Source organism: Phacochoerus africanus, chromosome X (genome assembly GCF_016906955.1).
Source record: "Phacochoerus africanus isolate WHEZ1 chromosome X, ROS_Pafr_v1, whole genome shotgun sequence".
Taxonomy (NCBI): domain Eukaryota; kingdom Metazoa; phylum Chordata; class Mammalia; order Artiodactyla; family Suidae; genus Phacochoerus; species Phacochoerus africanus.
Window position 1 is genome coordinate 14,535,961 of NC_062560.1, and position 104,363 is coordinate 14,640,323.

The 104,363-nt window shown below is 44.9% G+C and overlaps 2 protein-coding genes and 1 long non-coding RNA gene across 9 annotated transcripts; 1 reads left to right on the plus strand and 2 right to left on the minus strand.

Moving 5' to 3' along the window:
• Positions 1 to 12,771: 12,771 nt before the first annotated feature.
• Positions 12,772 to 54,674, minus strand: CLTRN (collectrin, amino acid transport regulator). 4 transcript variants are annotated; one of them, XM_047765826.1, is made up of 6 exons: positions 44,594 to 45,081; positions 44,215 to 44,273; positions 40,220 to 40,305; positions 28,479 to 28,592; positions 26,256 to 26,450; positions 12,772 to 13,583 (listed from the first exon to the last, which is right to left on the minus strand). In XM_047765826.1, the coding sequence occupies exons 1-6, from the start codon at positions 44,724 to 44,726 to the stop codon at positions 13,427 to 13,429; spliced, it is 744 nt and encodes a 247-aa protein (XP_047621782.1). In that variant the 5' UTR covers positions 44,727 to 45,081; the 3' UTR covers positions 12,772 to 13,426. The 4 variants fall into 4 exon arrangements, with proteins under 4 accessions (XP_047621782.1, XP_047621783.1, XP_047621785.1 ...); XM_047765827.1 differs by lacking the exons at positions 44,215 to 44,273; positions 44,594 to 45,081 and adding an exon at positions 54,510 to 54,674; XM_047765829.1 differs by lacking the exons at positions 44,215 to 44,273; positions 44,594 to 45,081 and adding an exon at positions 42,073 to 42,173.
• Positions 53,976 to 79,873, plus strand: LOC125118923 (carbonic anhydrase 5B, mitochondrial-like). 4 transcript variants are annotated; one of them, XM_047765834.1, is made up of 6 exons: positions 54,838 to 54,944; positions 59,729 to 59,923; positions 67,523 to 67,720; positions 73,973 to 74,034; positions 75,072 to 75,227; positions 79,385 to 79,873. In XM_047765834.1, the coding sequence occupies exons 2-6, from the start codon at positions 59,782 to 59,784 to the stop codon at positions 79,463 to 79,465; spliced, it is 639 nt and encodes a 212-aa protein (XP_047621790.1). In that variant the 5' UTR covers positions 54,838 to 54,944; positions 59,729 to 59,781; the 3' UTR covers positions 79,466 to 79,873. The 4 variants fall into 4 exon arrangements, with proteins under 4 accessions (XP_047621787.1, XP_047621790.1, XP_047621786.1 ...); XM_047765831.1 differs by lacking the exons at positions 54,838 to 54,944; positions 79,385 to 79,873 and adding an exon at positions 53,976 to 54,181 and having other exon boundaries at positions 75,072 to 75,543; XM_047765830.1 differs by lacking the exon at positions 79,385 to 79,873 and having other exon boundaries at positions 75,072 to 75,543.
• A 10,285-nt stretch (positions 79,874 to 90,158) lies between these two features.
• LOC125118924 (uncharacterized) lies at positions 90,159 to 95,032 on the minus strand. The gene is made up of 3 exons (XR_007132916.1): positions 94,530 to 95,032; positions 94,150 to 94,208; positions 90,159 to 90,239 (listed from the first exon to the last, which is right to left on the minus strand). It is a non-coding gene; the product is annotated as an uncharacterized LOC125118924 (long non-coding RNA).
• Between the last annotated feature and the right edge of the window lie 9,331 nt (positions 95,033 to 104,363).

Sequence of the window (104,363 nt, forward strand, 5' to 3'; positions counted from 1 at the left end):
AGCGGCCCTAGAAAAGGCAAAAAGACAAAAAAAAAAAAAAAAGAATACGTGAGCATTATTAAATGCTATATGATTTGGGGCAAGATAAACCATTTCTTCTTTTGTTAAGTAGAATTAGTAACACTTGCTCTTGAATGAAATGAGAAGCAAAACATTGTGAATAGGAGTTCCCATCGTGGCGCAGCAGAAACGAATCTGACTAGGAACCATGAGGTTGCAGGTTCCATCTCTGGCCTTGCTCAGTGGGTTGAGGATCCAGCATTGCTGTGGCTGTGGGGTAGGTTGGCAGCTACAGCTCTGATTAGACCCCTAGCCTGGGAACCTTCATATGCCTTGGATGCAGCCCTAAAAAGACAAAAAAAAAGAAAAGAAAAAAGAAAGACACAGATCTCTAATTCAGTCTCAAGGAGGAGATGGAAATGTTTAAACTGGGACCCCCCCAAAAAAAATTTGTGAATAAAATGAAACTTGTGAATAAAACTTTTATATTCTTTATTAAAAAAAATGTTACTGAAACTACTCAACTTGAGTCCATAAAGAAAAGGGGAAAAAAAGATTGATTTGGGGAAAATATTCTACAATATGGATATTCATATCTACAATGATTAAATCTTAAGGAAGCTAACCTGTCTATATGGAAAGAAAGAGATCTGGCAGAGAGGTGATGAAATGGAAAACACAGATATGTAAGGCATCTATTTGGATTCCCAACACAAAGTAAGAACTACAAAACTCTGAGAAAAATTGCCAGACACACTGATTTCTAGCTACCCGCCACACCGTCCATTCTCCCCAAAGGACTCATATAATCCTTGGGGAAGTTTTCTAAACGGCATTTTTTCCTTGATCTATTGGAATGTGCTGTGTCAGAGCACTATGTTTGAAACTAACCTGAGGCTTTGTGCAATCACTGTACTAGTCAAATGAACCTTGATATTCCTTTTATAGCTAAGCAGATGATAATCTAGCAGGCAAATACTCTAATATGTGATGGGAATTTAATATGAGCCTCAGTCACCCTTAGAATGATGGCAAAGATACCAACATTGGCAAGCCTCTGTTATTTCTAAGCAAGCAGATTTTAGTTCCTACATTCATTGACTTAAATATTCTTTGGTTCTTCAGAAAGCATGTTAGATCACCTGGAATTGTATTAAATAAAAGCCAAAAGGCTTATCATATGAGTGAACTGTTCTACTGCTGGCTTATGGCCCTGTTCTCCCAGAGACCTGTGAGTCTTTGCTTGTAAGAACCCAAAGTAATGAAGAAATCAGATGGGTGACTCATCACCACATACCTGGCAGACAAATCACGGGCACCAAACCTCAATATAGGAGAGTCTATGCCGGGAGCGGAGAAGATGCAAAGAGCCAAAGAAGGGAGCTTGCCTGAACAGTACAAAACCGAGGGCAGGCTCCTAACCAGAAAAACCCGAAGGCAGGTTCCTAACCAAGGAAGGGAGCTCACTTGAATGGTACATGCCGAAGGTGGGCCTCTGGACAGGATGAAAGCCTGCCTGTACGGTGCAAGGCGAGGGCAGGCCTCAGGTTACACAGCTCTCATTTTGATGTCGACGGGGAAGAATTGGGACTTTCCTGGGAAAACAATTTCCATGTTTGGCTGGAGAACATGGATTGCTTCTTGGGTGACCTAGTCTTTCCCGTTGTTGTATTTGTTATTCCGTTTTCCTCAGCCTTTCCCGATTATTTGCTTATTATTCTTATTTCCCATTCTTATCTTCCTGTGGTGATTTGTGATTTAACAAAATTACGATAATAATATAATGAAAATTTCATCCTGAAGGACTTTCCCATATTTAAATCCAACTTAATTAAAAACATAGTGTTTTTTCTACTAACTAATTATACAGTGAACTTTAGAATTAGGATTTTAATGAGGTCTATAGAAGTTAGGCATGTATTATTCTTGATCAAAAGAAACCAGCTGTGAGTTTTGTCCTTGATTTTAGAAACTTTTAGTGGTAGCTAGCTAAGTTGATTTGTATTTTCTCACACTGTCTCCCTGCCAAGGACACTTTGAAGATAGACACTAGTCTGAAAACGAGATTTTTTGTGTCTGTAACTTCAGCTTGTGGGAATTGGCTGGCCATGAGATGGTTTGTGCTGGGTTTCCTCTTTCCCACATGATATGCCGTGCCTGTTTGTCCTTGAATTGTACTCACTAAATTCAGTTAAACTAAAGATTTTAGAACATGACGTATTGCTACTGTACCATGTGATCAAAAAACAAAGCCTAATAGTTAACCAATGTACTTTTAACACTATGATGTAATCTGTAGTGAAAAACTGTCTATATAATTAACCACTTATGCCAATAAAGTTTGAGCAGTCCAGCGCCCTGAAAGAAGGGACAAAGAGGCTGTCTTTGTTTATTTTGCTGACGCTGTCTATCTCCTATCGGGAAAGTGTACACTCCCTGGCCGCCGGAGTTGGCCTCCGGCAAGTCTAACTATCATTAGAATGTCCCTGGCTGCACAAAGTTCTGCCATATTGACTGGTTAATTCAACAAAACCATAGAATTCTTTAACTGAAGTGACTGGAAAGCTAATTGATTTGACAAATGTCAACTAGTTCAATGATAATCAGAGTCAAAAAAAAAAAGAATAATCATTTAAAAACATAATCCTTACCTAATTGAACTGAAGTCAATACTGGGATAATCAGCTGAGTTACCACAAGTTTTCCTCTCTAAGTCTGTCTCTTTAGGGATTATGTAAGATTATAGCCTCTGGGAGGAATGAAGGCATTGTAGGGGCTAGAAGTAATGTGTACATACTTGGAAGTTTCTTTCTTTGCAATCACACTAGTAGAGCTTTATAGGTTTTTAAAAGAAAAACTTAGGGGGCATTGAAAATTCAAATGAATACTTCATCTATGTGAAGCTGTATCTTTCTAGATGGGTAGGTTATCTACTTCTGAGATTAAGCCATTATAGTTACGAATTATTCAACAGTAAAACATTTCCCTTAAATAAACATGTTATTCCTCTTTATTTATTCCTATGGCCTCAAGTTAAGACTTTTCACTATGAACTTTAACAAGTAAACATTTGAGGACTTCCCATCATGGCTCAGCAGAAACGCATCTGACTACTATCCATGAGGAGGCAGGTTCAATCCCTGGCCTCGCTCAGTGGGTTAAGGATCCAGCGTTGCTGTGGTCTGTGGTGTAGGTTGCAGATGCAGCTTAGATCTGGTGTTGCTGTGGCTATGGCGTAGGCCAGCGGCTACAGCTCCAATTCAACCCCTAGCCTGGGACCCTCCATATGCCGTCGGTGCAGCCCTAATAAAAAAAGAAAAAAGAAATAAACATTTCATTCACAGTGCACATTTTCTTTATATTAATTTTGTGGTTTTATGACTTGTTTCATTCAATTCCCGTAATAACCGTTTGGGCAGATAGGGCAAGTATTCATTCCTTTTTGTCTTTTGTCTTTTGTTGTTGTTGTTGTTGTTGTTGTTGTTGCTATTTCTTGGGCCGCTCCTGCGGCATATGGAGGTTCCCAGGCTAGGGGTCCAATCGGAGCTGTAGCCACCGGCCTACGCCAGAGCCACAGCAACGCGGGATCCGAGCTGCGTCTGCAACCTACACCACAGCTCACGGCAACGCCGGATCCTTAACCCACTGAGCAAGGGCAGGGACCGAACCCGCAGCGTCATGGTTCCTAGTCGGATTCGTTAACCACTGTGCCACGATGGGAACTCCGTATTCATTCCTTTTTAAAGCTAGTCTAGTTACAGCAAATGGAAATACATTATTTCACTGGGTTGCTTCCTCCCCACTCTTATGAATTCCTACTTACCTGGGGCCACCCACATAATGAATGGGGGCGTAAGGTTAGAACTCAGGCATATATCATATATTAATCTACACCTTGGGAGATCTGGGTCAGCATCCTATCAGTAAACACTTGAATATGTCTGAACTCACTAACACTGAGTACAGTAAATGAAGACCATAAAAAGTACTATATCTGTTCAGGTGAGGGGTTGCTGCCAAATGATTTTTAGAGGGTTTTGGAGTTGCAGATAAGGGATGGTGGATGAGTATTCCCCTGGCTTGGCGCTCTCCACCACTGCGGGAAGCACTAATTATTTAATATACAATGACTGCTTACACACCTTTTCCCTCTTACTCCAAGGCTTCTCAAAAAGAGCAACTAACCTGAGAAACAAAAATCAAGTAGGAGGCATAACTCTCCCAGACTTCAGGCACTATTACAAAGCTAAAGTAGTCAAGACAGTGTGGTACTAATACGAAAACAAACATAAAGACCAATGGAACAGAGTAGAGAACCCAGAAATAAACCCAGACACCTGTGGTCAAATTAATCTTCAACAAAGGAGGCAAGAATATAAAATAGGGGAGTTCCCGTCGTGGCACAGTGGAAACAAAGCCAACTAGGAACCACGAGATTGTGGGTTTGATCCCTGGCCTCAATCAGTGGGTTAAGGATTCAGCATTGCCGTGAGCTGTGGGGTAGGTCGCAGACACAGCTCAGATCTGGCGTTGCTGTGGCTGTGGGGTAGGCCAGCAGCTACAGCTCCAATTAGACCCCTAGCCTGGGAACCTCCATACGCCACAGGCGCAGCCCTGGGGGGGGCGGGGGGAAGAATATAAAATGGGAAAATGTCTCTTCAGCAAGTGGTGCTAGGAAAACTGAACAGCTGCATGTAAATCAATGAAACTAGAACACACCTGCAAATCATCTACAAAAATAAACTCAAAATGGCTTAAAGACTTAAACATAAGACAAGACACCATAAAACTCTTTAATAGAAGAGTTTAACTGAATTGCCTGACGAGAACATAGACAAAACATTCTCTGACATCAACCTTCCAAATGTTTTCCTAGGTGAGTTTCCCAAAGCAATAGAAATAAAAACAAAAATAAAACATTGGTACATAATTAAACTTAAAAGCTTTTGCACAGCAAAGGAAACCATAAAAAAGACAAAAAGACAACCTATGGAATTGGAGAAAATAGTTTCAAACGATGCAACTGACAAGGGCCTAATCTCCAAAATACATAAAAACAACTCATACAACTCAACAGCAAAAAAGCCAACAACCCAATTGAAAAATGGGCAGAAGACCTGAATAGACATTTCTCCAAAAAAGACATACGGATGGCCAACAGGCACATGAAAAAATGCTCAACATCACTAATTATCAGAGAAACGCAAATCAAAACTGCTATGAGGTACCACCTCACACCTGTCCAAATGGCCGTCATTAGTAAGTCTACAAATAACAAATGCTGGAGAGGGTGTGGAGAAAAGGGAACCCTCCTACACTGTTGGTAGGAATGTAAACTGGTACAACCTCTATGGAAAAGAGATGGAGGTACCTTAGAAAACTAAATATACAACTACTATATGACCCAGTAATCCCACTCCTGGGCATATATTTGGACAAAGCTTTTATTGAAAAAGATACATGCATCCCTATGTATTTACGGCAGCACTATTCACAACAGCCAAGATATGGAAACAACCTAAATGTCCAATGACAGATGAATGGATTAAGAAGATGTGGTATATATACACAATGGAATACTACCCAGCCATAAAAAAGGACAAAATAATGCCATTTGTAGCAACATGGATGGAACTAGAGACTCTCATCCTGAGTGAAGTAAGTCAGAAAGAGAAAGACAAATACCACACGATATCACTTATATCTGGAATCTAATATACAGCACAAATGACCCTTTCCACAGAAAAGAAACAAACTCATGGACTCAGAGAACAGACTTGTTGTCAAGAGGGAGTGGGAGGGAGTGGAATGGACTGGGAGTTTGGGGTTAGTAGATGCAAACTATTGCATTTGGAGTGGATAAGCAAATGAGATCCTGCTGTATGGCACAGGGAACTATATCTAGTCACTTGGGATGGAACATGATGGAGGATACTGTGAAAAAAAGAATGTGTATATGGGTATAACTGGGTCATTTGCTGTACAGCAGAAATTGACAGAACATTGTAAATCAACCATAATAAAAAAAATTTTTTTAAATAGCAACCAACCAGAATCTCTTATTTTTTCACCTCCCTCTTTCCCTTTCATTTTTTTGTTTGTTTGTTTGTTTTTTTGTTTTTTTTTTTGTTTTTTTTTTTTTTTTTGTCTTTTTAGGGCTGCTCCCGCAGCATATGGAAGTTCCCAGACTAGGGGTCTAATCGGAGCTGTAGCCACCAGCCTACGCCAGAGCCACAGCAATGCAGGATCCGAGCCGTGTCTGCAACCTGCACCAGAGCTCACAGCAATGCTGGATCCCCAACCCACTGAGCGAGGCCTGGGATCGAACCTGCAACCTCATGGTTCCTAGTCAGATTTGTTAACCACTGTGCCACAACGGGAACACCTCCCTTTCAATTTCTTCTCTGTCTTCTTTTTTTTTAATTTTTTTTTTTCTGTCTTCTTTAAGAATGGTTAGAGAGGAGTTCCCATTGTGGTGCAGTGGAAACAAATCCGACTAGTATCCATGAGGATGAGGGTTCCATCCCTGGCCTCACTCAGTGGGTCGGGGATCCCTCATTTCTGAGGCTGTGGTGTAGGCCAGCAGCTGTAGCTCCTATTTGAGCCCTGGCCTGGGAACTTCCATATGTCAGGAGTGTGGGCCTAAAATGATAAATAAGTAAATGAATAAAGTTTAGAGAGGAGTAAAAGGATAGGAAAAAGCCGAGAAGGGAGAGTGCGTCAAAGCGGGGGCAGAGCGCCTCACGCTGTAAAATGAGTCAAAGAGACTCAGGCGAGTGAGGACAAAGACGCGTGACCTTGACAAGCAGAAATTCACTAGTGACCTTTGAGGGAACAGTTTCTTCAGGGTTGTGGGAATAGAACCCAGAAAGCAAAGAGTTGGGGAGCAAGGGGTTGGTGGTGAAGCCAAGATAGTGAATATGGACCCAATTTTTCATTAGCCAGGATCAATGTCCTTTAAAGATCTTCAGAGTAAAATTCCTTTTACTAGTTCTTTGCACTCCCTTATTCTTCCATTAAAATCTGCTCTTCTTTAAGCACTGACAATCAAATACAATCAAAGTGGGTTCTTATTCATGTCTTCTTATTTCCATTAAATTGCTGGCATCATAGCGGTTTGTCTTCTAATAATTTATATCATAAATATAGAATATTTCAGCTACACCAGTATGTTCCCATGAGCTGGCCTCAAGGCTGTCTTATCACATATTTATATGGTAAACATCTTTCCTAAACTGCAAAGAACTGATAAGCAAACTAAGAGCTTGAACCATAGGAAACTGCCTTTTTTTGTAGGTCAAAAATGATTGCATAGTAGCAATGTGATCTGGTTCAACTTTCTAAGTTTTCAAACGCAACCTTGATACAAACTGAATATTGCCACACTGCTTGACTGTTCACTAATTATGGTGAGCTAGGAATGAATAGTGTAGGAGGAGGAATGGAGTCCAGGAGTGATTAACATGAGTCTTAATTGAACTTTTGCTAAGTTTTGCAAAAGGAGCCACTTATTCAAGCCTGCAGCAAGGCTCCTGACAATGGAACCTTCTGCGCTTGCCTGCGCATGGTGGCTAGGGCTCACCTTTGTTCTAGGCCATGCCCAGGAGCTTGTGTTCCACTCTTTCCCATGGTTTTGGATATAACCAAGCCTTGTTGTTCTGGGAACCTACTTTCAGACTGGGTAAAAAGATAGCAGATAGTGGGGGGAAAAAAAACCTAGGATCACTTTCTTAGCATCTGATTAAAGATTTCCCTTCACCCAACACATCACACTCATATTACGTCATATGTTCACTAATTTTCAAAAATATAAGCAACATCAAGGAGTAACTATGGAAAAATTACACATGGGGACACAGTTGTCATTTCTTTACTGGTTAACTCTCCCCTACTGCCCAGAACCATGATAAACACTTGCACCAGCTAACTAGGAGGACCCTACAATTGCCCCTACTGCTGTGTTACAATAAAGAGGAGACTGATACTGTGCTTTATAAGTTGGCTCACAGTCTCTGCCCACAACTAATATAAAATTCTTTTTTGAAACAATGCTATGAAAATAAAGAGTAGGAGTTCCCATCGTGGCGCAGCAGTAACAGATCGGACTAGGAACCATGAGGTCACGGGTTCGATCCCTGACCTCTCTCAGTGGGTTAAGGATCCAGCGTTGCCGTGAGCTGTGGTGTAGGTTGCAGACATGGCTCGGACCTGGCATTGCTGTGGCTGTAGTGTAGACTGGCAGCTGTAGCTCTGATTAGACCCCTAGCCTGGGAACCTCCATATGCTGTGAGTGCAGCCCTAAGAAGCAAAATAAATAAATAAATAAAGAGTAAAATCGCTCAATAAATATCAACTAGAAATTATTCATTCGTTCAAACCAAAATTTCCTTTTAAAAAAAAGAATGGTATTCTTGGTAATAAATTTCATCTTCTTATAAATAATGAACAGGTCCCTTCTAGGAAATTCTCTGTTTATATTTCCTGAACCTAGCATCTTATCTTACACACAATGTCCACTCAATAAATTCTTGAGGCAGGGAGGGAGGCAGGAAAGAAGGAAGGAAAGGAAGGAAGGAAGGAAGGAAGGAAGGGAGGGAGGGAAGGAGGGAGGGAAGGTTAAAGGAAGGAGAGTAGGAAAGAATATGTGCATGCATTTGCTTATGTAATGGAGGTAACTAGACATGCAATATTTTTTATGAAGGAAAACAAAATGTAAAATGGGAAATAGAATACTATGTTAAGGGGCCCCAAGACTTTGAAACGAGGACGATGAGGAATCTGGACTCTGATGGATTTTATACTCTTTTCAGCTCACCACCTGTGTTCCCTCCTGTTCCTATTTCCTTATCCAGGGATGATAAATGTACATACGTCACTTGGTGATATTAATAAGCGGCAAATGATCATGTATCATTCTAAATGCAAGAACTCGCTGCATTCTTTTATACAGTGATGTTTTGTACTGGTTAGTCCCTGTGGAATACATGGTAGATGAAACTATGTCCCAAATCCCAAGCTACCTGCATCTACATTTGTTCTGTGACCAAGTCCAGATATCACCATGTTTTTCTGTAGTGACTTGGTTTTCAGATGCTCCCATCTTTCCAGTTCACCACAGTTTTTGCTAAGGTCTTGGAGACTCGGAGTGACAGCTGTATTTCCACTCACTTTACAACATTTTACTTCTAGTACGTACCACCTGGCAATGTGTTCCCTTGTGGGACATTACAGGATCATTACATTACACATGAAAGGTATGGTTGATGGTTGACTGCTCTCTAATTACCCAAAGTGTTTGTCAAAGCCAGCGGGCAGGAGACGTAAACTCCATTTTGCTGTTATACTGACTGTCAAGTTTACAGTGCATCTCTGCTAGCACGGAAAACTTGCCCAACAAGGATATTTAGTGGAGCAGACCTTTGCAAGTGGAACAAATCCCCTCAGTTTCAGGATCAACAGCGAGGAAAATGACCTAGTGATCAAATTGGTTTATCCTATACCTTCAAAATAAGAAGCTTATCTAGGATCAGTGTTTCTGAAATCTTTTTTTTCCCATTATTGAGACTTTTTGGACATCTTTTTCCTAATAATTCACCCAGGGAATTTTAATAACACAGATACGGTTTCATTCTGTGTATGTACCGTGGTCTTTTGGAGGATTATAAACCACTGTAAAATCAAAACTTTGTTCTCCCTACCAAGAACAATTTCCATCCTCTTGCGAATGCATGTATTGGATTATGGTTGCTAGTGCACACTGACAGAATTCAGATAATGTTTCACCAATTTAATATGCAAGGCCACCGTAATTCAGAGTACACAACTCAAGAGGATCTAAGAGAGAAAACGTTTTTTTTAGTAAGCCAGATATCACCAACTGAAATCTCATTCCTCTCCTAAAAATAAGAGAGCCCTAATAATATTAAAGAGCACATGGTTCCCAAGTCAGAATGTGTCCAAATCAAAAAACTTGCACCCACCAAGTCAAACTCCTCCATGTACGGAGAGAGGGCAGGCTTTGCTCTCAGAAGCAGAGATAAGACTACGAGTGAGCCTGTGACACGGCCATCTCATTTGCTTGTTTATTAGCCCTGCCAGCTCATTTGCTTGATTATTAGCTTTATGGAGCTCTGACCATGCAGACTTTCAGCTCCAGGAGGACAGGGACTGTTTTTGGTTTGCTCACCATTGCAGAAGGAAAGAAAGAAGAAAGAGAGAAAGGATGGGGAGGTAGTAAGAAGACAAGACAGTATGCCAAGTGACTTGAACACTGCCATTAAGAATATTCCATTTAGGAGTTCCCGTCGTGGCTCAGTGGTTAACAAATCTGACTAGGAACAATGAGGTTGCGGGTTCGACCCCTGGCCTTGCTCAGTGGGTTAAGGATCCGGCATTGTTGTGAGCTGTGGTATAGGTTGCAGACCCAGCTCGGATCCCACGTTGCTGTGGCTCTAGTGTAGGCCAGAAGCTACACCTCCGATTTGACCCCTAGCCTGGGAACCTCCATATGCCGTGGGAGCGGCCCAAGAAATGGCAAAGACAAAAAAAAAAAAAATATTCCATTTAGTGTGAAGACACAGATATGTAAACAAACAAAAGGAAAGCATGTAATCATTATAAGGAAAAGATGTTTCGATGTGGTGAGGTTGCAAAGCAGGGGTTAATTCTACCTGGTTAGAGGTGGGAGGAAAGTGAAGTGAGTTGTGAAGACACTTTGGAGACAAGGCTGTATCAGATGACTTACATGGGCCCCAGGGCACTCTTGCCTTTGTGGTCTGCTTCTTCTACAGAAGCACACTGAGATGAGTATCACTATCTGGGCAGTCTAGAAGCACGTAGCCTGGAGGCCCACCAATGACCTCCAGGAGGACGAGCGGTTTAAGGGAGAGAAACTCTAGGGCAAGCTGGAAGAGTGGCTGGAAGATGGGGCAGAGTGTTCCAAGCTGAAGAACAGCTTGTTCAGAGGCCTGGAAGTGAGAGATCTATTACGATTGGATGAAAGAGAGAGAGAGGGGAGAAGGATGAAAGATGAAGTTAGAGAAGAAGGGGGGGGCAGGGTCAAACCGCCAGAGGCCCTGTGTTAAGAAGGCTGGCTTTATTCTAAAGAGAATCAGAAACCATTTTAAAAAGCTTCTATGTTAGGGAGTTCCTGTCATGGCTCAGTGGTAAATGAACCCAACTAGTATCCAGGAGGACTCGGATTCCATCCCTGGCCTCGCTCAGTGCGCTAAGCATCTGGTGTTACCATGAGCTGTCGTGTAGGTCACAGACGTGGCTTGGATCTGGCATTGCTGAGGCTGTGGCGTAGGCTGGTGGCGTACAGCTCTGACTGGACCCCTAGCCTGGGAACCTCCATATGCCTTAGATGCACCCCTAAAAAGCAAAAAAAAAAAAGAAAAAAAAAAGGGGCTTCAATGTTACGAACCAATAGAATCGGGTTTGCATTTTGGATATTCAGTCAAGCTACACTGAAGACTGGAGAGGGAGTGGTGGATGTTCTGGGGGGGTCCACCAGGCCCCCTCTTCAGGGCTCACATACCCACCCCCTTCTTTCGAAGGCCCACAAGTTGAGTCCTTCAGTAGGAATTGCCCACAGGCCTGGAGAACTGCCTTACCCAAGGGCAGATCCTCTCCCAGAGAGGACCCATGGCCATAACCTGCTCATGTGGAGATACAAAGGCCCGGCCACCTTATCTCAATCAGGGACAACCTCAGCTTCTAAGGTCCCCAAAGGATTGGCTGAGGCCTCTATTGTAACCATGTTTCTGGTTACTTCTCCCTCTACTTAATCCTACTTTATTAGTTTCCTACTGCTGTGTAATACTCTACCACAAACTTAGTGGCTTAAAAAACACACATTCCTCATCTCACAATGTCCAGGAGTCAGGAGTCTGGGCACAGCTTAGCCAGGTTCTCTCCTCAGGCTGCAATCAAAGTGTTGGCCAGACTGCATTCTCATCTCGAGATTTGACTCAGGAAAAATTCACTTCCAAATTTACTCCAGTTGTTGAAAGAATTAATTTTCTTGTGGTTGTAGGACTGAGGATGCCAGCTTCTTGCTGGCTGTTGGCTGGAGGCCACCTTCGGTGCTGAGAAGCTACCACTAATTCCTACAAGCTGCTCATGGTTTCTTTTATGTGCCCTTCCCCAACATGGCCACTTACTTGATCAAACCAGCAAGGAGAGTCTCTAGAACACATCTGCGAGCAAGACAGACAGGCGTCGTATAAACTAATTGCAGGAATAACGTCCCACCACCTTTGCTGTATTCCATTCATTAGAAGCAAGTCACAGGCCCCCTCGTCCCTCAAGGAGAGGGGATTACATGAAGGCGTGGCCATCACGAGACGGCAGCCACCTTACAGTCTGTCTGCCACACTTGCCTTCCTCACTTCTTACACATGTATCTCCTGAGACCACGCCCAGTAAACCTCCATGCAACTACCCGTCTGAGAGTCCATGTCCCGGGAGGCAGGGATGTGACTCAGAAATTACAAGCTGTTAGACGAACTGTGGGAGACTGAACAGCAAATGTTCTTCCTATTAATACATGTATAATAATTATTACTAGAATTTAGGAAGACACGTAACCTATATGGAAGTAATAGCAAGTCTAAAAACTACAAGGTGTCTTCAAGCGGGAAACACACAAGAATAATTAGTTTCTAGGGCTGGAGAGCACATTAAACATAACATAAAAATTAGGTTTACTCTGTTCCACAGTGTGAGAATAAATCTCAGACCACAATCAGTCACTTAATCAAAAAGAGATGAGAAAGAGCACTTTATTAAATTAGCATAGATTGTACTTTCACAAATTGCAGAAATAATCAATGAATAGACTGTCCTATTAGAGACTGAGTCACAAAATATATATAAGCAACTGTTGGTATGATAACAGGATCAAATTCCACCTTGTATACCAACGATTTTTACCTGTCCCACTGACAATAATTACTTGTAGTTCCTGCTTATTTAGTCATCAACAGAGTGATATAAGTGATATTCAAAAAGGATCCATTGTCAACAATTTGGACTCCATCGTATAGGCATTCTCCAATGGAAAAATAGTTTTTCTTCAGTCTTCAAAGTATATATATATGCTGGCCTGACCTTATATCTGGAAATGCTTAAATACTAATGCATTTTAAAAATCAACAACTACAAATAACTACAAACACCACATGAGTACACTCACGCAGTGCTGTCAGAGAAATACTTTAGAATATTCGGATAGTCAACAGCTTATGATTCCAATGGTCTTCATGAGTATAATTCATTGCCTTTCAATGTCACGCACATGCAAAATTTCTTAGAAAAGAAGAATGGTGAAACAAAATACATAATCTGCCCTTGACAAACTGGATGTTCAGCAGTTGCACAGAAATAAGTGTAGTGTTTCACGGGAAAGCAAAACAGTAGCCATTCAGAGAGGGGTGAGCCGCTCATCCTCTGTTCCAAAGGCATCATTAATGTGTCCTCCCTTCATGTCCAGGGGATCACAGGGGATGCCATTTTCAATTGTGACTGTGTTTTCACACTTATCTTCCGTGTTTTCCATTTCAGACGGTCCTTTGTTCTTCCTAAGAGCACATAAAAAGAATGATTGGGATCTAGGAAGAGAAAGCATGGGCTTCTGTACAAACATGGAGATCAGGCAAGGGAGAAGGAACCTTAGAATAATGGAGAAAATGGATGACAGTGTGCATTTTCAAATAAATTTCAAAGATTATAAAGAGGTGATGAGGTGAAAAGATGCTATCAAGATCAGAAGTCTGCATAGATCATACATATATCATATACATATATATGTACATATATATAGATAGGTAGATCAGAACGAGCGCTCTTCTTTGGAAGTGGAGGATAAATGTATAAGAATATGTATATGAATGAATATATAGGCATATTTATAGGAGTGAACATGTTTATATTCACACAGATATACATATGCACGTGTACATTCACACGCACAAACTGCATGAAAAATGTGAGGAACATGTATGGTGAACAGGAAAGTTAAAAAAATTAGCTCTGGGAAAATTTAACAAAAATTGAATTTTAAAAAGTAATAAATTCCTCTCACAAGATATGACAAATTAATGGTCTGCAAATTTTAAGTAAAAATCAGATGGAAATGAGTTTTCAAGAAGCAAACTCACATTACTTTGTACAAAGGATATAACCACTGTAAACTGCAGATATCACTGCTTGGCTCTACTCATTACAAAATAGTTGCATTCATTTGTAAGTCGGGTTTTGGGAACTCAGAACAGATCTTACTAATTACATTACAACTCATAGCTGTAACTCTAGGTCGTTTCAAAAAAACCTCTATATAACAGGATAAATGTTTAAGTTATCCATTCTCAGATCCTTTGTAGACCCTGCTACCTCAACCCATGTGGTAACCAGACCCTTAACATTTCCTTGGAGTGTGGAAAGATGTAGCCTTGAATTCAAAGATTCTTCCTGTCTTTTGTGAAAGGCCAAGACACTGAGCCGATTGTGCTTGATATGATAGAGGTAGGGGGAGAAGAGATGTGAGTGCCTCTAGGCAAGCAGAGCCAAGAAGAGTGTGCCCTAGGATTATCTCAAGTTAGATGCTGGGGCACCATGGAGCCATGATGTTAGACAGGAGGCTCCCAGTCTTATCAAAGGTTCTCCTGTCCCAGAAATCTGTGGACACTCCAAAGAGGCAGACCTAAATTGATCACAGGGCTAGGATGGTGGACACTGCTGTGGTAATCAGGATGGACTCCCACCACTATGAAAGTCCCTTAGAACCTCAGTGAGTCTCTAGTGAGTGAGGAGGTGGTGAAGATGCCCCAGTGATGATTAGAATTTCCTATAGTCCTACATGAGAGTTCATTTCAAAGTGCTTTAAAGACTACGGTGAAGGAAGGCAGAGAATAGAGAGAGCTCATGCTTACAAAAGAATGAAAACTAACATAGAAAGTATAACAAAAATAGAAGATCACCATATAATAATAATTGATTCTGATGAGGCTCATTGATGGATATGAAAGCAGTAAGATGGTTTGGGAATAGGATATTCAGAGGGTCTCAATATAACACCCCTACAAGCAATGTACTAATTATAAAGAGACATTTGTATTTTGTAAAGGGAGAAATCCGGTGAACATCACCAACAATAAGACAAACTTACAAGTGCCTCCAGATGTTATGCACGGAAAAGACATATATTTTTAAAATAAAATTCTGTGTTTTGTGTTCTTGTCCCACTCCATCACCAAATATTTTTTGACTTGAATCTCTCAGGAGGAACTTATCAGACAACTCCAAATTAAAGGATATTTTGTGGAAGAGCTGAACTGGACTCAGTACAGAATAGGCATTCAACTAATGTGCTTAGAGCTGGAGAGACAGACATGAGTGGCTGGCTAGCTAGTTAGACGAGCTAGAAAGATCACCAAATGTAGCTCAGTGACTGGGTGGCTGGATGATAAATTAATAGGTGGCTGGATGAATGGGTAGATGGATAGATGACTGGATGGTGGTTAGTGATGGAACAAATGACTGGGTGAATGGATGGACTAATGCTGTAAAGAAAGTTACTCCGACAGTAGCCAAGGTAGATTGTGAATGGGATTCCTCAAAAGAAAGAGAAAGAAAGACGGAAGGAAAGGAAAGGAAAGAAATATACACATGTGTTATTTCTTATATCTCTTGCATAGTTATTTTTTCAAATGGATAGAGGAAGATACTTGTTTTCATAACTTAGGAATTAGGAGTTAGTATAGATTTTTTCAGGCTTCACTGATGGTTTATTAAGTAATTTCAAATATGCAGATTTCATAAAGAAAAGTAAAGTATTTTGCCATTGTACATGCCACTGTCAAATGTCACAATGTGTCACTACAGGCCCCATACTGGGAGTGGAAGTTGGGGGATTGTAGTCCCAGAGACCTAGGCAAGGAAAGGCTGCTGTGTTTTTCCTGCCTCAGGGTGAAGATACTGCACTGTCCATTCTAAGCATTGGTGATCAATGACCAGTGACTGTTGGGTTGGGTGTGCAGTTTCCTGTGATGAGGTCATCCTCCAGCCAGGTGAAATCACCTACCAGAGGATTAGAATTCTTTGGCCCCTTCTCCTGTAGACAGGATTACCATCACTTTCCATGTTGTTCAGAAAGCAAAGGCAACTGATATTCTATAACCATCAAAAACATCACTTCCATTCATAGTATGCAACATTTATTCAATAACTATGTTTGAGTGCCTACTGAGTTTTGGAAGAGACACTTTAGTTCTTGTCCTAAGGTGAAAAGAAAGGGCTCAATAAAAAAGAAAAACTTCAGGAGTTAACTCAAGCCTCAGTGGGTTAGGATCTGCAGTTGTCACTACTGTGGCTCAGGTTCAATCCCTGGCCTAGGAACTTCCGAATGCGCAGGCATGGCCAAAAGAAGGAAAAAGAAAAACTTCAAATTTCATTCATCCTCCCTCCAATCTTTTTTTCATAGGTTTGAAACAATCAAGTTTTACCCTGAAATCTGTGTATGTAAATATACAATCCATATTACAAGGATCTTAGTTGAGGGAGCATTCTGAGGTAGGTGGCAATGCAACAGCAGTCTTAGAAATAATGGTTACCAAGTGTTCATTTGCCAGTTCCTGCAATTTAAAAAAAAAATGTTTTTACTGAGGAGAAAATTACAGGAGTTCCCACTGTGGCACAGTAGAAACAAATCCTACTAGTATCCATGAGGATGTGGGTTCAATCCCTGGCCTCTCTCAGTGGGTTGGGGATCCAGTGTTGCCGTGAGCTGTGGTGTAGGTCATAGACATGGCTTGGATCTGGTGTGGCCATGGCTGTGGCACAGGCCAGCAGCTGCAGCTCCAACTTGACCCCTAGCCTGGGAACCTCCATATGCCATGGGTGTGGCCCCAAAAAGAAAAAAAAAATATTGCGGAGAGCTGGACACTTGCAGATCATGGCAAGAAATCTTGCCTCCTCCTGCCCAATCACAAAGGAAAAAAAATAATCCAGCAGCCATCATAAAGGAATAGGGAAGAATGAACAAGGCAGATGCAAATCGATGAGAACAAGTTTCTCTCCTTTAGAAGGATTTCTCAACCAAAAAGAGCGAAATCACGGTGGAAATTTATCAAACCAAGCTATGGCCAAGGCAAATTAGGCACATGTGATTCTTCTGTGACCTTAGATCCAGTTGTTCAGAGTCTTGGCATTGCCGGCCTTTCACAAACTGCAGTGTCAGTAGCTTGCTGGTTGGTGGGCATGATAAGAAGCTCAAAGGTTATCTAATAGCAACGCAGCCCTTTGTCACATTTCATAGTGTGTCCTGTAATAAACTGATTCACTGCCTGTGCATTGCTCTAAGTATAATGAAACTTAACTATCTTTCTGGATCATTCTGACTTGAGGTTCTGCTAAAAACATGAATTCTTTTTCCTGAAAAATGAAATTAAGTGTGAATGACTTCTGCTGTTCTTGCATCATCAGGAGGCTCAGGAAGAGGGTTTTTCTTTTTAAGTGATTGAAACACCTGAAACTAGCTCCTAGAAGCCTTGAGAGTGGCTATTTCTCACAAATCCAGAGAGAATATGGACAAAAGAGGGGACAAATCAAGTACAGGTGTACCTCAGAGATATGGCAGGTTTGGTTCAACTGCACTAAAGCAAGCGACACAAATTTTTTGGTTTCCCAGTGCATATAAAAGTTCTGTTTACATTATACTGTAGTCTGTTAAATGTGCAATAGCATTACGTCTAAAAAAATCACTGTACATGCCTTAATTTTAAAATATTTTAGAGGTTTTAAAATGCTAACCATCATCTGAGCCTTCAGTGAATTTTAACCTTTTTGTTAGTGGAGGGTCTTGCCTCAGTGTCAATGGCTGCTGACGGCTGGGGTAGCTGTCGCAATTTCTAAAAATAAGACAATGAGGTTTTCTGCTCTGATTGACTCTTATTTCGTGACCCCTTTCTCTGTATATACTGTGCAATGCTGTTTGGCAGGATTTTACTCACTGTAGATCTTCTTTCAAAATTGGGAGTCAATCCTCCCAAATCCTGCCGCTGCTTTATCAACTAAGATTAAGTCATATCCTTTGCTGCCATTTCAATCATCTTCACAGCAGCTTCACCAGGAGTAGATTCCACCTCAAGAAACCACTTTTTTGTTTCAACCATAAAAGCAATTTCTCATCTGTTAAGTTTTATCATGGGATTGTAGCAATACAGTCACATCTTTAGGCTCGATTTCTAATTCTAGTTCTCTTGCTTTTTCCATCACATCCACTGAAGCCTTGAACCCCAAGTCACCCGTGAGGGTTGGAACCAACTTCTTCTAAACGCCTGTGAATGTCGATATTTGCACTTCTACCCGTGAATCACAAATATTCTTAATGGCATCCAGAATGGTGAATCCTCTTCAGAAGGTTTTCAACAGACTTTGCCCAGGTCCATCAGAGGAACCACTGTCTATGGCACTATAGCCTTATGAAATGTATTTCTTAAATAATAAGACTTAAAAGTCTAAATTACTCCTTGATCCATGGGCTGAGAATAGATGTTGTGTTAGCAGGCATGAAGGCAACATTAGTCTTGTTATAGAGCTCCATCAGAGCTCTCAGGTGACCAGGTGCATTGTCACCGGGCAGTAATATTTTGAAAGGAATCTTTTTTGGAGCAGGAGGTCTCAACAGTGGGCTTAAAATATCCAGTGATCCATGTTGCAAACAGATATGCTGTCGTCCAGGCTTTGGTACTCCATTTGCAGAGCACAGGCAGAGTAGATTTAGCACAATTATTAAGGGCCCTGAGATTTTCAGAATGGTAAATGAGCACTGGCTTCAAGTTAAAGTCACCAACTGCATTAACCCCTAGCAAGAGCGTCAGCCTGTCCTTTGAAGACTGGAAGCCAGGCATTGACTTCTCCTCTCCAGCTATGGACGTCCCAGATGGTAGCTTCTTCCAATATAAGACTGTTCTGTCTACATTGAAAATCTGTTATTTAGTGTAGCCACCTTCATGAATCATCCTCTGGTAACTTCCTTCAGCTTCTACCTTCGCACCTGCTGCTTCCCCTTGCGTTTTTATATCATGTACACAGCTTCTTTCCTCAAAACTCTGCTAGTTTCAAGTTTTTCTTCTGCCGCTTCCTCACCTCTCTCAGCCTTCAAAGGATTGAAGAGAGTTACGGCCTTGCTCTGGATGAGGCCTTGGCTTAAGGGAATGCTTTAGCTGGTTTAATCTTCTATCCAGACCACTAAAACTTTCTCCACATCAGCAATAAAGCTGTTTCACTTTCTTATCATTTGTGTGTTCAGGGAAGAAGCACTTTCTATTTCCTTTGGGAATTCTCCCCTTGCATTCACAAGTGGGCTGTTCGGTGCAAGAGGCCTGGCTTTCATCCTGTCCCAGTTTTCAACGTGCGTTCCTCGCTAAGCTTAATCATTTCTAGCTTTTCATTTAAAGTGACAGACTTCTGTCTCTTCCTTTCACCCGAACACTTAGAGGCCATTGTAGGGTTATGAATTGGCCTGATTTCAATACTGCCGTGTCTCAGGGAAGAGGGAGAAAGATGGGGAATAGCAGGTTGGTGGAGCAGTCAGAACACACAATATTCATCATTAACTCTGCCATCTTATATGGGCGCGATCGGTGGAGCCCACGGTCCCCCCACTACCCCCGCCAAATTCCAATAGTAACATCAGAGATCACTGGTCACAGATCATCATGATACATATAACAATAGTGAGAAATAGTGCAAGACATAGTTTGAAATATTGCAAGAATTATCAAAATGTGACACAGAGACAGCAAGTCAGCAAATGTTGGGAAAATACTGCCAAAAGACTTGGTTGACACAGGGTTGCCACAAACTTTCAATTTATATATATATAAAAACAATTACCTGCGAAGTACAATAAAGTGAAGTACAATAAGATGAGGTCTGCCTGTATCAGGGAGCCCACACGCCTAGATGGTGTTGAGGAACAGGGTTTGCTCAAGGTAAAGCAGTGACAGCTAAAGGCAGAAAGAGTATTTCTGCTCCCTTCAAACAAGATAGGGCTGAAAAGCCAAGGCCCAAGAAACAGCCAGAAAAACAACAAAGGACAGACAAATATGATTTCAAAACGGGAGAGAATTAATTATTGGGGAATTGGAACTATCATCATAATCAGTATGGACGATTCCAGGGAGAAACAGCAGTGATGCTAGAAGGATTTTAGTGGATATTGCAGCAGAGTGAGCCTGGGGGGCTCGGGCATCAAGGACATCTGGTTGAAATCCAGGTACCGCTACTTTCTAACCATATGGCAACTGTGGACAGGTTCGTTTTTATTGGCCACGTTATAGCAAAAACAATGATAATTAGTATCTATGACAGTGTAGAAACCAGACTAAGGGCTTTGTACCTATCATCTCATCTAAATTCTATTGCAATACTATTCAGATTTTACTACTGTCCCTGTTGTTCAAATGAAGAAACTGAGACTCAAATATGTAGAGCAACTTGTTTTCCAGAATTGGACAAGACTGGTGAAAGGAAGGGACCTAGAACCCTATGCAGGCTTTGCTCAAAACACATATTTGGAGTTCCCACCGTGGCTCAGCAGTTAACGAACCCGACTAGTAGCCATGAGGACTAGGGTTCGATCCCTGGCCTTGCTCAGTGGGTTAAGGATCCGGCATTGCCGTGAGCTGTGGTGTAGGTTGCAGACGCGGCTCAGATACTGTGTTGCTGTGGCTGTGGTGTAGGCCAGCAGCTGTAGCTCCGAATGGACCCCTAGCCCGGGAACCTCCATATGCCTCAGTTATGGCCCTAAAAAGACAAAAACAAAAAGAACACATATGTGATTCCTATTGATGTATATGTTTTTTAATGATTTTTATTTCTTCCATTATAGTTGGTTTAATGTTCTGTCAATATTCTACTGCACAGCAAAGTGACCCAGTCACACATATGTATGTACATTCTTTTTCTCGCATTGTCCTCCATCACGCTCCATCACAAGTCACTAGACAGAGTTCCCTGTGCTCGACAGCAGGCTCTCATTGCTTATCCACTCCAAAGGCAATAGTGTGCATAAGAACCACAAAGTGAACCAATAATTAGCTCTAATATTTCTAATTTCATTTACATTTCTATTTTTAAGATTATAATACTCATTTAGTTGAGACTTTATGAAAATGTAAAGTTTCAGCATATGGAAATGTTGCCTGAGTCCCAGCCCCTTCTGTTTACTACTGACTTTATGGGAAGAGAAATACAACCAGAAATAAACCACGCGAATTTACTAGTGACTCTGCTTAACAGTGAGCATTGGCTGGGGCTCTATGTCGTGCGTCCCTGACCTGGCCTTGTTATCAACTGCAGGATTACAACACCCTTGTAGGCAAGGACCGCACACGTTATGCATGTACATCTCTTCCTCAGTACCTTCTACAGCTACTATCACAGAACGGAGGGTCAATAACAGAGTAAGATATTTTATCTCTCCGGGCCTTGGCTTTCAGAGAGGTGGATTTAGATCATTGCTCAGGCCCCTTCCTAAAATCCTAACATTAGAACAATCTATTTATACAAGATTCATGAATCAATTCTAAGATATACATGCAATTCTGAAATTGCACTGTGACTCAGCTTTTATAGCACAAAGCCCCAGGTTATACAGAATTAGCACTTTGTAACTGCTTTTTGATGATGACGCTTCTTTACATGGACGCTGCGCTCTCCAGTGTTTAAAGCGCTTGCGCTTGTTCTCTAACTTTGTCTTCCCATCATCAGACCTTTTTAAGAAAATATTATCCTCATTTTCCACATGTGACTGGATCAAGGTCATTCAGTTAATACAGCCAGGGCCTGAGACTGCAACCCAAAGCCAAGAGGATGAATCCAGCACTCTTTCAGCTAAACCACACAGCACAGCACCAAGTTCACCACCATGACCAGTGTCACATCACCCTCACCATTTCAACCATCACCGTCACCATCACTGTCCGCCATCGCAGTCATCATCGTCACCATGGTCATGAGGCTGACCAGGGAACTGAAATGTCTACGTCCAGGCTGGGCCTAGAGCAGATCCAGCACAGACCTAACAGTGAAGTATTTGTAGTTCATCTTAGCTGCCTTCCCACCTACTCCACTCCTTAATTGTTCCTCAAAAGATTAAAAAAAAAAAATCACTTTTCCAACTTTTTTCCTTCAACAAATCTCTCCTTTCCACTAACTGCTGTTCTCGACTAGATGGGAACAGAGAAGCAATCTTCTCCAATTATTTCGCAAGGAAGTGGCAGTCGTAATGGTGTGTTGAAACCCACTGGTACAGGCTTGCAAAAGGTGACTGTTAAATATTCAGAAACTTCAGACTGGGTGAGAAGTCGGCAAATGCTACAAATCGGGGTATTTTTTTTTTTTTCAGAGAGCACTAGTTAGTCATTTCACTACAGTCATGGTCAACAGCAGATCTAATAAGATAATTTGCCTTTTAAAATAGGTGGGGTTTTTTGTTTATTTGTTTTTTGTCTTTTTAGGGCACCACCCATGGCATATGGAGGTTCCCAGGCTAGGGGTCAAATTGGAACTATAGCCACCAGCCTACACCACAGCCACGGCCACGCCAGATCCTCAACCCAATGAGCAGGGCCAGGGATCGAAAGCACATCCTCACGAATACTAGTCAGGGACATGCCTGCTGAGCCATGACGGGAGCCTCTAGATGTTTGTTAACTAATAAAATCTCAAGCACCGAGCCACTGAACTTGAACCTTTTCTATAGTATGGTGGCAATATGTGGATGGAAAGAGATCATTTTCCAGCATTTCTTGATCACAGAATCAGGGTAAGCTCATCTTGGATAATCAAAATGGATAATACTAATAATTACTATTTATTTCGTGCATACTAGATCCTAGGTACTTCATACACATTTAGCTCAGCCAAGCCTACTGGAAGCCCTGTGAGACATTATCTCCCTATTACAGATGGAGAAACAGATCCATGGAAATTAGATGATTCAACCAAGGTCATTCAGCGAAAGGGTAAAGCTAGTATTTGAGTTCACCTAGTTTGGGCCCCAGGGATCACATACTTTCCACCCAGCAGTTCTGAATAATCAATGCAAGGCTGTCATTGACACGGCTATCAAAATAGTTAAAGCTTTACTTGAGAAATGTCCTTAACAGTAAGTTTAAACATGCATATGTCTTCAATGACCCTGGAACTCCTCTGTAGAAGCAGGATGGTGATTTGGATGTGACCCTATGGTCCCTCGTGATCTTCAAGGTTTAAGATTTTGTATCACACAAACTATGTTCATTATCACCTAAAGTATGGATCGGACTCTTGAGCAAATCTTTGGCTTCCTCAACACTAAAGGCTTTGGGGGGCAACACCAATCTTTTCCACCATTAGAAAAGGCTTTCATCACAATTATCAGGGCTCTCCTCACCTCAAACTGCACCCTCTCCTCACCTAGGAAGCAATACTTTGGCCAAGAGAAACTCACCACAGATTGTATCAAACGTAAAACCCAACAAATCAGTTTATCTTCAAAAGGTTGTCATAAGGTTGCTAATGACTGATGCTCTCCAGGTTTACACAGGATTTGTCCATCTGTCTTCCTAGTTGGAGCATGAAATAAATTTGTGAAGGTGAGGTCGTGACAACAGCCTCACTTCTCCCAGGCAACAGATTATCATGCCACACACCCAATTATTATATTACTGCAGAATTTGCTCAGAAGGAAAGAGACAGCTCATCCCAGCACAAACCAACTGAAAGGCCAGCGACTGGTAGGATAATAAAATAACAGTAACAGCTAGCACTTATCGAGTGCTCAATGAGTGCCAGGCACTACTTCAAGCACTCTATTAACCCCTTTGATCCCAGCAAATTAATTACTTCTAATACACCTCCCTGTCACTCTAGTGAAATCATCTATGCATAGGCAGCAAAGAAAAATTTAACTTGACTCCAGCACCACAAACCATATTCTCTTAAGCTTCATTTCCCTGACTCATTGCCTGTGCTTCCTGATATCCATACAGTTAATGGATTATATATAAGAGCAGAGTCTGGGCAATAAATACTTTGAATCTAAGCAGTCTATCTCAAGAGTCCATCCTTCTAACTCCCACACCATATCATTCTGGTGAGGAAATTGGGAAGCAAGGAGATGAGGTGAATTCACAAAGGTTACACTTGTTAGAAATCATAGAATCATAGCATTTCAGGATTAATATAAAACTTAAAGATATTAAACATAGGCATTTGGGGGGAGGACTAGATTAGCAGGTTGGGATTAACATATACACACACTACTCTCTATATATAAAGTAGATAACCAACAAGGACCTACTGTACAGCACAGGGAACTACATTTAATGTCCTATAATAACCTATAATGGAAAAGAATCTGAAAAAAGACACACACACACACACACACACACACACACACACACATATCCATGCCCATATAGAAAGAGAGATAGGGGAGTTCCCGTCGTGGCGCAGTGGTTAACGAATCCGACTAGGAACCATGAGGTTGCGGGTTCGGTCCCTGCCCTTGCTCAGTGGGTTAACGATCCGGTGTTGCCGTGAGCTGTGGTGTAGGTTGCAGACGCGGCTCGGATCCCGCGTTGCTGTGGCTCTGGCGTAGGCCGGTGGCTCCAGCTCCGATTCAACCCCTAGCCTGGGAACCTCCATATGCCGCGGGAGCGGCCCAAGAAATGGCAACAACAACAACAACAAAAAAGACAAAAGACAAAAAAAAAAAAAAAGAAAGAGAGATATAACTGACTTTGCGGTACACCTAAAACTAACACAAGGTGATTGTAAATCTACTATACTTACACTAAAAAATATTAAAATAAACACAGGCATTCAAGTACTGCAGGAGAATATTTCTTAACAAAACCAGTTAATAATTTGACCCAAGTCTCTCAACATTATGTGTCATGCCAGGATCAAGAAAATCAAGCAAGTCCAACTTGATCTTAGTCTTTGAGCTTAATCTGAGGACTAGCCATGAATCACATTTATTCTACTCCATTTCATTTAACATTTGTGAAAGAAATCACAGAGCCCCAAATTAAAAAATGATTACCTCTGCTAGTAATTAGGGTGAAACATATGGAAAGTAGACAATCTCAGGAGAAACATTTAGCTGAACACACACTTGGCCAAACACAACCTGCATGTCCCACAAGGGTGGGCACCAACCCTTTTGAAAACCAGTGCATGTATCTGTGATCCCCCACTTACCAGAATTCACCCTCCTCAATATCAGAAGGGAAGGTTTAAAAGCATCAAAGGGTCTAGTGAAGGGGTAAGGACTCTCTCCACTTTCCCTCTGGATCAGAGGCACTTATAAACAAAATTCTTTTCTCCTTTCATTGTGTGGAAGACTCTTATCTCTCTCTACCTTAGTAACCCTGCCAATGGTCTGAAATTCTCTCTTGAAGCGATATCAATAATTTAGACAGCAAAGTTTTCACGTGCCCCAGAATCCAGGTAAATGAACCCCCAGGGTAGGAATCTATATATAAGTAGTGAAATTGGAAATTCTCAAATTAAGCGAATTAGACTAGCCTAGATATTCATTAAAACGTATCTCCTTCAATTATATATCAACTATACTTCAATTTAAAAAATGCATCTCCTTCAGAGAAGTGCCTCGAGTGGTTTATAGCAGGGCAAAGGAATCTACATTTTCAACAAGTGTTCTAAGTGATTCTAATGCAGGGAGTTGATTCAAAGGGCACTTTGAAGAACATGGGTTATACAAAATCATAGGCACTAGACGGATGAGCATTCATCAAAGGGAGGGAATATGAAACTTCACAAAATTATCTGGTACAAGACGGCAGCTGCAGGCACTGGAAGACGCAGAGCAAGGCGGGGAGGCATGAAAAGAACTGGAGAACTATCCGCATTTGGAGGTGGCTGACTACAAAAGATTAACTCTGCCTACCCAAAAAGTCTACTTAGGTCTGTATATCCAGTTTACAAAATCATAACACAGATATTAAAATCAACTCTAGATAAAAGATACTGGTGGAAGGAGTTATAGTTAAGTAAGGGACAATGGACTCCAAAAAGTCTCTAATAACAAGCACATAAGTGACAGTTTGAAAATCACCAAGTTTTTCAGTTTCAGATATAAGGTATTATCTTCAGCTAGGGGAAAATCCCTAAATTTTCCAAGTTATGATGAGGAAGTAGGAAAACGCTCTTCAAATCACTCCCTTTAAATATCTTACCTTCTGCGCTCACGGATTCCAGATAAAATCAACAGCATGGTTGCAACTACGGTGATGGAAAATATCACACCAAATATAATAATCCAGGTGGGCACAGATGGCTCAGTAAGTGGTGCAAGAGTGGAAGGAATCCTTAAAAATTCCAGAGTCTGGTCATTTAAAAAGAAGGCATTGTTGATCCGGTTCCTATTCATTCTAAAATACAACGATGATTAAAAACAAACAAAACAAGACAGGAGAAGCATTAGAAACAGAAGGTATAGTCCTATCTCCCCATGATTCTAACTATCTCTATAAAAAGAGCATCTCCCTAGCAGGAGACCTCAAGCTGAACAGACAGTCTGATGAGGGCAATTGTGCTGTGGTTTTCTGTTCATAAATGGCAGCGCCGGCTGCCGAAGAGACACCTGTCTCTGCGCTACTGCCCTCCATTGCTGTGACCCTCCTAGAAGTAACCAGTAGTCCTGAGCTTTGAGCTCTGCCCACCACACTGTACTCCTGAAAGGCAGCAGCTAGGATAAAATGACAGAACTCTATTTAAGGTGGTGTAGATGTATATAAATACCAACACCCCGAAAGATAAAATAATATGTAAAAAGTGGGGGATAAACATGAGAAGAAAAGAAAACCAAGTGCAGATAAGAAAATATGAAGCCAGGAGCAGCTGAAGAGCTGCGAATCCATCAATTTGATCTTTTTTTTTTTTTTCCATTCAATTTAACAAACATTTGCTGAAAACTTACTAAGTACCATATCATGTGACAGGTGCTGGAGATACAAAGTGAAATAAAAATACCCAAGGAGTTTACAGTCTAGAAGAATGGCCAATCAGTCCCTCCATAATCACAGGGCAGTAGTGAAAGCAGTAAATATGGCCTCGGTGAGAGCGGAGGGGTAAGTACACTACAGGAAGAAGTCAGGGCTGCTTTCCTAAGATGGTAACTTTCAAGCTGTGTTTTGAGGGACAAGTAGAAGTCCTTTAAACCAAAATGTGTAGTGAGCACAGGGACTGGAGACATGGTACAGTAGGACTGTTCCATCAACTGCCAGGTAGTTGCATATGACTAAAGTACATAGTGCTTTAGGAGTCCAAAAGTCTATAAAAAATGAAGGTAAATGCATTACTTTTCTGGGGGGAAAATTTGCATTCCTGGTGGTGGTGGCAACTGGGGAGGCAATTAAAAACTTTTTCGACAGAAACAAAATAAGTGATTTCTAACTGAAATGTGCAAATTAGGTAAGAAGAGTTCTTGGAGATACTGTTTAGCCTTTACTGAATTCACACCTGACAAGCTGACCTCATCCACCTCTAGAGCAGCACTGAAAAGCAGAAATACAATGTCAAGTTCACATGCGATATCCAATTTTCTAGGAGCTACATTAAGAAATATATGTAACAGGAGAAATTAATTTTAATAATATATGCTTTGCCCAATATACCCATGAAAATATAATTTCAACATGTAATCAATACTGAGTTGGTTCACATTTTATTTTGTGCTAAGTCCTTGAAATGTGGCATGTACTTTACACTCTGAGCATGTCTAATCTTGGACTACCTACATTTCAACATCTGGAGAACCACATGTGGCTGGTGGCTGCTGTACTGGGCAATGCAGGTCTTCAATCTGAGAGTAACAGCTTGAGCATCTGTGCAGACCAGCACCAGGCTATAAGGAAATACCTCCTTTAAGCAAATGAAAATCTGGGTGGAGGCATGATTTTTCATGAATGTAAAGGAGAATCCCAGCCAGGTAATCTACGGCTTGAAAATCCATGTGCTGGACCATCACACAATAGTGCTGTGCAAAGGGTTCCTAACCGTCTGAGCTAACATTTAAAATTAGGGTTTCTTAATCACAGTACAACTGATATTTGGGGTTGAATAGTTCCTTGCTGTGAGGAGCTGTCCTGGACACAGTTGGATGTTGACCAGCAACCCTAACTTCCACACTTGATGCTGGTGGCCTCCTGTGCACAACCAGCACTGAACAACAAAGACGTCTCCAGATGCTGCCAAATGTCTCCGTGGAGGCAAAACTGCCCCTGGATGAGAACCACTGATCTATATCAATCTCTATTACAAACCAACAGAAGAGTATCTTTGACATATTAATAAATAAATCATTGTAAAGCAGAGAGCAAAGTCTCCGAATCTATGAAAAGAGCGGAATTAATCAACAAGTTGATTAATTAGTAGAATGCATATTTAGTGGTGATTACCTTATGGCCGTCTGCACTTCAGCAGCAGGAAGAGTGTGACTTTTTGAAGGATCTGTAACCACAAACCAGAATGACACTCGCTGGGTTACATTGCAAAGTAGGACTTGGGAAATACTGCAGACGACGAGAAGAAAAAAAATACATTGTAAGCAAATAATACCAAATGGCATTAGATATTCCACTCTGGTGTTATTACCATATTAAAAGGTGTCTTAGCTACTAATGAAGTCATTTCTAGCAATATAAAGATATGTCTTATTAAGAATAAAATAATGTGGAGTTCCCGTTTTGGCGCAGTGGTTAACGAATCCGACTAGGAACCATGAGGTTGCGGGTTCGGTCCCTGCCCTTGCTCAGTGGGTTAACGATCCGGCATTGCCGTGAGCTGTGGTGTAGGTTGCAGACGCGGCTGGGATCCCGCGTTGCTGTGGCTGTGGTGTAGGCCGGTGGCTACGGCTCCGATTTGACCCCTAGCCTGGGAACCTCCATATGCCGCAGGAGTGGCTCAAGAAATAGCAAAAAGACAAAAAAAAAAAAAAGAATAAAATAATGTTAGAAAGTTCCTTTATTTAAAAATCATATACTTGGGATCATTCCTTAAAGAAGGAATCTAAGAAAAAAGAAACAACAAAGAGAATGACTCCGTAGAGATCACTGGGTATCTCATTCTCCATCACCTATGAGCTGACAGCATTCTCAATTTTTCAACACTTGGCCTCTCTCTGATACAGAAATCTTTTGTTTCCTCATCCAGAACTATTAGTTTTCTCCTCATTCAGCTTTTGACCACTCAGAACCCGACAAATATGCTGACCCCTACTTGCCTGCTCTCTTGGCCACAATTTCTGCACTTCTACCACTCCAATACTGGGGCCGGTCCAATAACAGACCTCCAAACTGGAGTGCTATTATAACATTTACCAACAGGCTTTAAACAGTTTTTGCAGGTACCTCCTTCCAATAGTAAATTGGAAATGTGCCTCACTCTAGTCTGTATACCTGAATCACCAGAGAAAAGCCAAGAAGGAAAACGCATTAGTGTTCAGAAAAGAGACAATCTGTAAATGAATGCATGAAATATATGAAGATAGAAAATAGGAGAATCCACACTAAACCATGGTTGTATGGCTAAAACATACCTCCCGAATGGCTTTCACCGTGTCCTTCAGAATCAAATTGCGAAAAGTGACATTACCGACCAATCCAGAAGAATGAAACACGCAGATCTTTAGGAACACAAGCAAATGCACTCTTTTTCCTTAAACGAGCATTCAAGCGTACTACGCTCACTTTTACACTAATGAGAAAGAACGCCCTTATTGTCTGGAATTTTCGTGACTTGGCAGAAATGACTCCACTTTCCCCCTTTAAATGTGAAGTGCACAGGGGGTCCCGTCCTGGCTCCGGGGTAACAAACCCGACTAGCATCCATGAGGACGCGGGTTCACTCCCTGGCCTCACGCAGGGGGTTAAGGATTCTGCGTTGCCTGAGCTGTGGTGGAGGCCGCAGACGCGACTGGGATCCCACATTGCTGTGGCTGTGGAGCAGGCCGGCAGCTGCGCTCCGAAAAGACCCCTAGCTGGGAACTTCCATGTGCTGCGGGTGCGGCCCTAACCAAAAGAAGACCAGGGGGGAAGAAAAGTGCACAAAGCCTAGGAGCGCCTAGGCCTCTCTGCCAGGAGCCCAGCGCCCGGGCCACAGGGGAGGCTGGCGGTCCCCGAGCTCAGGGGGCAGGGGTGCCCCGCGAGGCCGCGCGCACGCGCGCGCAGGGCCTGAACCCTCAGGCCGCCCAGGCGCCCGCGCCCCTGCTTGCCGCCGAAACCAACGGTCGCCTGGCCCGGTAGTGGCTTCTCCTCCGCCTGCCGACTTCGACTTCGACTTCGACTTCGGGGAGCCCCGGACGCCCTAGTCCCGCCAAGCCCCCGCCAAGCCCCCGCCCCGCCGCCCGCGATCATGGGCAGCTACCTGAGCAGGTACCTGAGCAGGTACCGGGCAGGGCGCCTGGCCGAGGCCAGGGTCAGGCGGCCGCGCCCCGCCTGGGAGCGCCTGTGCCCAGGGTCCCCGCCACCTCCGAGGGCCAAGCCGGCCCGCCCCAGCAGACTCCAGCCCAGGGACCTGGGCCCAGGCCTGCGCCTCCGCCCGCCCGGCAGGGACTCCGCCCGCGGCCCCGGGGCCCCGGGGCCCAAGGCCGGGCGGCGCGGCTGGCCCGGCAGGCCGCCCCTCCGCCCGACCACGGGGCTGCGCCTGTGCAGCCCTCGCAGGGCTCTCCTCAAGGGCTTCATGTGGACCGCCCGCACCCCCTGCCGCGTGGGCAGAACCGTCACCATCCACGTCAACCCGCCGCTTCGCAGAGGCAGCTTCTACAGGTACCCGCCCAGGCAGGAGCGCCCGGACCCCTGTGCCCGGGAGACCGTGCTGGAGGCCCTCCGACGCTGCCAGAAAGGGAAGAGGAGGTTCGACGGGCCTCTCTGGTTCGAGACCCCCGAGCCCAAGCGGAGGGGGCAGAGCCCGGCGCCCAGGCCCTCGGCCTTCCGGCCCGTGCGGAGAAATGCAGTGGCCCCCGCCTTCGTGCCCAGGCCCGGGCCTCTGACAAGCAGCCTCTGCTCCAGGGGCGGCTGCCTGTGAGAAGCGCACACGGACCGGCCTGCCCCCCAGGCCTGCCTGAGCCTTCCTGTCTGCGCCCTGAGCAAGCCCCGCGACAGACGACAGGCGACAGACGCGCCCCTGGACTCGCCCTCCTGCCCCCGCACCCCTCCTGCCGGCCCTCCCCCCAGAACGCCCTCGTCAGGAGGCCCTGCTTCTCCCCTCCGCCCCGATTATGGAGTTGAAAGGCTGCTCTGATTTTATTTTATCGCAGCGATGACTTGTCCCACATTTATTAGGACAGGGACTGATGGGATGGGTGCCACGGGGAGAGCACTGACTTTATAGCCCTTTGAAGAGAACTGACATCTTGAACAAGTACTGAGTCCTCCCGTTCTTAACTGTGGTTTACCTGCCTTTTCACTTAGGTTGTCTTGAATTATTCTCAAAAATACTTGACGCTTTTCTGAATGTGTTCGTATTTCAAGTAAGAGTAAAAATCGCCTTATGATCTTAGACTGTCAAGGCCTTTCTTTCCAAGATTCAAATCCTAGGATTCCCCCCACACCACAGTTTCTCCTCCCTGGCTCTCTTGGGGCCAGACAGTCCTGTGGGTTGGGCACAGACCCCTGCGTGGCAGGGTTTCCGCAGAATCCCTGGTCTCTAGGCTCCAGGTGTCAGGAGACACCCACGCTGTGAAAATAAAACCTGGCTCCAGGCACTGCCAGGTTAGGGGGGGCTGGGGCGGGTGGGCACAGCATGCCAGGGGTGGAGAACCGCTGAGGGACAGTGACCTCTACTGGCAGAAACAGTCACGCCTGGTCTCCCAAAGTGGGCCTTTTTCAGACACAGCGATGACCCCCCACGAGGTGCTGCATGGTTGGCAAAAACATTTCCCCCGTTCTGCAGAATGCGGTGGGGTGTGAATGACTCATGTTTGGGCCTTATGAACAGTCAGACAATGCTTTTTTTCTTTTCGTCTTTTTAGGGTCGCACCCGCGGCATATGGAGGCTTCCGGGCTGGGGTGGAATCGCAGCTGTAGCCTCTGGCCTACACCACAGCCTCAGCAACGCCAGGTCCCAACCGCGTCTGTGACCTACAGTACCACAGATCATGGCAACGCCGGATCCTTAACCCACTGAGAGAGGCCAGGGATCGAACCTGCGTCCTCGTGGATACTAGTTAGACTCGTTTCCTCTGAGCCATGACGGGAACTCCAGACAAGGCACTTCTGAAAAACAAGCTACTCGGTTCACGTCTTCAGGTTGGCAAAAATGACCAAGTTAAAGAACACCCAGTGCTGGTAAAGGTGCAGAGAACTGGAATCCCAGGCAGGGCTTGGCGTTCTATGAATATCAACGACAGAAACAGAGACATGCTTACATCTTGTTCAGATACCGGCAACTGAACGAGTAACGAGCAAGCCCACTTCCTAAAGCAGCAAGGTTGGCGAAAGGGCCGGGGAAGCACAGCCCTGCTTCTGGGGACGGCGGCAAGGCAAAGGCTGCCTGAGAAGGCACCCTCGGGGGCTGGGCCTCCCTCCTTGTTCGGAGGATGCTCTGAGAAATTACCTGAGGTCTTGGCTTCCACAAGAGTAAGAAACGGAGGTCCAACGAGAGGTAAGGCCCAGGCGGTGGGGGGCCACTCCCACCACACTCACTGTGGGAGTATATCGCCCAGGGCACCAAGGGGCAACACGAGGGACAAGTGGGGGGGGGGGCACTGTCTGCTTGTGTCCACTGTGGCCCCGTGGACAGGCCCCTGGTTTAAGAGGCACGATGTGAAGCACGTGGCATTCGCTCACGGATGTTTGCCAAGAACGAACAATGACCGGCCAACACGGCGAGCGATGGTTAGGAACCGAGTTCTGCTGCCAGGGCACTGAGACGCCACGACTCTGCCCCTACGTGACAGGCCTATTAAGACTCCTGAAGATGCAAACGACTGCGTTTGGAGTGGATAAGCAATGACATCCTGCGGTACAGCACAGGGAACCACATCTACTCACCTGGGATGGAGCAGGATGGAGGATGGTGTGAGATAAAGACTGTATACGAACGTGTAACCAGGTCACTTTGCTGCACAGCAGAAATTGACAGAACACGGCCAATCGAACACGGCAACAGAACACGGCCAATCGGCGAGCATAGGAAGTTTTTTAAAAAGAGGCTCTTGAAGATCAAGGTCACGGTGGTAGCTCACCAGAAGATTCAAACCAAAGGGGAAGCCAAAAGTCCCGAGACGCCAGATCTGCCCACAGGACTCCATGCTCCATGTGAGGAGAGACCCAGGACAGTGGGGAGGGCAAAGGGCTTCTGGATTTCATGTGGGTGGTCCACAGCCCTTGTCGGGAGGGGCTCTAACCCCTGCCCTGATGAGAACTCGAGTGTCTCCAAGCTTAGGACACGCTTTCCACTTTATCAGCTGAGCATCACCTGGGAGCCCGTCAAACACTGTGTCCATCTGCAACACAAGACTTCTCTGGGCCCTGGGGCGAGGGGACAAGGCCCAAGCCTGCCCTGCAGCGTGTGCCCCCGCCTTCCTGAGAGACAAACGGAGCAACTGAATCGGGCCTGCACTGCAATCACAGAAAGGGGAGGAAGGAAAGGAGGGAGACCGCTCCCCCAGAACTTTCTTTCCCCCAACCGCAAAGAGCCAGACAACATCAAAACACAGAGAACTCTCTCGTATAAGACGACTCCTGCATATGGTGTAGACAGAGGCAGCCAAGAGGAAATGTACATTAAGGAAAGCTGGGGCTGGTGCTACAGGCAGTACCGTGAAGACCGGATGGCACGGATGGATGGGTTTCAGGAGAAGATCTGGGACCGAAAGATGCCAATTCCTTCCATTCAGAGATTGTGTCCAACCAGTGTGACTTCTTCCATGCCCTTTCTTCCAAATATGACCACACCGAATGTCCTCTAAGGTTTGCACAAAGGGAAAAATCCATCAGCCAACAGCACTTATTGAGCTAAACATACCTGCGGCACATGGGGGTTCCCAGGCGAGGGGTGGAATTGGAGCTGTAGCCGCCGGCCTATACCAGAGCCACGGCAACGCCAGATCTGAGCCACGTCTGCAACCTACACCACAGCTCACGGCAACGCCGGATCCTTAACCCACTGAGCAAGGCCAGGGATGGAACCTGTGTCCTCATGGGTGCTAGTCAGCTTCATTTCCACTGAGCCACGACGGGAAACGCCTAGATCTTAAAAGTTCTCATCACAAGAACAAAATTCTATCACACCGTGTGGTAAGGGATGTTAACGAGACTCACTGTGGTGAGCATTTCACAATATATACGAATATCAAATTATTACATGGCACACCGGAAACTAACATAGTGTCATCTGTCAAGTCTACCTCAAGAATAATAAACTGAGGGAGTTCCCTTCGTGGCTCAGTGGTTAATGAACCCGACTAGTATCCATGAGGATGCGGGTTCGATGCCTGGCATCAATCAGTGGGTGAAGGATCCAGCGCTGCTGGGGCTGTGGTGTAGGCCAGCAGTTGTAGCTCCCATTCCACCCCTGGCCTGGGAACTTCCATATGAGGCAGGTGTGGCCCTGAAAAGCTAAAAAAAAAAAAAAAAAAAAGAAAAAAGAAAAAAGAAAGAAACGGAAATGCCATCAGCTGAGCTAAATAGAAAACCTACATTTTCAAGATTTTTAAATACAGATGGGTCTTGATGGACCTCTGTGCTGGACTAACAAGTTTGTCTGACTGTTTCACAAGCCAATGACATTTAAACATACACAAATTGCTTCCATCAGCAAATCTCTAAAAAGGTGAAAGGGCCCCCTCCTTTGCGCAAGTGTGGGGAGCCCGGTCCCAAGGCGATTGTCTAAGAACTGGCCCCGCTGCCATTCCTCGCCAATGGGCCCCGCCAGGACCAACTCCGTCCAAGCGGAGGGAAGAATCGGGCTCCTGTTTCCGGAATCAAAGGACTACACAGGAGCTGGGCTGCTCTTTTACAGGCACAAGACCGTTAATCCCCTTACCAGGACTACAACAGCATGCTGTTCTTTCGTAGGTCACAAGGCTTCTCCTTGAATGATTAGGCGGAGGGAGAAATCCCTTCCGTGACCTGCATCGTTTTCCTCAGAAGGAGAAAAGCTACGCCTCAGCTAGACGTCGACCTCTCTCGCTCAGATTGATCAATTATCCCAAAAGACAACACTTGAGGAAACCAGGCAGATACCTTTCTCAGCTTACCTGGAAAACAGACTAAAGTTCAGCCCTGTTGAGAGAATACTCTCAACATTTCGAGACTCCTGCGCTGCGAGGCACGCGCTGGAACCCCTCCCCGCCCTGTCCTGGGGATGGCAGTGGACCCGGCGCCCCTCCCCGCAGGCCCCCGCCCGCTGCCTCCGGGTCCTTCCACCTTCCCTTCCACTGCCCGAGGAGGCGGCTCTTGGGGACTGGACCCGTTCTGCTCTCCTCCAAGTCCTGCACGGGTGCGGCCAGGACCTCGCTTTAGGAAGAACACCCTCTGGCAGAGGCCATCCAGGTTACGCTGGATCGCGGGTATGCCCGCTGTAGGTTTCCAGTCTTGCAGAGGAGACACCGCGCCCGGGTCCCTGGGTGAGATCACGTGGGACAGAGGAGACCCTCTAGTAAAGACTGGGAAAAAGGCGGCACGGAAGCGGCAGTAGTCGGCGCGCTGTCCATCACCTGACTATCTTTAGTGAGTTACTCTTTACACTTTCCATCCAGCACGGCTCAAGATCTTCAGGTTCTCTGCAATAGCCACAGAACAAGCAACGAGGAGGAAAAAAACAAAGAAAGAAAAAGCTAATAACCTCCAAGATCTGGATCCCTGAAGCCTCCCTGGAAAGGGATATTTGCTATCGTGTCAGAGACAGCAAATAGCAACATTTGCTATTGTGTTAGTGTGTATTGTATTAGGGCCGCTGTGACAGCCTGAATCTGAAAGGCAGATTTTACATCTGATCCATTTGCCAAGCTAGCGGTGTCTTTCTATGACCTCGCACACTCGAGAGAGGCAGCCTGTCTGCAAAGGTGTTTTCCATCCCATCTTCACCGTGAGGTGCCCTTTCCCGTAGGGGAAACCTGTGGGCGTAAAGATGCAGCCACCGTGAGAGCAGCGCTCAGCGGATCGGGCCCAGCACTTGTAGAGCATCCTAAACACAGGCCCTTTCACGAGGCAGCCCTCACCACTCAGCCTCCTGACAGCAGTATTGCTGAGATCCATACTGCCTTAGCATTTACAGGAAAAAAATTGGTGATCCTCAATCTAATGTTGCACTTTTCAAATTTTATAACTGACAGTGACAACAAAAGCCTCTATATATCTTATGCACCCAATTCCAATTAAAACGCCTTTGCAAATAAACCATATGATATCTTTATAGAATCCTCCAATGCCCAGTTTCCAGGAAAAAAAAATTTCAAAAGTGAAGTCCTCAAAATTAATCTGAAATGTTACTTATTTAAATTAACTTTTCCTAAGAATGGAAATGTTATTTAACATAATCATATTCAAGGTAAAATTTAGGCACTCACAGGAAATGATATTAAAATGAACACAGCATCAAGAACAAGAAGATGACAGCAGTTAAGGAACCCAACTAGTATCCAGGAAGACGCCCATTCAATCCCTGGCCTCGCTCACTGGGTTAAGGATCTGGTATTGCCATGAACTGTGGTGTAGGTCACAGACACAGCTCAGATCTGGCATTGCTGTGGCTGTGGCAGAGGCCAGCGGCCACAGCTCCAACTGGATCCCTAGTCTGGGAACCTCCATATGCTGTGGGTGTGGCCCTAATAAGACAAAAGACAAAAAAAAAAAACAAAACAAGAAGATTAAAAGAGACTAGTTGAGGGGTTAGTATTGTGAGATGACCAGTAGCTTTTTTCCTTATATTTTTCTTTTTGTCTATTTTTTTGATTAGGGTACAATTGATATACAGTATTATATAAGCTTCTCTATACAACATAGTGATTCAAAATTTTAAAGGCTATACTCCATTTATCGTTGTTATAGAATATTGGCTATATTTCCTATGCTGTACAATATATACTTGTAGCTTATTCATTTTATATATTGTATCTCTTACTCTCCTACCCTTATCTTGCTCGTCCCCCTTCCCCCTCTCACCTGGTAACCCCTAGTTTGTTTTCTAGATCTGAATATGTTTCTTATTTGTTATATTCACTAGTTGGTTTTATTTTTTAGATCTGCCTATAAATTATAAAGTATTTATCTTTCTCTGTCTGATTTCTTTTACTAAGCATAACACCATCCAAGTCCATCCATGTTGCTATAGATGGCATTATGTCATTCCTTTTTATGGCTAAGTTATATTCTTAGGAGCAATTGTATGTATACACTGTGTCTTCTTGATCCATTCACCTGTTGACAGCACTTCGGATGCATCCACATCTTGGCTATTGTCAGTAGTGCTGCTAGGAACATAGAGGTGCATCATCTTTTCAAATTAGTGTTTTTGCTTTTCTTGTATATATGCCCAGGAGTGAAACTGCTGGGTCATATGATAGTTCTAGTTTTAGGTTTTTTTGAGAAACCTCCATACTGTTTTCCCCAGTGGCTGCATCAATTTACATCCCCAACAAGTGTACGAGGGTTCCCTTTTCTCCTTACATTTGTCCTTTTTGATTTCCTAGAAAGTAATCTTCTAATTTTTATTGGGAAAAAAATGTTATTATAAATTGTTTTGGAAAGAAGGCTTCAGTTTAGGAGTTCCTGTTGTGGCTCAGTGGGTTATGAACCCTATTAGTATCCATGAGGATGCGGGTTTGATCCCTGGCCTTGCTCAGTGGGTTAAGGATCTGGTGTTGCTGTGAGCTGTGGTGTAGGTCACAGACGTGGCTTGGATCTGGCATTGCTGTGGCTGTGGCGTAGGACGGCAGCTATAGCTCTGATTCTACCCCTAGCCTGGGAACTTCCATAAGTGCTGCTCTTAAAAAAAAAAAAAAAAAAAACGCTTCAGTTTAAAAGCGTTATGTTTTAGCAAATGCATCTTGTCTTAGAGTCTATAAAATAGGCATAGAATTCACTTAGGGCATAATTTTGTTTTACCTTATACCTCCTTCTTTTAATTTTTTGAATCATATGAATATATTACATAGTCTCTTTTTCTGCCCCTCGGTGCATGGAGTTCCCAGGCCAGTGATCAGATCCAAGCTGCAGATGTGAACTATGCAGCAACTGCAGCAACACCGGATCCTTTAACCTACTTCGCCAGTCTGGGAACTGAACCTGCGTCCTGGTGCTGCAGAGACGCTGCCATTCCATTGCACCACAGCAAAAACTCATATATTATGTATTTTTAAACACATAGGGGCGTGTGTGTGTATTTGTGTGTACACACACAAATCCATGTATCATGTTTATTTTGCTCCTCCAAATCCTACTTTTCTGTTTTATCCCTTATATTCACAGTCCATGCATAATACACTGTGGGTTTGAGGAAGACCGATAAATAGAAACTGTCTTTGCCAGGTTCTGAATAAAATTAAGACAAAAGAATGAAGCGGACAGGAGACCAAAATAAAAGGCTGGTTGGAGGGTATGACTTTTATCAGCTGGCAAATTTCCTTCCTAATTAAAAAAAAAAATTCTCAGATGAGACAAACTCATCTATAGTGACCCAGGTAGCAGTGAAGTGAAGCAGGTATCAGCACATCCTAAAGTACTGTGCAAGACACTTAACACCTCAGGATCCTGCTCCTGCCAATCTTAACAGTCCGCAGCTGTAGACAGGATGAACAGCTGGGCAGAGGTGTGAGCCTGCCCGAGCAGGACTGGATTCCGTACTCAGTGTGGGGAGCAGCACAGAAAAACACCTGCTGTCTGAGGGCAGGCCGGCTCCTCAAGAGAAGGGAAGCTATGCCCACTTTCTCCTTCCAGCTCACCAATCAGATGAGTCATTTCACCTCTCAAGGGGTGGAGTGAAGGAAGGGAGTAGAAAGAGAGCAGGAGCGTTACCCTAATCACAAATAAAGATGGAAGGAAACATCACAAATAAGGAAGATGCCTCTGGAAGAATGGATAAAGATGTCAAACTGTTAAATATTGTACTAAAGCTTTTAGGAAAATAAAAAAGGTGCTATGATAGATGCCAACTGTGGGAAAAACCTGTATACATTTAAGTTATTTTCAAAATGAATCCTATGGACTTATTTATCCCCTTCCCCCCAAAATTCGTATGTTGAAGCCCTAAGCTCAAACGTGACTGAATTTGCAGATAGGGCCTATAGAGAGAGATTTACAGTTAAATGAGGCCATCATGGTGGGGCCCTAATGGGATTAGTGCTCTCATCTGAAAAAAACACCAAAATGCGCACTCTCTTCCCTGCCACCTCCCCCTCAACAAAGGAGAAGTCATGTGAGCATACAAAGATTTGGTGGCACCTGCAAGTTGAAAGCAAAGGCCTCAGGATGAAACTTACCTTGTTAGCACCCTGATCTTCAACTTTCCAGTCTCCGGAACTGTGAGAAATAAACTTCTGCTATTTAAGCCACCCCATCTGTGGTATTTTGTTAGGGCAGCCAGAGCAGACCAACACGATGAGAAAAGAAATCTTTTCTTTCTATTTTATCTATCTATCCATCTATCTACAAGAGAAGGTATTTGGATAGACAGAAACACAGAATGCTTATGATATATAACTACGATTTCTTATATTTATCTTCATAGTGCCTAGTGAACAGAGAGCTTTGTTAGGACATGATATAACCTATGAGCTGAGCTAGATTATAAAGGATTAAAATGTAGATCTCTTAAAATTAGATCTGTAAATTATTTTCTTTTCCATTTTTTTTTCTTTATTTTTTTTCTTTTTAGGGTCACACCCACAGCATATGGAGGTTCCCAGGCTAGGGGTCAAATTGGAGCTGCAGCTGCCGGCCTACACCAGAGCCACGGCAACACGGGATCCAAGCCACGTCTGCGACCTACACCACAGCTCACGGCAACGCCGGATCCTTAACCCACTGAGCAAGGCCAGGGATCGAACCCACAACCTCATGGGTCCTAGTGGGGTTCATTAACTGTTGAGCCATGAAGGGAACTCCAGATCTATAAATTATTTTCAAGATTGAGTTTTGAATTACTGTCTCAAATAATATTGCAAATAATCAAGTGAGACTTTTCATTGTTTACTTACTCAGTTGTTTCTCTGTTGGGAACTTTTCTCATAGAGAAAGCCAGCATCGCTTTGAAGAGATATTCTTCATTTGTATCCCAGGCGTACTGAAAGCAAAGTAAAACAGAGAATGTAAAGTGAAGAGGCATGGGGTAAAAATTGGTCCATTGGGTTCTAACTGTGGTCACAGTTGCGTTGGTGTGTGTGTGTGTGTGTGTCTGTCTGTCTGTCTCTCTCTTCCATCTTTTTCATATAATAAAGACTGGAAATCATGATCAATCCTGTCACCATGCTGTTCAGGATAGAGTTTCCTGGCTATGCTAGCATGCCAAGCGTGGTGTATTTCCCATGGCGTTATCCTCTTGAAACCTGCATTATGAGTAGTCAGTCAACAGATAGGACATTTGGACATGCCATGCTAGACATAAATAGGTGGTTTCTTTTCTTCCTTTCTCTCTTCCCTTGTAAGCTGACTCCTCGTCTCAGCTTCCTTTCCTTTATTAACACCAGCACAACTTTCTTTTTATTTTCTTGGCTGAAAACTTGAGTGTATGTGCCTATCATGGGCTGAACTGTGCCCCCCACAAAGAAACTCATACATTAAAGTGCAAACGTCCCAACACAGGGAGAAGATCGCCATCTAGAAGCCAGGGAGAGAGGCCTGGAACACATCCTTCCCTCACAGAACTCAGAAGGAACCAGACCTGCTGACACTTGGGTCTTGGATTTCTAGCCTCCGGAACCAAGAAAAAGTTAATGTCTGTGGTTTGAGCCACCCAATCTGTGGTACTGTGTTACAGCAGCAGCCCTAGCAAACTAAAGTGGATGACCCCACGTTTTAGGTGAGCAATCAAATATAACTGGAGAAAATCACAGGGTTTGTTGGCTTAACTCTACCTTCATTACCTGCTCCCACACTGCCCGGGGTCCCCTTAGGATTCTCCATCCTTTTTTTCTCTCTCATGGTTCACAATGACCATTTCAAACCTCCTTCAGCCCCCCCCAAATCTCAGTGCTTTCGCTCACACCTTGCCCCTACTAGGTGCTCGTTTCGTGGGTCACAGGTGTATCTTGAGTCTACCCTTTAAACTCCCCCATCCTCCTGACGCCAAGAACAAAACTTCCTCCAGAGGCGCCCATCTTTTACCCCCATCTTCGCCAAAGGCCAGATCTGGTGCTTCTCCTCCAGTCGACGGCTGTTCCATCCACCTCTAGGAGGAATGCCCCCATTCTGGCTTTCGAAGGGTCCAAACAGCATGAGTCTCTCCCCCTCTTCCATGTTCACTGACTGTGAACTATGCTCGAGTCTCTCCCATTAAAACAACCGCACATCCAAATCCCTTTACCCATCCTCCTCCTTCGATCTCTGCTGTCTCCCTGCTGCCCTCACGGCCCCGATTCTTACAGAAGATGTCCACTCTTCCGTCTCGACGTGGTCACGGCCGCGTAATCTTCGCCGCCTCCACTATCCGCCTGCCAGCCCCACCACTGCACAGAGCGGCTCTCACGAGTTACCCGTGGCCTTCACGTTCTCAACGCAGAGAGCATTTCTCAGTCTGCCCTCACTTGGCCTCTCAACACCATGTGATGCTCGTGAACACTCTGCTCATCTGAAAGCCCTTTCTTCCCCCCGGTGACACGGCCTTCTCCTGGTCTTCCTCACCCCTCTGCCTCCTTTGCCGGTTCACTCCCTTCTCCGAGGCTCAAGTTTTCGAGAATCACAAAGCTCGAGGCCAGACCCTCTCCTCTGGTCACCCTCCACTCCCTCCCCCAGCACCGCCATCTCCTCCAGGGTTCCAGGGCCATCTCAGTGCAAGTGACGCAGGAATGTACATATCAAGCCAGCTGTGTCCTTGCCTCTTTGTCAATAATACCTCCAACTCAGTAAGTCCAAAATGAACGCCAACGTTTTCTTGTCTGTTCTTGGCTCCCTGACTCCGAAACGGGCCATCATCCATCCGGCTGCATAATTAGAAACAAGAGCTTCTTCGTGACCCCCCCCCCCCGCCCCGCCCCCGGTTCCTTGTCATCCCAACCCTGTGGCTCTCACATCCCTTCACTGCTCCATCTCTCCAGCAACACACTGTACTCCGAACGGCCGGCCCCTCTCACCCACACGACTCGAGCACCTCCCAACTGGATCCTCCCCTCTCTCCTAGTGCCCTCGGGTCTGTCTTCCACACTGCGGCCTAGGTGTCTTCCCAACACGAAATCTACCATGACACCTCTTGCATAAAACTCCCCCTTGCTTCAAACTCGCCGACATGGGCCACACATTCCTTGGCCTGACTCCTCCTTTCTCTCGAAGCTCGTCAGGCGCCACGCTCCTCCTCGCTGCTCCCGTTCCAGATGCCCCGGCCTTCCTTCCACCCCTCGCTCTCCCCAGGTTCCCTCCTGTGATAAGGCTTTCCACGTGCTGTTGTTCCCTCTTTGCTTTTAACCCCCCGTGTACTTCTACTCGTGCTTTAGACCTCACAGTAAATGCCAGTTCCTGAGGCCCTGGATGAGGCCAAATCCCTCTGGACTTCTCTTTCCTGGTAATGCTTTCAAGGCTGCACACTTGCATTTGGCTCAGTGAATATTTAATGGACAGCCAACTCTCCCAGTACTGTAAGCTCCACCAGGGCGTGGACAAGCCTGGGTTTTGCTGCACTGCATCCAGTGCATCCCAGCATCCAGCATGCTGCCTGCCCTCAGAAGATGCTGGGATGAGCAACCCTACCCAGTGGAAGAGACAGTGGATTCTGCAGTCACACTGCCTGGGTTCAGACCTTACCTCTACCCCTTACTGACGTGAGATCTTGAGACGTTCACTTAGTGTCTTTGCACCTCAGTTTTCTCATCCATCTAACGAGAATGGGAACACCTGTGCCCCCTTCCTCAAAGGGTTGTTACGAGGGCTAAATGAGACGATGTGAACAAAGTGATGAGAAGGGCCCCAGAAAGAAAGCAAACTAAATTCTCAATGAAAGCTCACTGTCGGAATGATTACCACTCATTAAGTGAACACAATAATACACTGGTGGACTGGCCTACAAACCGAATACTTCTAAGTTTCTTTTAGCACTTTTATCATTTCTAGCCTGAGGCATCTTACTATCACCTTCTATCAGGGAAAATGTTCACAAACCACACCAGAAAACTGAAATTAGAATTACACAAAGTCATCTTATCAATTCGACAGTCTTTACCGTTCCTAGAGCCACTGGAGCCCCATGACTATTTTTTAAACTTCAATTTCATATATTCAACAACATATATTTCATGTTGTTACTCTGATATTTGAGAAGAACTTTAGAAACTTCACATTAGAATCTGAAAAACTTTGTGCTCTCAAAGATCTTAGGTGGGTGAAACTTACCCTCTTTTCCATGACGGTGACTGACAAAATTCAAACAACCACACAGTGAAGAGCAGAGCCCAACCCAGACCTGAGTGCCTGACTCAGGCCCCTGTGCGCCACTGTTCTGGGCTGAAACACTCAGGCTCATGAAATTGTTTTGGGCAAGGCAGAACTTTAATCTATAGTATATGCTAGAGAATAATTTAAAGACTAGGCAAAATCAGCTTATTAACAATTTCTATTTTACTATAAATTTTCTTGCTTTAAGAAAATATCAGATTTGGAGTTTCCATCGTGGTGCGGTGGAAACAAGTATGACTAAGAACCATGAGGTTGCGGGTTCCATCCCTGGCCTCGCTGAGTGGGTAAAGGATCCGGCGTTGCCGTGAGCTGTGGTGCAGGTCGCAGACGCAGATGCGGCTGGGATCTGGCGTGGCTGTGGCTGTGGTGTAGGCCAGCAGCTGAGGCTCCGATTGGACCCCTAGCCTGGGAACCCTCACAGGCCGTGGGTGCGGCCCTCAAAAGACAAAAAAAAAAGAAAAAAAATCAGATTTGAGGTCTTTAGAGGGAATCTATACAAGTTTAAGATAAGCAAACACAGAGGCTCATTATTAGAGAAAGGAGTGTTCTTAGCAAACAAGATGTTAAATGAACACGCAGGTTCTTCACTTACTGCTTCATCTCCCAGAGCTGTTCTGATACTAAGTCTCACTTTAAAAGCATTTTCGGCATCTGCCAGAGAGAAAAAAAGAGAGCACGATGTGATGATAAAAATCTGACAAAATGGAGCCTGATAGATCCTAATATTTAATGCAACTCAAAACAACAGAACAAAGAACGGCAATTAAACTGCCCAAATACTCCTAAAAGTTGAACTGCAAGCATCTTAGACGGTTGAAATTTTTCTTTCAAACTCATAAAACATTCACGGCCTTAACTATCAAGCCACAACACAATGGCAGATTTAGAAAAATAAAGAAGTCTTTCAGTCAAAGACGTGTCAATCATTTAGAAAACTGTTCATCTGTTTTTAAGTTTCAAGGCTTACGTACCTGGTTGACAAAGTTCAGCATGAACAGAAGTCACCAGAAAAAAGAGCAGCCACAACATTCTTTCAGAGTGGAAAACACAAGGCAAGCAGAGGGAAAAAAAATTCCACCCTCCAGTTAAAGCTACTTTAGCCATTCTGTGATCCGGATTAGAATAGCAAACAAGCAAGCCACCACCTGAAAGATTTAATGATTAACCGCCATCGTTTGGGTTAATACTTTGATAGAAACAGCCCATCTCCTGTCAGTTATTTACGAAAACCTGTTTGGAAACAGATTGTTAGTTGTCCTTTCCAAACTCTACCTACAAGAATGTTTTCTCTGCTGACTCAAAAGTAGTTATTCTCCCCCACCCCTTTTTCTGTTCTGGTTTGGCTAAATGCACAGGAGAAAGAAGGAGTCCTTTCTGGAGGTTTATCTTGGCATGAACTTCCCATCTTTTCAGGGCTGACATATCTGGCTTAGAGATAAACGACCTTCATTTGGAGAACAAACATCCCTCCTTTCCACCTCTGGTGAACAAAGGACGACACCCTTTCAAGGCTGGCCGCATCTGACGCTCACCTCCGCTCACCTCCGCAGGTAAATATCCAGGAGAGCTTCCAAGTCAAAGAGAATGGCTTTGGCCCGCCCTGAGGTCTGGCAGTGGAGTAAAACCAAAGGCAGTGACATAGAGCAGTGCCGCCCGAGGGACCGTTCCTCTCCGCGCTGTTCAGGACGTACCCGCTACGCACCCCACGCCAGCCGCTGGGCACAGGCGGCTGTCCAGTAGGTGACGCGGAGCTGGTGCTGCTGGAGACTGAATGTTGCTTAGCTTTATACGGAACGATGTGGCTAGAGACCACATTAGCCAGTGCAGCAGGAACGGTCAACAGGCGCTACCTCCTGCCACGACCCAGCTTTGCTGGATTATTTCTCTAATCCTCACAACAGCGCCACACGGTGGCTGTGTTGTAATCCTGTTACAGACGAGGAAACCGAGGATCCAGGGTTTAAGGCCCTGGCGGCCACAGGAAGAGTGGAATGAGTGTCACCCGAACCCCATCTCCACCACACCGAACCCCACTGTGTCTCACGTCGTCCTTGGTCAAAACTGAAACTCTACCAAAACCTGAGATGCTCTGAGGATTGCCCTTCCCCTAGTGGCACTCTGCAGACCCCCATCAAGCCCCCTGCGGGTGCGTGTCAGGGCCTTGCTCTCTACCACACCGCCCCTTCGTGAATTCAGGCCCCGGATTCCACCTCTCTGCTTGTAAACCAAGGATGGAAAAATGAGGCGTTCCCCGGTGGCACAGTGGCTAAGGATTCAGCAGCTGTCACTGCTGTGGTGCAAGTTCAGTCCCTGGCTGGGGAACTTCTGCATGCTGGGGGACGTGGCCAAAAAAATAAATACCTAAGAGAGCCAGAATCAAAAAATACACACACACACACATACATACGTACATAAAAAGAACGGAAAAACTAGATCCGGTGGCCCTCCTGCTAAAGAAAAAACCTGGATTTTTAAAGCAACAACGAGGAAAATATCAACAACCACACTTCTGCAACACAGCACCTTATTTGAGAGGCTATCATTTCCCCCACCTAGTAAGGGTGACAGTCTATCACAGAGGACCCACTGCTTTTCCTCGCCGCCTGCCCCTTGGTTGCCAGGGCAGAGTCAGGAAAAGCCCTCCTAGAGACAGAGGCGGCCACAAGTGAGGAGGCCAGCCATCCCAACAAGCTGGCTCTTAGGTGACATGGAAATTTCCTAGAAGGAAGCGCTCGCGTAACTAACTCCCGAAAACACAGTCAGACTAGGTGAAGTTATCTTAGGAAATGTTAGACTAGATAAAGGCATCATGGGGCGGAAAAAGCCGATAGGTAGAGATTGTAACAAAGCTGATTGTTGGCACCAAGGAAGAACGCTGTGTTAGAGAGAGGCATCTGATTCAGCTTTTCTTTAGCCTTAAAACTTCATAAAAGTATGGAAAGTCTCTTGCTTTTGACTAGGACTAAAGACAATGAAAGAGTGAATTATAGTGTAAGCCATCCATTTGAAAAGAGAAGAAAAATCACTCTTTGGAATTGCGATTTCTCAATGTTTGTTATCCCATTTTGAAAAGCAATAGAAGAAAGAGCAATAGAAGTCCTGCAGAGAACAGACAGAGAGGCAAAGAGAGAAAAGTACAAAATACCCGTAATACCACAGGCATGGGCAGCCAGTGTTAACAGCTTTTGAGAGTTGAACACTGCAAATCCATTATACTTCAATAAATAAATAAATAAATAATGGGAAAATGAGGGGAAAATATTTTCGAAACGCACCTCCCTTAGCCCTGAATCTCCCTGTGTGTTCCCATGCCATGCTGCTTTGTCTCACTGCAGTGGCCCTATGAGAACAGCGAGACATCTTGGTGGGAATCCCAAGGACCCCTGTCTTCCTCGCCCTTCCTCACGCTGCTCCCTCGGCGGGGAGCTGCTGAGTCACCTTCAATTTGACGCGTCATGAGAGAAAGGTATCCATGTAGTCCTACTACTGAAAATTCCTTTTATCAATAACTGATGGTAGCAGTTCCCACCGGGGCACGGGTTCGATTCCTGGCCCAGTGTAGTGGGTTAAGGGACTCAGCATTGCCTCAGGTGTTGCAAAGGCCACAGCTGCGGCTTGCATTCAATCCCTGGCCCAGGAACTTCCATATGCCATGAGTGCTGCCATAAAGAAAAATTAGTAAACAATAAATTAATTGATGGTAAAATTTATCACCTGCCTTTTCAGTATCTATCAATTTGATTCTAAAGTTTTTACTATTTAGTGCATTGTATTAAAAAATTTCTTTACATTGATGATGTGACCCTTAGATGAGCTCAGTCTGATGTTTTTTACCATGCTTCTGCACTTAGCTGCTGTGTTTTTTCTTTAGGTTTTTAAACCCATTTTTGTAGAAGAATATTATTTAGGTTTCTTTCAAGTGCTCATTCTTTCTCCTGGCCTTTTTATTAACATCTTAAAAATGGTACAGAAAGATTTCTAACATTGCCTATGTTTACAATTACTTGAAAATGCAGAAGAAACAAAATATTCAGAGTTGAAGAATCAGAATCATACCTAATTTGGGGAAGAGTTCTTTCAAAACTTTCATTTCTTATATTGTCATTAATTGCAGGTTTCATATTTCTTTCTGAGTCCATATTTTCTGTTTATAATTTCCAGGAAAAGCATTCATTTCGTTAAGATTTTCCAGTTTTTCCAAGGACTTTATACAAGAGTTCCCATAAAATACTCCATTTTTATATTACCTATATATTTTTTAGTGTATATATCAATTTTTCTAATTTTTTTCATTGTTCTTTCCAGACGTTCATCCGTCTTTGCTGTCATTTGATCAAGGAACAAGATCTTGGATTTAATTTTCAATTCCTTTCTTTGGCTTTCTGATTCATCCATCTCTGCATTTATTAAGTCCTTATTCTTGCTGTCATTACACTGGTTTTCTTGTTCTTTTTTATAACTCATGAGTTGGCTAATCAGCTTATTTTTCATCTTTCTCAGTTAATATGAAAATATCTATGGCAATGAATTTTCCTTAGGGTACTGTTCCTGCCCCCTGACGTAAGTATAGATGTACAGTGATTTCATTCCTATTTTCTAAATAGCCTATAATTAGTTTTAACTTTTTTACCCCTGTATTTACTTAGAAAAAAAAATTTTGTCTTTTTTTTTTTTTTTGTCTTTATGCATGTACAATATATGGAAGTTCCCAGGCTAGGAGTCAAATCAGAGCTGCCGTGCTACGCCACAGCCACGGCAACATCAGATCCGAACCACGTCTGCGACCTATACCACAGCTCACGGCAATAGCAGATCCTTAACTCACTGAGTGAAGCCTGGGGTGGAATTTGTGTCCTCACGGACACTGGTTAGGTTCTTTACCACTGAGCCACAACAGGACCTCCCTGTTTAGAAAAGCTTTACTTGTCAGCAAAAGAAAAAGCAGCCATAAATGGAACAATTAAACATACTGACTTTTATAGGTCCTACCAGGTGAATAGAAAAAGAAGATGGGAGTTCCCGTCGTGGCGCAGTGGTTAACGAATCCGACTAGGAACCACGAGGTTGCGGGTTCGGTCCCTGCCATTGCTCAGTGGGTTAACGATCCGGCGCTGCCATGAGCTGTGGTGTAGGTCGCAGACGCGGCTCGGATCCCGCGTTGCTGTGGCTCTGGCGTAGGCCGGTGGCTACAGCTCCGATTCAACCCCTAGCCTGGGAACCTCCATATGCTGCGGGAGCGGCCCAAGAAATAGCAACAACAACAACAAACAACAACAAAAAAAAAAGAAAGAAAATAGAAGATGTATAATGATTAAAAAAAGACATTGTCAATAATTTGACTTAAAATATGAAGACTCTTACAAGGTATGGGTCACTTGGAACGTGCTAAAAATGATTTAATAACTAAAGAGCTTGAGGGTTTAATAGTTGGAACACAGAACTAGATGCTATTGTTCTTGCCTCTCAATATACTGGGTTTTTTAAATTCCACTTTTCAAAATCCGACTCAAACTTTATTTTCATGTACAATATTAGGTATTAAACCTCCAGAGAATTCCTATCAAACTTGCTTCACATAATGCTTATATCAGCAACTCCACATATAGGAGCCTAATAACTTACTAGTAACAGGGGTGATGATGACAAATAGAGCCGTTTCAAACATTCTGAATATGGTTCTATTTACTCCCAGTGTTTAGAGTTTAGAGAACGCAGGTAAAAAGTTGAGACTACTACTGCCACGAGCCATGCAAAAGGCACTGAGTCTCCTGGGACCGGAAAGAGAAATTGATTTCTCCATGTCTTTCATACTCCACCTCACTACTGGAAAGCAGTTTCTCGGCACATAACTATTGATCTGCTGCTCTGGAGGGTAAATTAAATATGAGAAAACACGTGCGTCATTCTTCTGATTCATGGAAGATGCCTTTTAAAGTTCATCAGAGTTGTAAACGCATGTGGGGAATAAGTGTGCTCCATTTACATGCAATAAAACAAGAGCTAGTAGGGGCCAATGTCCCTTCTGAATTTTGACCCTCGCTATTCTGTTTCATTGTCACAAACGGGTATTTTGTAAACCTACAACATCTTGAATACCGTGAGCTTTTTCATTTGTCATCTTTAACCATCTTAACCATCCTTACAGGTCCATCTCAATGATCACCTACTTTGAGAAATCTTTCTTTTGTTTTTGTTATAGATTTTTAGCTGTTACTACTTGTTGTAGACTTGTCCAATCTCCTAACTTTTTATTCTCTCCTTATCCTGTGTTCCCATAGCATCTTGTTCACATCGGTACATGTATCTACTGCCAACATGATTTGCTTTGGGGTCCCACAAATTTTAAGGTGGGTTCCATTTGTACTTCTCATGGCCCATGAATACTTAATAATTTAACAAGACTGAACTGACTTATCTGAATCATAAAATGGCATTCTAAGGACCTCAAGACTGTATAAATGAAGTATTATAAGGTACATTGCCATTTTTTGACATTCCCAGCCAGAGAAAAACAACTCCCAGTATTCTTCATAAACAATGAAGCCCGGGCTATGGAAAATTTTTGCCTCTACTCCCACACTTTGATGCCCTTTTTAAAATGAGGGGAAAAAAAAAGTGAAGCTACAATACACGAAGGCTCATCAAATTTTGCAGGTTAATCAATAGCCATAACCATCATGAACCTTGTCTTTTTTTCCACAGGGTAACATTTTTCTGCTTCAGAGAAAGTTAATCACTACTGTTGGGAAATAAAAATTAATTCAGACAAACTGAGTTAGTGTAATTTTGCCAACTTTATATTCCTAAGGCAGAAATGTAAAGGATAGTTTTGTAAGCAGAATGCATGTGTGCCTGTCTGCGTGTCTCATCATGTGCATGAATACCAATACATTGCCATGAGTCCCACAGTGGGAACTCAACCATTACTCTTTATGACACTTGTTTCCTACTTAGTTCATAGCGTCACTATGATGAAGAATCGGGATTTCCCTTGGGGCCAAAAGTCAAGAAAAACTAGGCTTCTCAAAAACAAACACATTAACGTGGAGGGTGTTATGCTAAGTGAAATAAGCCAGACACAGAAAGATAAATACCATATGATCTCCCTTATATGTAGAATCTAAAAAACACACAAAGAACAAAAAACCTAACTCACACATACAGAGAACCGATTGGTGGTTGCCAGAGGCAAGCGGTAGGGGTGGGGGAAATGGGTGAAAGTAGTCAAAAGGTACAAACTTCCTGTTATAAAATAAATAAGTCATGAGGATGTTATATACAGAAAGGTGACTACAGTTAATAATAATGTGTTGTATGTTTGAAAGTGGCAAAGAGAGTAAATGTTAAAAGAGCTCATCACAAGAAAAAAGCTTGTAACTATGTGTGTGTGTTAACTATACCTACTATGGTGACCGTTTCACAATATATAAAAATATTGAATCATTATGTGTACCCCTGAAACCAATATAATGTAATATGTCAATTATATCTCAATTTTTTTAAAAAGAGACCAGCATTTACCAAGTCCTTTTCCATCTATAACCAACCCCCTTACCACATCTTCCCTTTCTCATCAATTCTTGTCGCATCCAAAACCAAGCTGAGGAATTTCAAGCTAAAGCTCCTTGAGGCATGTAAATCAATGAAACTGGAACACACCCTCCCGCCATGCACAAAAATAAACTCAAAATGGCTTAAAGACTCAAACATAAGACCAGACACCATCAAACTCCTAGAAGAGAACATAGGCAAAACGTCCTCTGACATTAACCTTACAAATGTGTTTTTAGGTCTCCCAAGGCAACAGAAATAAAAGTAAAAATAAACCAATGGGACCTAATCAAATGGACAAGCTTTTGCACAGCAAAGGAAACCATTAAAAAAAAAAAAAAAGACAACCTATGGAATGAAAGAAAATAGTTTCAAATGATGCAACTGACAAGGGCTTAATGTCTAAAATATACAAACAACTTATACAACTCAACAGCAAAAAAGCCAACAACCCAATGGAAAAATGGGCAAAAGACCTGAATAGACATTTCTCCAAAGAAGCTATACAGACAGCCAACAAGCACATGAAAAAAATGCTCAACATCACTGATTTTTAGAGACATGCAAATCAAAACTAGTATGAGATACCATCTCACACCAGTCAGAATGGCCATTGTTAATAAGTCCACAAGTAACAAATGCTGGAGAGGGTGTGGAGAAAAGGGAACCCTCCTACACTGTTGGTGGGAATGTAAATTGGCACAACCTCTGTGGAAAACAGTATGGAGGTACCTCAGAAAACTAAATTTAGAACTACCGTATGACCCAGCAATCCCATTCTTGGGCATATACCCAGAAAAAACTTTCTTTGAGAAAGATACATGCACCTGTATATTCACTGCAGCACTATTCACAATAGCCAAGACATGGAAACAACCCAAATGTCCATCGCCAGATGAATGGATTAAGAAGATGTGGTGTATATATACACAATGGAATACTACTCGGCCATAAAAAAGAACAAAATAATGCCAGCAACATGGATGGAGCTAGAGACTCATATGAAGTGAATTAAGTCAGAAAGAGAAAGACAAATACCATATGATATCACTCATATCCGGAATCTAATACACAGCACAAATGACCTTTCCACAGAAAAGAAACTCATGGACATGGAAAACAGATTTGTGGTTGTCAAGGGGGAGGGAGTGGGATGGACCAGGAATATGGGGTTCACAGATGCAAACTATTGCCTTTGGAATGGATAAGCAATGAGATCCTGCTGTATAGCACTGGGAACTCTATCTAGTCACTTATGATGGAGCATGATAATATGAGAAAAAGAATGTATACATGTATGTGTGACTGGGTCACCTTGCTGTACAGTAGAAAATTGACAGAACACTGTAAATCAGCTATGATGGAAAAAATTAAAATCATTAAACAAATTTTAAAAATAAAATAGAAAAAAACAAAAAAGTTTCCTTGGTAAATATTCTTTACTAATTCTGTCAGATTTAGCTACTATTTTCTAAGAGGGGAGGATTAAAGTATTATGGATTTTAAGGAAAAATTGTGAATTTGTCCCTGCAAGTCTGAACATGTTTGTTACATATTTTACATATTATATTTACATTTTTTTTTTGTCTTTTTGCTATTTCTTCGGCCGCTCTTGCGGCATATGGAGATTCCCAGGCTAGGGGTCTAATTGGAGCTGTAGCCACCGGCCTACACCAGAGCCACAGCAACATGGGATCCGAGCCACGTCTGCAACCTACGCCACAGCTCACGGCAACGCCAGATCGTTAACCCACTGAGCAAGGGCAGGGACCGAACCCGCAACCTCATGGTTCCTAGTCGGATTTGTTAACCACTGCGCCACGACGGGAACTCCTATATTTACATATTTTAGGCAATGTTTATGGTACATACATGTTGACGCTTTTTCTTCTGTCGGATTGTTTATCAGTAGTCTTTTTCTTTTAATGCTTATTCTTTTATTTGTCTGATATGAATATTAATATACCAGCTTTCTTTCAGTGAATATTTACATATTTTTCTTTTGCTTCATTTTTAACTTTTCCAGGAGTTTTTGTTTTGGCATTTCTTTTTTTGTGTTTGAGAATAAAGATGATTTAAAAAAAACAAAACTCCTTGAGGTTTGCTCTGTCACTGGAACACAGTACTCCATAAACAGGATTTCAATGAATAACTAAATGGCTCATGGAAAGGGCCCTTTCCCTAGGAGTGCCATTCAGAGACTTTTGGACAGGAAAAAAAAGCTGGTAATAATAACCTCCTCACATTTTTCCCGTGGACCCAGAATTGTAAATGAAGTAAAGAAGATTAATCTCGGAGCAAGGGGCAGAGATCTTAAGTGTGGTGGTGTTGTCTCCACAGGCCCTAGACTGCAGGAGGGCACTAGGTGCCTAGGAAAAGTCGTGTGAAGGCGACATCAGAAAGTAGAAGGGTGTGCTTACTGCGTGCAGCCAGCTAGCATTTAAAGTCGGCTGAGGAGCTGGTAGGAACACAGTTCCAGTTGGTCCTCAGTTATGTTTCCTATCTGGTTTCTGCTCCTAGAGATGTGGTGTTTGGAACTGGGAAAAATATGAAGAAAGACTTTTTAGGCGGGGATCAGATATATGCAGGCTTGTTTCACTCTATAAATGGCTCTGACATCTAGCTCTGAGACCTGGGCGACTTAGTTCGGGAAATTCGTGGGCCCTGGCTGTTCCACTCCGGCTTCCCAGGACCAGGCTCCGCCTGCAGAGGGAGAGCAGGAGGCGTGGACCTGGCCAGTGTGCAACTACAAGTGGACGGTCTGAGAATGCGGTGAGCAGCCGTGACGGAAGGTAGGAAAATGCGCACGCGCGGAGTGAGGGTGCCCAACAAGGATCTCAAGATCTTAAGGTGGGGTGTGCGCTGAGCGCTGGGATTGGCCAAGACAGAGGAGAGGAGAACTTAGAAAAAATGGGGCCCAGGACTGAGGGGCGGGACCTGGACACCGTGGGAAGGAGCGTCAGCGACGGCAAACGTCGAGAGGGGCGTGGCCTAGGCCGAGCCAAGCGGTAAGCCCTGAAATTGTGGGACTTAGGCCGTGGTGAAGAGCGTGGCGTAGCTGCCCGTAAGGGCAAGGCAGATTCGGTCGAGATTGCGGGAGCGGGGAGCTCAGGCAGAGAACGGAGGAATTACCAGAGTGGAAAGCCAAGAGAGGGACACAAGGGAGGAGCTTGGGGTCTGCGCAAGGAGTGTGGCCCGGAGGATAAGGAGAAAGCGCAAGGAAGAAGGGTCCAGGGGCGTGGACGCCGATGGAAAGGCGGTCCCAGGGGTAGTGTACGGGACGCGAGTGACGTAACAACAAGGACGGCCCTGTGTAGGTGCAGCGTAAGAACGTACCTTGAACGTGGGGACGCGGCGCGTCCCTGGGGGTGTGGCTTTGCTGCACTCAGGGGGTTCGACAAAGATGGCCCGGCTCCAAGTAGGGATGGGCCTGGGCGGAGGCCAGGGGCGGGACCAAGTTAGCGCGCAGGCGCTTGAGTGCAGCGGGACGCCCGCAGCCATGGCAGCACAGGCGTAGTTGGGGCGGAGGGCAGGCGCAGACCCGGGCCCTGGCTCGTCGGAAAACAAGTTCTAGTTCCGACGCGGGGAGTTTTGCCGGAGCAGTACTTCAGGCTTTGTCAGGACGTGGGCCGGGCGAACGAAGGCGTGACGTGATTGCGTATAGACGTGTGACGTAAGGGGCGGGACGAGGGGCGTGTTCAATATGGCCGCGCACATTAGCCGCTTCTCCTGGTAGCTAACAGAGGGATTTACGGTCAGGGAAACATTCTGGTAAGGTCGGATCGCGATATGGAGCGTGGACAGCAGGGGAACCTAGCCTAGCAAAGAGAACAGGCACCCTCCTGCACACGACCAGGTGCTGCACTGCGCCCTGGAACGAGGACAGGTGTTGGTCCCGCCAGGATGTGGGGGAAGAAGCAGGGAATTGCTCCTTTCCTACTCTCAACCCTTTTCCTCCGCTATGAGGTCTTCAGAAAACCACACCGCGTCCGGGTTTTGTGCATTTAACGGTAGAACAGCTGTTAGAGAGTTTTGGAAGTGGGGGAGTTGCGGTTTTAGAAACCGGGGCGCAGCAAGCAGGCATTCACTACGATCTGCATTGTTGACCTTTTCCCTGGCTATGCCAAGGGCTACGGACGGACTCGCAACCAACCCCAGGGCAAGGGATCAGCGCCGTGTCGTGTGGACACATCTGAGCCTTCTCTCCTCCTCGGTTATTTTTCCTTTCCTTTTCCTTTTGTACCCCAGCCCAGAACTAGAGGGGAAGAACTTACAAAATAACGTTGTTAGTGGTTGTGATTCTTTCTGGAATGAATTAAAAAATAAAAGTTACAGCTTTGAGGATGCTGGGAAGTCGTTATTATTAATGTGTAGTTCCCTAGCATTTATTTTTGCTGAGGAAGGTTGAAAAATATGGGGAGATAATGAAGATGTGTACATTTTATTTTGGTTAGAACTGTAAAACCCATTGCTTTCTCTTTCTTCTTCATCCTTTTGCTGACAGTGTGGCCATCACTCTGCTGTTTGAAGGTCTTGCTGGAATAGGAGAGAAGTCAGAAATTTCTGGTGAAAGAAGCTGCTCCACACACTACCATAAGCTAACCCTGCACATCCGTCAGAGGGGTCTGTGTTCTCAGCCTGCACTGAAGACCGCAGTGCACCATAGTTCACCCCAGCCACTCTCCCTTCTGGACCCTGATAAGGAACTACACTGTTCTTGAATATTTTGGAAATGAAAACTTTTCAACTTTATAAGGCTTTCCTACTTAGCTTAGAAATTGTAAATGCAATACCAGGTCTGAAATTCACATAAAGACCAAATGCAGCAAGGGCATCATTTCTGGGCCTGTACACACCTGCTCTGTTAGCCCTGGAGCAAGGCAAAACCCTCCACTCAGGGTTGAAACACAATAAATCTTGAGCAAATTTTGACTGAATATGAATATTGAGGAAATCTGATGGAAAGAGGGAAATGCATTTCATATCATTGCAGCAGAGCAGTTAGTTGCAGCACACTAAGCAATTATAGAAATGGAACACTTGGCAGCCCCAGACTGGCATGAGACTCCCAGAGATGTGGGTGACAGTAGGGAGCTGAGCTTTCTCAGTCGAGATACAGAGCTATAACTTCTAATTTAAACTCCAGAGAATTGCAAAAAGTTGTCTTCTTTTCTAAATCAGAAGGTGAGAAAGTCAGTCTGATAAGAATAAAGGACTTTTTTTCCCTATGTAGTTGTAGAAATGAAAACAACCGTCAGTAGCTTTTGTTTTGGGTGGGTTTTTTTTTTTTTTTTTGGTGTTCTGCATAAGTATAAGTGACTTAATTGGGTAGGGTTTAAGAGCCAAGGCATTTAACAAATGCACAATCTCTGAATGATTTTAAAAGGCTTTTAGGAGTTCCTGTCATGGCTCAGTGGTTAACGAATCCAACTGGGAACCACGAGGTTTTGGTTTGATCCCTAGCCTCGCCCAGTGGGTGAAGGATCCCGCGTTGCTATGGCTGTGGTGTAGGCCAGCGGCTACAGCTCTGATTAGACCCCTAGCCTGGAAACCTCCATATGCCACGGATGCGGCCCTAGAAAACACACACACACACAAAAAGTCTTTTAGAATCTATTCTTTCTGAAAAACTGTAAATAAGGAAAGTGTAAGTAAAATCCAAGGACATAAATAATCAGTGATAGCAAAGGGCACAGGGTAAAGAAAGATTACCTACCCTGGAACCCAGCCAGCTCATGGTCACATCTTTCCTGTGCCTGTACTACAAAATACAACTTAATGAGAAAATGTAGTCTACATTCATACATTCCAGGATTCACCTGGAGCCTATTTAATAATCAGTATTAGTATGTTTTGAATGCTAAATTTTACACTCCTAAGGACCCCAGGTAGGGAGTTAGGCCTAGAGGTGAGGACCCTCTGTGGGATCCACACAGCTCCTGGCGGTCCTCTACTGTGGCAGCTGTGTGTTACGTACTGAGTGTTTGTGTCTTACCCCCACGCCCAGTCCATAGGTTGAGGCCCTAACCCCGAGTGTCACAGTATTAGGAAGTAGTCTTTGTGAGGAGATTAGGGTTAGGTTATGAGTTTGTGCCCATGATGTGATTCGTGTCCATATACGGCACAGAGCAGAGCCAGCAGCCTCTCTGGCATGTGAGGGCCTATGAGAAGGCAGCCCTCTGCACGAGGGAAGATACCTCTCACCAGGAGTCAGGTGGGCCAGAGCCCGGATCGTGGACTTCCAACTTCCAGAACTGTGAGAAATAAATGTATTTCAGCCACCCACTCGGGGGTTTTGACAGCACAGCCCAAGTTAGCCAGGCCACCATGCATCCCCTCTCACTGAGTTCTTTGTGGGCGCTCTCTGGCAGAGTGATGCCTACAACACAAAACCAGGAACAACGGCGGGCTTGTCATCAGGCTGTGCTTCATGTTGCAGTACTTGTCCCGGCACAGGGCTTGTGTGGAGCCGGCGATAAAGAGATCTGCCCCAGGCCTCCGTGGTGCCTTGCGGGGTGGTGATAGGCACTACTGCTTTCAGTGGACACACCGCGAGACTGTGCGCCCCCTTGCTCAGCATCGCTGGAAGTCACATGCTTTTTTGTATCTAGACTCTTTGGGAAGGACGGTGTGAAGAAATAAAGTTCAAGTCAGTAAGTTTCGTGTGTCTTGTCCCCTCCGTGTCCCTTTTTGCCCATTTGCACCCCAGTCAAGGCCAGATCGCTGAGAGGCCTCCTTTGGCAGGAGAAGGCAGACTCTGAGGAGGCACTAACGCCCGCTGAGAACTGGTTTGGTGTGTGTTTTCCTTCCCATACCACGTGCATTATTTGATTACTGAGATCCAATTCCCATAACATAACATCAGCCATTTTATTTTATTTTATTTGTCTTTTTGCCTTTTCTAGGGCCGTGCCCGCAGCATATGGAAGTTCCCAGGCCAGGGGTCGAGTCGGAGCTGTTGCCGCCGACCCACACCACAGCCACAGCAACGCCAGATCCGAGCCGCATTTGCGACCTACACCACAGCCACGGCAACGCCAGAGAGACCTGCATCTTCGACCTACAGCACAGCTCATGGCAACGCAGGATCTTTAACCCACCGAGCGAGGCCAAGGATCGAACCCGCAACCCCATGGTTCCTAGTCGGACTCGTTAACCACTGAGCCACGCCGGGAACTCCAACCTTAGCCATTTTGAAGTGCACAATTCGGGGGCAGTTAGTACATTCACCATGTCATGCAAGTCGCCTCCTCCATCTAGTTCTAAAACACCCCCCAAACCTGTACCCATTAATCAGTTGCTCCTCGTTTGCTTCTCCTCCAGCCCCTGGCAACCACCTGGCTTCCTATCTCTACAGATTCCCCTATTCCGAGGATTTCCTATGACTGGAACCTTTTCTGTCTAGCTTCCTTCGCTTAGCATCATGGCTTGAATTCCTCACATTATAGCATGTCCCAGAACTTCATGCCTTTTTACGACCTACCTCCTCTACACATCACAACACGCAACCTAATGTCTAGTGCAAAGAAATGACAATAAATGCTGAAATGCAAATGCACGCTGGCAGAATTCCCACCCTGTGAAACTAGGGTAGGTTCAAGTTCAGGTAGGTTCCTTTCTCAGAACAGGCAGGACTCTGGGGGTGCTTCAGGTCTTACACGGAGGCATGGGAGACCCACCTCTTAAAGGACTAGCATTTAAAAGTGTTTCGGGAGTTCCTGTCATGGCTCAGCGGGTTAAGAACCCGATGAGTATCATGGGAATGCGGGTTCCCTCCCTGGCCTCGCTCAGTGGGTTAAGGATGTGGTGTCGCCGGGAGCTGTGGTGTAGGTGGGCAGATGCTGTTCGGACCCCGTGTGGCTGTGGCGTAGGCTGGCGGCTGCAGCTCCAATTGGACCTCTAGCCCGGGAACACGCTGGCAGTCACTTCACAGTTCTGGGTTCCTGCGACTGGGATCGACATCTGCTCCATCACCAAGGAATCCCCCTGGGCTCATTCCCTCACACTCATCCAGCAGCCATCACATGCCAGGCCCTGTGTCCCTAAGAGATGCAGCCACGCCTGACATAGGCATGGTCCCTACCACCATGGGGCTTCGGAGCTGGGGAGATGGACACTTAAGCTCATTCCTGATCAGTTATTTCATTCAACTGCCATAAGCACCAGGACCAAGAAGAGGGCGCTGGGCTCAGCAAGACAGGGCCTGGGCAAGGGAGGCTTCTAGGAAGTGATGCTGGATGTGATCATGAAAGGGTGGGTAGGAATTCACCAGGCACAGATGGAGGAAGAGTGGTTCAGGGAAGGAGGAGCAGCTGCAGGGAGCATGGGGAGGTGGGAGAACCGGGGTGCACATGGCAGGGGTGCAGTCGAGAGCCCAAAGCACACAGGGAGGGAGGCCACGTCAGTCTGTCGTCCTGGGATGACCAGTGAGGAACCAGAGCGGATAGACGATTGATTCTCGCCTCCCCTCCCCCATACTCGTCATCGGAACGATGCTGCCTAATGGGCCGCCTCTCTTGTTTAGGGCTTTTCCTTCTCTGTCCTTTTGCCTCTAGGTCTTTAGGTTCCTGCAAGGTGCTTGGGAGCTGATCAAGACTTCAAGCTAAAGATGGTGATGCTGAGTCGCCTGAGGGTCATCCTTCAAGCCTCTCCGTGCAGGGCACTGTGGAGAAGGTTCCAGATTCCGAGGTCCATGTCAGCGAGACCTTGCAGCCTCTACACCTGCACTTACAAAACCCGGAACCGAGACTGTGAGTACACGGCCGCCCTGGGACAGCGGAAGGCTGGGTGTTTCCTGACAGTGTCCTGGGTTGAGTGTTGGCACCTCTGATGTCAGTGGCATCCCAGACTGGGGTTGGAGGTCTTGACAACTGTGACAAGAACCCATAATTTCTCTGTTTGTCTTCTACAACAAGCGTGCAAAGTTCTTCTGTCCCCCTAGCTTTACTGAGATAAACCCACATGGGATGCGGTATCAGCTTAATAAGATGGACATCGTGATGATTTGATACACGCATATGTTGCAAAGTGATCATCACAATAAGGTGTGGAAAGCAGGTTCACTGACCAATTTTAACTTGTGAAACGGATGTCACGCAGAAGTGGGCCAAGGGAGATGTCGCAGCTTCAGATACTTTGAACCTGACCTTTATTGTCTCTTGTTAGCAACCATCTCTTTACTAAGGTCGATCCATAGACTGCAAGGCATTTCCATGAGTCTGAACATTCTGGAAGTTGCATATGAGTGTTTGCAAATAGTTCAGTAGCTTCTTGCTCCGGACTAAGCCATCCTTCGTTACAAACTGCGGAAGGGTAACTTCTCGCTGACCAGCTTGCCTAGCGTGTAGGGCACTGTGAATGTTTCCTGGAATTTGGCCTCTGTCTGCCAGTGCCGAATTGAAATGCAGAGACAGAGTTTTGGGTAAAGGAGAAAAAAATAGCTTCATTGCTTTGCCAGACAAAGGAGGGTCACAGCAGGCTAATGCCCTAAAGCCTCTGCCTCCCATTAGAAAGACCTGCAGGGAGTTTTATAGCAAGAAGGAGAGAAACAGGATTTCAGATAGGAATCAGGATTAAGACAAACACGCATTCATCTTTCTTCGGGGGAATCGCACTCATCAAAGCTGGAGTCCGGAGATCTCAGTATGATCACGATGGTGGGCTTCGGGGTCATTGCCTAGAATAACAGCACTTTCCAAAAGGGCATAGTGATCAGAGATCAGAACAAACTAGGAAGGTTCATCATGAAAAACATCATGTGCTAGTCATCTTTAACCCACGGGCAAGTATGATCAGGGTGCCTAATCTTTAACTTACGGGGGGACTGTGCTTGGGACGCAGTCAAGACTCTAAGCTGTTCGGTTGTGAAGTACATCTTTCAAAAAGAAGCACAAGGAATACAACTTTTCTCTCAGGGGTATGAGGCGCCTGCATCATGAACACAGCAGAGCAAGTGAGACAGCAGGTGGTCCTCCCTGAACCTCGGCTCTGCTGCCATGGGGGCGGGTCCTTCTGTGCCCTCGGGGCTGGACTGTGCACTGCAGATGCTGCATATCCACTGCAGATGCTGCATATCCTCCCTACAAGTCCCAGGACCTCCCTAAAAGTCCCCTGGGCGGTACAGTATCCCTGGTACGGAACCACTGAGTTGACAGGGGAGGATGATGGGAGTGGTAGCGGACACATGACTTGAGTGGCACGGCGAAGTATATCTGCCAAATAGTTATCTGCGCTATTTTCCACCGTTCACTGTGAATTCACAGTTTTCAAATGTCGGTTTCTTTCCAGATTCCAGGTTTCTCAACTTTTCCTCCTTGAGTTTACGCTCTCTGACCCTATTTCCACATAAAAAAGGAATGTATTAGGAAGGCTAACCTAGCTAAATCCATTGCCTTGACTGCATCATAAACATATTTTTATTGTAAGTTTATTTTGTTTCCGCCAGCACTGACTGTGTTGTCATTAAACCGAACTGGCCTGAGTCATAATAAATGTCTGGTTGTTGGGTGTGGCTTCCTACCAGCAGGCCCACATCCTACCCAGATGGGCTTATTCGCAACACTGGCACTTTGTGGTCTAAGGCTTAAAATGGAAAAAAAAAAAAAGTCATATTTATGTAGTTATTAACAGAAAGGTTTTTTTAACAGAAAGCTGAAAGTTACGGGTCTGAAATCCAATGTGCTCCTGTCTTTAGGGTAGTGTCCTTTCAGCACTGACAAAAACACAACGGGGGGGGCGGAGCAGGGATCAGGGGCTTCCCTTGATCAATCTCCCACATCAGATGTTCTTATTTGCAGGCTCCTAAGCAAGACAGGAGACGGGTTCTGGCGTTTAGACCGTCCCTCCCTGTTTCACCGGCGAGAACACTTGGTCTTTGCTGCCCTGGACCACTGAGCATGTCCTGTTCGGATACCCTGGCCCCTCCTCTGTTAGGCGGTCAAGGCAATAGTCACTGCTTCCGGAAGCGCAGAACCCCAGCAGAAGGCCCAGTGTGCCCTTGTGAACAGGAATGACCCGGTGGGTGGAGGGTTAGAGAGGAGACCGCGCAAAGCCCGTGGCCAGTGCCTGCGGCGCAGAGCGAAGCCGCGCTGGCAGCCGCCCTGCTACCATGGCTGTTGTCATCCTCACCATCGCTCCTGTTGTCCTGCGCTCAGCACCCCCTCAGACGTCTGACTGTTTCGAATGCCGGGTGAAGCAGAGTAAGGGGTGACTGAGGAGGTTGTTGGGGCGAATTCCGGAGCAGCCTTTCACTGGGGCCTGGGGCCTGTGCTCAGCCTTCCCTCCCCACCCCAAGTAATCCCGAGTGTCAACTCGAACTGCCTCCTTTGTGCCTGGTCGCAAGTCCGGCCCTGGCTTGTAGGAAAGCGTAGGACGCAGGTCCGTTGAGCAGGTCAAGCAAATACACATTACATGAGGAATGGGGGGGGGGGGGGGGGCTCAGTGATGTGAGCGAGGCTAGTGTGAGTTCTGAAGCAGGAAAGACCACAGGGGTTGGAGAAGATGTGGAGACCAGTTTGGGAAGATGGAGCAGAGAAGAGGGAGGGAGGAGGAGGAGAACAACCAAGAGGTGTGGTGTGACGGGTGGGGCGCAGCGGCCTAAAACCTAGGCTGGTGGTCATGGCAGGGCAAGGAAGAGACGAGGCTGAAAGATGCCTACGGGAAAGTAATGCGGTGCTGAGTAGGGAGCCCGGAAATAAAGACGAAAGGGGACTGGGCCCTTTCCGGTGACGCTCTTTAGCTCACACGTTCAACTGGCAGGTGACGGAAGGGCAGCGCAATTCCAGACTGCGTATCAGTGGGGACGCAGGTCGTTGGGTGTACACGCGCAGGGGAGGAGAACCGACTTTCCCTCTGCTCTTCCGGGGTCTCGGCTCAGACCTCTGCAGTAAGACAGAGTAACAGGCGAAAGACAGATAGCACTCCCCTGGATACGTCCTGTACACACGGCAGAGCCCCAGGACACCTAACCCCCCAACGTGGCCCCGAGCGCCACCTGCAGTACCATCTCTGGCCCAGGACAAAGGACATGTGGGTGGGGACGTGAGTTACCCGAGGTAACCAGGAAAAGCCCCGTGAACAGGGGGAGGCTGTTGTGCAGATCCGAGTCCTGAGATGGCCCCTGACAACCTTCTGGGGCTTTGGTCATCCTCCTCTTCCTGGAAGAGGGGAGGAGACACCCTTACAAATGGAGCATTTCCCTTGTAAATGTAAATTTCCCTTCCCAAAGGGTCATTTCCACTCTCTTTCCCAAACTTCCCCAAAGGATCTGCTCCGAATCATCTTTGTGCCAAGCAGATGTATCTGGGGGTGGCAGAGTCGGCTCCCCCTCACCACCCTCCAATATGCCTCTCTGACATATGGATTATTTGAGGCACTGCAGACACTGGAGAAGCTCTGGAAACAGAGCATGAGGTCCTGGTCTGTTGTAGGCGACGCGGACGTTAGAAGGGAGGCCTGCACCAGGCGGCAGGCGAGCTGCTGCCAGCATGAATTTCCTCTTCTCCCCTCTGAAGTCCCAGACCCAGTCCTGGTCCTCAGAGCAAGATGGCCCAGCTGCCTTTTGGGTCCCATATCTTGGTCGGGGCTCCAGTAAACAAGTAGGTGATTCGTTTTGCTGTCTCCTGGTAATCTGTCACTTTTGATGGAGGCTGGGGTCTCAGCTAAGGACCTAGAGGCTGAGGGAAAATGATTTGTACTCCCCTACACTCTTCACACGCCTATAATTATGACTATACTTATGTAATGTAATAAATATTGGAAAGAGAAGATCGGAGTGCTAAGATTCAAAAAGAAGGAGAAGAAAAGGACCATGTTACGGGACGGAAGTCAGAGAAAATTTTCCTGAGGAGATACGAGCCCAAATCTAAATGTAATAGTCAGCCCTGAGCTCAGGGAGGGGAAACTGATATCCGAGGTGGCCGACGAGCAGGAACTGGGCCGCTAAGGCAGGAATGAGCTTTCCCTGTTTCAAGCGCTGAAAAGGACACCCCGGTGGTAGGAGCACCAAGTACATCAAGCCAGGAGCAGTCATGTAAAGGAGAAGCAGAACCAGCACCTCCTCACCATGCAAACTAAAGGGCTTTCATTAGTGACACTTGCCTAAGGACAGTGTGGTATCGCTCCCTTAAACCAGGGTTGATAGAAGCACTTTTTTTTTTCTTTCCATTTTTGGCCGCCCCGGTATGTGGAGTTCCCTGGCCAGTGATCAGATCCGAGGCAATGCCAGATGCTTAACCCACCCACTGTGCTGGGCCAGGGATCGAACCTGCATGCCAGCGCTCCCAAGACACTGCCGATCCCCTTGCCCCACAGTGGGAGCTCCAAATCACTCTTCTATTATTGTTATTATTATTTTGCTTTTTAGGGCTGCACCCATGGCATATGGAAGTTCCCAGGCTAGGGGAGAATCAGAGCCACAGCTGCTGGCCTACGCCACAGCCACAGCCACAGCCACAGCAATGCAGGACCCGAGCCAAGTCTGTGACCTATACCACAGCTCACACCAATGTGGATGCTTAACCCACTGGGCGGGGACAGGGATTGAACCCGTGTCCTCACAGATACTAGTCTGATTCATCTCCGCCGCAGCACAACAGGAACTCTCACACTTCTATTATTACAAGTATAGTTAGTTTAGTTGATTTACCATATTGTGCCAATTTCACAGGTGGCCGGTAGGCACATGAAAAGATGCTTAACTTCACTATCAAAGAAATACAAATCAAAACTACGATGAGGAGTTCCCGTCATGCCGCAGCAGAAACGAATCCGACAAGGAACCGTGAGGTTGCGGGTTCCACCCCTGGCCTCACTCAGTGGGTTAAGGATCCGGCATTGCTGTGAGTTGTGGTGTCGGTTGCAGACGCGGCTTGGATCTCACGTTGCTGTGGCTGTGCGTGTGGTGTAGGCCGGCAGCTGTAGCTCCGATTAGACCCCTAGCCTCGGAACCGCCATATGCCTCGGGTGCGGCCCTAGAAAAAAAAAGACCAAAAGAAAAAAGAAAGTCTACAAATAACAAATGCTGCAGAGGGTGCGGGAGAGAGAGAAGCCTCCTACACTATCGATGGGAACGTAAGTTGATGCAATCACTATGGAAAACAGTATGGAGGTTCCCCAGAAAAGAAGACAGAATTACCACTCCCTTTATTTCATTTTCCCCACAGAAGGAAAAGCCGGAAACTTCCTGTTAGAACACTTAATCACCTTCCTACTTTGAGGGGAAGTATAAGCAACGATCAAAAAGACATTCCTGGAGTTCCCTGGTGGCGTAGCGGGCTAAGGACCTGGCATCACTGCTATGGCATGCATTTGATCCACATGGCTGGCTTGGGCACGTCCACATGCCATGGGCGCGGCCAAAACAATACAAGAAAGAAAGAAAGATTTCAATCCCTGTTTTGTTAACCTGGAGGAAGAGGAAGGGGGGGAGAGAACAAAAATGTGAGTTTCTCTCTTGGCAAAAGCTGGCTTTGCTGTGGGACAGTGAGCAAGGGCCCCTTGGTGGGGGATGCTCTGCCTTCCTGAAGGAGGAGGGCTGCGGCAAAGGACGCCTGGAAGCTGAACTTGACAACTGAGGGGCCTCAACTCATGGTCATAAAAGAAACTGAAGGAACAGGCCCCGGTTCCTTGGGCTGGTGTTTGTGTGGCTGAGAGTGGATTCCAGGCATTTCCTGAATGGAGAGGGGACGACTAAGGGGGAGAGAGGGCATCGTCTTAGGGGTCTGCTCGTCATTCCCTTCTCCGCTTTGCTTCACGGGCGACCCTCGTGAGCTGGTTGTGAGGCGCATGCTCGACGCCTCAGCCTGGGTCTCAGCATCGCAGAGGGGACAGTGTGGCCGGGTCTCTGCAGGCAGCTTTGAAACTGAATCAGGACTGTTCCAGGGGTTTCTCATTGGCAGTTGAATCAGACTGTGATATTAAGATACTGTACCAGTTCAAATGGTGGGTCTGTTGTCGGTTCTGAAACATTACATTCTTACTCTTCTCTAAGGAACGAGTTTTTTTATACTAAGTAAAACCCTTGGCTTCAGCTCTCTCTAATCTACCTGAAAAAGTAATGTTCTTAAGAGAAGAATGCCCTGAGTCTGCAGAGACCGCGGTTTCTCCACTTTGGCATTACTGTGACATTTGGCATTATTTGGCGTCCTCTGCACTTTAGGATGCTTAGCTGCATGCCTGGTTTCTGCCCACTAGATGTCAGGAGCACCCTCCTCCGGCCGTGGTAACTAACACAAAAGCAAAAACAAGAACAAAACCAACTCTAAACACTGCCCCATGTCTTCTAGGGGCAGAAACTGCTCCCTTTGTTGACAACCACTGGTCTACTTTCGGGAGAGCGCGTGCCTATGTTTGCCCAAAGAAACGCAAAGCAAAACCAAGGTTAGGATTTTGAATGTCCAGCTTTCAGGAGCTACCCACCCAAGCAAAAGAAATGTCTCCTGTGTAGGAGGAAACCAGAGGCAAGCTTGCTTTGTAGGAAGAGTGGAGTGCCGGTGACCCTGCCACGCACAGGGGGGTTCGACTGAGCAGCAGCCGCCTTGGCACTTTCTCAAATCCTCAGACTCATTCTGGGTGCTGGGCTGAGGTGCAGAGGGTCCCTGGTAATGATTTATCCTTTTATTTTTCTTTGTACAGCCACAGCCACGGCATATGGAAGTTCCCAGGCTAAGGGTCAAATGGGAGATGCAGCTGCGCACTCCGCCACAGCCAGGATAACACGGGATCCATGCCGCATCTGCGAAACACGCTGCAGCTTGCGCCAACGCCAGATTCTTAATGCACTGGATCGAACCTGCATCTTCACAGAGATAGCGTCTGGTCCCTAACCTGCTGAGCCATGATGGGAACTCCAGTAGTGATTTATCTGGATTCATACTCCATCTAGTTCTCCTCTTGGTCTGGGTCCACGCTGCTTCTAAAGGGCAGGGAGCTGGACCTGGCCACCCCAGTTCTACACGTGGGCCTGACCATCATGCGTGGGTGTCTCAACAGCACTCTCTGTATTATAAGAAGCTTGCTGAGGTGTATCAGGGACTGGCCACAAACACCTGCTGCTTGACTCTTTGGTAGAAAAATCACCATCAGTGATGTCACCCGTGCCCGTGTGGGACAGAGAGTGTGTGGACACCTTAAAACACAAAGCCATAGCTATTCATGTGACAGAAAGAACCGCAGGGACCTGAGCAACGCTAATATTCTGCCCAGGCTTTGCAGGATGGCTGCCTAATCCTCACAGCTGCTCACACGGGACACGAACTCAGCATACACGCCTCCATGGGGCCAGGTCGCCCCTGCGGTGGGATTCCAGCTAGTGGGCCTCTGGGTGACAGGCGCAGTGTGCTTTCTCCTAGTGCACCCTCTCTGGGAGAGCGCGGACCTGGTCCCGGCGGGCGAGCGCCAGTCGCCCATCAACATCCGCTGGAGGGACAGTGTCTATGATCCTGGCTTAAAACCGCTCACCATCTCTTATGACCCGACCACCTGCCTCCACGTCTGGAATAACGGGTACTCGTTCCTCGTGGAATTTGAAGATTCTACAGACAAATCAGGTGAGAGACAGACCTGTGCACTCATGTGGCGTTTAAGGGGCAGTCTGAAGTCAGCACAGGCCACGTCACAAGGCCTCCATGGGAGCGTGGTCTGCTTTTGTCAGCAGTAGCCTGGGCTGCATTGGACTCACTTTTCCAATGTCCCTTCTGGTTTTAATGAATGTTTTCTTCTAGTATAGGTAGTATTTTTTATTAGTGAGTATATCTCTCTATATAACAGATTCTAAAGGTAATAAAGAAAGGCTGTGAAATTAAAAGTTTTGCTGGAAATTTCTTTTGTACATGTGTATTGCATATGTACAAATTTTTTCTACTTGCTGACTTTATAAGACATTTTTTTATTTAGACAGTAACATTGCTTAATCAGATTGAACTGATGAGATTACACCTTTGAAATGGGGCACAAAGCATATTCATGTGTGCATGAGGTTACATCTTAACTAATTAACACTAGTGGTATGAAAGAAAAATGGAAGCTCGTGTTCTGGTAATTCTGTTAAACAATGTTACCTAGTTTAAATGAAACAATATAAAAGCGACTTGTAAATACAAACATTATATTGCTTTTTTTTTTTTTTTTGTCTTTCTGCTATTTCTAGGGCCGCTCCCGCGGCATATGGAGGTTCCCAGGCTAGGGGTCCAGTCGGAGCTGTGGCTCCCGGCCTACGCCAGAGCCACAGCAACGCGGGATCCGAGCCGCGTCTGCAACCTACACCACAGCTCACAGCAACGCCGGATCGTTAACCCACTGAGCAAGGGCAGGGACCGAACCCGCAACCTCATGGTTCCTAGTTGGATTCGTTAACCACTGGGCCACAACGGGAACTCCTAACTTCTTTTTTAATTTGAAATACACATAACATGAAATTTACTGTCTCAGCGATTTTAAGTGTACAGTTCAGTAGCATTAAGTTCATTCACTCTGTGTGCAACTGTCATCACCATCCATCTCCATAGCTCTTTTTATCTTGTAAAATTGAAACTCTGTACCCATTAAATAAGAACTTATTTTTCCTTTCTCCAACCCCTGGCGATGACCATTTTACTTTCCGTTTCTATGAATTTGACTATTAGGTGCCTCCTATAAGTAGAATCATATAATATATACTTGTCTTTTTATGACTGGATGATTTAATTGAACATAATGTTTCAAGGTTCATCTATATTGTAACATGTGTTAGAATGTCCTTCCTTTTTAAGGCTGAATAATATTCCATTGTATGTGCAGTTAACCCTTAGCCAACACAGAAGTCGGGGCACCAACCCTCCACGAAGTTGAGAATCCAAGTATACCTTACAGCCAGCCCTCCGAATCCACAGTTCCTCCATATCCGTGGATTCAACCCGCTGCAGATCATGTAGTACTGGATTATCTACTTTGAAAATAACCCACGTTTAAGTGGACCTCCACAGTTCAAACCCGTGTTGTTCAAGGGTCAGCTGTATACACCACAATTTGTTTATCCCTTCATCTGTTCGTGGATATTTGAGATTCAGCTGTCTTTTGGCTGTTGCAAATAATGCTGCTATGAACATGGGTATACAAACATCCTTTCAGGATGCCGTTTTCAGTTCCTTTGGCTGTATACCCAGAGGCAGGATTGCTGGACCCTCCTTGGACCTTGTGGAGTGTATGAAAAATGTCTCCTGGAGTTCCCATTGTGGCTTAGCAGTAACAAATCCAACTAGTATCCATGAGGATGCAGGTTCGATGCCCTGGCCTCTCTCAATGGGTTAAGGATCTGGCAGTGCCATGAGCTACAATGTAGGTTGCAGATGCGGCTCAGATCTCATGTTGCTGTGGCTGTGGTGTAGGCCAGCAGCTACAACTCCAGTTCAGCCCCTAGCCTGGAAACTTCCATATGCTGCAGGTGGGGCCCTGAAAAGAAAAAAGTCTCTTTTCATTTGTATGCACGTTTCCTTCTGCTAGTATAAATAATATTTTCTGTTAAAACATATATCTCTATCTATAGATTCTATAACTGATCTAGAAGGCAGGGCATGAAATTAAAACTTTGCTAGAAATTTATTTTATGTGTGTGTTGAATATGTGCTAGTCTTCCTCTGCTTGATGACTTTGCAAATAAATTTTATGCTAAATAGAAATACTATTTAATTAGATTTTAAATGATAAAACTGTGATACAGCTTTAAACAACATGGGTTTGAAATGCTTAGGTCAACATACACACGGATTTTTTTTTTTTGTCTTTTTTGTCTTTTTAGGGCTGCACCTGAGGCATACGGAAGTTCCCAGGCTAGAGGTCGAATCAGAGCTGTAGCCACCAGCCTATGCCACAGCCATAGCAACACCCCATCTGAGCCACATCTGTGACCTACACCACAGCTCATGGCAACACCAGATCCTTAACCCACTGAGCAAGGCCAGGGATCGAACCTGCAACCTCATGGTTCCTAGTCAGATTTGTTTCCTCTGCACTACGATGGGAACTCTAAATTATACACAGATTTTTAAAAAAATAAACACATACTATAGTACTACACCAATCCCTGTTGGTTGAATCTGGAGATGCAGAACCGAGGATAAGGCGGGCCAACAGTAAAGTTAAATATGCTGATTTTTGACTGTGAGGTAGTCAGGACCCCTAACCCTTGCATTGTTCTCTGGTCACCTGTACAAAACAAAAAGCTAGTTAGGTAAGACTTTTTTTTTTTTTTTTTTTTTGGCCATGCCTATGACATACAGAAGTTTCTGGGCCAGGGATTGAACCTCCACCACTGCAGAAACCAGAGCCAGTGACAACACTGGGTCCTTAATACACTGAGCCACCAGGAAACTCTAGCAAAAGCCATTTTATATTTGTGGTCACCCAATAACATACATATATTTTGTCATTCATTAATTTATTCATTCATTCAACATTTACTGAGTGCCAACCATGTGCCAGACATTGCACTAAGTGCTAGGAATAATAACCTCCCAGAGTTCAAAATCTAGTGAGAGAAGCACACATCAAATTAGAATTATAAAGAAAGTATGATTTGACAAAGGATTTCTAAAGTGCTGTGGGACCACAGAGGAATCTATGATGATTTCACTAAGAAGGGGACATTTATGGTGGGTTTTGAAGGATGAATAGGAGTTTGCCAAGGGGATTAGAAGGGCATTCCAGACTGAAGGAAAAATCATGTGCAAAAGCAGACGTTCAGAAAGTGGCCCAAAACCAAAGTGGCCAGAATGAGAATGTGTGTTGTGGGGAGAAGCAGGCATAGCGGTGATCATTGAAGCTTAGGAGGGTAGATGGAAAGCAGACTCATGAGACGTTGGTTTTGTTTTTTTCTTTTTGGCCACACCTACAGCATGTGGAAGTTCCTGGGTCAGGGATAGAACCCCCTACCACAGCAGTGACCCAAGCTGCAGTAGTGACAACACCAGATCCTTAATCTGCTGAGCCACAAGGGAACTCCTGGTTATTTTTAAACAAGAGAGTGTCATAGCATGACTTCATCTAAATAATAAATTGCTTCATTTTTTGAGATTAACCCAGGCAACAGTGCAGGAACACAAGGTCTGACTGATCTACAAGGGAGACAGGTGGAAGCCTATATGAAGGCCATGGCAGTCAAAACAGAGAGAAAGCAAGTTCTAACAAGTACTTTTAAAATAAAAGCAGTAGGACTTGGAGATGGAGTCCTCTTCAAGTGAGGAGAAGGCAAGGTTAATCATGACCTTGAAGTGTCTATGTGGGAGGCTGGGGGGATGGTAATGCCTGAAAGTTCATGATTGACGGGCAAAGGACCATGTGCGGGCAACTATAGGAATCCCTTAAGGAAAGAAAATTTCGTCTTACAACTCTTCACCTAATTTAATTTTAAATGTTACATTAAAAATAGAAATACATTTTGAGTGGTTATTTCTCAAAAAAGAAATGGGTCTTCAACTCCTGTCCAATTCCCGTTAGAAGATCTATTTCTCTCAAGATAAATATCTTCTCTCCTTTTGATGCAAATGGATTTTGGATTTTAGTATTTCCTGCAAATCAAGATGGGAATGAAGAAATATTGATCCCTTCACTGAAATGTTACTCACTTTACTATATAGTTAAAAATTTTTTCCCCAGATAAATCCCCTTATTCCAAAGTAATAGTAACTGCTGCTCTTGCATAAGTTTCTTCTTATTCTTTATTTCTATCTCATTTTGCATCAGATTGTCATCTGTTTTTCTCAGTGGCTTTATTTTAGGTGAGGAAACATGTTTAGATATTAGACTGAATAAAGCTGCTGATTTATTTTAGAGCAATCCTATATGGTCAGGCACTAATTCTTTCATGGTGTTTTAGCTGCACTTGGTGCATCAGAACTCAGTCCAACTCGAAAGCTTTGAACATGCAGCAACTAAAGGAAGATGGTTTGGCTATGGTAAGGATATTTTTAAAGGCAAAAAAATCTTTAAAAAGTTTAAATGATGTGTTCTATTCTAAAATGAAAAGATGGAACATTAGAATATTGTTATTTAAGAACACTGGAATCCTGGGAACTATATCTAGCCACTTATGATGGAGCATGATAATGTGAGAAAAAAGAATGTATACACGTATGTGTAACTGGGTCACCATGCTGTCCAGTAGAAAATTGACAGAACACTGTAAACCAGCTATAATGAAAAAAATAAAAATCATTATATAAAAATTTTAAAAATAGAAAAAGAATACTGGAATCAATACATTGGTAAGATAAACAATGCTTAAAAAGATTGTAAAGAGGAGTTCCCATCGTGGCTCAGTGGTTAACGAATCCGACTAGGAACCATGAGGTTGCAGGTTCAATCCCTGGCCTTGCTCAGTGGGTTAAGGATCTGGCGCTGCTGTGAGCTGTGGTGTAGGTTGCAGACATGGCTCGGATCCAGCATCGCTGTGGCTCTGGTGTAGGCCGGTGGCTGCAGCTCCGATTCAACCCCTAGCCTGGGAACCTCCATATGCCGCAGGAGTGGCCCAAGAAATAGCAAAAAGACAAAAATAAATAAATAAAATTTAAAAAAAAAAGCAAACAACTATGGAAAATGATCAGGAAAGGAAATAATATCTATGAGTATGATGTGACTATACACTGGCTGAGTGCTTCATTTATCTCCCATAGAAGTCTCTGATGATGAACTATCATCTCTGTGTTTTAGATGAAGAAAGTGAAGCTCAACAAGGTTAAGTGCTTTCCTGCCAGGTCACACAGCTAGCAACTGGAGGACTGGATTGGAAATCTGTGGGTTAAGGATCTGGTGTTGCCATGAGCTGTGGTGTAGGTTGCAGGTGTGGCTCGGATCTGGCGTTGCTGTGGCATAAGCTGGTGGCTACAGCTCCGATTAGACCCCTAGCCTGGGAACCTCCATATGCCGTGGGAGTGGCCCTAGAAAAAAGGCAAAAAGACAAAAAAAAAAAAAAGGAAAATGGCTATCAAGAAGAATTTTCTTATACTTAAAAAGAGGATACATGGCATGACATGCAGGGCCACATGGGGAAGCACCAGGGGTGGTCCCAATGCAGGGGAAAACATGGATAGAACCTTTGTTGTGGTTTCGATGGGAAGGACTGGGTGAGGCAATATAGGCAGGCTCAGGCTTGGCCAGTTTGGATCATTTCAGCAGGCTCTGGGCATAGAAGCTTTTCCTAGTTGTCTGGTATGTGGTCCTGGGCTGATTAGGGCAGAGGGTCAGTGGCTCAGAATGTAAGAACCCTATAAGGGAGGTATTTGGGGTCTGAGCTCTGGATTGGTTGGTTTGCATATGAAAGGCATGCTCCCTGCTGTCTGTTATCTTCTGAAATTGACTGACCCTAGGAGAGGCAATCTCACTAGTGTCAGCAAGGCCTCAGCTATCAAAGCATCAAATATAGAAACTGGAAAACATGGTTATTACACTGAGGCTTGGGCTCTTCAGGACTCAAGGGTCTGAACTGAAAGCTGGGCCTTAGTGCACTCTGGCTTGCCCAGAGAGCTCCAGCCTTCAGAGCCGCTGCGGGCCAAGCACCAGTGAGACCCAGTGTGGGGAGGTGGATGGAGCAAGACACCTTTTCCTGCAGACTGGTTTCCAGCCTGTCAGCAAAGAGCCGGCTCATTTGTTTCGTATCTCCTTTCATTCAGTGATGTTTATAACATTCTACATCATCAATTTAAGTGCAGTTTCAATATGGTGGATTCTTTTTAGGTAATCACCATGTGTCTGTTTTAATTCACATTCTATTACAATTCTAGAGTAAGACGGCAATTGTTTTTAATATTTTCTCATTTATCTTTCTTTAGCTAGGCAAGCCATCATAAAGAGGTACAGATTGGTTGATACTGTGGCATCAATTATTCATGAGGTGATTTTTTTTCTAAATCACTTGCAATATAGTTTATGTCTCAATCTCAGAGTGGAGGCACTAACATGGCACTTCGAATTGGGAAATATATATATATATAGATAGATAGATATATCTCGAATTGGGAAATATTGAAAGCTGCCCTTTAAGACCGCTTGCTATTTAGGATGCTTGTGTTGAGAGCCTCTCGCCTTGGGACACCCCGCAGGGGACAGAAGTGGTTCTGTTGGTGGCCACGGACCACTCTGTTTGGCTGCCCTGACACTGAGCACTCAGAGAGACTCAGGAACATAACGAGTCCCCTCCTCTACTCCTGACCCCGGCTCTTCCTTCTAGTCCTTGTGCAAACACTCAGGGCACCTTCTGGACTGGAGCTACCCTCCCACAGGCAGAGAGCAGAGAACAGTTTGATACAAACTTGCCTTGTCCAGCTTTACCGAACAACTACCCACATCCTTCAGGGCAGATACTTCTGTCCAGCCCCCCAAAGTAATCATTCACTATTGAGAATCCCAGAGGAGCTGCTCTCTGAAAGTATCTGTTCTTTCTCTCTTCTCTTCCCTTCCCCACCTCTGTCTCTCTCTCTTCCACCTCTTTCCCTCTCTTTCTCCATCTTCTCTTTCTCTCTCTCTCTCTCCCCCTCCTTTTAGTCCAGGATCTTGTCTTCTAATTTGTGTTGCACGTTAGAAAGGAGAATTCTATTAGTCTCTCTTGAAAAAGAACAGCCTTCTTGTTAATGCACCAGCTATCACCTAATGCCTCCAAAAAAGTTCAGAGAAAACCACCTGCTGTAAGCACACTAGAATGGAGGGAGAAAATGTGTTTTGCTGTGTTCCCACTGAGGACTATCAGAAACACATCGCTGACTGCAGTAACAAAGCATGGGTGGGATTCTGTCCTAAGTCGCCCAGAAGTACCCGGAACTCTTCCGGACCACTGCTGGTCCCCAGGCTCCCCTAGAACTGTCAACTCATCATCTGATTCCTGAGTGGTTTTCACCATCAAACGCTGACTCAATGGCCCCTTCTCTTGGGCAGGACACGCTTGTGGAATTTGGGTCATTCGACCCTTCCTGCCTGATGCCCACCTGCCCAGATTACTGGACCTATTCGGGGTCCCTGACTACCCCACCACTCTCTGAGTCTGTCACCTGGATCATTAAGAAGCAGCCCATAGAGGTTGCTCATGATCAGGTACGTCCTTCCCACATTTCTGCATTGGGAAATTCTAGTCTGCCCCTTTATAACAAGGCTGGGCTCAAACTTCGGCATCGGTTTTTAACATCTTGTACTGCTTGTTATATATGTTTATTAAAATGTGCTAACATTTTGTCTCAGTTTAGATATGGATTTGGAGATACTTCAAATTAACCAGAGAGAGGAGTTAAAACATAGACAAACATAAGTTTTTACTTTAAATTCTTGACAATAACATATATTTTACTGTATATGCATTGTGTAGAATCACTATAAAAGGTAAGACACTTTTTTTATGGCTGCACCCACAGCATATGGAAGTTTCCAGGACAGGAAATTAATTCAATCCACAGCTGCAACCTATACCAAGGTTGCAGGAATATCGGATCCTTAACCCACTGCGCCACAGCAGGAACTCTGTAAGATATTTTAAATGGAATAATGAACACTGGAAATGGCTGTGTTCAAAACCCTTCAATTTCCTTAAGAGAATTTTACTGTAGAATCTCAGGCTAAAGACAGAACCCAACAATATCTCTACAAAAATTGTATTCTAAGGAGTTTTTACTTTAGCAACTAAGATTAACTAATGGTTAGTACTAACCATCAACAAAGAAAATCTTGTTTAATTCATAAACTAACTAGACTATAATAATAACTGCTTTTACTTGTACATATTGGATTTTTATTGATTAAAAATTTTTCACTAGAACAAAAGCTTCCAAATTCTTTTTTATGAAGCCAAGATAATAATGAAACCAAATCTACTAAAGATTGGACCCGCCCCCCAAAGTAAACAATAGGCTAATATTACTAAAGAATATTTAGGAGAAAAAAGGAAGCTAAGTAAAATATTAGAAATAGAATCCAGGAGTCCCCTTTGTGACACAACAAAAACAAATCTGAATAGGAACCTTGAGGTTGCAGGTTCGATCCCTGGCCTTGCTCAGTGGGTTAAGGATCCGGTACTGCCATGAGCTGTGGCATAGTTTGCAGACGCAGTTCAGATCCCACATTGCTGTGGCTGTGGTGTAGGCCTGCAGCTGTAGCTCCGATTAGACCCCTAGCCTGGGAACCTGCATATGCCATGGGTGTGGCTCTAAAAAGCAAAAAAAAAAAAAGTAAAGAAAGAAAAACAGAAACAATCCAGCAGTACATCAGAAGAAATATGCACCTTATCCAAGTAGAATTCTTTTCAGTAATGCAAGAATGGTTAAATATTAGGAATGATATTGTTATGATTAATATATTTCATCCCATTAGTAAATCTAAAGGGAAACATATTTTCATTTTCGTAGCTTCCTAAAACACATTTGACAAAAATTCACCATCTATTTAAAAAATTTTATTTTGTTTGTCTTTCTAGGGCAGCACCCACGGCATATGGAGGTTCCCAGGCTAGGGGTCGAATCAGAGCTACAGCTGCCGGCCTATACCACAGCCACAGCAACGTGGGATCCGAGCTGAGTCTGTGACCTACACCCCAGCTCGCAGCAATGCCGGATCCTTAACCCACTGAGGGAGGCCAGGGATCGAACCTGCAACCTCATAGTTCCCAGTCGGATTCATTTCCACCGCACCACGACGGGAACTCTGTATTTAAAAAAATTTTTTAATAAGACAGAAATTAAAGAATTCCCCAACCTGATAAAATACACTAGTATCAGCTCAAAAGTATGCCTTATGTGGAAAGGGTATCTAGTAACATTAGCATACTAAATTCTAAATTCAATTCAATTAAATTTTGGTAGTAGACAATAAAGTTAGACCAAAAAACATAAAGGAAATTAGGAAAACAATTAGTGGAGTACCATATTAACTTATAGAAATGAATTCCTTTGACATACAAAAGTCACACATAGGTAGAAGATATAATGGAAGAAAGGACCCTACTTAGAATGGCAACTAAAAAACCAAAATACCTTGGCAGGAACTTAAAATGTTATCAAGAAAACTGTAAAACATACCTAAGGGACACAAAAAAACTTGAACTAATAAAATTTGTACCATGTTATTGAATAGGAAGACACTGTGAAGATGCCTTTGATATCAATTCTCCATAACTAGGAGTTCCCGTCGTGGCACAGTGGTTAACGAATCCGACTAGGAACCATGAGGTTGGGGGTTCGGTCCCTGCCCTTGCTCAGTGGGTTAATGATCCGGCGTTGCCGTGAGCTGTGGTGTAGGTCACAGACGCGGCTCGGATCCCGCGTTGCTGTGGCTCTGGCATAGGCCAGGGGCTACAGCTCTGATTCGACCCCTAGCCTGGGAACCTCCATATGCCGCGGGAGCGGCCCAAGAAATAGCAAAAAGACAAAAAAAAATCTCCATAAGTAGTTATTCTCCATTAATTGTTTATTCTCTATAAATTTTATGTGGTCCCTATACATATACCCACAGTTCTGTTGTGGGAGGCTGCCCTGTGCATAACAGAATGTCTAGCAGCATCCTTGGCCTCTACTCACTGGATGCCAGTCGTGGCCCCAAGTACTGACAGCCAAAAATGTCTCCAGACAGGAGTTCCCACTGTGGCTCAGAGGGTTAAGAACCCAACTAGTATCCATGAGGATGCAGGTTCAATCCCTGGCCTCCCTCAATGGGTTAAAGGATCTGGTGTTGCCATGAGCTGTGGTGTAGGTCACAGATGAGGCTTGGATCCCGAATTGCTGTGGATGTGGCATAGGCTGGCAACTGCAGCTCTGATTCAACCCCTAGCCTGGGAACTTAAATATGCAGCAGTTGTGGCCCCAAAAAAAAGAAGGAAAAAAAATGTCTCCAGATATTCTCTAATATCCATGGCAAACTCACCCCCAGCTGAACACTGTTGATACATGCTAATCATCCAATATTAACTAACCAATGAAATCCTTTACCTTTTGGTGCATGAGAAAAAACAGACATGTACAAAGTCTATGAAAATGCCTATTAAATAATCAACATGTTGATTTACCAGTAAAGGCATATGGGTGATTCACTTATAACTGCCTGTAGCTCACCAGCAGAAGACTGGTGAGCAGATGTGGTTTGTGGGAGAGTCTTTTTTTTTTTTTTTGGTCTTTGTCGTTTTAGGGCTGCACCTGCGGCATATGGAGGTTCCCAGGCTAGAGGTCTAATCGGAGCTACAGCTGCCGGACACAGCCAAAGCCACGCCAGATCCAAGCCACGTCTGCGACCTACACCACAGCTCACGGCAATGCTGGATCCTTAACCCACTGAGCTAGGCCAGGGATCGAACCCGCAACCTCATGCTTCCTAGTCAGATTGGTTTCTGCTGTGCCATGAAGGGAACTCCTGTTGGAGGGTCTTTAGCCACAAACCAGATTGATATCCACTGGGTTATACTGCACATAGAATGTGAGAAATTCTGTCGATATTGAAAAGAAAAATACATTATAAGAAAGTGGCATTAGACTATTCAATCTTATGCTATTAACACTTTAAGAGATATGTTAGATATGTATGAAGAATCATTCTATCATGAAAAATGTTTTTTAATAATTATACTGTAGGACTTTCTCTATTTACAAATCATATACCTAGGGAATCACTTTGTGTGTGTGTGTGTGTGTGTTTAGGGCCACACCCACACCATATGGAGGTTCCCAGGCTAGGAGGCCAATCAGAGGTGTCGCTACTGGCCTATGCCACAGCTCATGGCAGTGCTGGATCCTTAACCCACTGATCGAGGCCAGGGGTCAAACCCGCAACCTCATGGATGCCAGTCGGGTTCCTTAACCTCTAAGTCAAGGTAGGAATTCCAGGGATCACTCTTAAATAAGGAATCAGACTAAAACAACAATAACAACAGGAATTCATCAGTGAGTGAAGAGTGTTAGGGATCTCACTCCCCACCACAGATCACATCCCAGCGTCCCAAAATATTGGGCCGCTGACCTCAGAAAACATCTGGTGCTTCCTCATTAAACACTATCTAGTGTCCTCACCATTCAGCCGCCCACATATCAGATGTTGACAGACTCTGTTGGCTGCTCTTGGATGCACTGCACGCTTCTATTTCTATCTCCCATCCCAGCCATGGGCCTGGCCTAAAAGGTGCCTTCTGCGTATGCCTGTAGGGGCAATTTTCACGAGATTGATTCATATCACCCTGAACACACCACGAAACCTAACCACTATAAGCAATTATTCAACAGCCCTCGGACACTTCGTTTTTGAAGTCAGATGTTTTCAACTATTCATTATCAGTAGAAGTGGAAGAAGAGAAATGGAATTAGTGTTCAGACCGAACACAAACTATGTGTATGAATGAAGACTGAAAATTTTAGAAGTGTGCACACTGAATCAATGTTGTTGTGGTTAAAACACACCTCCCAAATGGCTTTCACCATGTCCTTCAGAATCAAATTGCGAAAAGTGACATTACCGACCAATCCAGAAGAATGAAACACGCAGATCTTTAGGAACACAAGCAAATGCACTCTTTTTCCTTAAACGAGCATTCAAGCGTACTACGCTCACTTTTACACTAATGAGAAAGAACGCCCTTATTGTCTGGAATTTTCGTGACTTGGCAGAAATGACTCCACTTTCCCCCTTTAAATGTGAAGTGCACAGGGGGTCCCGTCCTGGCTCCGGGGTAACAAACCCGACTAGCATCCATGAGGACGCGGGTTCACTCCCTGGCCTCACGCAGGGGGTTAAGGATTCTGCGTTGCCTGAGCTGTGGTGGAGGCCGCAGACGCGACTGGGATCCCACATTGCTGTGGCTGTGGAGCAGGCCGGCAGCTGCGCTCCGAAAAGACCCCTAGCTGGGAACTTCCATGTGCTGCGGGTGCGGCCCTAACCAAAAGAAGACCAGGGGGGAAGAAAAGTGCACAAAGCCTAGGAGCGCCTAGGCCTCTCTGCCAGGAGCCCAGCGCCCGGGCCACAGGGGAGGCTGGCGGTCCCCAAACTCAGGGGGCAGGGGTGCCCCGCGAGGCCGCGCGCACGCGCGCGCAGGGCCTGAACCCTCAGGCCGCCCAGGCGCCCGTGCCCCTGCTTGCCGCCGAAACCAACGGTCGCCTGGCCCGGTAGTGGCTTCTCCTCCGCCTGCCGACTTCGACTTCGACTTCGACTTCGGGGAGCCCCGGACGCCCTAGTCCCGCCAAGCCCCCGCCAAGCCCCCGCCCCGCCGCCCGCGATCATGGGCAGCTACCTGAGCAGGTACCTGAGCAGGTACCGGGCAGGGCGCCTGGCCGAGGCCAGGGTCAGGCGGCCGCGCCCCGCCTGGGAGCGCCTGTGCCCAGGGTCCCCGCCACCTCCGAGGGCCAAGCCGGCCCGCCCCAGCAGACTCCAGCCCAGGGACCTGGGCCCAGGCCTGCGCCTCCGCCCGCCCGGCAGGGACTCCGCCCGCGGCCCCGGGGCCCCGGGGCCCAAGGCCGGGCGGCGCGGCTGGCCCGGCAGGCCGCCCCTCCGCCCGACCACGGGGCTGCGCCTGTGCAGCCCTCGCAGGGCTCTCCTCAAGGGCTTCATGTGGACCGCCCGCACCCCCTGCCGCGTGGGCAGAACCGTCACCATCCACGTCAACCCGCCGCTTCGCAGAGGCAGCTTCTACAGGTACCCGCCCAGGCAGGAGCGCCCGGACCCCTGTGCCCGGGAGACCGTGCTGGAGGCCCTCCGACGCTGCCAGAAAGGGAAGAGGAGGTTCGACGGGCCTCTCTGGTTCGAGACCCCCGAGCCCAAGCGGAGGGGGCAGAGCCCGGCGCCCAGGCCCTCGGCCTTCCGGCCCGTGCGGAGAAATGCAGTGGCCCCCGCCTTCGTGCCCAGGCCCGGGCCTCTGACAAGCAGCCTCTGCTCCAGGGGCGGCTGCCTGTGAGAAGCGCACACGGACCGGCCTGCCCCCCAGGCCTGCCTGAGCCTTCCTGTCTGCGCCCTGAGCAAGCCCCGCGACAGACGACAGGCGACAGACGCGCCCCTGGACTCGCCCTCCTGCCCCCGCACCCCTCCTGCCGGCCCTCCCCCCAGAACGCCCTCGTCAGGAGGCCCTGCTTCTCCCCTCCGCCCCGATTATGGAGTTGAAAGGCTGCTCTGATTTTATTTTATCGCAGCGATGACTTGTCCCACATTTATTAGGACAGGGACTGATGGGATGGGTGCCACGGGGAGAGCACTGACTTTATAGCCCTTTGAAGAGAACTGACATCTTGAACAAGTACTGAGTCCTCCCGTTCTTAACTGTGGTTTACCTGCCTTTTCACTTAGGTTGTCTTGAATTATTCTCAAAAATACTTGACGCTTTTCTGAATGTGTTCGTATTTCAAGTAAGAGTAAAAATCGCCTTATGATCTTAGACTGTCAAGGCCTTTCTTTCCAAGATTCAAATCCTAGGATTCCCCCCACACCACAGTTTCTCCTCCCTGGCTCTCTTGGGGCCAGACAGTCCTGTGGGTTGGGCACAGACCCCTGCGTGGCAGGGTTTCCGCAGAATCCCTGGTCTCTAGGCTCCAGGTGTCAGGAGACACCCACGCTGTGAAAATAAAACCTGGCTCCAGGCACTGCCAGGTTAGGGGGGGCTGGGGCGGGTGGGCACAGCATGCCAGGGGTGGAGAACCGCTGAGGGACAGTGACCTCTACTGGCAGAAACAGTCACGCCTGGTCTCCCAAAGTGGGCCTTTTTCAGACACAGCGATGACCCCCACGAGGTGCTGCATGGTTGGCAAAAACATTTCCCCCGTTCTGCAGAATGCGGTGGGGTGTGAATGACTCATGTTTGGGCCTTATGAACAGTCAGACAATGCTTTTTTTCTTTTTGTCTTTTTAGGGTCGCACCCGCGGCATATGGAGGCTTCCGGGCTGGGGTGGAATCGCAGCTGTAGCCTCTGGCCTACACCACAGCCTCAGCAACGCCAGGTCCAAACCGCGTCTGTGACCTACAGTACCACAGATCATGGCAACGCCGGATCCTTAACCCACTGAGAGAGGCCAGGGATCGAACCTGCGTCCTCGTGGATACTAGTTAGACTCGTTTCCTCTGAGCCATGACGGGAACTCCAGACAAGGCACTTCTGAAAAACAAGCTACTCGGTTCACGTCTTCAGGTTGGCAAAAATGACCAAGTTAAAGAACACCCAGTGCTGGTAAAGGTGCAGAGAACTGGAATCCCAGGCAGGGCTTGGCGTTCTATGAATATCAACGACAGAAACAGAGACATGCTTACATCTTGTTCAGATACCGGCAACTGAACGAGTAACGAGCAAGCCCACTTCCTAAAGCAGCAAGGTTGGCGAAAGGGCCGGGGAAGCACAGCCCTGCTTCTGGGGACGGCGGCAAGGCAAAGGCTGCCTGAGAAGGCACCCTCGGGGGCTGGGCCTCCCTCCTTGTTCGGAGGATGCTCTGAGAAATTACCTGAGGTCTTGGCTTCCACAAGAGTAAGAAACGGAGGTCCAACGAGAGGTAAGGCCCAGGCGGTGGGGGGCCACTCCCACCACACTCACTGTGGGAGTATATCGCCCAGGGCACCAAGGGGCAACACGAGGGACAAGTGGGGGGGGGGGCACTGTCTGCTTGTGTCCACTGTGGCCCCGTGGACAGGCCCCTGGTTTAAGAGGCACGATGTGAAGCACGCGGCATTCGCTCACGGATGTTTGCCAAGAACGAACAATGACCGGCCAACACGGCGAGCGATGGTTAGGAACCGAGTTCTGCTGCCAGGGCACTGAGACGCCACGACTCTGCCCCTACGTGACAGGGCTATTAAGACTCCTGAAGATGCAAACGACTGCGTTTGGAGTGGATAAGCAATGACATCCTGCGGTACAGCACAGGGAACCACATCTACTCACCTGGGATGGAGCAGGATGGAGGATGGTGTGAGATAAAGACTGTATACGAACGTGTAACCAGGTCACTTTGCTGCACAGCAGAAATTGACAGAACACGGCCAATCGAACACGGCAACAGAACACGGCCAATCGGCGAGCATAGGAAGTTTTTTAAAAAGAGGCTCTTGAAGATCAAGGTCACGGTGGTAGCTCACCAGAAGATTCAAACCAAAGGGGAAGCCAAAAGTCCCGAGACGCCAGATCTGCCCACAGGACTCCATGCTCCATGTGAGGAGAGACCCAGGACAGTGGGGAGGGCAAAGGGCTTCTGGATTTCATGTGGGTGGTCCACAGCCCTTGTCGGGAGGGGCTCTAACCCCTGCCCTGATGAGAACTCGAGTGTCTCCAAGCTTAGGACACGCTTTCCACTTTATCAGCTGAGCATCACCTGGGAGCCCGTCAAACACTGTGTCCATCTGCAACACAAGACTTCTCTGGGCCCTGGGGCGAGGGGACAAGGCCCAAGCCTGCCCTGCAGCGTGTGCCCCCGCCTTCCTGAGAGACAAACGGAGCAACTGAATCGGGCCTGCACTGCGATCACAGAAAGGGGAGGAAGGAAAGGAGGGAGACCGCTCCCCCAGAACTTTCTTTCCCCCAACCGCAAAGAGCCAGACAACATCAAAACACAGAGAACTCTCTCGTATAAGACGACTCCTGCATATGGTGTAGACAGAGGCAGCCAAGAGGAAATGTACATTAAGGAAAGCTGGGGCTGGTGCTACAGGCAGTACCGTGAAGACCGGATGGCACGGATGGATGGGTTTCAGGAGAAGATCTGGGACCGAAAGATGCCAATTCCTTCCATTCAGAGATTGTGTCCAACCAGTGTGACTTCTTCCATGCCCTTTCTTCCAAATATGACCACACCGAATGTCCTCTAAGGTTTGCACAAAGGGAAAAATCCATCAGCCAACAGCACTTATTGAGCTAAACATACCTGCGGCACATGGGGGTTCCCAGGCGAGGGGTGGAACTGGAGCTGTAGCCGCCGGCCTATACCAGAGCCACGGCAACGCCAGATCTGAGCCACGTCTGCAACCTACACCACAGCTCACGGCAACGCCGGATCCTTAACCCACTGAGCAAGGCCAGGGATGGAACCTGTGTCCTCATGGGTGCTAGTCAGCTTCATTTCCACTGAGCCACGACGGGAAACGCCTAGATCTTAAAAGTTCTCATCACAAGAACAAAATTCTATCACACCGTGTGGTAAGGGATGTTAACGAGACTCACTGTGGTGAGCATTTCACAATATATACGAATATCAAATTATTACATGGCACACCGGAAACTAACATAGTGTCATCTGTCAAGTCTACCTCAAGAATAATAAACTGAGGGAGTTCCCTTCGTGGCTCAGTGGTTAATGAACCCGACTAGTATCCATGAGGATGCGGGTTCGATGCCTGGCATCAATCAGTGGGTGAAGGATCCAGCGCTGCTGGGGCTGTGGTGTAGGCCAGCAGTTGTAGCTCCCATTCCACCCCTGGCCTGGGAACTTCCATATGAGGCAGGTGTGGCCCTGAAAAGCTAAAAAAAAAAAAAAAAAAAAAGAAAAAAGAAAAAAGAAAGAAACGGAAATGCCATCAGCTGAGCTAAATAGAAAACCTACATTTTCAAGATTTTTAAATACAGATGGGTCTTGATGGACCTCTGTGCTGGACTAACAAGTTTGTCTGACTGTTTCACAAGCCAATGACATTTAAACATACACAAATTGCTTCCATCAGCAAATCTCTAAAAAGGTGAAAGGGCCCCCTCCTTTGCGCAAGTGTGGGGAGCCCGGTCCCAAGGCGATTGTCTAAGAACTGGCCCCGCTGCCATTCCTCGCCAATGGGCCCCGCCAGGACCAACTCCGTCCAAGCGGAGGGAAGAATCGGGCTCCTGTTTCCGGAATCAAAGGACTACACAGGAGCTGGGCTGCTCTTTTACAGGCACAAGACCGTTAATCCCCTTACCAGGGCTACAACAGCATGCTGTTCTTTCGTAGGTCACAAGGCTTCTCCTTGAATGATTAGGCGGAGGGAGAAATCCCTTCCGTGACCTGCATCGTTTTCCTCAGAAGGAGAAAAGCTACGCCTCAGCTAGACGTCGACCTCTCTCGCTCAGATTGATCAATTATCCCAAAAGACAACACTTGAGGAAACCAGGCAGATACCTTTCTCAGCTTACCTGGAAAACAGACTAAAGTTCAGCCCTGTTGAGAGAATACTCTCAACATTTCGAGACTCCTGCGCTGCGAGGCACGCGCTGGAACCCCTCCCCGCCCTGTCCTGGGGATGGCAGTGGACCCGGCGCCCCTCCCCGCAGGCCCCCGCCCGCTGCCTCCGGGTCCTTCCACCTTCCCTTCCACTGCCCGAGGAGGCGGCTCTTGGGGACTGGACCCGTTCTGCTCTCCTCCAAGTCCTGCACGGGTGCGGCCAGGACCTCGCTTTAGGAAGAACACCCTCTGGCAGAGGCCATCCAGGTTACGCTGGATCGCGGGTATGCCCGCTGTAGGTTTCCAGTCTTGCAGAGGAGACACCGCGCCCGGGGTCCCTGGGTGAGATCACGTGGGACAGAGGAGACCCTCTAGTAAAGACTGGGAAAAAGGCGGCACGGAAGCGGCAGTAGTCGGCGCGCTGTCCATCACCTGACTATCTTTAGTGAGTTACTCTTTACACTTTCCATCCAGCACGGCTCAAGATCTTCAGGTTCTCTGCAATAGCCACAGAACAAGCAACGAGGAGGAAAAAACAAAGAAAGAAAAAGCTAATAACCTCCAAGATCTGGATCCCTGAAGCCTCCCTGGAAAGGGATATTTGCTATCGTGTCAGAGACAGCAAATAGCAACATTTGCTATTGTGTTAGTGTGTATTGTATTAGGGCCGCTGTGACAGCCTGAATCTGAAAGGCAGATTTTACATCTGATCCATTTGCCAAGCTAGCGGTGTCTTTCTATGACCTCGCACACTCGAGAGAGGCAGCCTGTCTGCAAAGGTGTTTTCCATCCCATCTTCACCGTGAGGTGCCCTTTCCCGTAGGGGAAACCTGTGGGCGTAAAGATGCAGCCACCGTGAGAGCAGCGCTCAGCGGATCGGGCCCAGCACTTGTAGAGCATCCTAAACACAGGCCCTTTCACGAGGCAGCCCTCACCACTCAGCCTCCTGACAGCAGTATTGCTGAGATCCATACTGCCTTAGCATTTACAGGAAAAAAATTGGTGATCCTCAATCTAATTTTGCACTTTTCAAATTTTATAACTGACAGTGACAACAAAAGCCTCTATATATCTTATGCACCCAATTCCAATTAAAACGCCTTTGCAAATAAACCATATGATATCTTTATAGAATCCTCCAATGCCCAGTTTCCAGGAAAAAAAAATTTCAAAAGTGAAGTCCTCAAAATTAATCTGAAATGTTACTTATTTAAATTAACTTTTCCTAAGAATGGAAATGTTATTTAACATAATCATATTCAAGGTAAAATTTAGGCACTCACAGGAAATGATATTAAAATGAACACAGCATCAAGAACAAGAAGATGACAGCAGTTAAGGAACCCAACTAGTATCCAGGAAGACGCCCATTCAATCCCTGGCCTCGCTCACTGGGTTAAGGATCTGGTATTGCCATGAACTGTGGTGTAGGTCACAGACACAGCTCAGATCTGGCATTGCTGTGGCTGTGGCAGAGGCCAGCGGCCACAGCTCCAACTGGATCCCTAGTCTGGGAACCTCCATATGCTGTGGGTGTGGCCCTAATAAGACAAAAGACAAAAAAAAAGAAAACAAGAAGATTAAAAGAGACTAGTTGAGGGGTTAGTATTGTGAGATGACCAGTAGCTTTTTTCCTTATATTTTTCTTTTTGTCTATTTTTTTGATTAGGGTACAATTGATATACAGTATTATATAAGCTTCTCTATACAACATAGTGATTCAAAATTTTAAAGGCTATACTCCATTTATCGTTGTTATAGAATATTGGCTATATTTCCTATGCTGTACAATATATACTTGTAGCTTATTCATTTTATATATTGTATCTCTTACTCTCCTACCCTTATCTTGCTCGTCCCCCTTCCCCCTCTCACCTGGTAACCCCTAGTTGTTTCTAGATCTGAATATGTTTCTTATTTGTTATATTCACTAGTTGGTTTTATTTTTTAGATCTGCCTATAAATTATAAAGTATTTATCTTTCTCTGTCTGATTTCTTTTACTAAGCATAACACCATCCAAGTCCATCCATGTTGCTATAGATGGCATTATGTCATTCCTTTTTATGGCTAAGTTATATTCTTAGGAGCAATTGTATGTATACACTGTGTCTTCTTGATCCATTCACCTGTTGACAGCACTTCGGATGCATCCACATCTTGGCTATTGTCAGTAGTGCTGCTAGGAACATAGAGGTGCATCATCTTTTCAAATTAGTGTTTTTGCTTTTCTTGTATATATGCCCAGGAGTGAAACTGCTGGGTCATATGATAGTTCTAGTTTTAGGTTTTTTTTGAGAAACCTCCATACTGTTTTCCCCAGTGGCTGCATCAATTTACATCCCCAACAAGTGTACGAGGGTTCCCTTTTCTCCTTACATTTGTCCTTTTTGATTTCCTAGAAAGTAATCTTCTAATTTTTATTGGGAAAAAATGTTATTATAAATTGTTTTGGAAAGAAGGCTTCAGTTTAGGAGTTCCTGTTGTGGCTCAGTGGGTTATGAACCCTATTAGTATCCATGAGGATGCGGGTTTGATCCCTGGCCTTGCTCAGTGGGTTAAGGATCTGGTGTTGCTGTGAGCTGTGGTGTAGGTCACAGACGTGGCTTGGATCTGGCATTGCTGTGGCTGTGGCGTAGGACGGCAGCTATAGCTCTGATTCTACCCCTAGCCTGGGAACTTCCATAAGTGCTGCTCTTAAAAAAAAAAAAAAAAAAACGCTTCAGTTTAAAAGCGTTATGTTTTAGCAAATGCATCTTGTCTTAGAGTCTATAAAATAGGCATAGAATTCACTTAGGGCATAATTTTGTTTTACCTTACACCTCCTTCTTTTAATTTTTTGAATCATATGAATATATTACATAGTCTCTTTTTCTGCCCCTCGGTGCATGGAGTTCCCAGGCCAGTGATCAGATCCAAGCTGCAGATGTGAACTATGCAGCAACTGCAGCAACACCGGATCCTTTAACCTACTTCGCCAGTCTGGGAACTGAACCTGCGTCCTGGTGCTGCAGAGACGCTGCCATTCCATTGCACCACAGCAAAAACTCATATATTATGTATTTTTAAACACATAGGGGCGTGTGTGTGTATTTGTGTGTACACACACAAATCCATGTATCATGTTTATTTTGCTCCTCCAAATCCTACTTTTCTGTTTTATCCCTTATATTCACAGTCCATGCATAATACACTGTGGGTTTGAGGAAGACCGATAAATAGAAACTGTCTTTGCCAGGTTCTGAATAAAATTAAGACAAAAGAATGAAGCGGACAGGAGACCAAAATAAAAGGCTGGTTGGAGGGTATGACTTTTATCAGCTGGCAAATTTCCTTCCTAATTAAAAAAAAAAATTCTCAGATGAGACAAACTCATCTATAGTGACCCAGGTAGCAGTGAAGTGAAGCAGGTATCAGCACATCCTAAAGTACTGTGCAAGACACTTAACACCTCAGGATCCTGCTCCTGCCAATCTTAACAGTCCGCAGCTGTAGACAGGATGAACAGCTGGGCAGAGGTGTGAGCCTGCCCGAGCAGGACTGGATTCCGTACTCAGTGTGGGGAGCAGCACAGAAAAACACCTGCTGTCTGAGGGCAGGCCGGCTCCTCAAGAGAAGGGAAGCTATGCCCACTTTCTCCTTCCAGCTCACCAATCAGATGAGTCATTTCACCTCTCAAGGGGTGGAGTGAAGGAAGGGAGTAGAAAGAGAGCAGGAGCGTTACCCTAATCACAAATAAAGATGGAAGGAAACATCACAAATAAGGAAGATGCCTCTGGAAGAATGGATAAAGATGTCAAACTGTTAAATATTGTACTAAAGCTTTTAGGAAAATAAAAAAGGTGCTATGATAGATGCCAACTGTGGGAAAAACCTGTATACATTTAAGTTATTTTCAAAATGAATCCTATGGACTTATTTATCCCCTTCCCCCCAAAATTCGTATGTTGAAGCCCTAAGCTCAAACGTGACTGAATTTGCAGATAGGGCCTATAGAGAGAGATTTACAGTTAAATGAGGCCATCATGGTGGGGCCCTAATGGGATTAGTGCTCTCATCTGAAAAAAACACCAAAATGCGCACTCTCTTCCCTGCCACCTCCCCCTCAACAAAGGAGAAGTCATGTGAGCATACAAAGATTTGGTGGCACCTGCAAGTTGAAAGCAAAGGCCTCAGGATGAAACTTACCTTGTTAGCACCCTGATCTTCAACTTTCCAGTCTCCGGAACTGTGAGAAATAAACTTCTGCTATTTAAGCCACCCCATCTGTGGTATTTTGTTAGGGCAGCCAGAGCAGACCAACACGATGAGAAAAGAAATCTTTTCTTTCTATTTATCTATCTATCCATCTATCTACAAGAGAAGGTATTTGGATAGACAGAAACACAGAATGCTTATGATATATAACTACGATTTCTTATATTTATCTTCACAGTGCCTAGTGAACAGAGAGCTTTGTTAGGACATGATATAACCTATGAGCTGAGCTAGATTATAAAGGATTAAAATGTAGATCTCTTAAAATTAGATCTGTAAATTATTTTCTTTTCCATTTTTTTTTCTTTATTTTTTTTCTTTTTAGGGTCACACCCACAGCATATGGAGGTTCCCAGGCTAGGGGTCAAATTGGAGCTGCAGCTGCCGGCCTACACCAGAGCCACGGCAACACGGGATCCAAGCCACGTCTGCGACCTACACCACAGCTCACGGCAACGCCGGATCCTTAACCCACTGAGCAAGGCCAGGGATCGAACCCACAACCTCATGGGTCCTAGTGGGGTTCATTAACTGTTGAGCCATGAAGGGAACTCCAGATCTATAAATTATTTTCAAGATTGAGTTTTGAATTACTGTCTCAAATAATATTGCAAATAATCAAGTGAGACTTTTCATTGTTTACTTACTCAGTTGTTTCTCTGTTGGGAACTTTTCTCATAGAGAAAGCCAGCATCGCTTTGAAGAGATATTCTTCATTTGTATCCCAGGCGTACTGAAAGCAAAGTAAAACAGAGAATGTAAAGTGAAGAGGCATGGGGTAAAAATTGGTCCATTGGGTTCTAACTGTGGTCACAGTTGCGTTGGTGTGTGTGTGTGTGTGTGTCTGTCTGTCTGTCTCTCTCTTCCATCTTTTTCATATAATAAAGACTGGAAATCATGATCAATCCTGTCACCATGCTGTTCAGGATAGAGTTTCCTGGCTATGCTAGCATGCCAAGCGTGGTGTATTTCCCATGGCGTTATCCTCTTGAAACCTGCATTATGAGTAGTCAGTCAACAGATAGGACATTTGGACATGCCATGCTAGACATAAATAGGTGGTTTCTTTTCTTCCTTTCTCTCTTCCCTTGTAAGCTGACTCCTCGTCTCAGCTTCCTTTCCTTTATTAACACCAGCACAACTTTTCTTTTTATTTTCTTGGCTGAAAACTTGAGTGTATGTGCCTATCATGGGCTGAACTGTGCCCCCCACAAAGAAACTCATACATTAAAGTGCAAACGTCCCAACACAGGGAGAAGATCGCCATCTAGAAGCCAGGGAGAGAGGCCTGGAACACATCCTTCCCTCACAGAACTCAGAAGGAACCAGACCTGCTGACACTTGGGTCTTGGATTTCTAGCCTCCGGAACCAAGAAAAAGTTAATGTCTGTGGTTTGAGCCACCCAATCTGTGGTACTGTGTTACAGCAGCAGCCCTAGCAAACTAAAGTGGATGACCCCACGTTTTAGGTGAGCAATCAAATATAACTGGAGAAAATCACAGGGTTTGTTGGCTTAACTCTACCTTCATTACCTGCTCCCACACTGCCCGGGGTCCCCTTAGGATTCTCCATCCTTTTTTTCTCTCTCATGGTTCACAATGACCATTTCAAACCTCCTTCAGCCCCCCCAAATCTCAGTGCTTTCGCTCACACCTTGCCCCTACTAGGTGCTCGTTTCGTGGGTCACAGGTGTATCTTGAGTCTACCCTTTAAACTCCCCCATCCTCCTGACGCCAAGAACAAAACTTCCTCCAGAGGCGCCCATCTTTTACCCCCATCTTCGCCAAAGGCCAGATCTGGTGCTTCTCCTCCAGTCGACGGCTGTTCCATCCACCTCTAGGAGGAATGCCCCCATTCTGGCTTTCGAAGGGTCCAAACAGCATGAGTCTCTCCCCCTCTTCCATGTTCACTGACTGTGAACTATGCTCGAGTCTCTCCCATTAAAACAACCGCACATCCAAATCCCTTTACCCATCCTCCTCCTTCGATCTCTGCTGTCTCCCTGCTGCCCTCACGGCCCCGATTCTTACAGAAGATGTCCACTCTTCCGTCTCGACGTGGTCACGGCCGCGTAATCTTCGCCGCCTCCACTATCCGCCTGCCAGCCCCACCACTGCACAGAGCGGCTCTCACGAGTTACCCGTGGCCTTCACGTTCTCAACGCAGAGAGCATTTCTCAGTCTGCCCTCACTTGGCCTCTCAACACCATGTGATGCTCGTGAACACTCTGCTCATCTGAAAGCCCTTTCTTCCCCCCGGTGACACGGCCTTCTCCTGGTCTTCCTCACCCCTCTGCCTCCTTTGCCGGTTCACTCCCTTCTCCGAGGCTCAAGTTTTCGAGAATCACAAAGCTCGAGGCCAGACCCTCTCCTCTGGTCACCCTCCACTCCCTCCCCCAGCACCGCCATCTCCTCCAGGGTTCCAGGGCCATCTCAGTGCAAGTGACGCAGGAATGTACATATCAAGCCAGCTGTGTCCTTGCCTCTTTGTCAATAATACCTCCAACTCAGTAAGTCCAAAATGAACGCCAACGTTTTCTTGTCTGTTCTTGGCTCCCTGACTCCGAAACGGGCCATCATCCATCCGGCTGCATAATTAGAAACAAGAGCTTCTTCGTGACCCCCCCCCCCCCGCCCCGCCCCCGGTTCCTTGTCATCCCAACCCTGTGGCTCTCACATCCCTTCACTGCTCCATCTCTCCAGCAACACACTGTACTCCGAACGGCCGGCCCCTCTCACCCACACGACTCGAGCACCTCCCAACTGGATCCTCCCCTCTCTCCTAGTGCCCTCGGGTCTGTCTTCCACACTGCGGCCTAGGTGTCTTCCCAACACGAAATCTACCATGACACCTCTTGCATAAAACTCCCCCTTGCTTCAAACTCGCCGACATGGGCCACACATTCCTTGGCCTGACTCCTCCTTTCTCTCGAAGCTCGTCAGGCGCCACGCTCCTCCTCGCTGCTCCCGTTCCAGATGCCCCGGCCTTCCTTCCACCCCTCGCTCTCCCCAGGTTCCCTCCTGTGATAAGGCTTTCCACGTGCTGTTGTTCCCTCTTTGCTTTTAACCCCCCGTGTACTTCTACTCGTGCTTTAGACCTCACAGTAAATGCCAGTTCCTGAGGCCCTGGATGAGGCCAAATCCCTCTGGACTTCTCTTTCCTGGTAATGCTTTCAAGGCTGCACACTTGCATTTGGCTCAGTGAATATTTAATGGACAGCCAACTCTCCCAGTACTGTAAGCTCCACCAGGGCGTGGACAAGCCTGGGTTTTGCTGCACTGCATCCAGTGCATCCCAGCATCCAGCATGCTGCCTGCCCTCAGAAGATGCTGGGATGAGCAACCCTACCCAGTGGAAGAGACAGTGGATTCTGCAGTCACACTGCCTGGGTTCAGACCTTACCTCTACCCCTTACTGACGTGAGATCTTGAGACGTTCACTTAGTGTCTTTGCACCTCAGTTTTCTCATCCATCTAACGAGAATGGGAACACCTGTGCCCCCTTCCTCAAAGGGTTGTTACGAGGGCTAAATGAGACGATGTGAACAAAGTGATGAGAAGGGCCCCAGAAAGAAAGCAAACTAAATTCTCAATGAAAGCTCACTGTCGGAATGATTACCACTCATTAAGTGAACACAATAATACACTGGTGGACTGGCCTACAAACCGAATACTTCTAAGTTTCTTTTAGCACTTTTATCATTTCTAGCCTGAGGCATCTTACTATCACCTTCTATCAGGGAAAATGTTCACAAACCACACCAGAAAACTGAAATTAGAATTACACAAAGTCATCTTATCAATTCGACAGTCTTTACCGTTCCTAGAGCCACTGGAGCCCCATGACTATTTTTTAAACTTCAATTTCATATATTCAACAACATATATTTCATGTTGTTACTCTGATATTTGAGAAGAACTTTAGAAACTTCACATTAGAATCTGAAAAACTTTGTGCTCTCAAAGATCTTAGGTGGGTGAAACTTACCCTCTTTTCCATGACGGTGACTGACAAAATTCAAACAACCACACAGTGAAGAGCAGAGCCCAACCCAGACCTGAGTGCCTGACTCAGGCCCCTGTGCGCCACTGTTCTGGGCTGAAACACTCAGGCTCATGAAATTGTTTTGGGCAAGGCAGAACTTTAATCTATAGTATATGCTAGAGAATAATTTAAAGACTAGGCAAAATCAGCTTATTAACAATTTCTATTTTACTATAAATTTTCTTGCTTTAAGAAAATATCAGATTTGGAGTTTCCATCGTGGTGCGGTGGAAACAAGTATGACTAAGAACCATGAGGTTGCGGGTTCCATCCCTGGCCTCGCTGAGTGGGTAAAGGATCCGGCGTTGCCGTGAGCTGTGGTGCAGGTCGCAGACGCAGATGCGGCTGGGATCTGGCGTGGCTGTGGCTGTGGTGTAGGCCAGCAGCTGAGGCTCCGATTGGACCCCTAGCCTGGGAACCCTCACAGGCCGTGGGTGCGGCCCTCAAAAGACAAAAAAAAAAGAAAAAAAATCAGATTTGAGGTCTTTAGAGGGAATCTATACAAGTTTAAGATAAGCAAACACAGAGGCTCATTATTAGAGAAAGGAGTGTTCTTAGCAAACAAGATGTTAAATGAACACGCAGGTTCTTCACTTACTGCTTCATCTCCCAGAGCTGTTCTGATACTAAGTCTCACTTTAAAAGCATTTTCGGCATCTGCCAGAGAGAAAAAAAGAGAGCACGATGTGATGATAAAAATCTGACAAAATGGAGCCTGATAGATCCTAATATTTAATGCAACTCAAAACAACAGAACAAAGAACGGCAATTAAACTGCCCCAAATACTCCTAAAAGTTGAACTGCAAGCATCTTAGACGGTTGAAATTTTTCTTTCAAACTCATAAAACATTCACGGCCTTAACTATCAAGCCACAACACAATGGCAGATTTAGAAAAATAAAGAAGTCTTTCAGTCAAAGACGTGTCAATCATTTAGAAAACTGTTCATCTGTTTTTAAGTTTCAAGGCTTACGTACCTGGTTGACAAAGTTCAGCATGAACAGAAGTCACCAGAAAAAAGAGCAGCCACAACATTCTTTCAGAGTGGAAAACACAAGGCAAGCAGAGGGAAAAAAAATTCCACCCTCCAGTTAAAGCTACTTTAGCCATTCTGTGATCCGGATTAGAATAGCAAACAAGCAAGCCACCACCTGAAAGATTTAATGATTAACCGCCATCGTTTGGGTTAATACTTTGATAGAAACAGCCCATCTCCTGTCAGTTATTTACGAAAACCTGTTTGGAAACAGATTGTTAGTTGTCCTTTCCAAACTCTACCTACAAGAATGTTTTCTCTGCTGACTCAAAAGTAGTTATTCTCCCCCACCCCTTTTTCTGTTCTGGTTTGGCTAAATGCACAGGAGAAAGAAGGAGTCCTTTCTGGAGGTTTATCTTGGCATGAACTTCCCATCTTTTCAGGGCTGACATATCTGGCTTAGAGATAAACGACCTTCATTTGGAGAACAAACATCCCTCCTTTCCACCTCTGGTGAACAAAGGACGACACCCTTTCAAGGCTGGCCGCATCTGACGCTCACCTCCGCTCACCTCCGCAGGTAAATATCCAGGAGAGCTTCCAAGTCAAAGAGAATGGCTTTGGCCCGCCCTGAGGTCTGGCAGTGGAGTAAAACCAAAGGCAGTGACATAGAGCAGTGCCGCCCGAGGGACCGTTCCTCTCCGCGCTGTTCAGGACGTACCCGCTACGCACCCCACGCCAGCCGCTGGGCACAGGCGGCTGTCCAGTAGGTGACGCGGAGCTGGTGCTGCTGGAGACTGAATGTTGCTTAGCTTTATACGGAACGATGTGGCTAGAGACCACATTAGCCAGTGCAGCAGGAACGGTCAACAGGCGCTACCTCCTGCCACGACCCAGCTTTGCTGGATTATTTCTCTAATCCTCACAACAGCGCCACACGGTGGCTGTGTTGTAATCCTGTTACAGACGAGGAAACCGAGGATCCAGGGTTTAAGGCCCTGGCGGCCACAGGAAGAGTGGAATGAGTGTCACCCGAACCCCATCTCCACCACACCGAACCCCACTGTGTCTCACGTCGTCCTTGGTCAAAACTGAAACTCTACCAAAACCTGAGATGCTCTGAGGATTGCCCTTCCCCTAGTGGCACTCTGCAGACCCCCATCAAGCCCCCTGCGGGTGCGTGTCAGGGCCTTGCTCTCTACCACACCGCCCCTTCGTGAATTCAGGCCCCGGATTCCACCTCTCTGCTTGTAAACCAAGGATGGAAAAATGAGGCGTTCCCCGGTGGCACAGTGGCTAAGGATTCAGCAGCTGTCACTGCTGTGGTGCAAGTTCAGTCCCTGGCTGGGGAACTTCTGCATGCTGGGGGACGTGGCCAAAAAAATAAATACCTAAGAGAGCCAGAATCAAAAAATACACACACACACACATACATACGTACATAAAAAGAACGGAAAAACTAGATCCGGTGGCCCTCCTGCTAAAGAAAAAACCTGGATTTTTAAAGCAACAACGAGGAAAATATCAACAACCACACTTCTGCAACACAGCACCTTATTTGAGAGGCTATCATTTCCCCCACCTAGTAAGGGTGACAGTCTATCACAGAGGACCCACTGCTTTTCCTCGCCGCCTGCCCCTTGGTTGCCAGGGCAGAGTCAGGAAAAGCCCTCCTAGAGACAGAGGCGGCCACAAGTGAGGAGGCCAGCCATCCCAACAAGCTGGCTCTTAGGTGACATGGAAATTTCCTAGAAGGAAGCGCTCGCGTAACTAACTCCCGAAAACACAGTCAGACTAGGTGAAGTTATCTTAGGAAATGTTAGACTAGATAAAGGCATCATGGGGCGGAAAAAGCCGATAGGTAGAGATTGTAACAAAGCTGATTGTTGCCACCAAGGAAGAACGCTGTGTTAGAGAGAGGCATCTGATTCAGCTTTTCTTTAGCCTTAAAACTTCATAAAAGTATGGAAAGTCTCTCTTTTGCTTTTACTTAGTCATTTATGTGACTAGGGCTGAAGACAGTAAAATGCTGTTTGTGTCAATGTAAGCCATTTTTTGAAAAGAGAAGAAAAGCTCCCCTCTTTTGAAGTATAATGTATAACTGAATCACCTTGCTTTACAGCAGAAATTAACAGAATATTGTAAATTGACTATACTTCAATATCTTAAAAAAGGAAAAAAAAGAAGCTAAAAGAGAAAAGATGAAATCATCTGTATTTCCATCAGCATCAGTAACCATTATTAATAGTTTCTAAATTTTTGGAACATCTTTCTTAACTTTGGATCTTCCTCTGTGTGTGTGTGTGTGTGTGCGCGCGCACAGGTGTAAATACAGATAGATTTCTTCTTTAAAACAAAACTGGGAGTAGAATGGGGGTTTCCAGGAGGTGGGGGTGGGGGAATGGGGAGATGTAGTTTAAGGGTACAAACTTGCAACTAGTAGATAAATAAGTTCTGGAGATCTAATGCACAGTACTGGTTACTGTCAATAATACTGCTATAAACTTCAAAGTTGCTGAGAGATTAGATCTTAATTCTTCAAAAAAGAAATGATAGTCATGTGATTATTGGGAGACATGTTTCTACAATATTTTCTTAGCCTCTTTGCTGAAAACTCCATCTTGTCCTGCTTTATCCTATCTTCCTGCTTTACTTTACCCCATCTTCCTGCTTGAAAAACAGTCAAAGTGATGGTAAATGACTTAAGCTTAAGAACAAAGACCTAAAGGCATAATTCATAGGGTCTGCTGAATGAGGACAAAATGCGTTGGTCTAGGCACACCGGACCTGTGCAGACTGGCATGCCGTTTGCACAAGCACAATAGGTCCTCTAAAGAATAAGAGAAAGAGGAACCTCGTGGACAAGTGGTTTACGAGCAGTCTTTAGCAGAATATGCATTAGCAAAGAGAACCAAGTTGCAAACCTAGGCACACCGAGTTGCCGCAAATAGGCATGCTGTTTGCACAGTGAGGATTCTCTGAAAGGCTATGCATAGATAGCTCACTCAAATGCTAATGATTGTTAAATACCTAAAGGTCAGAGTAAAAGCTTAACCATCTACCAGCTATGTGATTTTTAAAATAATAAAAGAACTTATAGAATAATAAAAAAACCCTAATATCCTCCACCTATAGCCCCCTCCTCACTTGACGTAATCCTCAAGAGCACAATAAAAGCAGTGTGGTTTCTTGAGGGGTGCTCTTGGTCCCTGAGTCCCTTGGTTCCCACCTTTACTTAAGATAAATGTCTCTGTGTTTTGTTTTATGTTAAGTTTTTTACTTTTTTCCGTAAGTTTTACAGCACCCGTTCTTTGGCCCCATCCTGCTGAGCTGGTCTCGGCAGTGTGACAATATAGAGGTATTAGCTAATGTGACATTGTAGTATATAAATGTATCAAATCAACATATTGTACACCTTAAACTTACAGGTTGTTATATGTTAACTATATCTCAAAAAAACCCTGGCATTATAATATTATAAAGTATTGTTACCTTCTTTCTTGAATTCAACTGTATTTTGAATGTATTTCGATATCATTAAATACTTCTCTTTAATATAATTTTTAATGATGGTCTAATACTGCATTCATTTTATGGATGTATCATACACTTGTAAATCTGACTTCTTATTTTCCTTTTTTTAGTATAATAAAAATGCTGTAATAAATATTCTGGAGGCTAACAATTTTTTGCTTGTTTGTAATAATATCTTTGGCATAAATTTGTAAAATTTAGATTTTGAGATCAAACATTATGCAAAAATAAACTAATACTATAAATCAACTATACTCTAATTTTAAAATGATACAAACTATTATGTGTAAAATAAGTGAGCAACAAAGATATTTGTATAGTACAGAGAATTATAGATATTATCTTGTAATAACTTTTAATGGAGTATAAACTATAAAAATACTGAATCATTATACTGTACACCACAAACTAATATAATCCTGTAAATCTACTATACTTATTACTCAAATGAATTTATCACATCTGTAGTTGTATAATGATCATAACAATCCAGTTTCACAGGATTTCCATCTCTCAACCCAAGCACATCCCCCACCCCCCAAACTGTCTCCTCCAGAGACCATGTTTTTCAATGTCTATAAGTCAGCATCTGTTCTGCAAAGAAGTTCAGTCTGTACTTTTTTTAGATTCCACATGTCAGTGATAGCATTTGATGTTGATGTCTCATTGTATGGCTGACTTCACTTAGCATGATAGTTTCTAGGTCCATCCATGTTGCTAAAAATGCTGGTATTTCGTTCCTTTTAATGGCTGAGTAATATTCCATTATGTATATGTACCACATCTTCTTGATCCACTCCTCTGTAGATGGACGTTGAGGTTGTTTCCATGTCTTGGCTATTGTAAACAGTGCTGCAATGAACATCGGAGTACATGTGTCTTTGCGAGTCGTGGTTTTCTCTGGATAGATGCCCAGGAGTGGGATTGCTGGATCAAATGGGAGTTGTATTTTTAGTTTTCTGAGGCATCTCCATACTGTTTTCCACAGTGGTTGCACCAATTGACAATCCCACCAACAGTATACTAGGGCTCCTTTTTCTCCACACCCTCTCCAGCACTTATTGTTTGTAGACTTTTCGATGATGGCCATTCTGGGTGGTGTAAGGTGGTACCTCACAGTGGTTTTGATTTGCATCTCTCTAATAATGAGTGATGTTGAACATCTTTTCATGTGTTTTATACTTCAATTTTTTAAGTTATACAAAAATGTAATGTTTTGATAAAATTTCCTTTCAAAAGTGTTATATCAGTGTACATATTTTTTGGCAATATATGCATGTTCATTTTCCAGTATCCTGAACTGGATATTATGGTCCTCAAAACTCTTGACAAAAGAAATGCTGGAGTTCCCGTCGTGGCACAGTGGTTAACGAATCCGACTAGGAACCATGAGGTTGCGGGTTCGGTCCCTGCCCTTGCTCAGTGGGTTAAGAATCCGGCGTTGCCGTGAGCTGTGGTGTAGGTTGCAGACGCGGCTCAGATCCCGCGTTGCTGTGGCTCTGGCGTAGGCCGGTGGCTACAGCTCCGATTAGACCCCTAGCCTGGGAACCTCCATATGCCGTGGGAGCGGCCCAAGAAATAGCAGAAAGACAAAAAAAAAAAAATGCTATAGCAGTATATAAATGCTGGTTTGATTTGCAATTCTTTGTTTCATAGTAAAGATGAACATCTTACATGTTTTGCTTTTTGTCTTTTTTTTTTCTAGGGCTGCACCTGTGGCATATGGAGGTTCCCAGGATAGGGGTTTAATAGGAGCTGTAGCCACCAGCCTACTCCAGAGCCTACGCCAGCACACTACATCACAGCTCACGGCAGTGCCAGATCCTTAACCCACTGAGTGAGGCCAGGGGTTGAACCCGCAACCTCATGGTTCCTAGTTGGATTCGTTAACCACTGAGCCACAACGGGAAGTCTGAACATCATACATGTTGAATGGCCACTTGTATTTCTTTTTTGTGAATTGCTTATTTGATCCTTTGTCCTTTTTTCTTTTCTTTTTTTTACCTGAATGAGTTTACATTTCTTTTTTTTATTTTCTTTTTTTTCATTGTAGTTGGTTTACAGTGTTCTGTCAATATTCTACTGCACAGCAAAGTGGCCCAGTCACACATACATATATACATTATTTTTCTCACATTATCCTCCGTCATGCTCCATCATAAGTGACTAGATACAGTTCCCAGTGTTATACAGCAGGATCTCATTGCTCATCCATTCCAAAGGCAATAGTTTACATCTATGAACCTCAGATTCCCAGTCCATCCCACTCCCTCCCCCACCCCCTTGGCAACCACAAATCTGTTCTCCAAGTCCATGAATTACTTTTCTGTGGAAAGGTTTGTGCTATATATTAGATTCCAGATATAAGTGATATCATATGGTATTTGTCTTTCACTTTATGACTTACTTCACTTCGTATGAGAGTCTCTAGTTCCATCCATGTTGCTGCAAATGGCATTATTTTGTTCTTTTTTGTGGCTGAGTAGTATTCCATTGTATATATACACCACATCTTCTTAACATCCATTCATCTGGCGATGGACATTTAGGTTGTTTTCATGTCTTGGCTATTGTGAATAGTACTGCAATGAACATACAATGCATGTGTCTTTTAAAAAAATTTTTTTTTATTACTCAAATGAATTTATCACATCTGTAGTTGTATAATGATCATAACAATCCAATTTCACAGGATTTCCATGCATGTATCTTTTTCAAGGAGAGTTCTGTCTGGATAAGGCCCAAGAGTGGGATTCCTGGGTCATATGGCTTTGTCCTTTTTTCTGACAAAATGTTCTTTTTTCTCAAAATTTTTTGCAGGAATTTATATGTGCACAGATATTCTTCGTTAGTTGTTAACTCCCCTTTTCAACTTGATATATGCTTATTCTCTTGCATTTTCCTGGAAAGCAAGCCTATATTTCATATCATCTATACATGACTTAAAAGTTTCCCCTACTTTTCAACAGTAATAGCTAGCCGTTGATGCTCTTTTGTCTCACTGCAGCGGCCCTATGAGAACAGGGAGACATCTTGGTGGGAATTCCAGGGACCCCTGTCTTCCTCACCCTAACGGGAATGCCGCTCTTCCACTGGGGCTGGTGAGTCACTTTCAATTTGACATGTCATGACATAAAAGTATCCGCGTATTCCTCGTTTACCGAAAATTCCTTGTATCAGTAACTGATGTTGAATTTTATTAGCAGCCTTTTCAGCATTTATTACCATGGCTACTGGGTTTCTACCACTTGCTGCATGATACTAATAAATCTCCTCACATTAATCCAACCCTTAGATAAACTCAGTTTGATTATATTTAACATGATACTGGACTTATTTTACTACTTTCCCCCTTGGATTTTCAGACCTATTTTCATAAGAACAATAGCATGTGAGTTCCTTTTCAGGTTCTAATCCTCAAAGAGCCTTTTTTTTTTTTTTTAATCATTAAAATATCACCTTGAAAATAATACAGAAATATTTCCAACATTTCCTATGTACAGAAATATTTTGAAACCAAAAGAAATAAAAACTTTACAGGTAAATAATACAGACCATGCATACATATTTGGGGTAAAGAGTTCTCTGAAAACTTTACATTAGATTTCATACTTTTTTCTGACTCCATTTAGGTTCCTTACAATTTCTAAGAAAATCATTTTATTCATTCATTTTCCAATAGCTCTCTTGAGCTTTATAGGAAATTTCCCATAAAATACCTTTATTTGTTACTATGTTCCCTACATATTTGCTAAAGAATACATTAAATTTTTTCTGATTTTTTTTCCATTAGACTTGCCAGAAGTTTTGCAGTTTTTTCAAAGAACATGCTCTTGGATTAACTTTTACTTCTATTCTGTTTTCTGATTTATCTGTCTTATTTACATTTATTAGGTCCTTCCTCTAATAACTATATTTGTTTTGCTGTTTTTTAATAATTCTTGAATTGACTAATAAGCTCATTTATTTTTAGTCTTAGTTAATAATGAAAACATCTGTGGCTATGAACTTTACTCTGAGTACTGCTCTGGACACATGACACAAGAAGTGCATATGTACAGTGATTTCATAATGATTAATTTTCAAAATAGTTATAATTATAGTGTTCATGTATTCTATAACCCAGTAATTACTTACAAAAGTGTTTTCTAAATTCCTAAGTCCTTTTCAGATTTAACTATAAGTATGCAAGCATATGTCATACTCAAAATAGTATTCTTATTAATCTCAAGTACATCAATTCATTTTTAATCTTAGAATTTATAAAAGGAAGTCTTACAACTGATCCATTACTATCCAAAGATATTTCATTAAGGACATAAAATAAACATCTAACAATATTTTTAAAGGAGTTGTGAATAAACACTGAGCTATTAAATTTCCTTTGTTGGAATAAAAGCATTATAAGTGATTATTTCATCTTGTTTTAAAGCAGATATATCATAATATAAAAGAGCTATGGAATGAAAAATTTCTTAATAAGATTTTTTTTTTTTGGTCTTTTCAGAGCCGCACCCGAGGCATATGGAGGTTCCCAGGCTAGGGGTCTAATCGGAGCTGTAGCCACCAGCCTACACCACAGCCACAGCAACGCCAGATCCGAGCCACGTTTGCGACCTACACTACAGCTCACGGCAATGCCAGATCCTTAATCCACTGAGCAAGGCCATGGATTGAACCCGCCACCTCATGGTTCCTAGTCGGATTCATTTCCCCTGTGCCAGGATGGGAACTCCAAGGTAATAAAATTTTTATATCAGGATAAAGCAAATCGCTATGAGGTGATGTGCTCATATGTTTGGATTCAACATCAGCAAAAGGAATTATTATGTGTGGCCCAAAATGACATGGTTCAAAATATCAACTTTCATAGATCCTGTCAGGTGACTAGAAAGACAAAATCTCAAGTGACATTTATGAAACACTGTCAATAACTCGACTTCAAATCTGAAGATACCACGTTACATATCACATAGAAAATACTAAAAATAATAAATTATTAAATGCCCTGATGAAGATCTCGGTAAAATAGGTGGGAGGGAAACAGAACTAGATACTAGAATTCTTGCCTCTTAATATGGTGTCTTTACTTTCTTCCCTTTTTCAAAAATCTTCACAAATTTTGTATTTGTTTTGATGTACAAGTTTTAAGTAATGAACTTCCAGAGGACTCATATTTTATGTAACTTGCTTCATTCAATGCTTTATGTCAGCAACTCCACATATAGGAGCCTAATAACTTACTAGTAACAGGGGTGATGATGACAAATAGAGCCGTTTCAAACATTCTGAATATGGTTCTATTTACTCCCAGTGTTTAGAGTTTAGAGAACGCAGGTAAAAAGTTGAGACTACTACTGCCACGAGCCATGCAAAAGGCACTGAGTCTCCTGGGACCGGAAAGAGAAATTGATTTCTCCATGTCTTTCATACTCCACCTCACTACTGGAAAGCAGTTTCTCAGCACATAACTATTGATCTGCTGCTCTGGAGGGTAAATTAAATATGAGAAAACACGTGCGTCATTCTTCTGATTCATGGAAGATGCCTTTTAAAGTTCATCAGAGTTGTAAACGCATGTGGGGAATAAGTGTGCTCCATTTACATGCAATAAAATAAGAGCTAGTAGGGGCCAATGTCCCTTCTGAATTTTGACCCTCATTATCTATTTCATTGTCATAAACAAATTTGCTAAACCAAGAGCAACTAAATCTACTACAGTAAACTGTAAAGCCATTTAAAATATGTTACTCTGTACATTTTTAATGATTTTTGGATAATGCATCTGGCTGTGATGCATTAAAAGAAATCAAATGAAGCCTTTAATCACTGAATATGGAAACCTTTGGTAAGAAAAAACTCTGCACTTTTTAAAATAGCGCCTCAATTACTTCAGCACTACTCATTTTCTAGACTAGAAGTTACAGATTTTTAATCAAATGTGACCCTTCATAGTTTAATTAGCATGAAATTGATTATCTATATAACAAACAATTTCAAGAAGTTTGTAATAATCACCCAAATATTTTCAGAATAATTAGAGAGGTAACAAAATGATTCTACTTGCTCTCAGCTATCAGCAGGTTCAGAAACATACGGAGGTGAAAGATTTTTGCCTCTGCGCAAACCTATTTTATTTTATTTATTTATTTATTTTGTCTTTTTGCCTTTTCTAGGGCCGCTCCCGCGGCATATGGAGGTTCCCAGGCTAGGGGTCTAATTGGAGCTGTAGCCACTGGCCTACCCCACAGCCACAGCAACGCTGGATCCGAGCCGCGTCTGCAACCTACACCACAGCTCA

What these genes read in the sequence shown, in the direction of transcription:
- CLTRN (XM_047765826.1), bottom strand. Translation starts at nt 44,726, where the DNA reads ATGGCTAAAGTAGCTTTAACTGGAGGGTGGAATTTTTTTTCCCTCTGC. An exon ending in GAAGTGCAGACGGCCATAAG is followed by an intron (nt 26,451 to 28,478) that starts GTAATCACCACT and finishes GTTGTATTTTAG; the next exon opens with AATGAATAGGAACCGGATCA. An exon ending in GGAATCCGTGAGCGCAGAAG is followed by an intron (nt 13,584 to 26,255) that starts GTAAGATATTTA and finishes ATGTGCTCTTAG; the next exon opens with GAAGAACAAAGGACCGTCTG.
- LOC125118923 (XM_047765831.1), top strand. Translation starts at nt 59,782, where the DNA reads ATGGTGATGCTGAGTCGCCTGAGGGTCATCCTTCAAGCCTCTCCGTGC. An exon ending in CAAAACCCGGAACCGAGACT is followed by an intron (nt 59,924 to 67,522) that starts GTGAGTACACGG and finishes GCTTTCTCCTAG; the next exon opens with TGCACCCTCTCTGGGAGAGC. An exon ending in AGATTCTACAGACAAATCAG is followed by an intron (nt 67,721 to 73,972) that starts GTGAGAGACAGA and finishes ATCTTTCTTTAG; the next exon opens with CTAGGCAAGCCATCATAAAG.